A 144,179-nucleotide genomic window follows, 5' to 3' on the forward strand; every position below is an offset into this window, starting at 1 on the left:
TTAACATCACAGCTTACTCCTCCATCACACACACTCCCAATCCCCTTATCCTACTTAAGTTTTCTTCTTCCCCATAGCTTTTTGTCATTTAATATATTGTATAATTTACTTAAGATGTTTGTTGGTATTTGTCCACCTTTCTCACTAGGATGTATGTTTCGTGGGGCAAGGAGTTTTCCATGTTATAGTCTCAGATGTATTCTAGGCATCTGGAACAGTGTCTGGCACATGGCAGGTACTCAGTACATGTGTGTGGAATGAACATGTGAGCTGAATGGCCTCCCCAATCCTCATTCAGCGGCAAATCTGGTTCTTTATCTACGGTGGCCAATCTTGGCTTTCATGGCGATGAAGCCATGGCCTGTTGTGAAGCCAATCAATTGCTGAGTAACCTATGGATTATCTTGTTTACTGGGCTCCACCCCATTCCATTAACACACTGGCAATTTTGATCTCTAAAGCACAGATAACCTCAATTCTCATCTCCACCAAGACTTGCGAAAGTCTGGGAGGGAAATGAATGGTTTGGCTTTGAATAGTTCTTGAAGGATAAATGTTTTAGAATTAAAATGATTGCAGAGTTGAGATAGTGAGTTGTCCCTGGCTGAAGTTGCCAGAATTTGTGATGTTGGGTGCTACTGTTTCCACCAGTGTGCCTGGAGGTAATGAGTTTGCGGTTGCTGGGGTTGGTTAGTCCCAGTTTGTTCACTGTAGAGGGGTCATGAGTACCTGAGGAGGTGTGGTGGAGGGGCTTCAGGGTGCCCATTGGCTTCCGGAAACTGCATGTGACTTTCTGTGTGCATGCGTGTTCCCAAGGACAGTAGAATCCACAGCTAGCCTTGGATTCTCAATAGGGAAGTGAAGCACTTCTGCACTGCCCCAGCTCTGAGGATTCAGTGATTCTGTGACTGGGGATTTATAGCTGAAATTCACAGGCCGCACACAGCTCAGAAACGAAAGTCAGTCATGTGAAAGGTGTGTACCTTCTCCTTGTTCCTACCTCCAGACTAACCAATTGTGATCAAGATGCCAAACCAGGTGCTGGTTGAAATCTCAAGTGGACTAATCTCAATTTTTTAAAGACTGGGCATTTCTTGAGGCCTCTATTTTTCTCATAGGTGAAATACGGATACTTCTAATTTCTTTATTTTTTGTGTAAATATAAAAGTACTTTGAGGGTACAGAATACTATAGAATTGCAAATAATTAATCATAAAGGGAATATATGCCGTTTTTTGTTATGTGGCAACAGACTGTCTTGTTTGCAACTCCATCCATCCATCCATCCACTCTGTAAACATTCATTTCCTCACAGTAAGTACGAAAGCTACCATGTGTCACTTCTCGGCCTTTTGGCTAAGATCAAGTGAAAGCTACCGTGTGTGACCAAAGCTGTATATGAGACACTTATCCTGGCGGGGCACAGTGGCATGCCCCTGTAATCCCAGCATTTTGGGAGGCTTAGGTGGGAGAATTGCTTGAGGCCAGGAGTTCAAGATCAGTCTGGGCAACACAGTGAGACCCCATCTCTAAAATTAAAATTAAAAAAAAGAACACTTATTCTCACAAAAATCATGACTCAACTGAGGTTTAGAGAACACAGACCACTTGTTCAGTCACACAAAACAGCCAGGAAGTGACAGTGCAGACCTTGAACTGAAAATCTAATTCTATCTGATGCCAATGGCAATGTCTGCTAATATCACCCATCAAAATACTCCTAATGGTGAAGAACACGGAAGTCACCTACGAGGGAAATGGAGGGAGAAGTCTATCTAATATAGCATCTTCAAATCTGTGTTTTACCTTAAAATGCATGCAGGGGTGCAGTGTACTCCATATTAGACCCACGCTTGTTTTCATATCAAAGAATTTCCCATCAATCTTTAAGTACAAATGATGCTTTTGAGAATGGGTGTAGCCTAGCGTAGCTCTCAGCCACACTCCCCACCACACACACCATTTTTCCATGCCAGACTTTGGTGTTTCAGTCTTATGTCCTGTTGGATTGGAGGCTCCTAGAGGACAAGATCTCAATCTGATTCCTCCTTTCTCCTTCCCAAGACCTAGCCTAGTGTCCAGCATGAAACAAGTACACAGATAACGAATGTGGCAAAGACTTATTGCATCCCTGCCTGAGTCAGGTGCCATGAGAGATACAGATGGTTACAATGTGGTCGCTGCTCTCAAGACATTTACAATTGAGCTAGAGAGGCCAAGCTTCCATTAATGAAAACGGTCTTCCCAAGACTCTTGGTACACCATTTTAAAAGCTTAGAACTGTTGACCGGGCGTGGTGGCTCACGCCTGTAATCCCAGCACTTTGGGAGGCTGAGGCAGGCGGATCACGAGGTCAGGAGATCGAGACCATCCTGGCTTAACATGGTGAAACCCTGTCTCTACTAAAAATACAAAAAATTAGCCAGGCATGGTGGCAGGCACCTGTAGTCCCAGCTACTCGGGAGGCTGAGGCAGGAGAATGGCCTGCACTCCAGCCTGGGCAATGAGCGAGGCTCCGTGTCAAAAAAGAAAAAAAAAAAAAAGCATAGAACTGTCATAAAGCAAGAGAAGAAATGATAGGTAATTAGACACCAGACAAAGTTCCATTAAATAGGACAAATTTTGTGAAAAGTGACAACCTGTTCCTCTGGAAAGGCAGCACTGTGTCAATTAAAGTGCACACCTTGAAGTCGCAAAGTACAAATTAATGATGTTGAAACCACTGTTTCCCAAGAGGGAAAAGCTGAAAACACAGTCAGCTGCACTAGATGCTATCTGCTTTGCCAGAGGTTCTCAGTCTTGGATTGATTAGGCTTGGAGGGTCACATTGAACCCATGATACATTTTGAAACACTGGGTAGGCTCTGGGCTTATCAAATTGAATTCTATTCATCAAATATTTCCCGAGTTCATTGTGTAGGCACTGGGGATGCACAGAGGGGCAGCGATATATGATGAATGGCTCATACACTTCGCAATGAAGCAAAGATTCGAAACCCTGCCTATACCATGAATTAGTTGAGGACATTAGCATAGGACAGGGGTTCACCTCTCTGAGCCTCCATCTTTTTGTTTTTGAGACAGAATGTGTCACTCTGGCTGCAGTCCAGTGGTGCAATCTCGGCTCACTGCAACCTCTGCCTCCTGGGTTCGGGCATTTCTGCCTCAGCCTCCCAAGTTGCTGGGATTACAGGCGTGCACCACCACACCTAGCTAATTTTTGTATTTTAGTAGAGATGGGTTTTCACCATGTTAGCCAGGCTGATCTCAAACTCCTAACCTCTGCTGATCTGCCCACCTCGGCTTCCCAGAGTGCTGGGATTACAGGTGTGAACCACCGTACCCAGCAAGCCTCCATCTTTTAAACCATAACATGGAGACCCTAATTCTTATCTTGTAGGTGGTTGCAAGGATTGAGGGTAATAAACATAAAGCTTCCTGCACAGGAAATTGCACTGAATAAGAACTTCCCAAAGGGGCACTAGGGGAAGTGATATCATAGAAGAATTAAGAAAAAGCTCTGATTTCAAGAAACTCCCAGGCTGAGGTGGGAGGATTGTTTGAGCCCAGGAGTCCAGCCTGGGCAAAATGGTGAGATCCTATTTTGAATTTAAAAAACAAACATAATAACTAAATGTTAAAAACAAGAAACTCCCAGTCTGGTGTAAGGACCAAAATGTTAACAAATAAATGTCATTAGTGTGATGGGTGTGACTATGTTTTTTAGACTAACACTTACTGAGAATTTACTGCGTGCCAGACACTGTGCTACCCAGTTGTATCTGGATAAACTTGTTCATTTTTTATTTTTTATTTTTTGACAGCATCTTACTCTGTCGTCACAGGCTGGAGTGCAGTGGTGCAATCTTGGCTCACTGCAACCTCTGCCTCCTGGGTTCAAATGATTCTTCTGCCTCAGCCTCCCGAGTAGGTGGGATTATAGGCACCTGCCACCATGCCCAGCTAATTTGTGTATTTTTAGTAGAAACGGGGTTTCACCACATTGGCCAGGCTGGTCTCAAACTCCTGACCTCAGGTGATGTGCCTGCCTCGGCCTCCCAAAGTGCAGGGACTACAGGCGTGAGCCACCACACCCAGCCACACTTGTCCATTCTGTGCAAAACCATATAGAGCAGGAATTATAATTATTCCCAGTAAGGAACCTGAGGCTTGGACAGCTTAAGTAACATGCCCAGGGTTGCAGAGCTGGAAAGTGATAGAAGCTGGATTTGCATCTTGCAATCTGCCTCCTGAGGTAGATTTCAACGCGCAAGCAAGCCGGAAGAGGCTTCACGAGATAATGCAGGAGAGGCAAGAGGTTTTTCAGGCATCAAAGTCATAGCAGAGAAGTTCAGGCAGGAGGGAAAAGCAGAGACAAAGAGCTGGCAGGATGAATCAGCTGATTCTGTTCAGGAATTCAGGTGGGTCCGTGTGGAGGCTTTGGATGAAGGATAATGAACATTCAGAAAATGAGGTTGAGGAAGGAAAGAGGGGCCAGATAGTGGACAGCTCAAGCGCCAGGCATAAAGACCTGGACTTTTACCAGAGTGAAGGGTACCAGTAAAGGGTGTTGAAGACACGATCACTGGCATTTAGGGAATGGATTCCACCTGCCTATGTTAATAAAGGAGGTGACTCCACGCAGCATATCTGAATGATCAGGGCACATCAGATTTTCCAACTAAAGGACTACTTTTCAGTTATTGTGCATGTGCAAGTCTCCCTCCCTCCCCTGCTAGCCAATATGTTTCTTAAATTAAATGTTGATTCTGATTGCTTTTGGTTTCCCCTAAGTGCCTGGCATAAGGTAGGTGCTTAATTTTTTTTTTTTTTTTTTTTTTTTTTTAATGAATGAGTGATTAAAAGCAAGAGTGAATTTACATTTAGGTCTATGAGCCTCTGAAAAGAGATAAATTCTAAGCTGGATTCAAGAAAATGCATGTATTTGAGGTGGAGCATAGACCTAATTGTGAAAAGGAAAACAAAAAAAGTTTCTAGAATAAAGCAAAGGAGAATCTCATAATTGCCGAGATTTCTTAAACAGATTATGAAAAGCACCAGCCATAAAAGAAAATATTGATACACTGAACTTCATGAAAACTAAGACCATCTCTTCATCAAAGGTACCATTTACAGGGTAGAAAGGCAAGCCACAGACTGGGCAAAGAAATCTGTCTTTATTTATATGTAATTATATATATATAATAAAGAACACTTAAATATTAACTTAAAAATCCGACTGTTGGCTGGGCGCAGTGGCTCATGCCTGTAATCCCAGCACTTTAGGAGGCTGAGGCAGGCAGATCACTTGAGGTTGGGAGTTCGAGACCAGCCTGACCAACATGGCGAAACCCTGTCTCTACTAAAAATACAAAATTAGCGGGGCGTGGTGGTACATGCCTGCAATCCCAGTTATTCGGGAGGCTGAGGCAGGAGAATTGCTTGAACCCAGGAGGTGGAGGTTGCAGTGAGCCAAGGCTGTGGTGAGCTGAAACTGTGCCACTGCACTCCAGCCTGGTAAACAAGAGTGAAACTCCATCTCAAAAAAAAAAAAAATCCAACTGTTAAAAATGAGACAGGCCGGGCGCGGTGGCTCAAGCCTGTAATCCCAGCACTTTGGGAGGCCGAGGCGGGCGGATCACGAGGTCAGGAGATCGAGACCCTCCTGGCTAACACGGTGAAACCCCGTCTCTACTAAAAAATACAAAAAACTAGCCGGGCGCAGTGGCGGGCGCCTGTAGTCCCAGCTACTCGGAGGCCGAGGCGGGAGAATGGCGGGAACCCGGGAGGCGGAGCTTGCAGTGAGCCGAGATCGCGCCACTGCACTCCAGCCTGGGCGACACAGCGAGACTCCGTCTCAAAAAAAAAAAAAAAAGAGACAAAACTTCAGTAACCACCTAACCCCAAAAAGTCACCAAGTGGTCAAAATGCATATAGAAAGGTGCTCAACATTATTATTCATTAGAGAAATACGAATTAAAATAAGACACACACCAGGCCACCTATACACCCACCAGGACAGGCATAATTAAAAGACCACCAATTACTGGAGCATGTGAAGCTACTGGAACTCTCAGACATTACTGTGGGAGTATAATTTGGTACAACCACTCTGGAAAATTGTTTGGCAGCATCTACTCAAGCTGAACATATGTGCCTACCCTACAGCCCAGCACCATATCCGCCTGAGGAAAAAAGTGCATATATTCAACCATATAGCTTTATTTTATTTATTTATTTGAGATTTATTTATTTATTTATTTGACATTCAGCCTCGCTCTGTTGCCCAGGCTGGAGTGCAGTGGTGCAATCTCGGCTCACTGCAACCTCTCTCTCCCGGGTTCAAGGGATTTTTCCTGCCTCAGCCTTCCAAGTAGTTGGGATTACATAGGCCCACCACCACACATGGCTAATTTTTGTATTTTTAGGAGAGATGCCATGTTGGCCAGCCTGGTCTCAAACTCCTGGCCTCAAGTGATCCGCCCACCTCAGCCTCCCAAAGTACCAACCATATATATATATATATATTTTTTTTTTTTCTTTCTTTTTTTGAGATGGAGTCTCGCTCTGTCACCTGGGCTGGAGTGCAGTGGCCGGATCTCAGCTCACTGCAAGCTCCGCCTCCCGGGTTCGTGCCATTCTCCTGCCTCAGCCTCCCGAGTAGCTGGGACTACAGGCGCCCGCTATCTCGTCCGGCTAGTTTTTTGTATTTTTTAGTAGAGACGGGGTTTCACCATGTTCGCCAGGATGGTCTCGATCTCCTGACCTCGTGATCCACCCGTCTCGGCCTCCCAAAGTGCTGGGATTACAGGCTTGAGCCACCGCGCCCGGCCCAACCATATATTTTTTAATGTTCATAACAGCTTTATTACAATAGCCCTGAAGTGGAAATAATTATCTATCCATCAATAGGAAAATGGATAAATATATTGTGGAGTAGTCACACAATGATATACTAACAGCAATAAAGAACCAACTATTATGCTACAAGCAACGAAATGAAAGAATTTTGAAGACATCATATTTGAGTGAAAGAAACCAAATGCAAAAGTTCAAGAACAGGAAAAACAAATCAATAGTGACAGAAACCATAACAGCGATTTCTTTTCTTTTTTTTTTTCCTTTGAGACGGAGTTTCACTCTTGTTGCCCAGGCTGGAGTGCAGTGGTGCGATCTCCGCTCACTGAAACCTCTGCCTTCCAGCTTCTGGTTTCAAGTGATTCTCCTGCTTCAGCCTCCCAAGTAGCTGGGATTACAGGAACCCTCCACCCTGCCTGGCTAAATTTTTTTGTATTTTAGTAGAGACGGGGTTTCAACATGTTGGCCAGGCTGGCCTCGAACTCCTGACCTCATGATCCGCCCGCCTCGGCCTCCCAAAATACTGGGATTACGGACGTGAGCCACAACGCCTGGCCAGTTTCCTTTGGATAGTACTGATTGGAAACGGGCCTGAGGGAGTCTCTGGGTTGCTGGAAATGTTCTATATTTTGATGTGGCTGGGGATTTCACGTGTGTTCACACAGAAACATTCATTCAGCCATACGCTTAAGATTAGTGCACCTTACTGTGTGTTATACCTCAATAAAGACATTTGTAAAAGCTAAATGTATTAAAATATTAATTGGTTGCAAAACTTACTAGTTAAAGAAGAGGTCTGACATATTTCAGAAAACATAAGCATGGATTTAAACATTAAAAAAATAAATTAAAGGCAAGGAACTTCAATAAAAGCAGCAGACTGGGACGTTTAAAGCCCTGGAGTAGAAAATGAAGATGTCAGCTGGAGTTAGAAAACAGATGAAATTCAACAAAAACCCAGCATTAATGTTAGGGAAAAACAAGCAGTGAGACTGTCGACCAGAACTTGAGGCGGTATCGCTGGTGGGCCCTGACTGGGAGGTGAAGAGACTAGATTTCGACTTGAAAGTCAACTAGAAGCTAATCAATTTTGAGCTGGGCAAGGATGCCATTGAAAACAGGCATGATGGTGGTGACAGTAATGATACATGTAACAGCTCTTAGCATTCACTGAACACCTGCTACAGGCCGGATCTTCTTGTCAGCACTTCATCACTGCCGTCTCATTTAAGCCTCATAACCACTCTGTGAGGACTGCTACGATTACCCCAATTTTAGAGGGAGAAATTGAAGAAGCAACTTTTTTTTTTTTTTTTTTTGAGACGGAGTCTTGCTCTGCCACCCAGGCTGGAGTGCAGTGGCCGGATCTCAGCTCACTGCAAGCTCCGCCTCCTGGGTTTATGCCATTCTCCTGCCTCAGCCTCCCGAGTAGCTGGGACTACAGGCGCCCACCTCGTCGCCTGGCTAGTTTTTTGTATTTTTTTTTTTTTTTTTTTTGAGACGGAGTCTCGCTCTGTCGCCCAGGCTGGAGTGCAGTGGCCGGATCTCAGCTCACTGCAAGCTCCGTCTCCCGGGTTCACGCCATTCTCCTGCCTCAGCCTCCGGAGTAGCTGGGACTACAGGCGCCCGCCACCTCGCCCGGCTAGTTTTTTGTATTTTTTAGTAGAGACGGGGTTTCACCGTGTTAGCCAGGATGGTCTCGATCTCCTGACCTCGTGATCCGCCCGTCTCGGCCTTCCAAAGTGCTGGGATTACAGGCTTGAGCCACCGCGCCCGGCCGTTTTTTGTATTTTTAAGTAGAGACAGGGTTTCACCGTATTAGCCAGGATGGTCTCGATCTCCTGACCTCGTGATCCGCCCGTCTCGGCCTCCCAAAGTGCCGGGATTACAGGCTTGAGCCACCGCGCCCGGCCTGAAGAAGCAACTTCTAAGTCTGGGAGAACAAACCAAGAGGGAGGTTGTTAGGAAATCCCTTGAGTTAAATGAATTTAAATGACTTCACAGATATTTAAACAGATCTAAGGCACAGGCAAATTACTTATGCAATGTAAATTCTACGGAAGAATCCAGCTCATCGTACACCCAGCAGTACCCTGGCTAGAATTCTAGGGAGAAGACCAGCACCTCTTATATGCTTTCAGGTGTATAAACTAAATACAATACATAAACTAAATTTAAAGGGTGAAAAGTGCAAAGTGGTGTACCTTGACAGGGGAGAATAAAGGTTCTTGCACGGGACCTAGCTTGAAAGAAGTTATTGGGACAGCCTATGCCCAGAGCTGCTATATTGTGAACTTCTAAGCTTTGCAAGTTTTATTTCAAGTCCTTTGAGTCACTCTTGATAATTCACCTTCCTCCAAGTTGGCAAGGTCAGGTTAGGCAGCAAGAGATGAAAAGGTCCAGGAAAACATTCATTCATTCATTCAATAAGTAAATATTTATTGAGCACATACTATATGCCAGGCATTGCTTTAGAGGTTAAGAATACATTGATATATAAAATAAGAATCCTTGCCAGGCCTCATGAAACCTTATAATCAGAGGAGACACATAATACACTAAGAAACATATATAATTTTAGGTAGTGATTACATGCAGTGAAGAAAGACTAAGCCAGTTAAGGGGAGGCATTTATACAGGAGTGTGAGCCAAAGCCTTTATGAGGAGCTGACATGGAAGCTCTGATTTAAGAAGAATGAAAGAGCAAGCTATGAGAATCCGAGGAAAGAAAGTTCCAGGCTGAGCAATTAGCCAGCGCAAAAGCCCTGAGGTGGGAATATACTTGGCTTGTTCAAGAAAGAGCAAAGAATGCCATTTTGGTTGGTGCACACTGAGGGGGGAATGGCAAGAAAGGAGGCCATGGAGGGAGCCAGATCACGCAGGGCTTTTTAGACCACTGTAAGGGCTTTGGGTTTTTTTCCTAAGTTTGAAGGAAAGCCATGGGAGAGCTTTGAACTGGGAAGTGACTTGATCTGATTACCTTAGGAGGAGAAACAGTTCATAAGGGGGCAAGAGAAAAAGCAAGGGGAGCAGTTAGGAGGCTGTTGTGGGAGAGCTGAATGGTACCTGGATCAGCGTGGTCTTGGAGGAGGTAGGGAGAAGTGGCTGGATTCAGAAGTTAGTCTGCAGGGCCAGGCATGGTGGCTCACACCTGTAATCCCAGCACTTTGGGAGGCCGAGGTGGGCGGATCACCTGAGGTCAGGAGTTCGAGACCAGCCTGACCAACATAGTGAAATGCCATGTCTACTAAAAATACAAAAATTAGCCGGGTGTGGTGGTGGGCGCCTGTAATCCCAGCTACTCAGGAGCCTGAGGAAGGAGAATCACTTGAACCTCAGAGTTGGAGGTTGCAGTAAGCCACTACACTCCAGTCTGGGTGACAGAGCAAGACTCCATCTCAAAAAAAGAAAAAGAAAAAATAGTAGTCTGCAGGAAGAGCTGCAGGATTCACTGGAGAAGTGGATGAAGAGTATGAGAGACAGAGGTTAAGAATGACCCGAAGTTTCTGCCCCTAGGTAAATGAATGGTGCTGCCATTTACTTGGAAAATGATTAGGTTTAGGAGTAAAATCAGGAGCTTTTGATTTTGTTTGTTTGTTTTTTGAAACAGGGCCTCACTCTGTCTTCCAGGCTGCAGTGCGGTGGCATGATCATGGCTCACTGCAGCCTCGACCTCTTGGGCTCAACTGATCCTGCTGGGACTACAGGTAGATGTCACCACACCCAGCTAATTTTTTTTTTTAAGTAGAAGTTTACTTTCTGAGGTGTTAAATTCTAGGTTTCTATTATTCAAATGGCAATGTCAAGCAGCTGGTGAATATTTCCATTTTGAGTTCATTGGGGAAATATGAAAAATAACATGTGAAATAATCCCTTGTACACAGAAAAATCTCAATTCTATTAGAATTCATTCCTTCAGGCCGGGCGCCGTGGCTCAAGCCTGTAATCCCAGCACTTTGGGAGGCCGAGATGGGTGAATCACGAGGTCAGGAGATCGAGACCATCCTGGCAAACACGGTGAAACCCCGTCTCTACTAAAAAAATACAAAAAACTAGCCGGGCGAGGTGGTGGGCGCCTGTAGTCCCAGCTACTCGGGAGGCTGAGGCAGGAGAATGGCGTAAACCCGGGAGGCGGGGTTTGCAGTGAGCTGAGACCCAACCACTGCACTCCAGCCTGGGCGACAGAGTGAGACTCTGTCTCAAAAAAAAAAAAAAAATTCATTCCTTCAGCAAATATTTATTGGGCACCTACTGTGTGTCAGGCACTGCACTGGGTGCTGGGGTAGGGTACACGATGAATTTGGATAGGAACAGTTACTACCTTCATGGAGTTTCATTACAATTTAATTAGTTCACTGGTTTCTGAGATACTTCTCTGAGTACTGTGTAAATATATAGAACCAACTCTCAAGCATTATAAATACTGAGATGTTCTCTGACTCAGCAATTTGGAAGAGCCTAGACTTTTTTTTGGAAAGAAAAGAGCTATATATAGAGTTGGACAAATGAAAGATTTACCCAATAAAATGTCTGAAGACTACTTTCAAATGAATCAGAAGAGACTGTCTCAAACAAATGAATGTTTATGACAAGTCAACTTGGTGTAATGGAAAAGCTTACAGGGCTGGAAAGCAGAAGATCTAGACCTCAGTCTGTTCTGTCCTGACTGGGTCACACCTATGACCTAGACTGAGTCATTTGCTCATCCGTACTTTGGTTTTCTCTTCAATAAGATGAATCAGTTGGACTTGATATTTGCTAAAGAATTTTCGAAGTGTTAATATTTTCTTTGCATTATTTCCCTTACTGGACTCTTTAGGTAGTTTTTAGAAAATAAAAGCCCAATCCCCAAGTGGATTCCTCTCTTGAGGGCTCATTTTTCAAAGCAAAAGAAAGCTCTTCTTTTCCTTTTTTTGCAAAAAGAAATTGCTTTCTTGTTCTTTTAATGATTATAAAAAATTATGCACGATCAGTACAGAAAATATAAATCGAGGAAGCACAAAGTAAAAGCTTCTAAAATAACACTGAGCTAACTGTGCTTTCACCATCACTGTATCTGTAGCAGTTATCATATAGCAGGTGCTTTAAAAACAGCTGTTGAATGAATTGTTACTGTTAATATCTTGTAAACATCCTTTTTGGTCTTCAGACCAAAAACGAATACATAAATAAATCCTTTCTCTGGGTTGTTTCACCTCTAAACCAGAAGAGCTCAGTATAGCCACCAGAGACTAACACTGTTAGGACAATATCAAATCTCTTACATTGTAATGTGTTTCACAATGACAGGCATTGATATCTGATGCCTATGGAATGTAAGGAAACAATAACATTTAATCCATCATTCTGAGAGGCACAATATCAAGGGCGGCTCAGTTTAAGCAATACCAGGAAAGGCTGCAAAAGAGTCCACAGTACTTCAGCTCAAGCAAGAGTGGCTCCGGCAGCACTGGGAGAGTAGGCTCTGCCTCCTGGATCCTTCTTCCCACACTTGGGCTCTCTTCCTTGCCCACAGCACCAGGACAAGCTTTCTGGGGCATGTGAATTCCACTCAACACGTTTTATTGGCAACCTAGCATCCATCTGATTGTCAACTACATTTTCAGTCAACTAATCGTTTCCTGATTACCTCTGAACATGAATTATAGCCAGATCTTGTCTGCAGACCCATGCTACATTTTTTTCCCCAAATGGAAGTAGTTGCTAATGTTGAAAATCCGGAATATTCAACAAGTCAGTCTGAATTTTCAGAATCTCTTAAAAAGTTGTTAGATCCACCACCACTGGGCCCCTATCGCACAGAGCAATCAACTAGAGGTGAGGAGCATGTGCTCTTCAGCTCCCATAAGCCCACCTCCTCTATTGTCTGACATCCTGCATCCCATAGCTTGCTTTGCTAATTTACCTGATATGCTCCTTCTAATTATATTAAACATTCAGGGGCTACCACCTACACATCAGGCACTGTGTAAGTCCTGGGAGCATAGGTAGATATGGCAAAGCTCCTGCCTTGGAGGAGCTCACAACCCAGCAGCGGAACTGACTTATAAACCAGTAAATTACAGTACAGTGTGGTGAGTACAGCACAGCAGCAGGAGCATGCAGAGGACTGACCCACTCTGTCCTGGGAAGCCAGCTGAAGATTTCCTGAAGGTCATGTTTAAGCTGGGTTTTGAAGGATGAGTAAGAGTTCACTAAGCCGATGGAGTGGCGGGGAATAATAGGAACAGTGTGGGTGGTATCAAAAGTATTTATAAGGTCTTCTTCTGATTAGCTGCCTGTTGCACAGATGATCCTTTCAAGCCAGCAACTACCTTTCTCTTGATGGTCATTCCATTTCCTCCTTCTGTCAAAACAACAGGGAAGGTTCACCCCTACCTGGAAGAGCCTGCCTGACAAATCCCCATTCACCTCCAGTTACTTCAACTAAGGCAACCTTCCTACTCTGATAATTGGTTACCTGACTGTGATCCTACTACTGGAGCTCTTTGTTTTGGAACCTCTGTTATTTAAAGAATAGACTAGCACACCAAGCAATTAATAAGTACTTATCAAATATCTACATTGTGTAGAGAACTCTCCTGGGTTTTTTATCTTAAAATGGCAAACACAAATTAACTAAGAAGCGACAGAGAATACAGTTCAGAAAACATTTGTTTATTTTATTTTTTATGTTTTTGAGACAGAGTCTTGCTCTGTCTCCCAGGCTGGAGTGCAATGGCACGATATCAGCTCACTGCAACCTCTGCCTCCCGGGCTCAAGCGATTCTCCTGCCCCAGCCTCCTGAGCAGCTGGGATTACAGGTGCCCGCCACCACGCCTGGCTAATTTTGTATTTTTAGTAGAGATGAGGTTTTTCTGTGTTGGCCAGGCTGGTCTCGAACTTCTGACCTCGTGATTTGCCCACCTTGGCCTCCCAAGAAACATTTATTAAGTGTCTGGTATTTAGGTGTTTTTCTTTTTTTTTTAATCCCTCCATCCATCCAACATTCAGTTAGCACTGTTACATACCAAGTACTGTGCTTGGCACCTGGAAATCATGCTGAGCTACGATAAACATAGTACAGCAGGTGACATGGATAAATAAACCCATTACAATAAGTTTCTTGCTGGAGCAATGTTCAAAATACAGCAACTGCTTGGAGAAAAGAATGTCAGCTGCCTTGGGAGGTACTGCAGGACTCCCAGGGCAGCTGACATTCCTGGGCAGGTATCATGGAGAAGCTAAGTCCAAGCTGCTTGTCTTGTGTGTTTCTTAGCTTTTTAAATATATTTTATGGCCAGGTGTGGTGGCTCACACCTGTAATTCCAGCACTTTGGGAGGCCAAGACCGAGGCAAGCAGATCACAAGCTCAGGAGTTCAAGACCAGCCTGGCCAACATGGTAAAAACCCATCTCTACTAAAAATACAAAAATTAGCCAGGCATGGTGGCACACGCCTGTAGTCCCAGCTACTTGGGAGGCTGAGGCAGGAGAATCACTTGAACCCAGGAGGCGAAGGTTGCAGTGAACAGAGATTGCGCCACTGTACTCTAGCCTGGGCAATAGAGCAAGACTCCATCTCAAAAAAAAAAGAAAAAGAAAATATTTTTCAACATCCACAAAAATATAGAAACAGTACAATGAATCTCCACATCCCCATTAAACATCCACAAAAATACAGAGACAGTACGACGGATCTCCACATCCTCATTACGTGGCTTTAACAATTAGTAACTTGTGGCCACTTTTGACTCATCTACACTCCCATCTGCTTCCCCATCCCTTTGTTTTGTTTTGAAGCAAATCCTAAACATCATTGCACCTGGGAATACTGAGCTGCATTTACAGAAGGAAGTGGAAATGCATGTGTCTTCCACAGCCGTCCCCTTCCCACCTATTCTTCTGCTCTGAAAACAGATACCCAGATTCCTGCCAGTGACTCCAAAGCCTTGGCTGGTTCAGGGTGAATACCCAAGACTTTATTGGAGCCTCTCGGTTGAAGGAAAAGACTGGGATGCTTCAGTGAAAATCCTATCCTGTCTTGACTGGAATGCTGGCCACATTCTTCTAGTCCGGGGTCCTCATAAAATTGCTAAGTTTTTAGAGGCTTATGGAGTACCTAACGTTTGCACAAAATGGTAGCTACATTCCACACTCCCATGTGCCCTTAGCAGCCTCCAGGGAAACTTCAGATACCGTGGGGCTTGGCCTGCCAGCTGAGCTGGCCCAGAGATCCTTTCTGTCACAGCTTTGATCTTCACTGGGTTGGGAGCCTGTCTGAATCTAAACATCTGCTTCTCTACTGCCCACCCCCTCAGCATTTCCTAGCTCTCCCTGAAAGGTACAAACATGCATGCAGTTACTCGATCAGAATATTTATCCTTAACTCCCTCTCCCTCATAATTTCTTTTAAAACAATCCACCATTGTCCACCTCCCATCACCCTTTCATCCAGGTGCCCATTCCCTTCTCTCAAGTCCTGCAATACCTAAACATCCATCCGCCTTTAGCACATTCATCCCCGCCTTATTCTCCACGCAGGAGCTGAGTGATCTGCACAAAACTCTCTGCTAAATACCCTTGCATGGTTCTTCACCCCTGCAGAAACTAACCTCCTTCCCACACCAAGGAGGCCCTGCAAAACTTAAGGCCTCCTTCGGACTTCTCCAGCTTCATCTGCCACGTCTCCTTCCTAGCCCGCAACCAAAACCATCTTTTCTGGGTCTGTTTTCTCGGGTCTTTGTGTTCTCACCTGGGCAGCTCCTTTTCTTTCTTAAATAAAGAAAGCTACAGCGACTGCGCCCTTGCTTCCATGCGTCATCTCATGGGTCCACAACAACACTAAAAAGTCGTTTTCATTTTGCAGACGGAGAAACTGAGGATGGGCACCTTATCCATGGCCACACAGCTAGTAAGTGGAAGAGCTGCAACCAGGATTCAAACTCGCGGCTCCAGAGGCCACAGGCTCAACCACAGAATCCTAGCCCGCCCGCACATCCCTCCGCCGCCGCAGGGACCTACCTCATCCCTCTACACCTTCCGCTGCACCCAGGCGGAGCTGGTCACGCGGGCGGAGGAAGGAGGCTTCTGATTGGCTGCCTCCAGCGGCGGGCGAGAGGGCGGGGAGCGACGGTGCGGGGGCGTCGCGGAAAAATGACTTCATGACGCGGCTTCTTAAAGGCGCCGGCCCAGCGCGCCGCGGATGGCACAGGCGCGTTCCGGGGGCTCCAGCTTCTCCTCAGAGCGCGGAGAGCCGGGCCGGACGGGCGCGCGCGCGGGACTCGGCGGCTCGAGGGGTCCGGCCGGGCGGTGTCGGGAGCCGGACCCGCAGGCAGAGGGGCGGGCGCCGCGATGGCTGAGGGCAGTGCCGTGTCTGACCCTCAGCACGCCGCGCGTCTGCTGCGAGCGCTCAGCTCTTTCCGCGAGGAGTCCCGCTTCTGCGACGCGCACCTGGTCCTCGACGGGGAGGAGATCCCGGTGCAGAAGAACATCCTGGCGGCGGCCAGCCCCTACATCAGGTGGGGAGGGGACCGCGGCGGGCGGGCGGGTGCGGCGTTGCTGCCCGCAGCCGGAGTCGGGGCGGCCGGGCCGGGCGTGGCCCCCAGACCCTGTCCCCTGTCCCCGGCGCAGGGGTCCCCGCGTCACCGTTGGCGTGGCGTCCCTCCCGGCACGCGCCGGAACCCGGCCCCGCTGACCGCGTCCCCCGGGCGGCCTCTGTGCCTTCCGGGCCCGCGCTCCCCACGGGACCCCCGCCCCCCTCGGAGTTGTCCCCGGACCCGGGCCGCGATCCCCCGCCCTGTCCCTCCCGGTTCCCACTGCGGCGGCGGGCGCCCGGCCTCAGAGACCCGGAAGCCCCCAGACCCCGTCCTGGCCCAGGGGCCGGCCGGGACCCGCACCTGCGGGCTGCGCGAGGCCGCGCTGGGGAAGAGTCGGCCCCTCGCCCTGGCCGGGCCCGCGGTCCCAGCTGAAGTTCGCCGGCCGGTCGCCTCCGAATTCACGCTCGGGGGCTGGGCCGGCGCCACCAACCCGGCCGGGAGCGCCCTGCCCGCTGGGAGGCCGGACCGACAGCGCCTCGCGGGGTGCTGGCAGAGAAAACCCTCTCGAAGTTCTCCTTGGGTTGGTAGTCCGATCCCCCGGGCGAAATTCTTCTCCTTGCCAAACGTGTCTTTTCGGCTCCTTTCTGGTAACTGTTTAAAAGAAGAGTTACATGTTGAAGTAAACTGTGGCGAATTCTCAGGATGCTGTTACAACCCGAGGACCGTGAGAGCCTTGCGACTAAGGGCATTTTAATACTTTAGTAAAGCAAAGCTTAACCTGATTTGCCAACTCAACTAACCAGGTTAATTAAAAGGTTGATAAGACAGTGCTTATACAGGTATATCAGATCTTGCAGGAGGCTATCTTTTCTTTTAGCAACCTTCTTGCAAACTAGGTTGCTGTTTTAATAAAAGGGAAGGGGGGAATGCTAAAAACTGGAGAAACTGCCCAGTAAGCTGGTTAAATATAGGCTAGTGGTAGAGAATATCACTACAATTGACAGGTCAGAAAAAGCAAAATGATGTGTATTCTTAGCGCTTTGTCCCAGCAAAACCACCACAAACGCTGCACTTTAACCTTTGCTTTGGGGAGACATTTGTGCTAACTTAGAAGCAGTTCAAGTGCTCTTGTAACTTCTGGTTTCTCCTGGATTTGTTTTATAAATCCATTTGCGTTCTTTGGCGGTGGGGGGTGTGGAGTGGTGGGGGGCGGGAGTGGAGGCTGGGGTATCATCATTAGTACAGAATTGGGATTGCTAATGTGACAGACAGCTTCTAGCTGGCAGTTCAGAGGTTTGACCAACCAATCTCAAATTGGAGTCAGCAGACCAGTCTTCCCTGTTTGGGAAAATGCTGAAAAAAACTACTTTAGATGCGTTATTGTTATAGTTATTTAAATGGCATCCGTTTGGCTTAAAAGAAGTAAATTGCAAATCGCCTTATCCTTGCTTGCTATCCTTGTTAATTTTTCTCCATAGCACTTACCACTATGATGTACCCCATATTTTACACATTTACGTTGGTGGTCTTTCCCAACCACAATGTGAGCTCTGTGAGGTCGTGGTGTTTTGTTTTTTGAAACGGCGTTTCACTCTTTCGCCCAGGCTGGAGTGCAGTGGTGTGATCTCGGCTCACTGCAACCTCCGCCTTCAAGTTTCAAGCGATTCTCCTGCCTCAGCCTCCCGAGTAGCTGGAATTGTAAACGCCCACTACCACGCCCGGATAATTTTTGTATTTTTAGTAGAGACGGGGTTTTACCATGTTGGCCAGGCTGGTCTCGAACTCCTGACCTCGTGATCTGCCCTCCTCGGCCTCCCAAAGTGCTGGGATTACAGGCGTGAGCCATGGCACCCGGCAGTGTTTTCTTTTATTCACTGCTTTACTCTTTGCATCCAGAAAGAACAGTGCCTATCAGTTAATGTATTGAATGAATGACTGCCTTTCTTTCTACCACAGCAAATTCGGACATTAGAAAATTGACTCCATTACATTTTCATAGTAGATAGACACTGAGTAATACCTAATTGAGAAACGCACTGGGCTCAGAGTTTGAAGACTAGCTTTGTGCTTCCAGCTTTTACTCATATTAGCTGTGAGTTGCTGCTGGATGACAAGGCTTCAGCTCACTAATCTGATGAGTGAGGGATAAAAATGAGTTTTCTCATTTAATCACTGACCCACCTGTGAAGAAATGTGTAATAGTGTTTTGACACATAATAGGTCTGTTCCCAGGTTTTCAAAGGTAGTACCCGTTGAATTAGGAAATATCTCTAGTCCAGTTCTTTCACTTTCTAAATAAGAAAATAGGGGCTCAGTGGACATTAGTGACTTGTGTTATGAGATTATTAGTACTTAATGGTTGAACTAGGCTTAGACTCCAAATTAATTGCACCTAGCCTCCTAACTACTCTTACCCTACCAAGTTAGAGCATCACTTGTATTTCACTGTTCTCTCTATGTAAACTGTTAGCTGGCTTACAATATCTTATAATTAAAATGCTTATCAAGCACTTTTACATACTGTCTCATTTTGGTTTCCATTTTCAACCATCTTTAAAGGCAAGGCAGTTTTTTTTTTACATTTTGTAGGTAAACATGAGTCAGTCAGTACATGTTTCTCAGTGACAGATTAATTGCTTAAAGTTTATTTGGCTGTTGAAGTGTTAGAATGTCTTGGGATTTTAAAAAAATTATCAATTTCAAAGGTGTTTCAAAGTCATTTGACGAATCTATTACTGACTAGAAATAAATTTAATTTTTTATTTTTACTAGTAATTTTAATACCAGTAATATTAGGCTTTTATAATGTATTTGTTTTGTTTGAACAGCCCTTTAGAGAATTATATTGAAACAAAATGTATTTATGTATTCTAGAACTTAATGTTTCTTATCTTTCCCTTTTGAAACTTAAGCATTTAGATCTGTGATGTCATTAATCTGTAAATTGGATGTTCAAAAGTTCGGTGATCTCTGAAGTTTAATAAAATTCTGGTTTTGTTTAATGTCTGTATTTGGCCTAGTGTTGGTAACTGACATAAGTGCTGGTGTGATTCTATGGTTTAGAAGCAATGTTATGACCTGGCATGGTAGCTCACACCTGTAATCCTAGCATTGTGAGAGGTGGAGGTGGGAGGACCATTTGAGGCCAGGAGTTCGAGACTAGCCTGGGCAACATAGACCCAGTGTCTACAGTAATAAATCATATACATAAAAAATAGGAGCAGTATTATCTGTTGCTTACTATGTGCCCAACAAAGGGAGCCAGTCCAGCTGTGTCACACTGGGAATTAAAGTAACTTTGTTTGGCATACTATCTACTTAGTATGGAAAAGTCTTTTGACTTACTGGTTTAATCTTTTACTCTACTTTATCTTATCTTTACTCTACTTTATCTTTTAGCTTTTGTTTTTCCTGCTGACTCCCTTAACAATCATACCATATTAGAAAGATTTTAAATATAAAAGGAAAAGCCAGAAAACTCAACTTTGGCAGCACACCTTCATGATCAGCTCACAGAGGACTGGCATTCCCAGGTTATGTAGAGAGAGCATGTGTCATGCAGCCCTAGGGTGCAGCTGCTCCAGGAAGGAGGCAGGACCTCCTGCGGTCCCTCAACTCAGTAAATGGCATGCATGCCCCTTTCCCAACATGCTCCTTTCCCAAAGCGTTTCCTCCTTTTGGTTCCTAGGTGAGATTTTCTCTTTGGTTTGTTGGGGAAACTAAACCAAAAGTAGTCGACAGGCTGGGCACAGTGGCTCATGGCTGTAATTACAGCACTTTGGGAGGCTGAGGCAGGAGGATCCCTTGACCCCAGGAGTTCCAGGATGCAGTGAGCTATGACTACCACTGCACTGCAGCCTGTCTGGGCGACAGAGCGAGACCCTGTCTCTTAAGTTAAAAAAAAAAAAAAAATTAGCTAACAACATTTATAAGAATGGCAAAACTGAATTCGTAGTCATAGGCACCCACAGAATCTTTCCTTTCCCAGCAACTCTGAGACCTTCTGGGGAAAGTTCCCTGGGGCTTGCAGGAAATTTATTTTTCTTTTGAGTATTACAGTTTGCTCTGCTTCATGTCTGAGGCTCTTCCGATTCTGGCACAGTCCCATTGATCTGATGCAAAGTTCAGACCCATTTCTCTCCTGAGCTGTGGTTCTTGGGGAGTAATGTATGTGAAAAGGATTTGAAAGTGAACTGCTATGACATTGTGGTGGCTCTGTACAGGTTCCCAGTCCTGTGTTCACTTGTAAAATTTAGGGTTTTCTTGAAACCTATTGCAACAAAAGTTTGTTTAGCTTTCAGTCCTGGAGAGAAAAAGAGAAAAAGATTCCTAAGATTTTTAGATCCTTGGATGAGTCAGCTAAGAATGTAAATGGCTTTTTTTCCCCCCTCTTATTTTTTGAGGTCTAGTGAGGATAGAGTGAGACATTGGGCCTCAAATCCAGCCTAGGTCATCGTGAGCAACTTTTCTGGGCTCTAGCTTCCTTATCTGTGAATTGAGGTGTTTGGGCTCCATGGACAGCAAATCCCCTTTAAGTCTAAGTTATGTAGCTCTGTGCTATTTTTGTTTTGCCTCATGTGTATGTGTTGTGAGGAGGAGGACCTGTTTCTGTTTTTATAGCTTTATTGTATCATTTAAAGTTTTGTTTTATGTTAATGTTAAAGCATTTCTCTTCCCCTGTCATATAGAACTTTATTGGGTATTCCGTTGTATAAATCCAGGCCTGTAGAGTTGTATCGCAACAAGCATTTATGTTATGCTGTTAATCTGGGTATGTTCCAAGGCTTAATTATTGATGAGCCTGTTTTGCCATTTAAATATGAAGTTTGACTCATAGATGATGCTGATGAAACTACTTAAGGAAACTAACATGATCTCTGTAGGAGGTCCAAGTTTCATAGTAACATGGACATTATTATTATTTTGAATATCTGAAACATACACTGTAGTTTAATGTCACATGGGCACTAAAGTCCATGAGTACTATGTGGTGTGTGCAGAGCCTGCTTTTCATTCCCAGTTTACTTTTCTTGATTAATTTATATGAATAACTGCACAGCCTCTTATTAGATTCTCTGCTTCCCTGTTAATGCTGAGAATACACTACCAAGGCAGCAGCATCCACTAAGTGTTCCCTGGTAATGAAAGTCTGGCTGTGAAGCAAAGTGATTTCACAGTAATACTCAGTTAATAATGTTTTGCTTACTTTACAATATTTTCATAATCTTTTTTTTTTTTTTTTTGAGACGGAGTCTCGCTCTGTCGCCCAGGCTGGAGTGCAGTGGCCGGATCTCAGCTCACTGCAAGCTCCGCCTCCCGGGTTTATGCCATTCTCTCGCCTCAGCCTCCCGAGTAGCTGGGACCACAGGCGCCCGCCACATCGCCCGGCTAATTTTTTGTATTTTTTTTAGTAGAGACGGGGTTCACCGTGTTAGCCAGGATGGTCTCGATCTCCTGACCTCGTGATCCACCGTCTCGGCCTCCCAAAGTGCTGGGATTACAGGCTTGAGCCACCGCGCCCGGCCTATTTTCATAATCTTTTCTCCACTTGTGCTTCGAGTTGATAGTCTTCCATAGCAGCTCCCGAATGATTGTCATAAGATCTTGAATAGTGATTGTAACCTGTGAAGTGTCTTAGTGCTCAGGGGTTAGAAGCTCCAATTTCTGAGTCTCTTTTCAAATCCTGAGCCCTCTTAAAATCAAATTGACATTATCTATTTCTTGTACTCTTATGGTGATGGAAAAGAAGCTGGGCCTGAGTCTCTTTTAAGGAATCTAGACTTTGTTTTTATCTACTTACTATAAGGCATTCCTAACAGCTATTCAGAAGATGAAATTTGTCCAGAAGGTCTTGATAGTTAAATGGTTCTCAGTGATTTTCCTTTTCTTTTTTTCCTTTTTGCTTTTTTGTAATCACAACCTTGTTTGATTAAACCCTGTTCTTACTGAGTTTTTCAAAAGTGATAATAACTATGTTCAGTTTCAGAAGATCAAGGACATATTTTATCCAGGCTTCTAAGGAAACTAAGCACTTGTAAATTTCAGTTTAACACAGATTACTCATGTCAGTGTAAAGATATTTGTTTATTTTATGTAACACAGTGGTTGTCACTATTGGTAGCAGTAGATGTTCTAATTCTGGGAGGTTTTTGGAAGGTTTCAAATGATGAAACAAATCAATAAAATTCTTGTTAGACTAATGACTCTAGCATAAAGGGAAGTGTGGGGTGTTCAGATTTATCGTAGAACTTTCCCGAGGATTGTTAGTGTGAGTAATAGTAATAGAAGTAAAACCTATCTGGTTAATGTCTCTAGTGGATAAGTCCTCACTCGTTTACCTATACTGTTTTTACTTCTGCCTCTTCTTATAGTTTGCATTTTCTCCTGTGACGTCTCCTTCAATGTTCTTAAATTAGTTTTTGTTACATAATTTAGGATTGAAGTAAAATGCTCTTCCACGTAGAAATTCTGGCTCCTTAGGATTTATATTTGGATGATACAGACTAAGCATCCAGTTTATAAAACTGCCTTATCCATTGTTTAAAGTGTTAATGAGTTCTTATGATATCAAAGTGGGACTTAAAATCTATTTATAATTTGTAAAGAAAACATAATTAGGACGAATAAGGGTTCCTTTGGCCTCTGAGTGCCATGCAGTAAGTTCTTCACAGGGTTGCATCATCCTTCTGAAAGATACAAGACTATCATTTTGTGTACTAAAGCTGTAATATAAATGAATGATTTGTGAGTTTGAATTCTGGGTTAAGGGTGGAGATGCGGGGGTGTGGGGTGTGACAAGTGGCAGACTATGGTTGCGACCTTGCATTTGAGTGCTTCCCGTGGGTTCTCTGCCTCCTAAGCCACAATGAATCCAAAGAAGGAAGGAAATCAAAGGCTCAGGTAAAGGTGGCAGCTCTGGCTCTGTGGAGGATAAAGATTCTATGTCCATCTAGATGCCCGGACACTCTGCCAGAGTTCCTGATCCTGGTGCTCGGAAGAGCAGAGTTAAATCATCTTCCTAAGTACTTAGGGCCAAAGAGTGACTTAGCCATAGAATGATGGTCAGATGTTTGCTGCATCCATTTCTCTCTGGGAATAAATGGTGAATGCCCTAATTTCTTATAAAATTGTTACAGAAATACTGTGAAATAGAAATACGTAGTGCTTTGCCGTTTGCTATTATAGTGAAGGGATTTGGACTTTTCCTCTGTTCAAATAAATTAGAAAAATGGGATTCTTAGGGAAAATAAGATATTGGCGAAATGTTTTCTTAGTTGTCTCCAGTGTTCACCACATACACAGGAGATAAGACATCTCAGCAGCGGGTAGGTACTAGCAAGATGATGGCAAGCAACTGGCAAGGCCACTGCCCTCCATTTCAGTAGAGTAAAGCCCTAGATATGCCAATGCATATCATAAATGGAAGATGGGAGGACTAGTTTTTAAAAGTTGACTGTTGAATAATGGAATATAGACCAATTAAATATCTTTGGGGTTTTTTGAAGTTGAGTTTTTATAGAAACTTAAATGTATATTTTTGCTCGTAGATATTTTGTGGTTCTCTCAACTACAAAGTGTTTCTGTTTTTAAGAACAATCTTAAAGACCATTTGATGCTTGTGATTTTTATGGTAACGTATTAATATGAGTACATATATTTTGAAATGTAGTTTTATGGTCATATTAGCATTCATCAGTAACAACTGCCTACGCCTCTGAATAATAGTAAATTGTTTAGTATTACTGAGCTCAAAATAATTGCACTTTTGTTACTTAAATTGTTTGTATTGATCAGTCCCTGAATTGTAAGACACTTCATACTGAAACCTCACATTTAGGCTGTGAGTTTGATATGAGTCTTTTCTAACCCACAGAGAACATTCGCTAGAAATGAAGCCAGAAGTTGAAGGACAGTGGGATTTTGAAGGACAATGAAAATCCTTAGAAAGGCCCCTGATACTCGTGTTTGCCATTCTCCTCCCCATGCCACAGCCCCCGGCCTACTTCAGTGATGGAGCCGGAAGCCAGCAGGACCCACTGGCTAATTATATAGTCTTCATTTGGTTAGTCAAGGGAATAGTTTCCCACAACTTCTAGCTTCTCTTCCTTACATGAAAGTGGGTACAGGGATTTGACACTTACTATAACAGATGAGAGACTTCTCTCGGGATTTTTGGTGGGTTGGTTTGTTCTCCTGCTTGAGCTCCTTAACAGCTACTGTCTTGTGCTACCACAGCTATCAACTTTATTTCCCGCCTAAAAGTTATAACCCCTGCTGTTGGTAGGAAAGGAATGGACATCTCATTTTTATCACCCCCTGAGTGGGAGGCATGAGCAAAAGAAGTTACCATTTCCTTTATTTACAGGCTTCTTTCATAGTGATTAGAAAAGGGGTTATGAAAATATTCAATGGCCGGGCGCGGTGGCTCAAGCCTGTAATCCCAGCACTTTGGGAGGCCGAGACGGGCGGATCACGAGGTCAGAGATCGAGACCATCCTGGCTAACATGGTGAAAACCCGTCTCTACTAAAAATACAAAAAACTAGCCGGGCGACGTGGCGGGCGCCTGTAGTCCAGCTACTCGGGAGGCTGAGGCAGGAGAATGGCGTGAACCCGGGAGGCGGAGCTTGCAGTGAGCTGAGATCCGGCCACTGCACTCCAGCCTGGGCGGCAGAGCGAGACTCCGTCTCAAAAAAAAAAAAAAAAAAAAAAAAAAAAAAAAAAAAAAAAAAAAAAAAAGAAAATATTCACCGTCATCACAGGTCTTGGGACATCCTTAAGAAATGTCATCACTGCCTTAACCCATATGCTATAGGGATGTGTTTACCAACAGTAGATTACAGTTCGAATTAGCATTGTTGAAGGTTACTGAATATACTGTGCATTGTTTCTTCACAGTAAAGGGGCCTTATATGTAATTAGGGTATTGTTTAGGGAGTTGATTACAGGTGTAGTCGTTCAACACATGCAGAGGAGATAACTCGAGACATCTCAGCAGTGGCTGTGTACTGGCAAGATGGCAGCAACCAACTGGCAAGGCCACTGCCCTCCTGGAGCCTCCATTTCAGTCAGTTACAGGGGATTGCGCCTTCCGGGATTCCATCCTCTTGTACTGCCTGCCACTGGAGCATGTATTCAGTCATCTCCCACAAAGAGTATCAAAACTAACACAGTATGTGGAGACCTATGTCAGTCTATTTATTTTTCTACTCTGTGGGGCCGGAGAAGGAAATAAACATAAAACTAAAGATTTAAAGATTATGTTTGATTTCACTTATTTTTTTTTAGAACATCCCTGTGTTGTGGGTAGTTTCAGAATCTCAAGAATGAGCAGAGAATAGATTTGCTGTGTTTATCAGAGTAGACACTTCCGATAGTCTGCCCTAAAAGAATTTAATTGGCTGATTTGACCATTTACTATTATAGTAGTTACCCCAATTAATCACATTTACAGAAACGACTTTCTTTAAGTAGAGAACATCAGTTCTTGGCTAAGCCTCTCTAAATTGCTCGTTTGTTTATTGACCTTTCTAGATGGGGTGCCAGCATCCATGGGGCTACCTGGGAAGGGCAGTGGTAAAGAGGTCTAATTACAAAGTCATATGAGTGCGCTGAAGGAAGTCCACAGAGGATGGGTGTGGCTGCTGCTGTGGCCTGGGTGATGGGATCCCTGCTCCGAGGTGGTGCCATTGAAGCTGAGATCTGAGGAAGGAGGAGGCCTAGGCACGAGAAGAGCAGGGGGAGGCACCAGGACCAGGGGTGGCACCAGGACCAGGTCAGGCCTCTCTGGGAACAGAACATCACATACCTGGGAGTGGTGAGGAAAGGGTGGGATGGCACTGACACAGATTAGAGGCTGGGAAGGCCTGTGGTCCCTGAGTTAGAGCTGGCATTTAGACTGCTTCCAAAGAAGATGAAACTGCTGCTGCCATGTGGGGCTGGCTGGGGAGGTGATGGGGTGTGAGAAAGGGACAAAAATGCAATGTATGGCATAGTTGAGTCTGATAGAGAATTTAGGCTTTTTCTCAGGGGCTATAGATGGGTGGTGATGTATTTTAAAAGAGGAATATAGCATCTTGTTTGTACATTGTTTTAAAGTCACTCCAATGCAGTGCTGCTGGGTGTGCTCTATAAAAGCCAAGAGTGGAATCAGTGGCCATTTCAGCAGGCACTGCAGTTGTTCAAATGGAAAGTGGATGGCCTGGGCCAGGGTTTGGCAGTGGAGGTGGACACAGCAGCTGGATTACAGACATTTGGCACCAGGACATGTTGATGAGGAAAAGGGCAGACCAGGGATGGCTGGCAGCCAAGGATGGCTCCCAGGCATGCTGTCGGCTTCTTCATCGTCACCAACAGATGATGTTCATCACACTTACTGTGGGCAGTAAAGTCTGGGCAGTTTAGAAAGATTAGTGACATACAGAGTCTACTCTCAAGTTTTACAGCATAGTTTTGAAAAAGCAAAGTATAGAACAAAAGCTATTTTAATTATATAGATACTGCTAGCTGTAGGAATTGTGAAGGGAAGAACTACTTGGGCGATCACGTATGGAGGAAATGGTATTTGAACACAGCCTTGGAGAGGATGAGTAGGAGTAGGGTGGGTGAAAGGGGACAGCAGGGCCATTGAGGCAGAACAAAGGATAAATGCAGGCACATCAGGCACATGTTTGGAGTAGTGAATAGAAACAGTGGCTGGGAGGAAGGTAAGACATATTCTAGCATGCCGGGTTATTGGTTTAGATTTTTACTTTATCATCAGTTGGTAATCATGAAAGACTAGTACTATGCTGAAGCCCTACTTTAAGAAGGTATTTAGTTGCTGTGTATCTACAGGACCAGGAAGGGATGAACATGGAGCTACTAGACCGATTGAGAGCAGCACACTGGGACAGTGTCCTAGGCACCACGGTGGCAGTGGGTCTTTAGAATTAGGGAGGAAATCAACTGATTGCTAATTGAACATGAGAACTAAGAATGAAGAAAAAAGAAGAGACAGCAGGTTTTGAGCCTGGCTGCCTAGGGAAAGTGGCAGAGATAACAGTCTGTCTTAGATGTGTTGAATTTGAGTTAACATTGCTGTTTAAACACCTTAATTATATTCTTCTAGTCCTTGACAGCTCTGCAGAGTACTTCACCTGTCTGTGAATATGTTTTGCTTTCTGCATGTGTTTCTTGTCTGTCTGCCTTTCTTGACTTCCTACTCTTGCTTGGCAGATAATTTCATATTCATCCTTCAAGGCCCGGTTCAACTATCCCTTTCTCTATAAGATTTTTCCAACTCTGCCAAATAATCACTCCCTCCAGCAGGCTCCTTTAGTCATGGTGTGTGCCTCCAGCAAGGCGTGCATCATCGCCTTTCATTTAGTGTGGAAAACCAGTAGACATATGGACTGGGTAATTTTCAAGCCCATCATCTTTTATGTCCAGGGCCTGGGGCACTCAATCCGTAAGTAGAACTTTCATATGTAAGATAATTGAGTTGGCTGGGTGCCGTGGCTCACGCCTATAATCCCAGCACTTTGGGAGGCTGAGGCGGGCGGATCAACTGAGGTCGGGAGTTCGAGACCAGCCTGACCAGCATGGAGAAACACCGTCTCTACTAAAAATACAAAAAAGAAATTAGCCGGGCGTGGTGGCACATGCCTGTAATCCCAGCTACTCGGGAGGCTGAGGTAGAAGTGTTTGAACCCGGGAGGCGGAGGTTGCAGTGAGCCGAGATCGCACTGTTGCATTCTAGCCTGGGCAACAAGAGTGAAACTCCGTCTCAAAAAAAAAAAAAGATAATTGAGTTGTCTGTGATATGTATGTACAGTCAGCATTGCTTAATGGCACCAATACATTCTGAGAAATACATCATGGGGCAATTTTGTCACTGTTTGAACATCACAGAGTGTGCAAACCTAGAGGGCATAGCCTACTACACACCTGGACTATCTGGTGTAGTCTGTTGCTCCCAGGCCACAGACCTATACAGCATGTGACTGTACTGAACACTGTAGGCAGTTTTAACACAGCAGTAAGCATATTTTGTGTATCTAAACATAGAAAAGCCACAGTAGAAATACGGTACGATAATCTTACGGGTCCACTGTTGTATATGCTATCCAGCACGGACTGAAACGTTGTTACATGGTGCATGACTGTCCTGCCGAGAAAGTAAAAGGTCAGAGTTCAGGATGCTGAATATATTACTTCCAAGTAAGGTTGAACTTTCTGCCGTAACATTTTAGTATGTAGCTGAATACGTTTGTGGGGTAGGGCAAAGGGACAGAATAAACCATTTTACAACAGAGTTTAGAGTCTTAATTTTGGAGTGTTTTAGATGGCATGGTCAGCTCCCACGATTTCAATTTCTGATGCCAAGAAAGCTGGGAGAAGAAGAGACCGAATTCTTTATTCAGAAAGAGTAGCTCCGATGAGAGAGCGTTTTGTCTCAACATGACTGAAGAATTAATTGAGAAGCATTCATTTCCTTGACAACATTTTGGAAGGCATTTTCAGCTTCAAGTTGTTTGGAGGAGTTTATAGCAGTGGATTATAAATTAAGGAGGCGCCAGATGCAAAAAGGTGGTTTTCAGACGGAGCTTAAAGATGCTAACGGGAAGTTCATCCTGGAGCTGCCTCTCTTTTATTAAAGGGAACTGGAGGGGTGTGTTGGGGGCTGTAGTTTTTGTTTCCCCTACGCCCACTATCTGCTTTCTAAAAAAGGAAAAAGGAGGCAGTGTCTTAACACTCACTTAATGCCTCGGTTTGAACTACACAAAAAGGACGAGTACAAAGACAATGATAAATTCACATGAATTCTTGCCTTCCTTTTGGATTTATTTAGGAGGTCTACTTCCTTTGAAAAGGCATAACATTTTATCTTCCTTGTAACTCTCTACATTGGGAAAGAGAAAATGGAAAACGAGTAGAAACGTGAACTCGCTTCTGAAATATGGAGCTCCTATGGTATTTAAAGTGCCGCTTGTGTACTGTGGCAAAAAAAAAAAAAAAAAACCAGATGAGCCCATTTTTATTTAGATAGGGGAGACTTATGAGAGTACCCCCAAAGTGAAGGGACTTGTTCTTGAGATGCTCATTTGCATGGCATCTTAAGGTTAGGTAGAAAGAGCCTCTGAATAGCCTCTGAAATAGAACACCAAAGTAGAAAATCTAGAACTGTTTGACGGGTTGTGGCATGAATGCCTTTCTTTTATGTACCTTTCCAAAAGGTCAGGGTGTGACCAGAACAAGGAATCAGGCTTGTTTCATTCAAGCAGAATTTCTTGGCTTCACAAGTTGCTGCGTCATCATTTTAATCGTCTTTGAACTCTTAAAATTTTAAAATACATTTTCAAAACTTGTCTTATAAGAGAAAAATTTTATTGACTGCTTTACTTTCAAAATTACATGAACTGGATTTACATTTTTAAAATCTATTTTATACACACAGAAAAATGGGAAGTTACGTTGGAGCTTAATTTATGTTACCCTCAATTTCTGAACAGTGTACTTAATGTATAGTTACAGTGGAAGTAGTTGAAATCTATATTTACATATTATTTACGGTTCATCTTTTTACTTGAATTTATTTTACATCTCTCTCGTATCTGAATGTAATGCCCATAGTTGTCATTTTTAATAACTGTTATGTCATATTGCTGTTTCATATCATATGCTTCAGAAATGTCATTCTGTTTGCCATTTAATTTGTAGGGTTTTTTCCTTCTGAATGGTGACACCATAAACAAATCAGAAAAAGAATTTGGATTCTTTTTGTATTTTTTGTGAGTACAGGTAAACCTACTTAGAGACTATATCCCAGGTCTGAAGATAGAAATAGATTTGTTGTTTGTTACATGAAGCCGGGTTACTGTCCAGGAAAATTGTCTTATCATATAAAGACCCTAGCAGTGTGTATCTTACTTATGTTTTTTTTTTAGATCTGTCACCAGTTTTTTAGATCTATCACTATTACTTCATCACTTTTGGAAATGATTTCTCAAAAATTGTTATTTCACATATCTGTTAGACTGGATTTTTAAATGTTGTGTGTTTGCTATTGTTAAAATATTCAGAGCAGGGATTGGCAGACTTTTTCTCTGAAGGGTCAGAAATAATTTTGTGCTTTGCAAGCCACATGTGGTCTTGGTCACATATTCTTCTTTGTTTTTGTTTTAACAGCCTTTTAAAAATATAACAACCATTTCTATCTCCATGGCTAAACAGGCAGCAGGTTGTAATTTGTCACCCTTTCATCTACAGTATTAGATTTTTAAAAATCTGGGCATAAAATCTTGTAACTCTGAAGATCATGTTTAAAATGCTAATTAGACCTAATGATGATTTATATGCCAATCTTCTGTAGAGCAAAGATTGATAGTCAAGGCCTATCCTCCCTGACTGTCTCATCCCCTGCTCCTCCACCCTTTCTCTCCTGTTGTTTATTCTCTTCCTTCTCCTCTATATTTTTTCCTTCTCTTCTGGATTCTTTGCCCCAGCAGAAAAGTCTGCTCATCTTTTCCAATGCCTGGCATGTAGGAGATGTGCAAATGTTGAGCAAACGCATCTGTTAAAAGCAAACAGAGGAAGCATAGATTCATTCAGGGCAACTGGAATCGGTGTTCCTGGGTTGTAGCCCTCAAATGTGGCCAAATAAACTCTCTACTTATATTGGAAAAAAAGAAAAAAAGCAAACAGACTCCGCATCCTCTTCTAACAAGTGCATAATTTCCCTGACCTTGCAACCAGGCTTCTTGAAAGAATAATATCTCTATCTTGTGCACAGTCTCCTGGTTTTTGTTCAGTCTGCTGCAGTTAGGCTTATGTCTTACGACTCCATTAAAACTGTTCTTTAAAAAATTGCAATGTATAATTGCCAAATCAAGTGAAAATGTGTTTATCTTGACCTGTCTGCTGTATTTATCACTGTTAGATCTTTTTGTTAATACATTTTGTTGATACTCGGTCTCCCAAGGCTTCTATGGCACTTTTTGTCCCATGTTGCCCACAGCTTGCTTTTCTAGCTCTCCTCCTCATCTGTCCCTATTCCTTGATTAGGCATAAGATTCCATCCTCACCCTGCACTCTCCCATGGTGATCTCATCTACCCCAGAGATGCTACTGCCTTGACCTCTGTCCTGAGCCCCACACCCGCTGATACCAAGCCCGCTACATGGTCACCTTAAACCCAGTCAGCCTAGCTCCATTCCCCCGCCAGTGGGCTGTCCTCCATTGACTTCGTGGGTTAATATACTACCAGACTCCCCAGGAGAAATCTAGGAGGCAGCAGAGATACCACCACCTCCCTCACTCTCAGCATCTAATTGATGCCCATACCTCTCGTTTCTACCTCTCAGATCTCGGGAATCTGTCTCCTCTTCACCATTGCCACTGGCCGTGCCCATGCTCAAGTGCCAGCTTCCATCAGTTCTGACTTGTGGCAGGACCTCTCACTGGTCTGTCTGCCTCCCTGCTCAGCCCCCATCAGTCTACACACTGCTGCCGTCAGAGTGGTGTTTCTAGAATGTAATTGGATAATGATTAAAACTCTGATCTCCAGAGACGTGGCTGATTCAGTGCTGGGGCAGGAAAAAGACCCAGAGAGGCTGGAGCATTTTGTGCCGGAAAGTACTGAGGAACTCAGAAGACAGAGGCTTTGTGCAGGGCACAGGAGCCACCCGGAAGGGACTCCCGGAGGCCAGTGCTTCAGCAATGTGAGCAAGAAAATAAATAACAATATAACATTGCATTCTACTCCAGAGAATAAGATAAACACCCATGTGCCTGTGCATGGATAAATGAATAAATGGATGAATAAACTAATAAATGGAGGAGAGGAGATGGGTCTTTCTTATAAAAGAATTTCAATGTGTGTATGTAGAAGGAATAGAGGATAGAAATCATCATTGAAATGCCACAGTTATTATAGCGGACAAGATCTACTGATGGCTACAAAAAGGGTGAGATTTTGAGGAGAAAAAGATATTTATGTGTTCTCAAATACATAATTTTTCCCTTACAAAGGGAAAAATTATAACTTAACAGTGGAGAAACCCCGACAGGCACCACCTTAACCAAGTGACAAAGGTCAATATCACTAGTAACAAGACATAGCAATATCATGTTCTCCCTGATATGATACAGACAAGGGTAAAAGGTCATTTCTGTAGTGTGTCTGCTAAAAATGCATAACCTCGGTGGAATTATGAGAAGTTAAACAGGACAAGCATGGTGGCTCACGCCTGTAATCCTGGCAGGTATGAGGCTGAAGCAGGAGGGTTGCTGAAGCCCAGGAGTCTAGACCAACCTGGGTAACATAGCAAGACCCCATCTTTACAAAAACTTTAAAAATTAGTCAGGCATGGTGGCGCATACCTGTAGTCCCAGCTACTCAGAAGGCTGAGGGAGGAGGATCACTTGAGTCTGGAAGTTTGAGGCTGCAGTGAGCTGTGCTCGTATCGCTGCATTCTACCCCGGGCAACAGAGACCATGTCTCAAAAAAAGAAGAAAGACAAATCCCAGTTGAGGAATGAGATGCGAAGTAATTGACCAGTGCACATCAAAGTGTTAAGGTCATGAAGACAAGGAAGGAAGGACAAACTGTCACCAATTAGAGACGTGACAACTAACTGCAGGCTGGGACTAGATTGGATCTCAGAACAGAGAAAGGACGCTGGTGGGGAGAAAGTGGTGATACTCGAATAAAGCATATAGTTTAATTAGCAGTTCTGTAACAATATTAATTTCTGAATTTGGATAATTGTAGGGTGCGAAGGAACTCAGTACAATTTTTAAAAACTTTTTTTTAAATCTAAAATCGTTTCAAAATCAATAGGTGAAAAAAAGAAAGCCAAATTCTGAAGGAGCAGCTAGCTCCATTTCCCTCAAGGTGAAGTCCAGGTTTGTTTGTGGGAAGTCCTTCAGGAATGGCTCTTCCCCACATCCCACCCTGTCCCCTCATACACATGGCTGCATTCCGCTCTCTAGCTTTGCCAAATTCCTTGCATTCTCTCATTCCTTTGTTGAAGTCGTATACAATATAGAGCAAATCTCTAAATTTAAAACGGTTTATTTGGGAAGCAACAATTACATTTTGGGACATATGCCCAGACTGGGTGGTCTTCAATGTGTCAGAAGAACAAAGAGAAGACTGGGACATATTCTGAAAGAAAACTCTTGGAAGGCTGGGCGCGGTAGCTCGTGCCTGTAATCCGAGCACTTTGGGAGGTCAAGGGGGGTGGATCACCTGAGGGCGGGAGTTTGAGACCAGCCTGACCAACATGGAGGAATTTGTCTCTACTAAAAATGCAAAATTAGCCGGGCATGGTGGCGCATGCCTATAATCTCAGCTACTTGGAAGGCTGAGGCAGAAGAATCTCTTGAACCTGGGAGGCGAAGGTTGCTGTGAGCCAAGATCATGCCATTGCACTTCACTCTGGGCAACAAGAGTGAAAATCTGTCTCAAAAAAAAAGACAAAAAGAAAACTCATGAACTCTAGAGAAGCTTTCAGGAACTGGCAAGCAACAGTGGTGGATAAACTAGTCAGAGATGTGGCAGGTCGTTTCAGCAAGCTACCAGGTCAGACTGGCTGTGCGGTTGCAGCAGGCTGTTTCAGCAGCTGGTCTTGTGGAAAAGTTAGTTCTTGGAGTGGGAGCTATGTGCCCTAAGTGCTTTTTACCCTGGTCCTTGACTCAGATTTAATTGGGTGTGACTAGCATGACCCAGTTTGTATGATCAACTTTCACACCTGGGATGTAGTCTTTTACTCTAATGCTTTTGCTGTCCCCCTTCCTTGGTGTACTTGCTCTCCCTCCAAGTATGCCTGCAAGTGCTCAGCCAACCTGAGTTGGGTGCCACCTCTGTGAAGCCTCCTGTGACCACTCCCGAGAGCTGATTCTGCCCTCCCTTGTACATTGCACATGCCTGCTCCACAGTGCTTACAAACTGCCTTGTCTCTTTGGTCTCCAATCTGTGGAGGTTCCTCAGTCTTTCCTTGTCTTTCATGACCATGGCTCTTCTGGTGGGTACTGGTCAGTTATTTTATAGAATATCCCTTGTCTTGGGTTTGCTTGGTTTCTTACGATTAAGTTGGGTGGGAGGGGTGCATTTTTGGCAAGAACCCCACGGAAGTGATATCATGTCCTCTTCGGTGCATCATATCAGGAGACCCGTGATGTTTGTTTGTCCCAACATGGGTATTGTTCAGTTTGATCACGTGATTTAAGAGGTATCCTCTAGGTTTAGGGCCTAGCGCAGTGGCTCACTCCTGTAATCCCAGCACTTTGGGAGGCCGAGGTGGGCGGATCACAAGGTCAGAAGATCGAGATCATCCTGGCTAACACGGTGAAACCCCATCTCTACCAAAAATACAAAAAAAAAAGCCGAGCATGGTGGCACGCGCCTGTAGTCCCAGCTACTTGGGAGGCTGAGGTAGGAGAATCGCTTGAACCTAAGAGGTGGAGGTTGCAGTGAGCCGAGATCACACTCCACTCCACTCCACTCCAGCCTGGGCAACAGAGCAAGACTCCACCCCCACCCCCCCCAAAAAAAAAGGACTCCACTAGGTTAATCTGTTTTTCTTTTTATAATTAATAATTTGTGGGAGCAACACTTCAAGATTATGTAAATATCTCATTCTTCACCAACCTGCATTCACCAGTTTTGGTTTCCACTTTTATTTTATAACTCAGTCATTCCTTCTGTATTTATTAGGTGGACTCTGAAATTTTAGACTTAAGCAGGTGGGTAGAAAATAGTACCGTTTACTAATTAGGGACAACTGGGGAGAAATAGGCTATGAGCAGCCTAGGGGGTAAAGGATTTATGGAACATAGTGGATACTTTATATCATGAAACATAATGCTAGAGGCTTACATGACTGGATCAAAATCCAAACCAGAAATGATTCATAGCATTTCATTTTGTTGACATTAAGTCTATGGTTAGAAGTAAAAGTTTGTCAGCTCCTCAAGGGCGGAGACTACCAACTAGTTGAGATCTTATTTCCGAATCCATACTTAGTACCTAATATGTCACCTGGTGCAGTGAGGAGGCTAGCTACACAAAACAAACCACCTATCCACCAATCCAGTTTTCACTGGTTTGGTTACACTTTGTAGCTCTCCCTCTAGGGGTGGCTGCGTTCCTCCCTGGTCCAGTTGTTACTTATAGTTGTGCATGTGTACAGTCCCAGGGTGCTCTGTGACTGCTGTCTTCCCTGCTTCCTGTCCCCCAAACACATGCACACTCTGCAGAAGTTTCATTGCACTGTCTTCCCGTTTCATTTGTAAGTAACACTTGCCATGTTCTCTCTTCAGAAAACATAACCTTCCTTGAGATAAATTTCTCCTTTCTTCAAATCACATGACTCTCAAAGATACATAATTGCTATTCTCATATTTCTTCCAGATACAGATGTAACTGGACATGGTTACGCAGAGCAAAGCTAAATACAAAATGCTACATTATATTTCCTCTTCAAAGTGGATGATGTGATATCAAGAGGAGAATGGAAAAGGTTTCTGTGGATCTGCCTGTGTTGTATAGTTGGGGGAAGGGAGGCTGTCGGGGAAGGATAGGACTGTGGCTGTGGCCTCCTGGGAGTTGCCTCTGCACCTCCGTTGTGAAGGTGGGTCTCCGTCACCTTCGTTACTGTGTTGTGAAGGTGGGTCTCCGTCACCTTCGTTGCTGTGTTGTTGGTTGGTGGGATGAAGTTACCTGGACAGTAAACCCTTGATTTTCCTGAAACCTTTCCTGACTTTTCACTACGTTGCATCTCTGAATCTTCCCAGGCAGGGCACGTGTGATGTTGAGTAGAGAGCAGAGAAGCAGGCTGAGATGGCGTGCAACTAGGTTTATTCCCAAATGAAAGCCTCCTCCTATAGCCAGCCCTAGAGTCCAGTTCCCATTCGGATTATTGCACTGGGGACATTCAGACAGCTGTGGATAGTGAAACATTTGAGCATTGAATTGAACTGCTGACTGTCCAGCACACCCTGGGTTGATATGGAGAGAAAGAATCCCCTTCTCATTGAGGACAAACCAGCGGGACGGAGTGCAGAAAAGCTCACAACCGCTCAGCCAGTTCATGATGCCATTCTAAACAGTGTGGCCATTTGACTACAGAACCACATGAGAATAGTCACCAACATCGCGATATTAAAATCTACTGGTTCTCTAACCTGGCTCTGTGCTCATTTATCAAGTCAATTCATACTTATCAAGTGCCCGTTCAGTACCATTTTATTTGGTATGGGGATAGAGCAGGAAACAAAACAAAGTCCCTATTTTCATGGATATTGACATTAAACAAATGCATCTTACTAGATGGTGATACATGCTATGGAAAAATAAAGCACGGGAAGGGGGTTGGAAGCTTGTTGTTTTAGACATGGCGGATACCTTGGCTGCTCTTTGGAGGTATTATTGGAGCAGAGACCTGGATCCAGGGAAGGATTAAACTGTGTGACTATGGAGTGGTGGTGGTGGTGGGTAGAGGGATGGCGTTCCAGGCATGGAGGAGGTCAGGACAAGCTGGGAACTTTTTTTAACATGCACGTGCTTGGACTGGATTTGATTGGCCTAGTTTGGAACCTAGGAATCTGTTTTTTTATAAAGCTCTCCTGAACATTCTGAGAAGGCAGACTGGGGAACTACTCTTAAAATCCATTCAAATGGCCGGGCATGGTGGCTCATGCCTGTAATCCCAGCACTTTCGGAGGCTGAGGCGGGCAGATCACCTGAGGTCAGGAGTTCAAGACCAGCCTGGACAACATGGTGAAATCTTGTGTCTACTAAAAATACGTGGCCGGGCATGGTGGTTCACCTCTGTAATCCCAGCCCTTTGGGAGACCCAGGTGGGCGGATCACTTGAGGTCGAGAGTTCGAGACCAGCCTGCCCAACATGGTGAAACCCCCTCTCTACTAAAAATACAAAAATTAGCTGGGTGTGGTGGTGCACACTTGCTATCCCGGCTACTCATGAGGCTGAGGCAGGAGAATCGCTTGAACCCGGGAGACGGGTTGCAGTGAGCCAGGATCACGCCACTGCACTCCAGCCTGGGCAACAGAATGAGACTCTGTCTCAAAAAAAAAAAAGTCCATTCAAATGATGAGTCATTCTAAGATCTGTATGAGGAAAAAAGTGTTTATGGTGAGTAAAAACCATAATCTAGGTAAAAAGAATTGGTGGCAGAGAGAAATGAATAGAGGGAAATGAAAGGAAATAGTAGAGTCCAGCTCTGAGCTCAGTGAGAGGAGGTGCCCCCTGCAGGTTCCTGCATTTCCTCCCCTTCCCGCCTACCTTATCCCCTTTGCTCTCAGTGCTCCAGTGTGAGGCTGATGGCGGTTCCCAGGCAGGTCACCAAGACCATCCTGTGTGTTGTTGCTCTCTCCTCCCCTCAGCACTCCACTAACGTGGCTTTGTCCAGTGGGGAGAGCACCTTGGTATTAGCCTGCGTAGCTCATGGAGCTGTACGGAGGGCAGCTCACCTCTAGGCCCCTGACACCCAGTCCATACCCCACTGCCTGATGAGGGGCTTCCTTGGGTTTCCCTCTGAGACCTCTGGTTGTGTCTCAGACATCTGTGGAAATGCTCTTCTTCCATGTAGATGGAATTCTTGGATGGCAGGAACTGTGAGATAGAGGGGTTGATGTTTTCCCACCCACAAAAGTGGGCTGTAAAGGCTTCTGTGAGACGAGGCCATCTGTTAATGGAAACATTAACTGCAAATTGATATTCCGTTTAAGTTGAATGGATACTAAAAAGATCCTTTTATTTTTTATTTTTATGTATTTATTTATTTTGAGGTAGGGTCTCACTCTGTTGCCCAGGCTGAAGTGCAGTGGTATGATCACAGCTCACTGCAGCGTCGACCTACTGGGCTCAAGTGACCCTCCTGCCTCAGCCTCTTAAGTAGCTTGGACCACAGATGTGCACACCACCCCAACTGGCTAATTTATTTTATTTTATTTTATTTTATTTGTAGAGAGGAGGTCTCACTCTGTTGTCCAGGCTGGTCTCAAACTCCTGGGCTCAAGCGATTCTCCCACCTTGATCTCCAAAAGTGTTGGGATTGGTAGGTGTGAGCCACCATGCCAAAAGCTTTATTTTTCAGAGCAACTTTACGTTCACAGCAAAACTGAGAGGAAGGTACAAATATATCCCATGTACCCCCATCCCTACCCATGCACAGCCTCCCCCATTATCAATATCCCACACAAGGGTGGTATACATTTGTTACAATTCCTGAACCTACATTGGCACATCGTTGTCACTCAAAGATTGTAGTGACATCAGGGTTCACCCTTGGTGGTGTGCCTTCTGTGGGTTTGGACAAATGTGCATGACACGGATCCACTATTACAGTATCACCCAGGGTGGTTTCACTGCCCTAAAAATCCTCTTCCCTGAAGGTCTATTTTCGGGAGTTCCTGAAGACAAAAAAGCAGTTGGAAGGCATCTGTGAAATAAATTCCCCATGGGAATATGAATTATTAGTTTGGCGTAAGTGGGTACAGGAAGAAGCTACACAGGCCCCTCTTCAAATATCTCAGAGTCCGTTCCTGGTAGCTACACAATCCAAGGTGACATGATGACATGATTCATTTGAAATTGTATGAGTAATGCCCATGAATCACCCCCAAATTTCTGCAAATCTTGACTTCTTGAACATTACATTCTCTTGTGTTCTATTTAAATATGTTTCATTGCTTCTATTGGAGACAAGCTTTTACATCAGAGGGGAAGAAAAGTCACGAAAACTTATTCTCTATCACTGTTACGTCACACCCCATTCAGTCACGTCTAAAATGATTCTTAGAAGACAATGACCAGGCCCATTACCTGGTAGGTTTGTTGTGGCGTTTAGACACATTGAACTTTTCCAGCAATTTGGAAGTAAGAAGAGGACTGTATGTACCCAGTGGATGACTTTGGCTCAATTTTAGTTACTTACAAGTTGTAGACCCCTTTCATGGATGTAAAACTTTGAATCATACCAACTTCTTTTTTAGCTGGTAGTCAGTGACTTTTCTTATGTCCTTTTTTTCCATATTGTCAAGAAAATAAAATGTATATTGTTTCATTTTCTGCTCTACTGTAATAGAACAGAAAATTTTTTTAAAAAGTTTGGCCAGAGGATGGGTGCTTGGGAGAAAAATAAACTTAGACCACATGATGTGCAAGAAGTATGTTATAAATCCCCGAGTACTGATTGATTTGGCCAGAGTTAAGCCTCGAGGACTTACTAGGGTAGGTCTCGGGGCTGAGTCTCTGCAGTAATTCTATATAGCTCGTTTCAGCAGCTCAGTCAAGAAATGTTCAGGGATGGAAGAGATTGCAAATCACCTTAATCTCTTCTGTTTACAGTTGAGCAACAGGGCAGAGAGGGGAAATGTCTTCCCCTAGAAACAGAAAGCTGGGAACAAAGTGTCATGCATGGTATTTATATTTGAACACCTTGAGATCCATTTTTATAATGCTCTCAATTGTTTCTAATTTTTTTAAGAGTGTTGTAAAATTGTCAAGGTGGTATTTTAAGGTTGCTGCAATTTCTAGGAGAGTTTGTAAATTGACATCATGTAATAATAAAAGAATATTAAGACTTCCAACACATTTACATGTGTGATCCTGTAGCCTCCTGAGGTGGGGACGGAGAACATAGAAAAGGCCTGTTGATCTGTAGGCTCACTCAAGGAAAAAATGATCAGTTATTAACCCTTTAGCTTAGCTCTTTTTAAATGATTATTATTCATTACTCATCCAGTACAGTTCATTGACTTCTCAATTATATGTGGCAGAGATAAAAACAAAGTGCAAGATGAGAAAATTCTGGATAAAAAAGGGAAATCTAAGGCAAAAATGTTTTGGTAGGTATTAGAAAAATGAAGGTAGGCCGGGCGCGGTGGCTCAAGCCTGTAATCCCAGCACTTTGGGAGGCCGAGACGGGCGGATCACGAGGTCAGGAGATCGAGACCATCCTGGCTAACACTGTGAAACCCCGTCTCTACTAAAAAATACAAAAAGCTAGCTGGGCGAGGTGGCGGGCGCCTGTAGTCCCAGCTACTCGGGAGGCTGAGGCAGGAGAATGGCGTAAACCCGGGAGGCGGAGCTTGCAGTGAGCTGAGATCTGGCCACTGCACTCCAGCCCGGGCGACAGAGCGAGATTCCGTCTCAAAAAAAAAAAAAAAGAAAAAGAAAAATGAAGGTATATGGAAGGAAAGAAATGCAAAACAGAATGGAATAAAACAAAAGGTATATAGAGATTTAAGTTGGGGAGTTGGGGGAAAAGTGAAGACAGTAAGAGAGAATAAGAACAAGTTTGTGTAGTTACGAAATTAGAAAGGAATGGTGACTGTCCCAGAAATGCGGGAGGGAAATGGCTGTGAATGGCAGAAGGCTGTGGAGCAAGACTGCTTCCCAGTAGGTTTGAGTGACTCTTAAAATGCAAGACTGGAAGGGAGGGCTTTTAGAGGCCCTGATTTCCAACTTTCACTTCATTCTTGGCAGACAGATAGATGATCATCCAGCCTAATGCTACTAAGATGTCGTGTGCAGGCTGGTGATGGTCTGCAAATTGTTACCTGCCCATGGTCATAGAAGCACAAGAGTTTAGAGACTCTGTTAGCAGTCTGACAGAGTAATTTATGTCTGTTGAATTTTATTTATCTAGGAATTAAGTCATTATGTTTTACAAAATATTCATCTGGGATTAATTGGAAATAAAAAAAAACATAGCACAGATAATTGGAGAAGCACCTATTAACCCCTTGCTACTCAAAGAGTGGTTTGAAGACCGACAGAATCCTCATCACCCAAGAGCTCATTACAAAGGCAGGCACTCAGGCCACATCGCCAGCCTTCTGAATCAGAAAAACCTTGTTTTGACAAGTTGCCAGTTGATTTGTATGAGCATCAAAGTTTGAGAAGCACTGGGCCTTAATCCTTTCAGTGTTGTACAGATACGGTTATTAAAAGTTATTCCTTATTTTTGGTCTGGTTCAGCTTTGTTGTAGCTGAGGTCATCAGAAAAAGTCATGTGGCAGCGCTTCACATTTAAAGACTTGAGTGTTTAAAGACCACTGTCAGCTCCAAGTTTATTGTACATGTGATCATTGAACATCATCTTCACTTTGTAAACTGCTGGGCTGATTGTAAGCATACAGTGATAAAGAGGGCTCCAGTCTTAAGGAACTTGGAGTTGAGTAAAGGAAATACAGAAATACCATAATGTAGGCCAGAACTTGATATCCCATAATATGTCATAATAAAGTTACTGATAAAGTGCTGGGGAAATTTATAACAGGAATTTATTTTTACCTGCAAAGAGGTAAGGGCAGAGGTGCAGCCTGTGGCATGATGGAATGATCTAGGAAAAACCTGTAGAACAGCTGGCATTAGAACCGGTAGGAATTGGGCAGGCACAAATGGTATTGAGGGAGGTTAAGGACAGGATAGGATGATGGGAAAGTGTCAGGGGCAGGTGTAAGTATCTGAATTTAAACCATAATTAAAGTTTTGTTATTTAACCTTCAGATGTTTGGAGACTCTGAGTGTACAGCAATTCATTTTTTCATGGGCTTTGGAAAGGATCACAGTTTATAGAAGTCTGAAATGGTCCATGCTTATATTTCAGAAAGTCACTTTTTCTGTCCTGTTAGCCATTGTGTATCCTCTGCCACCTGCTGAGAAAAACCTGTATTCTTTATATTTGTTTGTTTTTGTTGTTGTTGTTGTTGTTTTAAATAGAGTTGAGGTCTCGCTGTGTTGCCCAGAATGGTCTTGAACTCCTGAGCTCAAGCAGTCCTCTCACCTCAGCCTTACAAAGTGCCGGGATTACAGGCATGAGCCACTGTGCCCAGCCAAAATCTGTACTCTTTAAAAATGATCCTCTTTCATTGTGGAAACATATGACAGTAGAATAATCTTTAAAAAATAATAATAATAAAACCCATCTAGTCACATGAGTCAAAAGTAAAAATAAAATAGAAAACAATAAAAGGGCTCCTTGTCCAACAGACATCTCATACAGGCAGGTGCCACTGTGGGATGAAGCTTTCAGAGGAAGGATCAGACAGCAATATTTGCTGTTCTGCAGCCTCCACTGGGGATACCCAGGCAAACAGGGTCTGGAGTGGAACTCCGGCAAACTCCAACAGACCTGCAGCTGAGGGGCCTCTCTGTTAGAAGGAAAACTAATGAACAGAAAGGAATAGCATCAACATAAACAAAAAGGACATCCAAACAAAAATCACATTCGTAGGTCACCAACATCAAAGACCAAAGGTAGGTAAAACCACAAAGATGGGGAGAAACCAGAGCAGAAAGGCTGAAAATTCTTTGGAACCCAGCTCCTCGCCAGCAAGGGAATAAACCTGGACAGAGAATGAGTTTGACGAGTTGATGGAAGTAGGCTTCAGAAGGTCAGTAACAACAAACTTCTCCGACCTAACGAAGCATGTTCTAACCCATCACAAGGAATCAAAGAACCTTGAAAAGAGGTTAGACAAATGGCTAACTACAATGACCAGTGTAGAGAAGAGCTTGAATGACCTGATGGAGCTGAAAACCACAGTATGAGAACTTTGTGAAGCATACACAAGCTTCAGTAGCTGATTTGATCAAGCGGAAGAAAGGATATCAGTGATCGAAGATCAAATTAATGAAATAAAGCAGGAAGACAAGATTAGAGAAAAAAAGTGAAAGGGAATGAACAAAAACTCCAAGAAATGTGGGACTATGTGAAAAGACCAAATCAGTGTTTGATTGGTTTACCTGAAAGTGACGGGGAGAATGGAACCAAGTTAGAAAACACTTTTCAGGATATTATCCAGGAGAACTTCCCCAACCTAGCAAGGCAGGCCAACATTCAAATTCAGGAAACACAGTGAACACCACAAAGATACTCCTTGAGAAGAGCAACCCCAAGACCCATAATTGTCAGATTCACCAAGGTTGAAATGAAGGAAAAAATATTAAGGGCAGCCAGAGAGAAAGGTCGGGTTACCCACGAAGGGAACCCATCAGACTAACAGTGGATCTCTCTGCAGAAACCCTACAAGCCAGAAGAGAGTGGGGGCCAATATTCAACGTTCTTAAAGAAAGGAATTTTCAACCCAGAATTTCATATCCAGCCAAACTAAGCTTCATAAGTAAAGGAGAAATAAAATCCTTTACAGACAAACAAATGCTGAGATTTTGTCACCACCAGGCCTGCCTTACAAGAGCTCCTGAAGGAAGCACTAAACATAGATAGGAACAACTGGTACCAGCCGCTGCAAAAACATGCCAAATTGTAAAGACCATTGATGCTGTGAAGAAACTGCATCAATTAACAGGCAAGATAACCAGCTAGCATCATAATGGCAGGATCAAATTCACACATAACAATATTAACCTTACATGTAAATGGGCTAAATACCCCGATTAAAAGACACAGACTGGCAAATTGGATAGAGTCAAGAACCATCAGTGTGCTGTATTTGGGAGACCCATCTCACGTGCAAAGACACATGTAGGCTCAAAGTAAAGGGATGGAGGAAGATCTGCCAAGCAAATGGAAAGCAAAAAAAGCAGCCGTTGCAATTCTGGTCTCTGATAAAACAGACTTTAAACCAACAAAGATCAAAAGAGGCAAGGAAGGCCATTACATAATGGTAAAGGGATCAATTCAACAAGAAGAGCTAACTATCCTAAATATATATGCGCCCAATACAGGAGCACCCAGATTCATAAAGCAAGTTCTTAGAGACCTACAAAGATAGTTAGACTCCCACACAATAATAATGGGAGACTTTAACACCCCACTGTCAACATTAGACAGATCAACGAGACAGGAAATTAACAAGGATATACAGGACTTGAACTCAGCTCTGGACCAAGTGGACCAAATAGACATCTACAGACCTTTCCACTCCAAATCAACAGAATATACATTCTTCTCAGCACCACATTGCACTTATTCTAAAATTGACCACATAATTGGAAGCAAAGCACTTCTCAGCAAATGTAAAAGAACAGAAATCGCAACAAACTGTCTCTCAGACCACAGTGCAGTCGAATTAGAACTCAGGATTAAGAATCCTACTTAAAATTGCACAACTACATGGAAACTGAACAACCTGCTCCTGAATGATTACTGGGTAAATAACGAAATGAAGGCAGAAATAAAGATGTTCTTTGAAACCAATGAGAACAAACACACAATGTACCAGAATCTTTGGGACACATTTAAAGCAGTGTGTAGAGGGAAATTTATAGCACTAAATGCCTACAAGAGAAAGCAGAAGAGATCTAAAATCGACACCCTAACATCACAATTAAAAGAACTAGAGAAGCAAGATTAAACAAATTTAAAAGCTAGCAGAAGACAAAAAATAACTAAGATCGGAGCAGAACTGAAGGAGATAGAGACACAAAACACTCTTCAAAAAGTCAGTGAATCCAGGAAGTGGTTTTTTGAAAAGATCAACAAAATTGATAGACTGCTTGCAAGACTAATAAAGAAGAAAAGAGAGAAGAATCAAATAGATGCAGTAAAAAATGATAAAGGGGTTATCACCACCGATTCCACAGAAATACAAACTACCATCAGAGAATACTATAAACACCTCTACTCAAGTAAACTGGAACATCTAGAAGAAATGGATAAATTCCTGGACACATAGAGCCTCCCAAAACTAAACCAGGGAGAAGTTGAATCTCTGAATAGGCCAATAACAGGTTCTGAAATTGAGGCAACAATTAATAGCCTACCAACCAAAAAAAAGTCCAGGACCAGACGGATTCACAGCCGAGTTCTGCAAAGAAGAGCTGGCACCATTCCTTCTGAAACTATTCCCATCAATAGAAAAAGAAGGAATCCTCACTAACTCATTTTATGAAGCCAGCATCATCCTGATAGCAAAACCTGGCAGAGACACAACAAAAAAAAGAGAATTTTAGGCCAATATCCCTGATGTGAAAATCCTCATCAGTGCAAAAATCCTCAATAAAATACTGGCAAGCCAAATCCAACAGCACATCAAAAAGCTTATCCACCACAGTCAAGTTGGCTTCATCCCTGGGATGCAAGACTGGTTCAACATACGCAAATCAATAAATGTAATCCATCACATAAACAGAACCAGTGACAAAAACCACGATTATCTCAATAGATGCAGAAAAGTCCTTCGACAAAGTTCAGCAGGCTTTCATGATAAAAACTTTCAATAAACTAGGTATCAATGGAATGTATCTCAACATAGTAAGACCTATTCATGACAAACCCAGAGCCAATATCATCCTGAATGGGCAAAAATTGGAAGTATTCCCTTTGAAAACTGGCACAAGACAAGGATGCCCCCTGTCACCACTCCTATTCAACATAGTATTGGAAGTTCTGGCCAGGGCTATCAGGCAATAGAAAACAATAAAGGGTATTCAAATAGAAAGAGAGGAAGTCAAATTGTCTCTGTTTGCAGATGACGTGATTATATATTTAGAAAACCCCATCATCTCAGCCCAGAATCTCCTTAAGCTGATAAGCAACTTCAGCAAAGTCTCAGGATACAAAATCAATGTGCAAAAATCACAAGCATTCCTGTATTCCAATAACAGACAAACAGCCAAATCATGAGTGAACTCACATTCACAATTGCTACTAAGAGAATAAAATACACAGGAATACAACTTACAAGGGATGTGAAGGACGTCTTCAAGGAGAGCTACAAACCACTGCTCAAGGAAATAAGAGAGGACACAAACAGTGGAAAAATATCCCATGCTCATGGATAGGAAGAATCAATATTGTGAATATGGCCTTACTGCCCAAAGTAATTTATAGATTCAATGCTATCCCCATCAAGCTACCACTGACTTTCTTCGCAGAATTGGAAAAAAACTACTTTAAACTTCATGTGGAACCAAAAAAGAGCCCACATAGCCAAGACAATCCTGGGCAAGAAGAACAAAGAACAAAGTCAGGAGGCGTCACGCTACCTGACTTCAAACTTTACCACAAGGCTACAGTAACCAAAACAGCATGGTACTGGTACCAAACATACATAGACCAATGGAACAGAACGTAGGCCTCAGAAATAACACCACACATCTACCACCATCTGATGTTTGGCAAACCTGACACACACAAGCAATGGGGAAAAGATTCCCTATTTAATAAGTGGTGTTGGGAAAACTGGCTAGCCATATGCAGAAAACTGAAACTGGACCTCCTTACATCTTATATACAAATCAACTCAAGATGGATCAAAGACTTAAACGTAAGACCTAGGACCATAAAAATCCTAGAAGAAAACCTGGGCAGTACCATTCAGGACATAGACATGGGCAAAGACTTCATGTCTAAAACACCAAAAGCAATGGCAACAAAAGCCAAAATTGACAAATGGGATCTAATTAAAGAAATTCTGCACAGCAAAATAAACTATCGTCAGAGTGAACAGGCAACCTACAGAATGGGAGAAAATTTTTGCAATCTATCCATCTGACAAAGGGCTAATATCCAGAATCTATAAAGAACTTAAATAAATTTACAAGAAAAAAGCAAACGACCCTATCAAAAAATGGGCAAAGGTTATGAACAGACACTTTTCAAAAGAAGACATTTATGCAGCCAGCAGACATACGAAAAAACGCCCATTGTCACTGGTCATTAGAGAAATGCAAATCAGAACCCCAATGAGATACCATCTCACACCAGTTAGAATGGCGATCATTAAAAAGTCAGGAAACAACAGATGCTGGAGAAGTTGTGGAAAAGTAGGAACACTTTTACACTGTTGGTGGGAGTGTAAATTAGTTCAACCATTGTGGAAGACAGTGTGGTGATTCCTCAAGGATCTAGAACTAGAAATACCATTTGACCCAGCAATCCCATTACTGGGCGTATACGAAGGATTATAAATCATTCTGTAAAGACACATACACACGTATGTTTAGTGTGGCACTATTCACAATAGCAAAGACTTGGAACCAACGAAATGTCCATCAGTGATAGACTAAGAAAATGTGGCACATACACATCATGGAATACTATGCAGCCATAAAAATTGGTGAGTTTATGTCTTTTGCAGGGACATGGATGAAGCTGGAAACCATCATTCTCAGCAAACTATCGCAAGATCAGAAAACCAAACAACACATGTTCTCACTCATAAGTGGGAGCTGAACAATGAGAACACATGGACATAGGGAGGGGAACATCACACACCAGGGCCTGTTGAGGGTGGGGGCCTAGGGGATGGATAACATTAGGAGAAATATCTAATGTAGATGACGGGTTAATAGGTTCAGCAAACCACCATGGCACGTGTATACCTATGTAACAAAACTGCACATTCTGCACATGTAACCCAGAACTTAAAGTATAATAATAATAGTAAAAGGGGCTTCTTGTAACCTTTTCCTTGATAGCCTGGTTTCCCCCCATCCTAGTACTGTCTGCAAGACACATTCAAGTTTTCCACCGACAGGAGTTCTGGGGATGGTTTCAGGGTATAACTGTTCCACTTCAGATCGTCGGGCATTGGATTCTCACAAGGAACGTGCAGCCTAGATCCCTCACATGCCGAGTTCACAATAGGGTTTGTGCTCCTATGAGAATCTAATGCCACAGATGCAAACAAGTACAGCTAGCTCTTGTTTGAACCTGGGTTACTTTAAAATAAGAACTCTAATTCCAGCCTGAAGCTCCTCTATCCAAACATGTGTTGGAGATACCTCCTTTAAATTCGTTAGTGACTGTTGGTGTCCATCTGGGTCTGGTCAGGAGAGAGAAACCACAGAGCAGTTTGAACAAGGAAAATTTAATATAAAGAGTTAACTACAACAGGAGATTAGAGTAATGAGGGATTGGCCAGTAAGAAGTAAAGAAAACTCTAAAAAATACAGGAATAGATATATGGAGCATCTGCTACCCCAGAGCTGACTTACTAGGACACACCCATGGCTCACTGCATGGCAGAAAAGCCACACTGTGGAACTTGCTGGAAATCTGTCTTCTAAGGTACCAGTCCATGTCCTTAGGACTGGGCCACACAGCGGGAGGTATGTGATCGAGCTTTCCCGCCTGAGCTCTGCCTCCTGTCAGATCAGCGGTGGCGTTAGATTCTCATAGGAGCGTGAACCCTGTTGTGAACTGGGCATGTGAGGGATCTAGGTTGCACGTTCCTTTTGAGAACCTAATGCCTGATGATTTGAGATGGAAGAGTTTCACCCTGAAACTATCCCCACAGCTCCTGTCTGTGGAAAAATTGTCTTCCATGAAAGCAGTCCCTGGTGCCAAAAAGGTTGGGGACTGCTGCTCTAAGATGCCTGAGAAAGCTATTCATGGGAATGTGCTTGAAGGAGGCTCTGGGGAAAACTTCAGGGTATGGTTACAGCTGTGCACTGTGGGAGCCTGGTGCTGGGAGAGAAGACTGCCTGGCAGGAGGCAAGTCTCTTCACCAGAACCAGCGAGCAAAACTCTCACTTCCTGCAGTGTCTCTCTAGTGCCTTTAACTGAAGCTTAGCATCATGCCATTTGACAAAGGAAAATGATTTAAAAGGATCAGATCCATTTTTCCAAAGCAAGCAAAAAAGGGTGAATTTGGAGCTGGGAGGCTATATATGTTGATAATCAGTTCAGTGACTGAGAAATACAAATAGTCTTGACATCCTAGGTGAAGACATGTCTGCTACCAAAAAGATTATATGATGCATTTCAAAGCCAGATACTTCGGTATTTTGTTCTTACCACTTACACTGTTTTCTCTCTTGATGGAGAATTGACTCAGATTCTTTCCTTCACTTTTAATAAAAGCATCCGGCAAATAGATAAACCTAGAGGACAGCCAGTGGCAATGAAGTACCTTTTGAGGAAAATCATTAGTTCACTAGAAACTATATGGGCAGGAATAGTAGATAGCAAATACAGGGAGGAGAGGAAGTTGTCTAAATATCCTCTGTATACTGTCATACACATTACGTATTCTGTGTTAAAGACCTACAAGGGCCTTCTGTCACCAGAATGGACTGGCTTCCTTCTGCTGGTACATAGCTGTCATGCCAGGATCATCCTTCACCATTACTCTGCATTCCTTTCACTTCCTTCCTGTTTGGATTGCGTCTTGTTAATATCCAGAATGTTCCACTTTCTTGATATATTCCTTTGTTTTGTTGGGGCACATTTTCTAACACCATCCCGAGAAAGGTTGCATGGGAAGTAAATTGTTTTGTGACTTCATATAGCTGAAAATGTCTTTGTTCCCTCCTGCCACTTGATTGATAGTTTGGCTGGTTATAAAAATCTAGGTCTGAAATAATTTTCTTTCAGAATTTTAAAGTGATTTATTTTTTGTTACTTGACTTCCATTTACAAGTATGAAGCCATTCTGATTCTTGATCCTTTCCATATAGCCTATTTTTCTTTCTGAAAACTTGTAAGACTTTTTTCTTTATTTCCAGTGTCCTGAATTGTTATGATGATGTGCTCTGGAGTGGGTATGTTTTCATCTGTTGTTGAGAGTACTTCCTTAGTAGTCTTATCTTTTTTGATGGGGTGACATTCCTTTTTTTCAGATGTTGAATCTTCTGGACTGATCTTCCAGTTTTCTTAACTTACCTCTCCTATTTTCTTTTTTAAAAAACTATTTAATAAATTTTTTAAAAATAGAGATGAGGTCTTGCTGTGTTGCCCAGTCTGGTCTTGAACACCTGGGCTCAAGCAGTCCTTCCAAAGCGCTGGGGTTATAGGCATAAGCCATGTGCTCAGCCATCTCTTGTATTTTCTGCCTTTGTCTTTTTGCTCTCTTTTCTAGGAGATTTCTTCAACTTTTTATCTTGACCCTACATTAAAAGAAAAAACAAATTTTTTTTGCAATCATTAACATGTTTTGCTGGCTTATGAATGTTTCTTTTTGTATCATCCTACTCTTGTTTTATGTACACAATATCCTGTCTTTTCCCTCTGGGAAGATTAAGATGAATTTTTCTTTTTTCCTTGAACTTTTCATTTTAGCACAATCCTTACTTCCTTTAAGTTACTTTTTTTCTTATCAGTTTTGGTCCTGTCTTTTATCTTTGTTAAATATCTAGTGAGTCCTGTTTGCTCGATTTTAATAGCAGTGCTCTAAAACAGTTTCTTAACCAATGTGCCAAAAAAATATGTTGCAAGTGTGTGAAGATACTGATGGCGTCAGTCTTCAGAGTAGCTGAGCAGCATATCCAGAGACTGGGGGCCCTGTCTAGCCCTGAGCCTACAGGCCGCCCCTATTTAGCCCAGAGTAATATTACGTTTTCTGTGTGTAATGTGACATGAGAAAGTTTTAGAAGTACCAGAGCCCTGTAGGTTAGACTTGTTGAACACAGGTTTCGCTTTTGTGTGATCAAACTGGGTCATTTTCTTAGGGCAGATTGATGTTCATGCCCTTGGGTCTGTATCCTTGGGCAGATCAAGTCCTCCAGAAGTCTTTGTCTCTTGCTTGGAAGATATGTTCTGGCTTTCAGTATTTTAAGAGCAGAGTTGGGAGAAAAAGACTAATGGTCCAGCATTCAGTATGTAAACATTCTGTTAACTCTCAGTTACAATACACCTACCCTCAAATGTGCCTGGTACTCCGCTGTCCAGAGACCTTCAGTTGTATATTATTCAAAATATAAGTCATTTGTCTTCCACTGGAGCTAGGAAGAGTCTTATTAAGCTCTGAAGGGAAGAAGTGTATACACATGGAGGGAGAATCCGGAAATTCAGCTATTTCCTAAGACTTTGTTAATTAATAGTTCTCTTTTTAGCTTATCTTTCACCCCCTGCCCCACCCCAACCCTGTCCTCACCTACCCTGTATTACCAGTTCCCGGAGCCTTTCGGGAGTCTTTGGTCCAATTTAGGTTGAGTCTCAGCTTTGCTTACTGCTAAATTAGGATTAAGCTTCCTCAGATACTCCAAGTCAGTTACCCTTGTCTGTTTTCTAGCATATGAAATTTCAGTGACCGGGTGCGGTGGCTGATTCCTGTAATCGCAGCACTTTGGGAGGCTGAGGTAGGCAGATCAGTTTAGGAGTTCGAAACTAGCCCGGGCAAGATGACAAAACCCTGTCTCTACAAAAAGTACAAAAATTAGCTGGGTGTGGTGGTGGATGCCTGTCGTCCCAGCTACTTGGGGGGCTGAGGCAGGAGAATCACTTGTACCTGAGAAGAGGAGGTTGCAGTGAGCCATGATCACGCCACTGCACTCCAGACTGGGTGACAGAGTGAGACCCTGTCTCAAAAACAACAAAAAAATGAAATTTTGTTAATATTATTTCCTGTTCTCTTTGTATTCAGTCTACCAAAAGTCTGATTCTTTATTGACTTTATTATAGAAGTCTGAATACAAATAATGAATTTAAATATTTGTTTCTAAGAAGTTCTCCCTGTAAACTCACTATTTGGATTACCAGTATTTGAAGGTGTACTTTTCTTTTCTTAGAAAACATGGTTATTAGGTAGCAGGTAACCCAGTGTCAATCCTGAGATTTAACAGAGTTATAATTCATGCCAACAGCATGTTTCAAAGCTATTTTTAAATTTCACTTGATTTTTTTTTAAAAACCTCAAATTTTCTTAGTAAAATATCAAGAATATCTGGGTATAAGTTCTTAAAACACAAAAAGCATTGACTGAAAAATTGTTTTTCAAATTCTTTATCACTTTGTTTAAGAAGTCTTTTTTTCACTTTGGGAGGCCGAGGTGGGCGGATCACGAGGTCAGGAGATCGAGACCATCCCGGCTAACACGGTGAAACCCCGTCTCTACTAAAAATACAAAAGATTAGCCGGGCGTGGTGGTGGGCACCTGTAGTCCCAGCCACTGGGGAGGCTGAGGCAGGAGAATGGCGTGAACCCGGGAGGCGGAGCTTGTAGTGAGCCGAGATTGCGCCACAGCACTCCAGCCTGGGCAACAGAACGAGACTCCGTCTCAAAAAAAAAAAAAAAAAAAGTCTTTTAAAAAAAATTTTTAAAAGGCTCTTCTTAAAAAAGTTTTTTAAAAGACACCTTTTAAAAAGTTCATCTGTTAAATGATTAGTATCAGAAATACATAAAGAACTCCTCCACCTCAATATGTGAAGGACAGTTAGTGAAAAATGAACAAGAGACATGAGCAAATGTTTTGCAGAAGGGGAAACATGTGGCCACAAACATACAAAGAGATGTTCAGCACGTGGCTAGTAAGAGAATGCAGATGACAACCACAGTGAGATACCATATTTCACTTATTCAATTGACAAAACTTAAGAAGTGTGACAGACTCAAATGTTGTGGAGTTTATGAATCAACAGATGCTCTTACACATACATAGTATATGTGGCTGTAAACTGCGCCACCTACTATGGAGAATAAGTTAGCATAATTCTACTCCCTGGAGTAGACCCAAGGGAAAATTTTTTTTTTTTTTTTTTTTTTTGAGGCAGTCTTGCTTTGTCACCTAGGCTGGAGTGCAGCGGCGTTATCTCAGCTTACTGCAACCTCTACTCCCAGGTTCAAGCTATCCTCGTGCCTCAGCCTCCTGAGTAGCTGGGATTACAAGCGTGCGCCACCACTGCTCCCAGTCGATTTTTGCATTTTTAGTAGAGATGGGGTTTCACCATGTTGGCCAGGCTGGCCTCGATCTCCTGGCCTCAAGTGATCCACCCACCTCAGCCTCCCAAAGTGCTGGGATTAGAGGCGTGAGCCACTGCACGCAGACAAAAAAGTATTTATCCTAGTACAAAAGAGTCATATGCATTAATAGTCAAAGCATCACAGTTCACAGTATCAAAAACCTGGAGACAACCCCAGATGCCGATTAACAGGAAAGTGGAGTATTGCACGGCAGAAAGAACAAAAGAACCAGTGTGATATGGACACCTCTGTAAACTTTAAGTCATCTTTTTAAAACAACAAGAAAAAATGGATGATTAATAAATTATGAAAGACCTTAAAATTTAAAATGTCTATTTCATGGATGCAGTAGTAAAGCAAGGAAAAATTGAGCATAGGATTTAGGATAATGGTTACTTCGGTGGTGGAAGCAGAGGAGTGGATTGGTGGGGAAGACCATCTGGTTAGAAGCAGGCTATTGACAAGGTCTTAGCTTTTGTTTTGGATGGCAGGTTTGTGGTGTCCTTGTTACATTATTGAAGATTAATTAGGTAATTCCGTCTATTAGAAAATAAGCCTAAAGGGACTGAGATTTCCAAGGTGAAATACAGATTCACGGTCATGTGGATCTTAGTTCTTTGCTCATCTGTTTTGTGTTTGTTTTTTAAGAAGTAGCATTTGGGATCCTGGGACCAATGTTTTGTAGTTGAAAATTATAAAAATATGTAGACCTAAAGTTAACGAACTAAATTTTCTAGGTGGGGATGCATGTACTGATAAGTATCTTATACGTTATAGAGTATTGAGTACATAAATATTTATAGCTATTTCTGTTCTTTCATAGAAATTTTACATTTTTTTCCCTTTCTTAGGACAAAGTTAAACTATAATCCTCCAAAAGATGATGGATCAACTTATAAGATTGAACTTGAAGGGATATCGGTAATGGTTATGAGAGAGATCCTGGATTACATCTTCAGTGGGCAGGTATGATGAGAAACAAAGGAAGGAAGACCTAAAGTAGAGGCTTCTCAAGCTCAGGGTGAGGGTCTCCTTTCATCCATTATATGACAAAGTAGCACTGTCATCTTCATCTTCTGTCACCGTGTGCATTGACTGACATCTCCTGCTGGTAATGGCATCCCACGTGTGTTCTTCCATGGCTCTGCTCCTAGAGAAGCAGACGAAGTAAGATCTTAGACCCAAATCCCAGTTTGTTGCTACCATTCTGAGCTCCACCTTCTCATATGAGATATTAAAGAACATGGGATGCTGCCTTGACTGCTGTCTTTTTGGTTTTTGCTTTGGAATCCCAAATCCAATCTTGCTTTGTATCCACACGACTAGGGATACAAAACTTGTTTTGTCTCCATAGCATGGAAATAGGAACTTCCTGGGGCGTTGTGGATTATTTGGTAGAGATAGAGAGTTCCTCGTAGATCATTCCCAGAGAAAGAGGACTGACAGAAACGACAAGCACCTTATTCATGATGCCCTGGTCCTGTTGCCTCAGGAGTACCCACATCCCTGCCCCACCCTCAGTCTCTCTTCCTGATGTCCCTTTCCTCTCCATGTCCACTTGAACTTCTGGAGGCTTTGTGATACCCAGGGAGGAAAATGATAAGCGATCAGACTTCTTTCTTTTCCTTTGCCCTCCTCTGATTACCCATTCCCCATGATGTGATTTCAAGCATAGCATGAGGACTCAAGAAAAATCTTCCATGTGAATCAGGGCTAGTTATTTTTTTTGTTTTTTGTTTTTTGGGTTTTTTTTTAACCGAAGGAAGAGGTCAGTGCATCTTACCTTTGCTGTGTGAGAATGCATTTCATCTTTATTCTTTCTGAGATCTTGTTCCCTACTCTCTCCTTTATTCCTTCTTCATCCCTCTTGTTTTCCTTTCTGTAGGGGCTGTTTCTCCTACATATTTTCTAAGTATTCTGAATGTATTGCTTTCTTTGTCTAAATATATTCATTCTGTCCAGAGTTAAATGCAGTGATTCTCATCCTTTTTGAAGCTTTTGGTTTGATTTATGCTTTCTCTCTTCTCTCAACACTAGGGGGTGGGTATGTACATGGATGATTGTTAAAAGTAAATGAATTTAAGTTAATTTGGGGACAGCCCGGAGATACTCTGTAGCATCACAAAACCAGGCCTAAGACCAACCTCTGGTCCAACTTGTAAAGTCAGTCCAGCAGCAGTTATTAGTATAATGAGTTATAAGCCAGTAAGAGCTTATTCATGTTCAGGCTTGGATTTGAAACTTGAAACCTTATTTACGGATTGACTTCTGTGATTTGTTTCCAATTTAAATTTAAAATGATAGTTGCAATGTAAATTATAACAAACTCCTGAATTGGCAGTTTTGTTTTATTGAAATGCAATTCAGTGTTTTTTTTTCACGTGCCTATATTTGAAGAGTCTACAGCTGCCTGCTGTCTTGTGGCTAAATGTAATGTCATATAAATGGAACATTTTCCCCTACTTGTGGCTTACTCAACATACTACTTTCCACATTTTTGTTGTTCAGTTTCTAAGACGATTGGCAATTATACTTTTTAAAAAATCTGGTACAAAAAGTGTAAAATATAAAAATGATTCTTGCAGTACTCTTCATGAAGTCTCCCTTGCATTTGTGAATGTGGGTGAAGTGCCCATGCTTTGGGGTCGTCCACTTAGGACTGTGACAATATTTTGGAGAACTGTTTCTTTCTTGATGCTTTGGAACACTGTGAAGTGGGTGGAGAAAGAAGCGTTAGTCAGAAAATTGAAGAAAACTAAGGAAAAGTAGATGTTCATAATGAGAAGAAAAAAAACTAAAAACACCCTTGTATTAGGAATTTATTCCAAAAAGTAATTTTGAGACCTAAATGTATCTATCTGTGAACCAAATTGCATGGCGTACAGTGTTTTGGGATGTGGAATGAGGCTTCTGAAACACCGTAAACCCTTTTTCCTTTCAAGGGGTTAGCATTCAGGTTAGCATGCCATTTAGCAGAAGGGTGAACCTCGTAGGTTGGGAGGCAAGATTTTCATCAGTTCTGATGCTGGTACTTAATCATGTTGACTTTACCATAGAAGGTAGAACTTTCCATTTCCCAAGCATTTGAGTCATTAAGGTTTTTCTCTGAATTACAGAAGTGAGCAACATGGACAGTTTACCCTAGAAGGGTTATTGGTGGTTGACATTGGTACAGTAAGGGCAGAGCTGGGGAAAGTTAACCAAGCACACATTTGCTTATGTTGGTGCCTTCCAACTCTTGGGGAAAAAAAAAAAAAGAAATGCTGCGTTAAACCATATGAAATTGCCAGTATTCGATTATCTTTGATGTAAAATAAATGGAAATTTCATGTGGCCCAAACTAATAGATTAGTGGTTTGGGTTTTAAATGTACACATTCAAATATAAGATAATTATTCTACTTTTTTAGATCAGGCTAAATGAAGATACAATCCAAGATGTTGTTCAGGCAGCAGACCTGCTACTATTGACAGACCTTAAAACCCTGTGCTGTGAGTTTTTGGAAGGCTGCATTGCTGCTGAGAACTGTATCGGTATCCGTGACTTTGCACTACATTACTGCCTCCATCACGTTCATTACCTTGCCACAGAATACCTGGAGACTCATTTCCGAGATGTCAGCAGCACGGAAGAATTCTTAGAACTGAGTCCTCAAAAGCTTAAAGAAGTGATTTCTCTTGAGAAGTTAAACGTTGGCAATGAAAGATACGTCTTTGAAGCAGTAATTCGATGGATAGCACATGATACAGAAATAAGAAAGGTACCTGTCATTTATAACATGGTCAAATTTGCCTTTTTATTTCTTTTTAATTACAGTTATAGTTGTTTTATTTTTCTTCTTCAACGTGAAAGACTTACAAAGCAGCAATCTAAAAGATACCTGTAAAACATGTTTTCCTATATCATAAAAGCAGTTGGTTTTTGAGACCAGTCTGTAAAAGCCCATGCCACACAATAGATCAGTGAAAATATTAACCCTTGTAAAGAGTGTAATATCCTTTGTATGTTGTTTTGAATGGGAAAATACATTTCAAGCTCAAGCTGGAGATTATAGAAATGCAGTATCCCCACCCTGGCTCTCAGCTTCCTGACCTACTACATCACTAGGCTAACCTCTGCCAGGCCTCAGGTGCCTGCAGCAGGCAGGGGGGTGGCACGTGGAGCGCTGGCAGGGGTGGAGGGGCATGGGCCTGAGGAGCTTCAGGTGTGATTGACACCACGCAGGAGAAAGCAGGCAAGCTCTGGAGTTGGTGTGGCAGTGCAGTTTCGAGAGGGAAGGTTCTGGGAGTGACAACCTGGAAAGAGGGTCTTAAAGAATATCAGCCTCTAGATCCAAATTGTGAATACCTTGGAGGAAGGAGCAAAATCACAGGACTTGAGGGTTTTGGGGGCAGAGAGTCTCAGTCTTTCTCCCAGGCTGAAGTGCAGCAGCCAGAGTGGCATGATCATAGCTCAGTGCAGTCCCAACCTTCCTGGCAGAAGTGATCTTCCTACCTCAGCCTCCGAGTAGCTAGGACCATAGGTGTGTGCCACCATGCCTAGCTAATTGTTTGATATTTGTAGAGACAGGGTCTCGCTGTGTTGCCCAGGCTGGTCTCAAACTCCTGTGCTCAAGCAATCCTCCCACCCCAGCTTCCCGAAGTGCTGGGATTACAAGTGTGAGCCACCATGCCCAGCCAGGACTTTAAGTCTGATTGTTATAAATAAGACACTAGCTGCAATTAGTGTTTTCAAAATAAGAAATATATTAGGTGTTAGAGAATGGATCTCAAAATGTATAATTGTACTGTTAATTGTTCTTGTAAGTTAAAAACTAGACTATTAAGTTTTGATGATTAACATAATTTTTTTAATTCTGTAAGCCCGAAAGTATGTATATTTAGAAACTATATTTGTAGTATTAGTTTTAATTGAGACAGGTAAGGACAGGTAGTGTTCTGTTCTCCATGTTAGTTGGGGAAATTGGTAAAGGAGGTAGAAAAATTAGAAAAATTTCCAATGTGCTCCTACTCACCAAGACCACAGTGGGACATGCTGCTCCTCGCCAGCTTCCATCCTGCCCTCTTCTTGCCTTGAAGCAAGGGAGATGCTTAAGGTTGGCTGGTTGCTGGGGAAATGAGGCAGTTCTTTGTCCTTTGGTCAATTTAAACTTCGTGCTGTAAAGACAGTTGATTTTTAAAACTCACAGTTTTATTTTACATTTGTAAAGTACTTTAGTCAGTTGGTTCAAATTTAGTGATTTAGCAGTAAGAGGATATAATTTATATTAGTCGTGTTAGATATTTTTGAACAGTAATTACTGCAGAAATGATTATATAGTACTCAGGATTTTTTTAAACTTTGGCTTTTGTATATTTTTCTTATAATATTAATGTTGACATGTTATCTTAGTTTACCACATTGTATCAAGCTATTACTGCTTATAATATTTGTATAAACAGGATTTAACTTATGGCACATCCAAATGTGTGAAAGAAAGCAAATTATAGCTGGTTTTATCCCTGTCTTTTCCTACTGAAATGGGACTTCTTTAAGGTGTGAAGGAAGCTGCTTGAAACTTTACAGTGATACCTCAAATAAACTGATGATTTTTTAAAATTAAACTTTTACTTATCAAGACTGTGGGCAGTAGACAGTCAGGGCCAGGAGAAGATGTTCAAGCAGGACCGATGTGTCTCACTTGCCTGGTAATAACCTGAGTGTTAACAGTTTGTTTTCCATGAGGTGGAAAATGTAGATTCTAAAAATGATGCGTTTTCCATTGTTTTCGCCCCATCTTTCTTCCCTCTTCTGCAGGTCCACATGAAGGATGTTATGTCAGCTCTGTGGGTTTCAGGGTTGGACTCCAGTTATTTACGGGAACAGATGCTGAATGAACCATTAGTACGAGAAATTGTCAAAGAGTGTAGCAATATACCACTCAGCCAGCCACAGCAAGGAGAGGCGATGCTGGCCAACTTCAAACCCCGGGGCTACTCCGAGTGCATCGTGACTGTTGGTGGAGAAGAGAGGGTGTAAGTATGAGGTGGGAGTTGTTTGAAAAGTGGTGTATGGGAAGAGGTAGTTCCATGTAAACAAGAATTCATAATGTTTTTCAGTATCTAAAGCATAATTATATTCGATTTTTTAAATGTGTTAAATATTCTTTTTTTTTTTTTTTTTTGAGACGGAGTCTCGCTCTGTCACCCAGGCTGGAGTGCAGTGACCGGATCTTGGCTCACTGCAAGCTCCGCCTCCCGGGTTTATGCCATTCTCCTTCCTCAGCCTCCCGAGTAGCTGGGACTACAGGTCCCCGCCACGTCGCCTGGCTAGTTTTTTGTATTTTTTAGGAGAGACGGGGTTTCACCGTGTTAGCCAGGATGGTCTCGATCTCCTGACCTCGTGATCCGCCCGTCTCGGCCTCCCAAAGTGCTGGGATTACAGGCTTGAGCCACCGCGCCCGGCCGTGTTAAATATTCTTTAGTGCACTAAAACTAGTGATGGTTACTTATAAAAAGAACTGTACGAAGCACATTAACTACTGATCAATTATTTACTTCCTTAGTTCACGGAAACCCACAGCAGCGATGCGATGCATGTGCCCTCTCTATGACCCTAACAGGCAGCTTTGGATCGAACTGGCCCCTTTAAGCATGCCGAGAATTAACCATGGAGTTCTCTCAGCAGGTACCGTTCTGTGGCAAATTTTCCTTAAACACCAGATCAAGTAATGTGTAATCTCAAGGTTTTACAGAGTGACTCAGCCATTTAAAGATACAACTTTATTATCTCTACATGACATTTTTAGTGTAGTTCTAGCTTTTGAGACCGTGGTTAGGAAAACCGTATCTTCTGTCAGTCCTTATTCTCCACAAATCTTCAGCACATAGCTGCTTTTCAGAACTACTGGAGGAGCAATTACTTGATGACTTAATGTCAGGAGAGCAAACTTCAGTGAGGCTTACCACTAAGTAGCTGGAGGGCCGCACCTGGAACACAGCATTTCTTTGCACTGTAGTAGTCCCATCTTTGAAATTCATGCAGCTTGGAATTACAATATGTAATTATATGAAATATGTTATATAAGGCTGGGCACAGTGGCTCACACCTGTAATCCCAGCAGTTTAGGAGGCTAAAGTGAGAGGATCACTTGAACCCAAGAGTTCAAGACCAGCCTGGACAACATAGGAGAGATAACTGTCCTTACGAAAAATCAAAAAAATTAGCCAGGAATAATGGCCATGCATTTGTGGTCCCAGCTACTTGGGAGGCTGAGGTGGGAGAATCTCTTGAGCCCAGGAGATTGAGACTGCTGTGAGCTGTGATCACATCACTGCATTCTAGCCTGGGTGATAGAATAAGACCCTGTCTCAAAAAAAAAAAAAAAAGAAGAAGAAGAAGTTATGAGACTTTAGGAAATGCTACTTAAATAGGCAATGGCTTAAAGTTATTTACTACAGAAAATGTTTTACTTGACCTTTACAAGTTTGAAAACTGCTCTTCTTTATCCAAAGCTCTCCCTTAACGAGGTGATAGAAAAGAGAGCCATTGAGGCATTGCCTTTGCTGGCTGCCTTTCTTTTTGCCGTGGTCCTGCCCCCTTGTCCACCTGAGAAGTATCATCTCACATCATTCTAATTATGGTCAGCAGCCCTCCTGCAGTCCTTATTTAATTGTCTTTCCCCAGCAACATCATCTTTAAAAATTTATTTTTTATTTTATTTTTCTTTTTAGAGATGGGATCTTTCTATGTTGCCCAGGCTATAACATTTTTAAAGCTATACTTTACCATTCTGTATCATACAAATGGCCAAGCTCTACCATAGTATAGAAGTGGAGTCTTTTATGAGTCTCGAAATTATTAAAGTTATTGTCAATAATGAAGAGCTGGACAGAGTAGTGTAGCCTGCAGGATGTAGGTCTAGTGTCCCTGTTGCATCGTCTCAGAATTAGCTCCCTTACATTTCCCTCCAAAATATATACACATATTCCTAATTTTCACACATACACACCTATCACAAAGGTTCCTATATCAGTAATTTTTGAAAATTTCCCAGAGGGATTAGTGTTTCAGAAACCCAGCAATGGAAGGAGCAACTGTGTACGGTGAAATTGACAGAAACGGAAGTGAGTGAATGAACAGGTCCTTCCATTTGTCCAGCCTGCATTGTTTCTTTTTTTTTTTGGCCTTTTAAAAATTGATCTTGACTGTTTCTTGTCATTCAATTTTTCTTCTCTACCAGGTTGGAATTTACATTCTTATTAATAGTCCTTTAGGAAGATTACCTTAGAAATTACAGCCTGTCTTAAATTAGCAAAGTCCAAAGTTAGTCAGTACCTGTGTTCTCTTCAGAATAGTTTTTCTTCATTTTCCATGTTCCACACTCTTGTAGTATTAAAATACATTATTACTAATAAATATGTACAGTAGATCACCCTTATCCATGAGGGATGCGTTCCAAGACCCCCCAGTGGATGCCTGAGACCATAGATAGTGCTGATCCCTGTACATACTGTGTGTTTTTACTGTACATACATACCCATGATAAAGTTTAAGTTCGGCACAGTAAAAGATTAACAACAATAACTAATAATAAAACAACGATAACAATATACTGTAATAAAAGTTATGTGAATGTGGTCTCTCTCTCAAAATATCTTACTTTACTGAACTCACCTATTTTCGGACTGAGTTGATCATGGGTGATAAAACCACAGAAACCAAAACTTCACATAAGGGGGAGCTACTATATACGCAATATGTGTTTTTTGGATATGTGTTGGATGGATGGATGGATGGATGGATGGATGGATGGATGGACGGACAGACAGGTAGGGAGATAGATGATTGATTGATAGATAGGAAGGCAGGCAGGCAGGCAGGTAGATAGTGTTCATTTAGATTTGCCACTTTCTTTGTTCCTCCTTGTTAACTCCTCAAACTTTCCACCTGGGATCATCTCCCTTCTCTCTGAAGTTCATCCTTTTGAATTTCCTTTAATATGGGTCTTTTAGTGGACAACATTCAGATTTGATTGCCTGCAAATGTCATTATTTTGTCTTCATTCGTAAAGAATATTTTTGCTAAGTATAGCATTTCAGCTTGGTATTTATTATTTTTCAGCACATTGAAGTCATTCCCCTGACTTCTGGCTTCCATTGTTGTTAAGTCAGTGGCGAGTCTAAAAAATCTTTTCTCTGGTGTACGTTTAAAATTTTCTTACTATTTTCCATCTTTTTGTCTCACTGTGCTGTTCTCTTGATTATTATCTTTTGATTTATCTTCTACTCAATGACTTTTCTCTTTAACTGTGACGAATCTGCTATTAAATTTATCCATTGATTTTTTTTTTTTTAATTTCTACAAGTTCTTGTCTTTTTACAGAAGAATAACTTAATTACCTTCAAATCCACTCTTATTTCTATAGTTCCTGTTACTGGAGTTATCTTCAAGTTAATTTTTATTTATTTTATTATTTTTTTTTTGAGATGGAGTCTTGCTCTGTCTCCCAGGCTGGAGTGCAGTGGCTGGATCTCAGCTCACTGCAAGCTCCGCCTCCCAGGTTTATGCCATTCTCCTGCCTCAGCCTCCCAAGTAGCTGGGACTACAGGTGCCCACCACCACACCCAGCTAGTTTTTTGTATTTTTTTAGTAGAGACGAGGTTTCACCGTGTTAGCCAGGATGGTCTCGATCTCCTGACCTCGTGATCTGCCCGTCTTGGCCTCCCAACCGTGCCCGGCCAATTTTTATTTTTTAAACATGGTAAGCATTTGTTTATATTATCTTTCTTTTTAAAATAAATTTTAGACTTTATTCTTCATCATCCAACTTGAAAAAATCATCTTTCTGGTTACTATAATATTTGAAATCTTTACAAGACTATTTCCTATGATCTGCTTCTGCTGGTCTTTTCTTAGAGTCTAGTTTTTGTTATGTCCAATATCTGTGGCTGGATGCTGCTCATTTAATTAAACATTATATGTAGCAGCCGGGTGCAGCTCACGCCTATAATCCCAGCACTTCTGGAGGCTGAGGCGGGTGGATCACTTAAGGTCAGGAGTTTGAAATCAGCTGACCAACATGGTGAAACCCCGTCTCTACTAAAAGTACAAAAAGTAGCTGGGTGTGTGGTGGCGTGTGCCTGTAATCCCAGATATTCAGGAGGGTGATGCATGAGAATTGCTTGAACCCAAGAGGCAGAAGTTGCAGTGAGCTGTGATCGCACCACTGCCCTCTAGCCTGGGCAACAGAGCGAGACTGTCTGAAAAAAAAAAAAATCGAAAAAAATTATTTGTAGCCGTAACTTTCTGCCTTAGATGTCCTGGGATGTTAGAATCTAAGGCTTAGATTAAGGTCCTTTCTTCTACAGAAGTTTTGCATTTGTCTCTGCCAGTTGCCTGAAAACACTACTAATTTGGTATTAACTGTAAATTAAGTTCAAGGCTTATGATTTCCCAGATAGCAAGGAGGTTTAAATCTGAGTACGAATTCTGGTTGGCCTTCATCCTGACAGTGTAGAACTTTGGAGAGGATCTCCTGCCAGAAGCCACATTTTCTGTGGACCTGGAGCTTAAACGTCTGTCTTTTTCATCCCGGGGACAAAAGGTTTAGATTTACCTAGATTGAAAATGCCCTTAGAGTAAAATGGTTTTCATGCTTGGTAACCTCCGTAGGTCCTAATTTTCCCCTCAGTTTTGCCTTGTTATTTTGTTGGCTTCTCCTCTTCTAAGAAGATTATTATTGTTGTTATTTTTGAGACAAGATCTCACTCTGTTGCCCAGGCTGGAGTGCAGTGGCATGATCACGGCCCACTTCAGCCTCACACTCCTGGGCTCAAGTGGTCCTCCCATTTCAGCCTCCTAAGTAGTTGAGACTATAGGCAAATACCACAATGCCTGGCTAATTTCATTACCTTTTGTAGAGATGAGGTTTTTTTTTTTTTTTTTTTTTTTTGAGACGGAGTCTCGCTCTGTCACCCAGGCTGGAGTGCAGTGGCCGGATCTCAGCTCACTGCAAGCTCCGCCTCCCGGGTTTACGCCATTCTCCTGGCTCAGCCTCCCGAGTAGCTGGGACTACAGGCACCCGCCACCTCGCCCGGCTAGTTTTTTGTATTTTTTTAGTAGAGACGGGGTTTCACCGTGTTAGCCAGGATGGTCTCGATCTCCTGACCTCGTGATCCACCCGTCTCGGCCTCCCAAAGTGGTGGGATTACAGGCTTGAGCCAACGCGCCCGGCCGAGATGAGGTCTTGCTATGTTGCCCAGGCTGGTCTTGAACCTCCTGGGGTCAAGCAGTCCGTGTACCTTGGCTTCCAAAAGTGCTGAGATTACAGATGTGAGCCACCACCACCCAGCTAAGATTATTTTTTAAATGTTTTATCCAGCAAATTAAGTGTTTTTTGCAGAAGAATAACCTAGTACACCATTACATGAAATCGGAAGTTCAGTTGCTCTTAGATCCTGTTTTGAGTCGAAAGTGCACACAGGTGCTTCAGATCTGGGTATTCCTGGGGTTTTGAATGAACAGATGTGCGCTGTGGTGTGAACGTTGTATGAGAATCCCAGAGGCTGGGAGGGAGTGGGAGAGATGAACTGACATGGCCCAGAGCTGGCTGGTGACTGAATGGGTGACGTCAGGCTTCCTTTTTCATCGTAGGGTGGTGTGAGAATCCACTCAAAGACAGTAATGAGTAAAACGAAATGGTCAAAGTGAGTCACAGGTTGGGCTCCATCACCAAGGATCCAATGAGATGTCATAAAAGTCCTGAATCCAAAGAGAACGTTGTCGTCAGAGAGTTTCTTCAGATGCTGTTTCTATGTATTCTATGGCATTTATAGGTGTTGAAGGCTCATGTTTCCTATATATTGTGTTTCCTTTGATCTTTGCAGAAGGATTTTTGTTTGTATTCGGGGGCCAAGATGAAAATAAGCAGACTCTTAGCTCAGGAGAAAAGTATGATCCAGATGCAAATACCTGGACAGCACTGCCGCCCATGAACGAGGTAAAACACTGGTTCGATTTGTGTGATGTGTTTCTTTCCCCTTAGCACTTCTGTTTGTTTTGTGTCTGAGTTCAGGGAAGAAGCAGCAGCCCTGCCAAGCCCCCGCCTCATTTGCTCCAACCTCTCCTTCTAGTGCCCGTCTCTCTTCCCCTTCCTGGCCTTCACTCATTCTGGCCTCCTTCAGTTTCTGAAATCTTCCAGGAATGCTCTCGCCCCGGCCTTCCCATTTGTCCTGCCCTGTGCAGATGCCAGCGTGGCCTGCCCCCTCCTCACAGCACCTTCTCAGCGGGCCTCCCTCCTCCCTCTTAGCTCTCCTGTCCCTGTCTTCATACCACGTCTAACCATCTCGTGGACCAGGCATTTTGAAGTTTTTCACATAAGCTCTTTGATGGCAGAGAATTACGTGTGTTCTGGTCAGTGTTTCATTTTCAGCCCTAGAATCGTGCTTGGCACATAGGGTTCACTACGTGAATATTCGTTGACAAACGGACATGAAACACCTGGGGCTTCTGTGATCCCAGATAGCCTTGGCCTGACCCTGTCCTCTGCAGCCCTTTCTGCCCTGGTCAATACCAGCCTTTCCACGTCAACTTGAAAACACTGCCCATTGCTATGCAAAAGTAATTGTATTGAACGAGAGGTAACAGTTCATTTTCTTTTTGTGAGCTATTAAGGGTTAAGAAGTGAGGATTTTCTGAAGAACTCACCATGTATTTCATAACCTTGTTTTGAGAAATGACTTTGGCCTCTCTGGCTGTTGTACTGGAAGAGGGGGCTGCTAGGGAAGCCAGAAATCTTGAAGAAGCATTATCGGAGAAATGGTTTTGAACGTGTTACTTCCAGCTGGAACACTGGGAAAAAGAAATTCCTCTAATTTTTAAAAATAATTCCAACTTTTATTTTATACTCAGGGTAGGTATAAACCTACATGTGTAGGTTTATTACGTGTGTATATTGCATCATGCTGAGGTTTGCTCCCTGCTCTAGGAGTCCCCAGTGTCTATTGTTGCCATCTTTATGTCTCTCTCATTTTTATTAAGTATATGAATATTAGCTTTTAATATGATCATTGGCCTTGTGTGTTCAGAGATCGCTGATGTCGTTTCAGGCAAGACATAACTTTGGAATTGTGGAGATAGATGGGATGCTGTACATTTTGGGAGGAGAGGATGGTGAAAAGGAGCTGATTTCCATGGAGTGTTACGATATTTATTCTAAAACCTGGACAAAGCAACCTGATTTGACCATGGTCAGAAAGGTGAGGACTGCATTTTGTGGTAACTAGTTTGTGTACACATTGGATTTTAAACTTAATGTGTCTTCATATCCTGAATAGACCTTTAATATAACTGATAGTGTTAAAAGAATTAACTTTATAGAAGTCTGCCTTTATTGGTAGTTTGCCTTCCCTGTCATCAGCCACACACCAATATAGGAAAGTGGGCGTGTATGAGAGTTTACCCTGGTGGTGGGCTCTGTGCAGCACCACTGTGTGCCAATCTCCACATTTGAGTTGCACAAATGGTGTAGCAGCCACATCTTCCCAACCTGTTTTCTTTCTGTCTTGCCCTGTCTTTCTCTCTCGCTCTCTTTCTCTCTCTTTCCTTTTTTTCTTGAGACAGGGTGTCACTCTGTTGCCCCCGTTAGAGTACAGTGGCGCCATCTTGGCTTATTGCAACCTGTTTCTGCCTCAAGCGATCCTCCCACCTCAGCCTACTGAATGGCTGAGACAAAAGGTGTGCACCACCACACCCAGCTAATTTTTGTTTTTTTAAGTAGAGATAGGGTTGCACCGTGTTGCCCCAGCTGGTCTTGAACTCTTAGGCTGAAGCGATCCCCCATCTCTACAAACAAATTTTAAATAAAGTTAGCCAGGCACAGTGGTGGGCACCTGTAGTCCCAGCTACCCAGGAGGCTGAGGTGGAAGGATCTGTTGAGCCCAGGAGTTTGAAGCTGCAGTGAACTGTGATGGCAGCACTGCACTCCAGCCAAGGCAACCGAACGAGAGCCTGTATCTGGTAAATAAATGAATAAAAACGAGGCTTTTGAACTTGTCTCACTTAGTGGAATAGTGTCAGATGGAGTAAGCGCCTTTTCGGAAGATGAACAATAGGTGTCTTACTTTGCTCTTCTCATTGTAAAGTCTGCTGTTGTAATACTGAAAAGCACCATCGTTTGACTGTTAGAAATCAAACCCTTTCCTAAATCTCTTTAAGTGTGCCCCGGACGGGTTAGTATCTATTTACCTGACCTGAATGAGAAATACTGCCTCTCCCCAACCATTGTTTTCTACTTTCAGATCGGCTGCTATGCAGCTATGAAAAAGAAAATTTACGCCATGGGTGGAGGCTCCTATGGAAAGCTGTTTGAGTCTGTGGAGTGTTATGATCCCAGGACCCAGCAGTGGACTGCCATATGTCCACTGAAAGAGAGGAGGTACACGGATGTGGGTGGACTTCGTAGATTCCCTTGCTGTTCACTGGGTCTGGAGCCCCTTACCCTGCCTGGGTTTTCTTCTTTTCTTTCACAGTAACCTTTTCTTTGACTTGGCATTTCCTGAGAAAGGAAGGCCCACATAGTAATGCTGCAGAGTTAAACCAGCATAAGAGGAACGCGGGAGTGGCCGGGCGTGGTGGCTCAAGCCTGTAATCCCAGCACTTTGGGAGGCCGAGACGGGCGGATCACGAGGTCAGGAGATCGAGACCATCCTGGCTAACACGGTGAAACCCCGCCTCTCCTAAAAAATACAAAAAACTAGCCAGGCGACGTGGCGGGGACCTGTAGTCCCAGCTACTCGGGAGGCTGAGGAAGGCGAATGGCATAAACCGGGAGGCGGAGCTTGCAGTGAGCTGAGATCCAGCCACTGCACTCCAGCCTGGGCGACAGAGGAAGACACTGTCTCAACCAAAAAAAAAAAAGAGGAACGCGGGAGTGAGATCTCATGTTGTACTGCTTGTGCCTAATACGCTGTGTGTGGCCTTTCAGGTTTGGAGCAGTGGCCTGTGGAGTTGCTATGGAGCTGTATGTGTTTGGGGGAGTCCGAAGTCGTGAGGACGCCCAGGGTAGCGAGATGGTAACTTGCAAGTCCGAGTTCTACCATGACGAGTTTAAAAGGTAACTAAGAATGGTTTCACGTAGCTACTGCAACTTTTTCTTTGTGCTTTCAAAGTTGTATTTTAGCTTTGTTTAGTTTTCAGTCACTTTATTAAATTATGGGTTTAGGAGATATGTCTAATACATACTAGATATTTATTCAGTGACTTCACAAGTGCTAGTGACTTAAAATGTCTCTAAATAGAAAATATTTCTAATATGTAGGTCAGATCTTGACACTTAGTTGCTTAAAATCATTTATTGGCTCCCTATAGCTTTTAGGAAAAAGTTTAAAACTCCTTACCTTGTTGGGCGTGGTGGCTCACACCCGTAATCTCAACATTTAGGGAGGTAGAAACTGAAGATTGCTTGAGCCCAGGAGTTGGAGATTTGCCTGGGCCACATAACAAGACCCTGTGTTCTCCAAAGAAAAATAAATAAATAAACTGCTTAACTTAGCGTGTGTGGCCTTTTATGATATGGCCTTTGCTTTTTTCTGCTACTAACCCGGATACTTTACACTGAGCCACTTTCCCCTGCGAAATCAAGTATGATTGTCTCAGCTCTGTGTTCATATGCTGCTTCTTGCCTAAAAGCTTCCTTCCCACTGAGCATCCAGTTAGCTTGGCGTTTTTCAAAACTGCTTAGTTATCAAAACCTAGAGAAAGCCTTCTCACACCTTCTACTCTGATTTAAATCCCTTCATCTATGATCCCATGCACTCCAGACAAGTCTCTCTCTGGGGTTGTGACTGTTAACTGCAAGCAACTTCAGGGCAAGGTCCACCTTCGTCAGCTCTGTATCCTGGCTTCCAGCATCATACCTGCTTGTATCAGATACTTAGTAAAATGTTGATTAAGTGGCTAAGGCATGGTGTCCGAGATTCTTAAAACCTCTGAAAAGTGCCACATATGTCTTGTAGAGTCGATAACATCCTTCTCGATATCTTCTCTCTTTCCTCACGCATTTTATTGTTGTAACCACTGACAGTATTTTTATTGCGGTAATATGTTTAAATCCTAAGGGGAAATTGGTATGCTAAACATAATTTTATTTGAGTAGTTCAGTCATGTTACCAGAAGAGGGTGCCATAACATAATTTTTTTTGTTTGTTTGTTTTTTGAGACGGATTCTTGCTCTGCCACCCAGGCTGGAGTGCAGTGGCCGGATCTCAGCTCACTGCAAGCTCCGCCTCCCGGGTTTACGCCATTCTCCTGCCTCAGCCTCCCGAGTAGCTGGGACTACAGGCGCCCGCCTCGTCGCCCGGCTAGTTTTTTGTATTTTTAAGTAGAGACAGAGTTTCACCGTATTAGCCAGGATGGTCTCGATCTCCTGACCTCGTGATCCGCCCGTCTCGGCCTCCCAAAGTGCTGGGATTACAGGCTTGAGCCACCGTGCCCGGCCTAATGTTTAATTTCATGCTGTTTTAGATTAAGGCAGTCAGTGAGCAGTTACAAAGATGCTGGAAATGCATGTAAATGCTACCTAACTTGTATTTTAAATTTAGGATATTTGCCTAGCCTTTTTTTCTATTTATAGAAATAGACTATCTTTGGAAAGTTTATTAGAGAGCAGTTTAGAGGATACTTGCTGTGGTGGGGCAGATTTTCAGACTTCTCTACGTTTTTCCTTCCTTGTTACATGACTGGGAGGGCTGACGGCCCAAGGGGTGAAGTCTTTTTTGTTGTTGTTGTTGTTTTTTGAGACAGAATCTCGCTCTGTCACCCGGGCTAGAGTGCAGTGGCGTGATCTCGGCGTACTGCAAGCTCCGCCTCCCGGGTTCAAGCAATTCTTCCCCCTCGGCCTCCCGAGTAGGTGGGACTACAGGCGGGCACCACCATACCTGGCTAATTTTTGTATTTTCAGTAGAGACAAGGTTTCACTATGTTGGCCAGGTTGGTCTCGAGCTCCTGACCTCGTAATCCGCCCGCCTCAGCCTCTCAAAGTGCTGGGATTACAGGCATGAGCCACCACACCTGGCCTATCAGGTTGTTACATATTTGTAGTGGATAAGCTTTTAATACAACTATTACTTGCTTTAAGTTCATAATAATTAAACATAAGACTGTTGTTCCTTCTTTGCTATTTAAAAGCACTTCCAGGCCAGGCGCAGTGGCTCAAGCCTATATTCACAACACTTTGGGAGGCCAAGGCAGGCGGATCACTTGAGGCCAGGAGTTCAAAACCAGCCTGACCAACATGGTGAAACCCTGTCTCCAACTAAAAGTACAAAAAAAAAAAAAAAAAAATGATCCAGGCCTAGTGGCACACGCCTGTAGTCCTGGCTGCTTAGAAGGCTGGGGCATGAGAATTGGTTGAACCCAGGAGGTGGAGGGTGCAGTGAGTCGAGATTGTGCCGCAGCACTCTAGCCTGGCCAACAAAGTGAGACCCTATCTCTAAATAAATAAATAAATAAGAGCACTTCCAAATAAAATTCATGTATGTTTAGTTCCTTATTCCTAAGCTCTCCAATGTTTGTAAATAGAATAAAGCAGTTAATTTATCTTATCAATGTAAGACTCTAACATGTTTAGATAACATTAAACACACAACACCAAATGCCATGTATTTATTTAATCTTCAAAACAGCACTCCGAATGTGGGTACTGTTACTATTCCTATTTTCCATACGAGGAAATCACAGCACAGAACGGGTGAGCGATGTGCCCACAGACACACAAGGAGCGAGGAGCTGAGGCGGGATCTGAACTCAGGCATTCTGGCCCCAGAGTCAACCTTTTCAGCTACCACACTAGGTTGACCTTAAAATGTAGGCTTTCCTATAACTATTGAAAGAACAAAACAACATGTAGGAGTAGTTTATTTCTTAAAAGATCAGATGCAAATGTGTCACACTGGCATAGCGTGGAAACTGTAGTTGCCGGATGAGCAGTCCATATTCGATTGGAGACCATGTCAATTGTTTTTAAGTAATCTCTTGTCTTTCCTGTCTTTGTTCCCTATTTTTAGGTTAAAACTTTCCGGGAAAAAAAGGCCATATCTTATTCTTTTCTGTTTTTCTGAATAAAAGCAAAACTGCTTGAAAGACAAGCAAAGAAATTGCCATAAAGTATTACCAAGTCAGAGCAACAGCGTCAAATACTCAGAATGACAGTTTCTCTATTTCTGTTCCTTGTGTCCCTATTCTGTTAATAACACTACTATCCTCCCAGTCATCCATGTTCACAAAAGGGTCATCTTGGCCAGGCACAGTGACTGACACCTATAATCCCAGAACTCTGGGAGACCCAAATGGGAGGATCCCTTGAGCCCAGGAGTTCAAGACAATCCTGAGTAACATAGTGAGACCTTGTCTCTACAAAAGATTCAAAAATGAGCTGAGCATGGTGGTCCATGCCTGTGGTCCCAGCTACTCGGGAGGCTGAGGCAGAAGGATCAGTTGAACCTGGGAAGTGGTGAAAGCTGCAGTGGACCATGATCATGCCATTACACTCCAACCTGAGTGCCAGAGCAAGACCTTGTCTCAAAAAAGGGAGTCATCTTGAATTCTGTCTTGTACTTTGCAACTCATCAGTTGCCAGGTCTGGTCCTTTTTTGAATCTCAGTAGCACTTTTCACATTTCCCACCTTCCCTGCCCCGCTGCTACCCTCACAGTCACTCCTTCATCTGTGTAGTGTCTTTAGCCTCTGGCCAGCCTTGCCTGTGCAGTTACTCACTTGTGGTTTTGAAAGACGAATTGAAAGATGAACCTGACAAAAACTTTTTGCTCAGAGTTTTTGATTGCCCGTCTCAAAGTTCTTGACTGTTTCCCATTGCTTACCAAATAAAGATAATAGTACTTAGCCACCTACTCAGGGTTCTCCATGATTTGAAGTTAAGAAAAAGTTTCACCCTTTTTCAGTATCTTTCTTTCACATGTCTTATACTCCAGCTCACTTTTTAAACCCTCTTGTGTTTTACTGCCTCTGTGCATTTGCTTAGCCTGGATGCGCCTCTACTTTCATTTTTTACAGTATATGAGTTATATTAACTGTTCTTTGAAGTTGAGGTCTGTCAGTTTCCTCTTTTGATTCCTGAATATATAACTAGAATAGACATACCTGACAACTGGCAAAATCACCATACGGTTCTCTGACACATGGATTGGGGGCCACTGTGACAACAAGGGCTAAGTGGAAGTCCCTGGAACTTTCCTTCTCTACCAAAATAGAAAACCAGAAGCAATACTGCATCCTGGGGGAATCTGCAAACATTATGCCACCATCAAAGACTAGAAAATGCAGGAGAGGCGATGCCTATCACATCCCCACTTAATTCACCTAGAAAAAGTAGAAAAGTAAAATGGGTCTCGGAAAATCTTGGAAATTTTTTATTTCAAACAGTATGTTATCAATTTTAAAATGTTTGTGTAGTTTGTTTTTAGGTTTTCCTTTTACTTTGGATTTCTTTTACTCTTTTCTAGCTTCAGGTAGAATTCTAGATTACCCATGGTAGATCTTTTGCTTTTTTCATGCACATAGCAAAAGCTTTCATAAACTTAATCAGGTGATCATACTGATCCCAGATTCTGTCTCAGATGTAATATCCTCACGCAAATGTTGTATCTTTATGAGGCACAGTTCCCAGCCTTAGTATGGCGGCCATTGACATAGCTAATGTATTTTCTTCATACCAATTTGCAAGGGTCACCAGAAGCAGTTTGCTTTTACTTGTCAGGGGCAACAGTACACCTGCACAGCCTTGCCTCGGGGCTGTGTCAACTAAGATATATAATGGGCTAATGTCTGTTGTGTAGTAGTCCACAGATATTTTAATCATCATCATGTTCCACAAAACATCTCATTGGTCTACCCCATTGACCACATTGTGCTGTTTGTATCTGATGGTTGGGAAGAAACAGGTACTTTCAGATGCCTTAGTAAGACGTGTGAACTAGAGGATAAGAGATGAACCCCACCCTGACCACATCTATTTCAGTCATGGTCCAGTCAAGAGGCAAAAACCACACCAGTCATTTGAATAGGGAAAATGTAATATATGTAATTATCACTAGTAAGAGACAGTCAGCTACTAAAAGACTCTGAAAACTGTAGAAATAGCTAAGGTAGGAAGTACAGCTGCTACCTTTAGGGCAGAGGAAAAACACCTGAGGGAACAAATTAGAAAGTATCTTCCCTACCCCACAGGGCCGAGATTCATCCCATTGGAAGTGTGTGTGCTGAGGCCACTGGAGAGCAGAGCACCCGGGTGCCAGGGGCCAGAGAAACAAGCTGGAGAGTGTACACCCCTGGTCTCCTGCAGGCTGGTAGGAGCAAGCACAGGAGGAGTGAGAGGAGGGCAGCCGACAGCGGCAGAGCAGCCCTTTCACCCCCAGCCTTGCCACAGTCTGCACCCTCTGTGGACAGAAGACCAGCTTCTACACGTGGTTCATTTCTCCATAGTGTTTTCTGTTTCATTGATTTCTACACTCACCTGTATTACTTCCATCCTTTTACTTTGGGTTTCTTTTACTCTTTTCTAGCTTCTTCAGGTAGAATTCTAGATTACTTATGGTAGATCTTTTGCTTTTCTAAGGCAAACAGTGAAAGCCTTCAGCTTTCCACAGAGCACCACTCTAGCTGGACATACTGATGTGTTTTATTTTCATGACCATTCAGTCTGCAGTATCATTTTTCCTTCTTCAAATTGGATGGTTTCTGTTGCTCTGTCTTGTTTGCTGCTGCTTTCTTTTGTTATCTCCATCCAGTGAATTTTTTTATTTCAAGTATTATGTTAGCAATTCTAAAATGTTTGTGTAGTTTGTTTTTAGGTTTCTAAATTTTCTGTGCTGAAATTTCCTATCTTTCCATCACAAGCATATTTTTCTTTCCCATACTGAGCATCACTGTGGTAGTTATGTTCAAGTCCTTGCCTGTTAATTCCAGTATCTGAGTCATCTCAAGAGTTGGTGTCTGTTGATTGTTTGCTCCCTTGAGAAATGGGTTCTCATTTTTCCGGCTCCTGTTTTGTTGAGAAACTCTAGACTGGATCCTGGATGTGGTTACTATTATGTTGTTGGGGCCTTGAATTTTCTTCTATTGCTTTAGAGTGTTGCTCTGAGTTTTAGTCAGCAATTGACTTGGTTAGACGTAAACTGCAAGCTGTGCCACCTGCCATGGGTGGCAGCTGAAATCTCAATCCAGTTCTCGAAGCCTCAGTCATAAGCATACATGGTTCCAGGGTTAGTTGAAGACTTGAGATGAGTGGATGCGCACAAATCGAGGGGTGCTTCTCTACCTCTCCTTTCTCAGGTTCTCCACTCACACTTTGGAGATCCTGGTTGCCCCAAGACCCCTTTTCCTGATGGCTGAGTCCTGTAGCCAGAAAGATGGCTGTCTTTTCTGTAGGGGTTTAGCTCCCCAGAGCTGCCCCCGTGAGGCTGCCTTCAGAGAAAGCTACCAAGAAACAGGGAACTTAGTCCATGCGGGTTGCTTGCTCCGTCAGCTTTCCATGGCTTTCCGGAATCTACCTGCTTTTCTTCAGTTTCCAGAGCGCTCAGGTAGTTGTATTTTGTCCAGAGTTTACAGCTGACACTTGCAGCAGCTGAGGAGCCATTTGAAGAGTTTCTTCTGCCGTACTGGAAGCAGATGCCTCACTATAGCTCTCTTTTTCTTTCCTCCTCTCCTTTCTCCTCAATTGATTGCAGTCTTTTCCTCTGTAGCTGTCTTCCTCTCTCCTTTCCTGTCATTCCCCTTCTACTTCCCTGTCTCTGAAGTTCACTGTTGTAATCCATGCTGTATTTTAAGCTTCAGTCTCAGGGCAGTCTTAATTCTCAGTGACCAGAGCGTGCATCGTTATAGCCCCCGAGGACTGACAAGGCCGTGTTTGAAAACATTGTAACTGAAGACACGATATTGCCTTGTTCATTGCACAATTTACTATCGCTTAATGATACCTTCTAAGTACTAGAAGCTATGCAAAATACTTTACATTGGTATTTCATTTCATCCTCACAACAATCATTTGAGGTTGGTGACGCTATCTGGTATCTCACTGGACAGATGAGGAGGCAGGCTGGGACAGCTAAACTGTTCAGGTCAGTGAGAGGATGAGTGGCATGTAAAACCTCATGTCCCTTTATACCTGTTTTATAAGCAGCCACACCTGAAGATGCAATTCAATTAAATTTTCAAATTAGTTCTGTTTAATTTGAAGCCTAGTCTTTACCTAAAATAGATCACCTAGGCTTATTTTTCTGAAACCCAGGAACTGAATCATTCATGTGCTTGGGACAAAACCTGGTAGATCATCTATGTAGTCCAGTTTCTTTAGCTTAATACAGTCATTGCAGGGATGAACTGAGTTGGTTTGATTCAGAATCTGGGAAGAACTTAGATGCTGAGGTGTAGTTATTTATGTTTAGGCCTAAAGACGTGAAATTTGAATAAATCAGCATTGTAGTTTGATGTTTTTCAAACATTTTCTTTCAAAGTTGTGTTCAGGGCCTCCATTTTCACTTTCAGCACAAGCTTTTAGATTTTTTCCCTTTTCCATTTTATTGGAGGCATTAGGGAGGCAGGGGCCAAAATCTATATCCCAGTCCCAGCAAACTACCTGACACCCATCAACATTCAGATGTTAGTTGAATCAAATATTAGATGAATGGCTTTAGAAGCATGGTGCTTAGCTTTGTTTCTGAGTTGTTCTGTGATCATTAGGCTTCTGTGTTTATTGGAATTCTAAATGTGGAAGCTGCCTGCTTTAGAAGAGTCTAGGAAGAGTGTTCATTGAAATAAAAGTAGTGCTGTTTGGGAAATAATTGTGCATTTCTATTTGACATTGAGATGCCCTGGCTGCTTCACAGCATAGAGTTAGAGATGATGGAGTGATGACCATATGACTATGTCCTCCAGTGAGGGTAGGTCTGGACTTTGGTTACTCTTAAGACCATTTAGATGCGTTCCCAAGGTCCTACTGAAGTCCGCTGTGACCTAGCCATGCCTTTTAGCTATTAACAGACGATTGTTCCCAGAGGGAGCATTATTATTACATAGCAGGGTCTAGATTTACTCTTTAAGAAAAAGAAATAAAAAAACTTTTATTTTTGAATAGCATTATAGACTTGTAGAAAAGTCGTAAAGCTAAAGAGTTCCCATTTCCAATAAGTCATTCACTCAGCTTCTCCTAGTGTTAACATCTTACATGACTGTAGTACAAGCATCAAAACCAGGATATTTACATTGTCCAAAATTATTAAGTAAACTACAGACTTACTGGAGTTTCACCAGCTTGTCCTCTAATGTCTTTTTTCTCAGTTTCCAGATCCAATCCAGGATTCTACATTGCATTCAGATACTGTGTTTGCTTAGACTCCTTTAATCTGTGATAGTTCTTCATTCTTTTTTTTATTTATTTTATTTTATTTATTTATTTATTTATTTTGAGACAGAGTCTTGCTCTGTCGCCAGGCTGGAGTGTAATGGCGCCACTCAGCTCACTGCAACCTCCACCTCCTGAGTTCAAGTGATTCTCCTGCCTCAGCCTCCCGAGTAGCTGGGACTACAGGTGCGTGCCACCACACCCAGCTAATTTTTGTATTTTTAGTACAGATGAGATTTCACCATGTTGGCCAGGATGGTCTCGATCTCTTGACCTTGTGATCCACCCGCCTCAGCCTCTCAAAGTGCTGGGATTACAGACGTGAGCCACCACACCCAGCAGGTTCTTCATTCTTTCCCTGAGTCTCATGACCTTCATCCTCTTGAAGGTTATTGGTTCTTTTTTTTTCTTTTTCTTTTTGGTAGGATCTCTTAATTTGGATTGATCTAATGATTTCTTGCAATTAGACTGAGGTTATGCAGTTTGGCAATACCACAGAAGTCATATTATGCACTTCTCTGCATCATATCAGGGAGAACACATTGATGTGCCTTGTTGCTGGTGACGTTAACCTTGATGACTTGGTTAAGGTGGTATGTGTTAGATTTCTCCACTGGAAACTGATTTTCTTGTTGTAATTAATAAATGTCTTAGTGGAGATAATTTGAGAATTTGCAAAACCATTTTCTCCTGAAACTCTCAAGCACTCATTTGAGCATCCACTGGTAGACCTAGCCTGCAGAAGTCATTACGGTGGTGTTTGCCTGATGATGATTTTGTTTCCGTCATTCCTCTGCATTTATGAATCGGAATTTTTCAGTAAAGGAAACCTGTCCCTTTTTCCTGTTAATGTTTTCCAATTATTTATAGTATATGGATTCATGGATATTTATTTTACTCCCTGAGTTATAAATCCAGCACCGTCATTACTGATTATCATGCTCACATAGTTCCAGCCTAGGCTGTCAGGAGCTGCTTCACCGTGGCTTTCTTGTCCTTTGACACACCCCCATCCTTTTTTAAGCACTTCCTATCTGGCACGACAGGATGCCCCAGACCCCTCTTATATTTTCTCTGCCTCAGCTCTGGGACTAACTTCTTCATAGAGCCTTAAATCTTTTTAGTGGTTATTAAATTGATTTTCAACAGAGGTGCCAAGACAATTTAGTGGGGGAAAGAAAAGCCTGTAGCAAATGGTGCTGGAACAGCTAGCTATCTATATGGAAGAAAGTGAACTATGATTCATGCCAGACACAAGAAATTAACTTGAAATGTATCATAGACCTAAATGTAAAAGATAAAACTGTAAAATTTCCAGAAGAGAGCATAGGAGAAAAATCTTCGTATTAGGGTAGGCAAAGATTTTTTAGAATGACGCAGAAACTGTGACTGTAAAAGAAGAAAAGGTTATATTGGAGGCCGGGTGCGGTGGCTCAAGCCTGTAATCCCAGCACTTTGGGAGGTCGAGACGGGCGGATCACGAGGTCAGGAGATTGAGACCATCCTGGCTAACACGATGAAACCCCGTCTCTACTAAAAAAAAATACAAAAAACTAGCTGGGCGAGGTGGCGGGCGCCTGTAGTCCCAGCTACTCGGGAGGCTGAGGCAGGAGAATGTTGTAAACCCGGGAGGCGGAGCTTGCAGTGAGCTGAGATCCGGCCACTGCGCTCCAGCCTGGGCGACAGAACGAGACTCCGTCTCAAAAAAAAAAAAGAAAAGAAAAGGATATATTGGAATTCATCAAAGTTAAAAACTTATATTCTTCAAAAGGTTCCATTAGGAAATTGAAAAGGCAACCTACATCCTGGGAAAAAGATTCGTAATACATGTATCTAACAAAGTATCTGTATCCACAGGATATAAAGAATCTGACAATTCAATAAGAAGACAGTAAACCCAATTTTAAAAAAAATTAGAGACAGTCTTGCTACGTCCTTTTTTTTTTTTTTTTTGAGACAGGGTCTCACTTTTGCCCAGGCTGGAGTGCAGTGGTGTGATCTCAACTCATTGCAGCCTTGACCTCCTTAACGCAAGCGATCCTCCCACCTCAGCCTGAGTAGCTGGGACTACAGACAGATGCCACTACACTTGGCTAATTGTTGTAATTTTTGTAAAGACACGGTTTCACCATGTTGCCCAGCTGGTCTTGAACTCCTGGGCTCAAGTGATCCACCTGCCTCAGCCTCCCAAAGTATTGGGATTACAGGCGTGAGCCACCACATCTGGCCCCCAGTTTTAAAATGGGCAAACCTTTTAACAGACATTTTATAACAGAACATAAAATAGGACTGGGTGTGGCGGCTCCCACCTGCAATCCCAGCACTTCTGGAGGCCAAGGATCACTTGAGACCTGGAACCTGAGATCAGCCTGGGTAGCATGGTGAGACCTTATCTCTGTGAAAAAAAAAAATGGTTTTCATTAGCTGGGTGTGGTGGTGTGCACCTATGGTCCCAACTACTTGGGAGGGTGGGGTGAGAGGATCACTAGAGCCCAAGAGGTTGAGACTGCAGTGAGCTGTGATTGCGCCACAGCACTCCAGCCTAGATGAGTGACAGTGAGACCCTGTCTCAAAAAAAAAATCCGTAAAATGACCAATAAGCACATGCAAAAATGCTCAACATCATTAGTCTTCAGGGAAGTGTATGCCATTAAAATAGCTAAAATTAATACAATACTGAGATCTCACAGTAATACTGAGCAATTGGAATTCTCACACATTGCTAATTGGAATGCAAAATTAGGACATACCACTTTGGAAAGCAGTGGGGCACTTTTTTTTTTCTAGTAGAAAACCTTACCATATAGCCCAGCAACTTCATAAGTCCACAAAAACAACTTGCTCTCTAATGTTCCTGACAGCCTTATTTGTAATAGCCAAAAACTGGAACATCAACAAGTGAATGAATAACAAAGTCTGGGGCTGGGCTCTGTGGCTTACGCCTGTAATACAGCATTTTGGGAGGCTGAAGTGGGCAGATCACCTGAGCCCAGGAGCTCGAGACCAGCCTGGGCAACATGGCAAAATCCCATCTTTATGAGTATATATATACACACACACACACACACACACACACACACATACATGCATATATATGTATGTATATATATAGGAATTAGCTGAGTGTGGTGGTGCACACCTGTAATATCAGCTACTTGGAAGGCTGGGGTGGGAGGATCACCTGAAGTGGTAGGCTGAGGCTGCAGTGAACCATAGTTGCGTCTCTGCTCTCCAGCCTGGGGCAACGGAGGGAGAGCCTGTCTGAAAAACCAACAAATTCTGGTACATCCGTATGATGAAATACTGCTTAAAAATAAACAGAAATGAATGACAGATGCAAACAACAGCATGGATGAATCTCAGAAACCTTGTGCTGAGCAGAAGCAGGTCGGAAAGCACATGCTGTTTATGACTCAATACATGTTTCATTCTAGCACAGACAAAACTCCTATCTGTAGCAACTGGCAGCATGTCGGTGATTACCTGGCAGTGGAACATGGGGTCGAGATTGGCGCATTGCCTGATACTGCCGATGACTCACCAAGTTTGCTGTGTCAGTCTTCCGAGACGTTGTTGTCATCCTTTTGATTTCTTTAATTTTGTGCATCGGCTTTGTTTTCAGGTGGATCTATCTTAACGACCAGAATTTATGCATCCCCGCCAGTTCCTCTTTTGTTTATGGAGCTGTACCTATAGGAGCCAGTATTTATGTTATTGGAGATCTTGATACAGGTAAGAGTGTTACGGTGATTTTCTTGAAACTGTTGCCTGGTGATTCTAGGTACATTTTCTCACCCTTGCTTATTTCCGTGGCTTAGGTACCAATTACGACTACGTGCGTGAGTTTAAAAGAAGCACAGGAACCTGGCACCACACTAAACCACTCCTTCCATCCGACCTTCGCCGCACAGGGTGTGCAGCCTTACGCATTGCGAATTGCAAGCTCTTCCGCCTGCAGCTTCAGCAAGGCTTATTCCGTATTCGTGTTCATTCCCCGTGAGGAGGAAGCAGAGCAGAGAGCAAGATCCTGACCCAAGGGCACCATAACATAGTACGAAAGGGAGAGCAGCGATGGCAGCTGAACTCACTCTGTGCTGGGCTTTGGTATGGTAACTCTTTGGTGGCTTTATGATGCTTACAAACTTGAGCTTCAGCTCTTGTTGGGGAGAATACGTAACTGTTGAAAAACTACCTGGGAGGAGTGAGTTCCTCCAGTTAGATGTGGCTGTAGACAATGGAGGCTAGTAAATATCAAAAGGAAAAGGGAGTGGGAATTGGTATCATGTAAAATATCAAAGTTAAAATACTAAGGTGCATTTTCCCTGAAGGGAACTCATGTCTGACTGCTGTGTTCAAATACGTAGCTTTGGTAACAAACAAAATCCATATATGCAAATCAACATATCCAAACATGCCAAGACTGCTTTTCCACTGCACTTGGAAGGATGTATTATGCCTAACCCTGCCCGACAAATTAAGGTTTGTGCCTAAAATGTTAGACCGGACTGTATGCCAGTTAGTCTCCATTTATTCCTAGTACTCTGTCCTAAGAATCTTTTTAAAACTATATCATGATGAGTTGAAATGAAGAGAAAATTGCTCTTTTGTAACTTTATCTTAGTAATGTAAAGCTTCAGTAAATTGATGAGTCAGGTTGCAGCCCTCATGTGAACTGAAAGAAGTTGCTCACTTCTGTGTTGACTTAGATCAAGACACATCACGCATCCTTTCTGGGGTAGTACCTGTGGAGCTGGGAAGGGTCTCCTGCAGTGCCATTCTGCCTTCTCAATGAACAAAACCATTTTCTAAGTATGAGGATATTAGTGAGTAGGAGATTTTATAAAAGAAAGACCTGAGTCAGACAAATAATAAAGGTCTGCTGTGGCTAAAAGAACACAAACAAAAAAGCTATCCAGACAAAATATATAGGGATCAAAAACTTTTTCACATAACCTGTCTGAAAGCACACAAAGTCTTGTTTACTACTGTTTAGGGTCTGAAAGCTTGTCTTAGAATGCGAATCTGTGTTAAGAATCTAGTCTTTGTAATAGAAGTTTCCCAGTGGCATTCGCTAGTGAGAGTTTTAGATAAATTATGTTACGAGTAAAGTTTGGCTGGTAGAATAAACTACCTCAACTTAATTTCATTCTGTTGATAGAGCAAATTAATCTTTTCCTCCTTACCTCCTTTCCTATCTCTCATTCCCACCTCAACTCACTTTACCCCACTTCTCATTGGGGGAAAAATGTCTTTTGTTCGTGGAACGTATCTTGTAAGATATTTTGTTTTCCACTTGAATTACACCACCCTAGTGTGAAATCGGGGACTTCAAAGTGCTTGATTACTTCCTAAATTGAATTTTATGCAATGTCAAATTTCTAATCAATTTAATACACAGTACTTCATTTTTAATTGTTTTCTACAGCTTTTTTTTTTTTTTCCTCTTGGAATATGGTTGTAAGAAGCAGCATTTTGTCTTAATTAACACATGTATAAAGGTATCCTTTGGTTGTAAATCGAGAACAGGAATTTCTTCCAGAAACTTCCTATATGGAACGTTTGTATGCAGTTAACATGCATATGAAAAACATGACTTATGTTCTCCCACCCATAGACATGAAAAAGGGTGACCTAACTGTGATTTTTTTTCTTATACCTGCTGGAAGTCAGTACAATGCTACAGAAGTTGCTGAAAGATGCTATGCCTGTGGGGTTCTGGAGGGTGTTGAGTGTGGTACATTAACTCTCCATTTTAACCAGAAGATACCTGATAAGAGAAGGTGTAAGGTTTTTATCTTATGTACTAGAGGCACCAGGCCAGGTGTGCCGCAGAGTCATGTAATTCAATAATGTTTAATATGTCAGTCAAAACCAAGTTCAGAATTGTTTTGTGTACCAGTCAGCTGTTGTCTGCACATTTTCCTAGTGACACTGTGGACATCTTTTAATGAAAGCAAACTATGTGGCCTCTGCAAAGAAAGGAAGATTTTTCTTTTTTACAACTAGACATTAGTTTTAGAGGAAGCAAAAAGCTGAAAAACTAAATTTGCTTTGGTGAAATATCCTGTACAGAACAGTACCTTGGCATTCAGCAGCTGCAGTTGGGGAACATTAAAACAGTAACTGATGTGCAGTTAAAGCCACGATCGTCAGCAATTCTCTTTTTTTAATTTCTGAAATTTAAAGTTTTTTTTCCAGTCTACGCCAGGCCTCTCCAAGGAGACAGTTGATTATTTAGGAGTGAATGTGTTCCTCTTGCAATATTATCAGTACCTGCATGAACTTGGTAAATACATTTTATAAAAATAGTGTTTTGTGTTTTTTTTAATTTCGGTTCATTGATACTATAACTGCAGAAATTAGATCATGTTTTATAAAATAAATTTGCCACATAATATGGGATGCAATAACCAATAAAAGCTGCTAAGTGCCAAACTGTCACTTTGCTCTATATCAGCATTCAAATACTGTGTTGAAGTATAGGGTTGTATTTAATTTTACTATGCTCCAAAATTAATCATGACTCTTTTGTAAATGACAGTTATTTCAGTATTGTAAAATAAATTTTGACTCATTTCACGCAGGTTTGTGTTTTAACATTCCACTTATGTCTTGAAACATCGTTTCTTGATAACTTTTTGATACTTCTCTCTTGATAAGTCACTTTTACCAGGTGTGTGTTGGGATTGGTGGCTCAGGATAGGTCTTAAATTTTACATACAAATATCTTTGGGGGAAGTGCAATTTATTTTCGGAAGGAAAGTTGTCTCAGGTTAGAATAAGTGAATATTTAAAGAATCTCTCCTAGGCTGCAGTCTAAAATAGGTAGTTTCTTTCTTTGTTTAACACATCCAAATTTAGATTTTTCAAAGATTTAAGTGTTTAATTTAAAGTGTTTTTTGTTTTGTTTTTGAGTGCTTACATCCTGTGAGAAGAAAAAGTGTGAGAGATGAGTGAGTGCACGTGTGTGTGTGTGATGCTATTTAACCTGATAAATGTATTGGTATGTGTTTACTTTTTGAATTGTAGTTCTAAACTACATATATTACTGTCTCCTGGTGCTTCAGATAAATTCTTGAGCCTGTTGACCTTCAGTTTATACTACGGTGTCAAACTCATATTGAGTGTAAATATTGAAATATTTATAGTTTATAATAAGTTTTACTTGGTGTTCGCATTTCTCTTCTTTAGAAGGATTAAAAACAGTGTTTACCAACTCGTAGTTGGTATACTGTCAAGATTTGGCCTAAGAAATTTCTAAATTCATTGTTTAGCTTAATGCTTCATTGCCGTAAGAAATTGATAGCTGCCGGGCGCGGTGGCTCAAGCCTGTAATCCCAGCACTTTGGGAGGCCGAGGCGGGTGGATCACGAGGTCAGGAGATCGAGACCCTCCTGGCTAACACGGTGAAACCCCGTCTCTACTAAAAATACAAAAAACTAGCCGGGCGCGGTGGCGGGCGCCTGTAGTCCCAGCTACTCGGAGGCTGAGGCGGGAGATTGGCGGGAACCTGGGAGGTGGAGCTTGCAGTGAGCCAAGATCGCGCCACTGCACTCCAGCCTGGGCGACACAGCGAGACTCCGCTCTCAAAAAAAAAAAAAAAAAAAAAAAGAAATTGATAGCTAACCGTAGGCTTTTTTCAAACTGTATAACAACCAAACAAGAGCACTTGGGGGTATGTTGGATGGTGTTTTGTTTGTAAACACTTTGTTATATTGCACTATCACTTTAATGATGATACTTTCTTCATTGATGGCTTGGAAGTGTCATTTTTATAATTTATGAGTTGGGGGGATTCCCTAGTCAATGTATAGGAAATACATTCTTTGTACAAACATGGTAAAGAGAGGACTGTCTTTGCTATGGCACCTAAGCCACTCATGGGTAGTTAAGGTTCATTTCTAGAGAAATGTCTTAGCTACTGTGCCCCATTAGAGTTCCATTTGGTACATTCCTACCTCAGTGTACCAAACCAGGGATTCCAAAAACCTTCCAAGGAATTCTAGAAACAGCACAGTATTCCCTTCCAGAATGTTGGCATTCATGATTCAAGAGGCCTCCTGTGGTCAGATGAAGACCTTTGGTTAAATGGGGGAAGAGTGAGGTGGCGCTTTGACTGTTTCAATTTAAAGATGCCGGAACCCCGTGAAAAACACCTGGTGGAAGGGAAAGGTGAGGCAGCGCTTTTCCACTGGCTGCTTACTGAGCACTGGAGTCCAGGAAGTCAGTGAGAAGAGACCAGCTGACTGTAGCAAAACCCGCCTGGGGTCCGCCAACACCTGTCTGATGAGCACCCACTAGGAACTGTGCTTGCCGTCCTGGGAGCTGAACAGTGAGACAGATGTCACACCACCCTCCCACTCAAGGTCATAAACCCACTATAGCATGGGCAAGGGCCCTGTCTTTGTCATCTGCCAATTTCAGTGCCTGCACAGAGTAGGTAGTCAATAAACATTTGACAAATAAATAGAAGATTCTTGTGATCAAAGTAATGTTCTTCTGTTGAAAAGGGCACGCCAAGAGTGACTGATTTTACTGGGTTTTCAGTGAGAAACTTTGTGTCCAGATGGGCCGGCCTCCTATACGGAGCTGAAACTAGGATAGCATAAACAATGCCAAGTGCCTGACGTACATGATGTACAATCCTGTGATCTCTGTGTGTTCTGCAGGTTTTTGAGGCCCTCTGTAGACTCAGCACAGCTTGTAATGTTGATCATGTTTAATATTGGGCTTTATTGACTTCTTTTTATGTGGGTCTCAAAATCTTTCCAGGACATACTCCTTTGATCCTCACACCTCTGGGATAGGCAGGGCACTCTCCCCGTTGTACGAGGGTAATCTTGGAGGCCTGATAGATACGACTTCGTTTCTCACTTTAGGGAGGAGCAAGAACCAAAAGCAAAAGCCAGGTCTTCGGATTATCAGCTTACCAGTCAGCCAGCGAGGCTAGAACGTGATTTTTCTAGGCATACAAGTATTTTTAATAATAGGATAATCATTTTTAGTATTAATACAATTTAAGCTCCCAAACATGTCCTTTGCTGATTGCACAGGCATGAGCTGAAAGATCTTTGATTTTCTTTGTTAGTTAGCTGTAGGAAGGTTAAAAATTTACTAAGGGCATAAGAAGAAAATGTGTTTGAAAGAGAAACTTTTTTATTTCAAAGAGTTTCATGTATACTTCCCTCTCTTATTCCTTGTAATTAGTAAGGGAAAATAAACTATGTCTTAGAATGTCGAGGAAAATATATTGCTAGCTTTTAATAATTCTTGAAATACTCTTTCTGTAGTTTTGTAGAAATTACAGAGATTTATAGTGTTAGGATGAGAAGGGACCCATTTGCCCATATTCGAGAACATGAACTTGGATTGGGTGTCTGTCGTGCTTGCTGGCAGTGAAGGCTCAGTGGTATTGACTGCTAGGCATTTTCTATATTTTTTGCAAGTTAGCTGGTAAAACTTGCTAAGGTTTTGTGTTTTTCAGAAGTAATCCTATTATTATTTCCATTTTAAACATAGTTCAATATTGTCTCATTGTAATAGTTCCATTTATGTGACATCTAAGGAATTAAATCATACTTTCCAAATGGTTTGGTCTAATGCATACAGTTTAGGAAAGTTTGTTCTTTTTTATTTATTTATTTATTTTTAATTTCTTTTAGAAACAGGGTTTTGCTCTGTTGCCCGGGCTGATCTCAAACTCCTGGCCTCAGATGTGGAGACCCAGCTGGGACTACAGGCATGAGCCGCCGTGCTCAGTAGAAAGTTTGTTCTTTTTTAGTTCTATCATTGAAATTTTCTAAGTGATGGGATTTTTAAACTCCTTCTCTTTCTCATGAAATTAAACATCTAATAAATAAAACTACATTATATAATTATTTAGTCAGAAACGTCTGTTGCTCTCTCTTTTTTTTTTTTCTGAGATAGAGTCTCGCTCTGTCGCCCAGGCTGGAATGCAATGACGCGATCTCGGCTCACTGCAGCCTCCATCTCCTGGGTTCAAGCAGTTCTCCTGCCTCAGCCTCCCCAGTACCTGGGATTACAGGTGCTTATCACCACGCTTGGCGAATTTTTTTTATTTTTAGTAGAGATGGGGTTTCACTGTGTTAGCCAGGATGGTCTGGATCTCCTAAACCTCATGATCCGCCCGCCTCGGCCTCCCAAAATGCTGGATTACAGGTGTGAGCCACCTCGCCCGGCCTCTTTTTTTTTTTTTTTATTTTGAGATTAAAACTAATTATTTTAAAGTCACTACTCAACTGAAGTTTGGCCTGATTATAAATGTTGATATTAATTTCTTCCTGGGTCAACAAAGTTGTTGAGCTTCCTTCCCTGCAGACATTGAAAGAAAACCAGAAATTGTACAGTTGTGATTTGAATTAGAGAAGGAGCAGGTAGGAAAGGATGGCAACCCGCAGAGTCCGGGGGACACACACTCTGCCTTAAGATAAAGTGAACGGTTAGACACTGGATAGGATCCACGTAAATGAGCGGCCATTTCAAATCATTCACATCCCAAACGTAGGTTCTTCTGTCTTCTGGTTGATGAATTATGTTTATTATGATCTTCTTTTTAGCATTTCAGTACAAATAGTAGGTTTGGGTACCTTATTTTTATTGTTTTTACTCATCAGTTACGAATAAGGCATACCTTAGAACTTTGGGTTAAATTTTTTCAAGTTATACCAGTGAACTTGGTTTAAATACAACAGTAGTAACGTGCTTTATCATGTTTCCTGTTTAATTGGATGAGAATTACATGCACTCGTTCACTTGTTCTTTGTGTTTATAGGAAAAACTCTGTTCTCAGCTACCTCATTATGTCGTGTTGTGCTTGATCCCCTGCCAACTTAGAATAATTCAACACATTCTGTTCTTTAACAAAAGCTTGGAAACAGGCAGTCAGCGGCCTTGAGGCATACAATTCTCTAAGGCCTCTTTTCCATTTTACTACTTAAAAAAAAAAAAAAAAAAAAAAAAAGCACTTACAACCAGGAGGAACAATAATTCTCCTAGAGTTGCTGCAAAATGATTACTTGAAACTCAACTTGAACTCTAAAGAGTCTTTAAAAGGCCGTGTTCTCATAATGCAGAAAAGTAGTATATTTAAACGCCACTGCTGTGTAAAACAGAGGGCTCGATTTCCATTCTTGTTAGCATCAGACAAGAAAATGTGTCCATCTGTCATCTGACCCAGTATTTGGGATTTGGGTGCTTGAGGATACTATTTTTTTCGTTTTCTATAAGGTGCTATTGCTTCCCAAAAATCTTTAATTTTGATGAAAATCTACTCATTGCAAAGTTCCTCCTCACCCAAAGTGTTTCCTAAGTGCAGAGTTGAGGTTGGCAGAACTGTATGGAGTTGGATGATACTTAAAATCATGAATGATGTGATTTGTTCCACGTGTCTGTGGAACATCCCTCCACTTCCTCCGGTATGCGCCGTCTGCACCCCGCTCGTGGTGGCCTCCGTCCTCCCCACTGTCTGTCAGCTTGCCTGGTCACCAAGTCAGGAGGAAGGAACTGAGGAGGCTCACCAGTTGTAGGCAAGACTCCTCCTCCCGGGAGATCTTGTAGTGCCCAGTTTCAGGGCACAGTCGTATACAGCCTACTTACGTGGAGGACTTCAGTGAAGCCATGGCCGAAAGAGTTATGCCCATTTCTAAAAGCCTGGCATACTTGGTATAACTTAAGCACCAGGTAAAATCTGGTGCTTAAGTTGTACCAAGTATAGCCAAGTTTAACTGTCCTTAAGCATTAATAAGATTTAATTTTTATGCTTGTGCTTTTCAGAGTAAAGGGCTTGCTTTCAATAGTAGAATGGCAAAGCTTCTCCTCCAATGACAATCTGTTAGCACACTGTTGACTTAGCTCAGGACATGAGACTGACTTAGCTCAGGACATGAGACATTTCCTGGAAGTGATTTCCATGAGAACAAAGGCTTATTCCTTTAACTTAAACCCCAGACTTTGTTATTTTAATTATTTTCAGGCAATCATCTTTATATACTTTCCTTGCAAACCCAGTGGTTGAGAGCATAGGCCTTGGTGTCAGGTGCATCTGGGCTTGGGGGCTTCTGCCACACTTACTGCTCTGTGACTTGGGAAGCTCTTTAAACCCCAAGGCTGTATTTCTTATGTGGAAGAAGAATAACAGGAGGATTTACCTCTGCGGGTCGTTGTGAGGATTAACTAGGTGATGACTGTAAGCACTTGGGAGAGCGCCTGGCATGCAGTGACCGCTGTTGCTGCCACCATGATTATGTCACCTCTCAACATGGGCTGGTAGGAGGCCCTGTGGGTGAGGCCAAGGCTGCCTCCACTGAGTGTCCCGGGCCTTATAGCTTTCTGCATTCTCACATCTGCTGCCACATGATATACAAGTAAATGTATTATATGCTTGTGTTCATAAAATACTTTCTTTTTTTTTTTTGAGACAGAGTCTCGCTCTGTCACCCAGGCTGGAGTGCAGTGGCGTGATCTCCCAAGTTCAAGGGATCCTCCTGCCTCTGCCTCCCGAGTAGCTGGGACTACAGGTGCACACCACTACGCCCAGCTGATTTTTTGTAGTTTTAGAACAGATGCGTTTTCACCATGTTGCCCAGGCTGGTCTCGAGCTCCTGAGCTCAGGCAGTCTGCCTGCCTCAGCCTCCCAAAGTGCTGGGATTACAGGTGTGAGTTTCCAGCCAGAAAATGATTTACTTTCTAGACCCATGCCACCTCTCTCCTACATCTCTAATATTTAAATTCAAGACAATTCTAGATAGCTGAAACAGCCCAAAATACCTGTTTAGAATACATAGAGTTTGTTATAAATAACCCGCTGTTTAGAATATGCCCAGTGAAATTCTCCAGTAATACTTAAAACTCTTTACTAATGTTGAATTTTTCTTTTTTTCATTGAAGTAGCAAAGGTAGTTATCTATATTGGTCAAAGAAATTAGATGTTTCCTATATCTCTGTTTTAGATCAGTAGACCTAAACTATGCTTTCTTAACTTGGATGTTACATGAAATTTAAAAACAAATATGTGTTACAGGTGTGTATGTGCATGTGTGTTTGTGCATGTGTCTGTGTGTGTGGAACTTTGGTACCTTTGCATAAAGAAGGTTAGTTAACAAAGTTGTACAAAAAGTGAACTACTTAATCCTTCTATCATATCATACACATCTTTTCCTGGTTAGGTTATGAGACTGGCAGAGGTGGGAGTATATGATGTGCTCAGCTTGTCTTGATTTCAATAAGACATTTGATAAAGTCATTCTTGATCTCTGAATATGAAAAGGAAGTAGAACAGCCAGGCGTGGTGGCTCACGCCTATAATCCTAGCACTTTGGGAGGCCGAGGCGGGCAGATCACCTGAGGTCAGGAGTTTGAGACCAGCCTGACCAACATGGAGATTAGCCGGGCATGGTGGCACATGCCTGTAATCCCAGCTACTTGGGAGACTGAGGCAGGATAATCTCTTGAACCCAGGAGGTGGAGGTTGCAGTGAACCAAGATGGTGCCATTGCACTCCAGCCTTGGCAACAAGGGCAAAACTCCATCTCAAAAGAAAAAAAAGGAAAGGAAGTAGAACTAGTATTTAACAGAGGACCAAAAAGTCGGTTGAATAGCCAGATTCAGACAGTGTTGGTAAGAACGGATCTTTGGCAAGATCACTTAAGGTGAGCTACTCTAGCAGCATCCTGTTTGACATTTTTATCCGTAACTTGTATAAAAATATAGAAGGCAAAGAAGAGTGCTGGGCGAGACGTGTTGGGTGTTAGACCTGCAATACTCGTCACAGTCTAATGGCTAAATGTAAAGTCTTATGTCTCGGTTCAAGAAAGAACATTGCTCTATGAAATTTCAGGAAAACGTTTTGGTGGGGTGGGTGGGATATTGAGCATTTGATCGTGAGCCAGCTGTTTCTCCTGCCCTAGGGGAGGTTGGTGCGGCGACCTTCCCACTCTCCAGATCGGTAGCCTTGCTGACGGGGCACGTCGTCACCAAGGGACCTGATTGTTGTCATGGTTTTGTCTTGTCCTCCTCTCTGGTGAAAATCTACTGCAGTTTTACTCTCAGCTCCGGAGGGGAGGGAACGAGCCTCGGCCTGTGTGTCCTGACCCCTCTTGCCTTCTAAAAGATCTGCTCAGGCCGGGTGCAGTGGCTCACGCCTGTAATCCCAGCACTTTGGGAGGCAAAGGCAGGTGGATCACTTGATGTAGGAGTTCGAGACTAGCCTGGCCAACAAGGTGAAACCCCGTCTCTACTAAGAATACAAAAATTAGCTGAGTGTGGTGGTGGACCCCTGTAATCTCAGCTACTCGGGAGGTTGAGGGAGGAGAATCACTTGACCCCAGGAGGTGGAGGTTTTAGTAAGCCAGGAATGTGCCACTCCACTCCAGCCTGAGCGACAGAGGGGGTCTCTGTCTCACAAAAATAAAAAATTAAAAAAAAAAAAAAATCTGCTCAGAAATAGGGGAAACACGGGATCGTGATCATAAGAGGTTTATAGGCTGAGATGCACGCCACGTCTTCAGAGCTTGCCAGCTGTGTCTTCTCCCCGTTTCCTTCACTGGTGAATGACCTTTCGTTCGAACCAGCATTGGTTTTTCTCTCCATGTTCCACTGTGGCTCCCCACAGACCCTGCTAGGTGGAATCTCTGAGAAAACAGGCACTTTGCAGCCAGTGCATCTTTCTCTGCCGGCTTAGGGATTGCTATCAAGGTGGAGGAAGGGTACTTTGGCCGTGTTTGAAGTCGTTGCTTTTACTCACTCTTCTTGGGATAGCTTTCCCACCCTGCCCTCTGCTCCTCTGTCCCAACCCTCTTCCAGCCTGCTTTTTTAACTGCTTGAGTTATGTAACCAAAATAAAAAGGAAAAGAAAGGTGTGGTTGGGGCAGGTTGCAGGGGGTGAGAAGAATAGCTCTTCTGGTTCCTCGGACCACATAGTGCCCAAAGCGGGAGCCTCAGAGATCCCTAAGCAGACCTTCATACTAGCACTTTCCACAACCAGCTGGCCCTGGCTGTGAGAGTCAGATCTGTCCCCAAGGCTCCAGGTCAGAACTCAGGCCCAGGGCCTCTCCCTTCGGAGGCACCACTAAGGACACATCCCAGCCCCTTAGGCACCTGTAGGCTACAATGACACCTTCCAGGCCGGCCCCAGAGGCCCTCGGGGCTCCCCTCCAAGCTGGGAGAGCAGGCAGGCAGAGGCCGCACGCACTACCTCAGCACCCTGCGCCACCCCGCGCTCCCAGACGTGCTCGACCCGGGTGGCCTCTTGGGTGACAGGCCCTCTGCCACGTCCATTCGCAGAGCCGTGTGGGGAGCCTCCGTGTGGGTTCTCCTCTGTCCCTTTCCAGCTCACATTCGCCAGAGCGGAGCGCGGCCCTTGTTTCCTTCTCTCCTCCCCAGCTCTGACTTGAAAACACGCTGTGTTCCAAATCGTGGGTGGGATCAGGAACGAGAACTGCTTGTTTACGAGAGAGACCCCTTTTCATATTTGTTTTAGAAGGAATTTGTGCTTCAAAAGAAACTTCAGGAAATAAATGTATTGTTAGTCTAGCATATGCTCATTGAAATTGACTTACGTTTTATTTTAAAAAATCATGTAGGATCTGGTACATGGGGCAGGCAAAAGGATATCATCAGCTTAAGAAATAAAGAAGTAAGCCTTCCATTTGTGTGGGTGATAACATCTTTTTCCTAGATCATACCTCAGAATTCAAGCTCTCCATGAAAACAAAGATCATCTGAATAAAAATTTTATGTGGGGAAATCTATCAAGTGGCCTTTAGTTAAGAAAAGCACAGGCTGTTGATTAGCACAACTTGCTTAATTAAATAAGTCGTGGCTTTTTCTGCCATTGGGGTTCTTTTCGTTTTGAATTCAGCTTTTGTTGGGTTCCTGTGTCTTGTACCCCTTCAGTTCGCCGGCGACATAATGGTGGTGTCCCTTTGTTTTTTGTATCGTACGTTTTGTGAATGGTGACAGCCATCCAGTAATCACTGTGGCTTCAGCAGAAGTTTTGAACAACCTTTGCAGCCACTGTTGGGGTGTGAACCAGCAGCCTGGAAGTGATGAGCAGAGCTGACGAAAGCACCCCTCACTCTGCCCACCTCCGCACAGTCCCGTCCTCATCAGAAACGGTATCGCAGATGCTCCTCAGGTAGGCGCGGGCAGACTTTCTGGTGTGTGACTAGTGACGGTGGTGTCTGTGCCTATCTGTGAGTGAGGTCCATTCGTGACACACTAGAAATGTGTACATTCTTTCATTTGCCATCACGGGTGTAGGTCTTCTGCCATGAAAGAGAGCTGTCAAGGAATTCCTGAAAACAAGATTTGTAAATTCGATTTGACCCTCCCTCCCTAATTCAGGGCTGCTGTTGGCAGTGGTCCCTGGCCCAGCAGGTGGCCGGCATGGCTCCTGTTGGCTCATGCCAGTGTTGTGCTGGACCCTCGAATATGTGACTGTCACCCTTGTCCAAGACTGGTTTTAGCAGCCGTGATTGGTCATTTTGATGCTTTGAATACTGTAAGGAAAATGCCATGAATACCACATAAATACCACACCAAAACTCATCCTGTCCAACACAAACCTGTTGGACATATCTGTGTTTTCCGACATGGGACCTGCAGAATAGGATTTCCTTGAAATCCTGCAACTTGATTATCTAGTAGAATTCCAAGTAGGTCTACTTAGACACATATTCAGTTAAGATTATATTGTGTGTAATATCCTATCTTTAATAAAGTCCTACTCCTGAAAAACAGGGATTTGCAATGAAAATAATAGCTAAATGGAAAGCAGGTTTAGAAAGTTCAAAGTACTGGAAATGCTAGAAGGCTGCGACTTGTAAAATTGTACTCCCCAAGTTCAGTAGGATAGTAGAGAAGTTGTGCTAAGTTAATATCATTGAAATGTCACGTCTCACATCCTGTGGTCCAAAGGTATTAGTTTGTTTTGTGGAATAATTTTGTATTCACTTGCTGGTAAGAAATTTAGCAGTCAGAAGTAATTTTTAATTAATAACCTTTCTTTTAAAAAGTTGCTTTATGGTTTACAAGTAATACTGATGCAAAAAGCATTTGTTAACCTAACTTAAGTGGCACGCACTTTGTTTCCATGCTTCAGTATATTGTGGGGTTGGTCCCTTCTCATGAACCCAGGACCTGTGCTTGGGGAACGTTTTGCCATCATGCTGTTCTCTTGTACCAAGGATCAGTGAAAGTGTTTTATCTTTTTTATGTAGTTTGTATTGACTGGATTTTATAACTGTAAGAAAACAGAAACAGAGTGTTGTATTTTGATCTGAAATTTGTGTATATGCTAAACTAATTTTGTTTTATGTATTGGAAGTTCATTTAAAAACTTGAAATATTTTCTAGAAGGGTACCACACAAAATGAATCATCTTTAAGCTGTTTAATTAACCTAATAAAATAATTCGATGGGGAAGGCATTCTAATTGTTTCTGATTTTTAGAGTGGTTCCTGCTAAATCAGCATTATCAATACAGCTTGATTTGATTTAAGAATGGAACGTTGTCGTTTCTGTCATTTACACAGTGTGGGTGTCAGCTCCTAGACCCTGGCTTGTGATGTTAAATCCGTCCCTTGGCAGCCATACCCCAGTCACTGCCTGAGCCTCCTCCATCGCTGACTGCCTGAGCCTCTCCATCGCCGTCAGCGTAAATCTCCTTGCTGTCTTCCCTGGAAAATGGTTTCAAATTGGCTTTCCTCAGAAGAGAGAAAGAAAATAGATTTCAGCGGACTAGAGGACCTTAATATTAAGGGCTTAGTAATACGAGGCAGAATTCCATCTGCAGAAAGCAGAATTCTCTGTAGTTCCCTCTTCCTGCACTGTCCAGAGACAATAAACCTACAAAGATTGGTAGTACTTAAAAAAAGATAAATCAGGCCGGGCGCGGTGGCTCAAGCCTGTAATCCCAGTACTTTGGGAGGCCGAGGCGGGCGGATCACGAGGTCAGGAGATCGAGACCATCCTGGCTAACACGGTGAAACCCCGTCTCTACTAAAAAAATACAAAAAGCTAGCCGGGCGAGGTGGCGGGCGCCTGTAGTCCCAGCTACTCGGGAGGCTGAGGCAGGAGAATGGCGTGAACCCGGGAGGCGGAGCTTGCAGTGAGCTGAGATCCGGCCACTGCACTCCAGCCCGGGCGACAGAGCGAGACTCCATCTCAAAAAAAAAAAAAAAAAAAATTCAAATACAGATCTCCACTGAAGGCAAGGGGTAAAGAGCTCAGCAACTCTGCCGTAGCGTCCAGGTTAGGTAAGGACAGGCAAGTGCACAGGCCGCCTGCAGACTCCCCCTGAAATCACATGAGAAGAGGCAGTATGTTCATCTTTGGTCCCACAGCATGGCAGAGCGTAGGTGTGGCAAGTGGGTTTAAACTTTTTTCCACCTTTCATAACAAGGTCATGTAGTCCAGTGGCCTGTAGCCCTTTAAATTTTCATTTAATTTTGAGACAGAGTCTGGCTCTCTTGCCCGAACTGGAGTGCAGTGGCGCGATCTCAGCTCACTGCAACCTTCACCTCCTGAGTTCGAGTGATTCTCCTGCTTCAGCCTCCCAAGTAGCTAGGATGACCAGCACATGCCACCACGCCTGGCTGATTTTTGTATTTTTAGTAGAAATGGGGTTTCACCATGTTGGCCAGGCTGGTCTTGAACTTCTGGCCTCAAATGATCTGCTCGCCTCAGCTTCGCAAAGTGCTGGGATTACAGGCATGAGCCACCGTGCCCAGCCTGTAGCCCTTTTATCTTTGGGGTGAGGGCGAATTGCTAACAGTCTCCACCAGAAACCAGTGCCTGAGACAGAGGGACACTCTGTCTGTAACCAGTGCCTGAGACAGAGGGACGCTCTGTCTGTAACCAGTGCCTGAGACAGAGGGACGCTCTGTCTGTGGAGGAAGGCACTTTGCAGGTGGGGAGGTGAGGGGTTGACTGTCACCATCCTTAACCGTGTTGACTGCTCCCAATGGTAATAACAGATCTCCTATTGAAAAACTACATGACGGAGCCCGTCTTCAGCACCTCACATGTTAACTCACTTCATCCTTGCAATAGCCCTAAGAAGAAGGCACTATCATTGTGTCCATTTTACAGCACAGAAAACTGAGGCACTGAGAAGTCACTTTGCCAAACTCATGGCCCATGCGGAGGGCAGAGCTGGGATTCAAGGCCAGTTCCAATGTCCACACCCATAATGAATGACGTCATAGTCCGACCTGTCTCTCTGGAGACGGGACAGACCTTTTTTGAAAGTGGCTCAGTTGTTGAACAGCCATGGATGGAAAGTCAGACAGCATGTGGTAAAGGGGTCAGGAAATCCTCCTGCTGGGGGCTGAGTCAGGACCACTGTCCTTCAGCTGGAATAGGAGCTGATGGAAGCAAAGATTTTTTTTTCTTTTAATACCAAGTTTGAGTGACTTCTTAGAGAAACCTGTATGTGTCTGGAGAACTTGAGGGAGTCCATCCATGTGAACTCTGCCCACTCTGGAGTTGGGGTGTGAGCAGGTCAGGCTTGGGGTTGTCTCCATGGTTACTGGGCCAAGGGGAAGATTGGGTTTCCTCTGAAGATTGGGTCAGCTGGTTCCACTGGGCCCAGTCCATTGACACCAACGATCCTTCTCTACCAAGGACACTGGACTCGAAAAACTCTTTTCCTTAACTGGCTATGTAGAGGTGGGGCCAACTGGTATCTTAGGTCTGCTTTTAAAATAAGCCCAGACACAGTGGCTCACAGCTGTAAATCCCAGCATTTGAAAGGCTGGGGCAGAAGGATCACTTGAATCCAAGAGTTCCAGACCAGCCTAGGCAACATAACGTGACCATCCACCTCCCCTCAACCTCCACCAGTCTGTACAAAAAATTTAAAAATTAGCCGGGTGTGGTGGCACATGCGTGTAGTCCCAGCTACCTGTGAGGCTGAGGTGGGAGGATTGCTTGAGGCCAGGAGGTCAAGGCTACAGAGAGCCATGATCACACCACTGCATTTCAGCCTGGGCAATAGAGCAAGACCCTGTCTCAAAAAAAAAAAAAAGATAAACACTCTACTCTCTACTCTAGCATGGCTATAACTTTTTAAAATTTTAATAAAGCAGAAAATAAATGTTGGCAAGGATATGGAGACACAGGGACCCTCGTGCACTGCTGGTGGAAATGTAAATGGCGCAGCCACTGTGGAAAACAGCTTGGTGGAGTTACCATATGACCGAGGAGTTCCACCCCTGGACCTATAGACCCAGGAGAAGCGAAGACGCAAATACTTGTCTCAAATGCTCATAGCAGCACTATTCACAAGCCAAATGTGCCCACACAACCAAAATGTGCATCAGTGGATGAATGGGTAAACAGAACGCAGTCTGCCCACTCAATGGAGTATTATTCAGCCATATGAAGCAATGGGGTGCTGACCCTTGTTACAATAGGAATAAACCTGCAGCATACCATGGGAAGTGAGAGAAGACCGTCACAAAAGGCTGCTTACTGCATGGCTTCATTTATGTAAGTGTCCAGAACTGGCAGATTCCTGGAGACAAACAGGTTACTGGCTGCCAAGGGCTGGGGAGACGGGGGGATTGAGAGTGACTATTCATGGGCACGGGGTTTCCTTTGAGGGTGACAAAAATGTTTTGAAACTGAATAGATGAATGCCCAACACTGTGAGTGTGCTAAATGCCACAGAATTGTTCTCTCAAAAATGACTGACATTTGGTCAATTTTACCTCAATTTTTAAAAAGAGAGAAGATAGGGGGCAAATAAGAAAAGTGATTAATATTCTGGTAGCTGCATCGCTGGTGATATTGAGGAAATGGAAATCCTCTCTTTTTTTTCTGTCTTTTTTTTTTTTTTAATTTTTTGAGACAAGGTCTTGCTCTGTTGCCTAGGCTGGAGTGCAGTGGCGCGATCTCCACTCACTGCAACCTTCACCTCCTGAGTTCAAGTGATTGTCATGCCTCAGCCTCCCATGTAGCTGGGATCACAGGCATGCACCACCACACCCACCTAATTTTTGTATTTTTATTAGAGATGGGGTTTCACCATGTTCAAGACCAGGCTGGTCTTGAACTCCTGACCGCAAGCAATCTACCCACCTCAGCCTCCCAAAGTGCTGAGATTACAGGGATGAGCCACCACACCAGGCCAGGAGTCCACTTTTATACCTGCATTAGTCCATTTTCACACCGCTGTAAAGAACTACCTGAGAATGAGTAATTTATAAAGAAAAGAAGTTTAATTGGCTCGAGTTCACATGACTGGGGAGGCCTCAGGAAACTTACAGTCATTTGCAGAAGGAGAAGTAAGGCATGTCTTACATGGCAGCAGAGGAGAGAGAAGGGGGAAGAGCCGTACGCTTACCAGACAACCAGATCTCATGGGACTCTAGCATGAAAGCAGGTTGGGAAACCGCCCCCATGATCCAGCCACCTCCCACCGGCTCCCTCCCTTGACCTATGGGGATTACAATTCAGATTACAATTGAGATGAGATTTGAGTGGGGACACAGAGCCCAACCATATTAATACCCAAAGTGCTGTTTCCTGTAGATGGTCCGGGGTGGCCAAGACTCTGGCTGGAAAGAGGTGGGTTAACAGCACCCAGAGGAGCCCACCCATGTATGTACCAACCAGTATTCCCCAGTGATCCCCCATCTTGCCCCAGCATCAGGGAATTGGGAGGAACCTGGGAAGGCAAGTCTCCTACAGCCTTTAAACTCGTATTTCTCAATCAAATTCCGTAGGAGCCAACCTTCCAGTTAAAATCTCAGGCCCGGCCAGGCGCGGTGGCTCAAGCCTGTAATCCCAGCACGTTGGGAGGCCGAGACGGGCGGATCACGAGGTCAGGAGATCGAGACCATCCTGGCTAACATGGTGAAACCCCATCTCTACTAAAAATACAAAAAACGAGCCGGGCGAGGTGGCGGGCGCCTGTAGTCCCAGCTACTGGGGAGGCTGAGGCAGGAGAATGGCGTGAACCCGAGAGGCGGAGCTTGCAGTGAGCAGAGATTGCGCCACTGCACTCCAGTCTGGGCGACAGAGCGAGACTCCGCCTCAAAAAAAAAAAAAAAAATATCAGGCCCTGGAGCTAACCTTGGGTTTAAATCCATTCTCCAGCACTAACTCGTTTGTCAGCTGGGTCCCTACTCTCTCTGCCTCAAGTTCCCTGGGGACAGTGAGCGGCAAGGACCCACGGACTCAGAGTTGTGCCAGAACTCTGTGAGTTAATGCATGGTAGTGCAGAGAACAGTGGCTAGTGCAATCGAGACCTCCTCCTGCTGGCCGTTAAGCCTTCAGCGCTGAGCCCCATCGGTGCTCATAGCTACAAACTACCCACTTCTGCACAGTCGCCACTTCTGCATGGTCGCCACTGCCAGCCCAGCCTACATCTCCCCAGCTGTAGAAGACCCTTCACCCATCCACAGTTGTGTACTCCTGAACTATTTATGGGGAAAGGCAGTGCACACTCCCTTGGGTTAGAGGTGAGGTGCTCAGATTTCCAAGCCTGGGACTCTTGCCATAAGGGTGGATGTATTTGTATCAAGCAGGATATACTTATCAGCCGTGACCAGGAAAGGAGACACTCACAATTCCAGCACGGCCAGAGAGCAGTTGCCACAGCCGCCCCGTGTGTGCCCAGCACAGCTGTGGGGTAGGGCGGAAGAGGAAGAGGGAGGTGCAGCTTGCCTTGGCCTCCCTCCCCTCCAGTCCTCTGTAGTCCTCGGCGATTGTCTAGGGCCAGCATTCATCAAACACCTCCCCTACCAGACCCCGTGGAGGGGCTGCTAAACTTAGTCATTACACTCAGCATATTCCTGAGATGAGATGAGATGAGATGAAATGAGATGAGGTGAGAAAGTCAGAAGCTATTAAGAAACTTGTTCCATGGCTGGGTACGGTGGCTCGTGCCTGTAATCCCAGGACTTTGGGAGGCCGAAGTGGGCAGATCACTTGAGGTCAGGAGTTCGAGACCAGCCTGGCCAACATGATGAAGCCCCATCTCTACTAAAATACAAAAATTAGTCAGGCATGGTGGCACATGCCTGTAATCCCAGCTTGGGAGGCTGAGGCAGGAGAATCACTTGAACCCAGGGACGGAGGTCTTGTTGAGCTGAGATGGTACCACCGCACTCCAGCCTGGACAACAGAGTGAGACTCTGTCTCAAAAACAAAAACAAACTTGCTCCGAGTCTCATGGCTTGTCTGAGGCAGAGCCAGGATTTGGACCCACATCTGTGTGATACCCAAGCCTGTATTCTGTCTCTGACTGTCCTTTGTCCTTTGTGCCATCTCTGTGTCATTATACACAGTACAATGAGACTGGCACCAACAAATCTTCCTCTGCTCCAATGGGCCCTAGAGACACAGCCAGAAGAGCCTGGCCACGTTCAGGGGACTCCCTTTAGGGTTCTCACCTCTGCAGGAAAAAAACCTTGAGATTCCTGATCTTTGCCACCCTCCCCCGCAACCAATTACATCTACACCCTACTCCTAGAGCCAGTGAATATGTCACCTGACATGGCAAAAAGGTCTTTGCGGATGAGATTAAGGACCCTGAGATGAGGCAGTTTTTCTTGATTTTCAAAGTGGGCCTGCATTAGTCCGTTTTGCATTGCTATAAAGGAATACCTGCGACTGAATAATGTACACGGAAAAGGGGTTTTTTGGCTCACGGTTCTGCAGGCCATACAAGCATGGCACCAGCATCGGCTCGAGAGCCTCAGGGAGCTGGTAGTCATGGCGAGAGGTGAAGGGGAAGCAGGTGCATCACACGGCGTCACATGGCAAGAGAGGGAGCAAGGAGAGGGGAGGTGGGAGGTGCCAGGCTTTTTTTTTTTTTTTTTAAGATGGAATCTTGCTCTGTTGCCCAGGCTGGAGTATGTGGCATGATCTCGGCTCACTGCAACCTCTGCCTCTCAGGTTCAAGCAATTCTTCTGCCTCAGCCTCCTGAGTAGCTGGGACCACAGGTGCAAACCACCCTGGCTAATTTTTGTATTTTCAGTAGAGACGGGGTCTCACCATGTTGGCCAGGATGGTCTCGATCTCTTGACCTCATGATGGAATCTCAGCTCACTGCAACCTCCACCTCCCAGGTTCAAGTGATTCTCCTGCCTCAGCCTCCTCAGTAGCTGGGATTACAGGCACCCACCACCATGCCCAGGTAATTGTTGTATTTTTAGTAGAGACAAGGTTTCACTATGTTGGCCAGGCTGATCTCGAACTCCTGGCCTCAAGTGATCCACCCCACTTGGCCTCCCAAAGTGCTGGGATTACAGGTGTGAGCCACCATGCCCAGCCATGTGCCAGGCTCTTTGAATAATCAACTCTCTCATGAACTCACTACCATGGGGAGGGCACCAAACCATTCATGAGGGATCTGCCTCCATGACCCAGACACCTCCCACCAGCCCCATCTCCAACACTGGGGATCACATTTCAACATGAGATTTGGAGGAACAAACATCCACACGCACTCAGGGGGCCCACTGCAATCACAAAGGTCCTTATCAAGGAGGCAGGAGGGCCAGAGAGAGATGTGACAACCAGCACGGAGGCTGGAGCAGGGCACAGGGCTGAAGGCCAAGGATGCGGCAGCTCCAGAAGCTGCAAAGAGCAAGGAAAAGATTCTCCCAAGAGCCTCCAGGAGGAACCAGCCTTGCTGACGCCTTGATTCTAGTCCAGCGAGACCAGCATTGGACACTGGACCTCCTGGACGGTGAGATAACACATCCATGTTGCTTTAGGTCACTGCGTGTTTGGGAATTTATTACAGCAGCCGCAGGAAACCGACGCAGCCCACCCTCTAAGTTAGAATCTGATGAGTCCAGAGGGGAGGGACTCTGGAATAGGACCCTTCTCAGGACATCTTGGAAATGACCTATCTGCTGCCAGAGCTGGCCGGACATTGCCGTAGCTTTCCTTGGTCAGAGCCTGCTGGTCCTCTTCTCCCTAGATCTGAGCCACTCAAATGTCTGGCTCCACAGACACTACAGCTGGAGTCCCTGGGCCCACTTGAGCTGCTGGAGGCCCCTCCTTACCCAGGCTTTCTTGTTAGACAGCAGAGAGGGCGGGGAGTCCCGACAGACGCACCCTCCTGCCTTCACCAGTAATTCCTGCTCATCCTGCTAACCTTCTGTAAACTGCCCACCCAATCTCGCCCCCGCCTCTGCAGTCTGTTCCTCAGTCATCAGTGTCTTTGGGAGGACCACCTTGTCACCCCCCAGCTCCAGGCCCTGGGCTTTTAACTAGAAAGCTGCCTCCCATTGAATCCAATTCAGAAACGTGGGTTTAAGGGCTGTAGGAGATTTGCCTGACCATGTTCCCTCCAGTTCCCTGATGCTGGGGCAAGATTGGGGGGGAACCAGGAAAGCTGGCAGGTACACATGTGGGTGGACCCCTCCTGATGCTGCTAACCCACCCCTCTCCAGCCAGAGTCTTGCACACCCCTGGATCATCTACAGGAAACACCGCTTTGGACATGAAAGTGGATTCCCCATTTCCTCAATACTGCCAGCGACGTAGCTAGTGGAGTGCTGATTGCTTATCTTATTTGTTCCCTATTTTCTATTCCTTTTTTTGTTTGTTTTTTGTTTTGTTTTTTGAGGCAGAGTCTTGCTCTTTTGTCCCGGCTGGAGTGCAGTGGCGTGATACCACCTCACTGCAACCTCCACCTCAAGTCATTCTCCCGCCTCAGCCTCCAGTGTAGCTGGGATTACAGACACACTTGGCTAATTTTTCTTTTGTATTTTTAGTAGAGACAGGGTTTCACCATGTTGGACAGGCTGGTCTCGAACTCCCAACTTTCAGTAATCTGCCTGCCTCGGCCTCCCAAAGTGCTGGGATTACAGGCATGAGCCACTGCACCTGGCCTCATTTTTTCTTAAATTGAGGTAAAATTGCCCAAATGTCAGCCATTCTAGAGAGAACAATTCAGTGGCATTTTGCACATTCATGGTGTTGGGCATTCATTGATCAAATTCCAAAACATTTTTGTTACCCTCAGGGTAAACCCCCTACCCATGCAACCCCGTACACTCTCATTCCCTGCTCTCCCCAGCCTTTGGCAACCAATAACCTGCTGTTTGTCTCTAGGAATTTGCCAGTTCTGGACACTTACATAAATGAAGCCAGGCAGTAAGTAGCCTTTTATGACGGTCTTCTCTCACTTCCCACAGTATTTTGCAGGTTTATCCCTATTGTCACCTGGGCCAGCGCCCCATTCCTTCATATGGCTGAATAATATTCCATTGTATGGCTAGAGCTACTGCCCAGCACATGCTCTGCTGCCATGCAGAAATGTGGGGTCAGGATGGCCACACCTTTTGATTTTTCCAAAGAAGCTGAAGGTTTATGTGAAATGCTTTGGTTTCTGCATTTAAAGTTAATTCAACTTAAAAAAATATATAAGTCTAATTGTTAAGACTAGTCCCTCTCGGCCGGGCACGGTGGCTCAAGCCTGTAATCCCAGCACTTTGGGAGGCCGAGATGGGCGGATCACAAGGTCAGGAGATCGAGACCATCCTGGTGAACACAGTGAACCCCTGTCTCTACTAAAAATACAAAAAACTAGCCAGGCGAGGTGGCAGGCGCCTGTAGTCCCAGCTACTTGGGAGGCTGACGCAGGAGAATGGTGGGAACCTGGGAGACGGAGCTTGCAGTGAGCTGAGATCCGGCCACTGCACTCCAGCCTGGGCGACAGAGCAAGACTCCGCCTCAAAAAAAAAAAAAAGACTAGTCCCTCTCAAGCCACCTGATGACAGAGAACGGAGGCTATGAATGACTTCAGAAAAGAGCAGCAAAAGAACCACCCAGCTGAGCCCAGTCCACATTGCAGAATTGTGAGGAGATAAATGGAGGTTGTGTTAAGCGACACATTGTTGGGTGTTTGTTATACAACAATAGATAACTGATACTCAGCCCTTACTATGATCTTTCATCATCTTTACTTGTTTACTTTTTTGTCCCTCTTCCCTGCCCACCCCTTTCCCCACACACTTACTGGAATGTCAGCTCCATCAGCCAGTGGACCTTGTCAGTCTTGTTTCTTTTCCAGTTCCCAGTGCTCATACAATGCCCAGTAGGTGCTCAATACATATCTGCTGAAGAGTGAATCAATAAATGCTTAGGTCAACAAACATTTCCAGTGCCAACCTCTTGTCACAAGACACCAAGCTGGAGATGAGGGTGATCCAGTCTCTCCATGAGGAAACACGTAGCTTCCCAGACTTGTTCCTCATCTTCCATCATGTTATTTTATTTTACTTTATTTTTTATTATTTGTAGAAACAGGGTGTTGCTTTATTGCCCAGGCTGGTGTTGATCTCCTGGCCTCAAGTGATCCTCCAATCTTGGCCTCTCAAAGTGCTAGGATTACTGGCATGAGCTACCTCACCTAGCCAGTCATGGTTTTTTTGTTTGTTTGTTTGTTTGAGACAGGGTCTCACTTTGTTACCCAGGTTGGAGTGCAGTGGCATGAATGTGGCTCACTGCAGCCTTGACCTCTCAAGCTCAAGAGATTCTTCCCACTCAGCACCCCAAGTACCTGGGACTACAGGCACATGCCTAGCTAGTAATAATTGTTGTACATTTTGTAGAGATGGGTTTTTGCCTCGTTGCCCAGGATGGAAATCATGTTATTTTAAAGAGACAACTTAAGAAAGTCTCTTGTGGCCGGGCGCGGTGGCTCAAGCCTGTAATCCCAGCACTTTGGGAGGCCGAGACGGGCGGATCATGAGGTCAGGAGATCGAGACCGAGACCATCCGGGCTAACACGGTGAAACCCCATCTCTACTAAAAACTACAAAAAACTAGCCGGGCGTGGTGGCGGGCGCCTGTAGTCCCAGCTACCCGGGAGGCTGAGGCGGGAGAATAGCGTGAACCTGGGAGGCGGAGCTTGCAGTGAGCTGAGATCCGGCCACAGCACTCCAGCCTGGGTGACAGAGCGAGACTCCATCTCAAAAAAAAAGAAAGTCTCTTGCGCCCCTGGCTGATGTTTTAGCCGCATCTTATTCTGCCATATTTCTAGTCTAGACAGACTAGAAAAGGTATGGATACCTTCACACTCAAACAAATTGTGCTCGGATTCTGGAGCACTTAACCCCTCCAAGCCACAGCTGTCTTTAAGTGGGGACCGGCTGATCCTGGAAGAGCTGCCAGGAGGCTCACACACCAGCCTGCATGACTGTTGTGCGGTAGCCCCACCCCACGCAGCCCAGCCCCGTGTCATCATTCCAATCCTGAACCTGCAGGGCATTTTCGGATGAGGAAATGAAGACACATTTATCATCCTTTCAGGGAGAGGGATTCGAGAAACTTGGCAGGGGTGAGCCTGGACCCAAGCCCCAGGCAGGAGCTCAATGACCTCTGCTCAACCCCATGTCCTTGCTAGACCCGAATTTCCCCTTCGGGTGTTTTCCTGGGAATCCAGAGCCCCACAGCCTGCGGCTTTAGAAGGAAATAGGCGGGCTCCTTCTCAGCTCAGTCCTGAGTGGAACTTCCAAAGGCAGGGCTGGGATGACTTCATGTTTGGATTAGGGAATTTCAGAATGGGACAAAGCCCATCTTTATTTCAGGGCTGATGACCTAGGTCTGAGTGGGTGACCTCCCTCCTAACTGATGGGAGATGAGATCCAAACTCTCGATGCTGAGTAACAAGCGATGTAGACACCAAGGGCGACGAAGCAGCACTTCAGCATTTCCTGACACCTGCCAGCTGCCACCCACTGTCCTGCGCACCCAGGACGCCAGCCCTGTGGTGGAGGCTCTGGCCTGACACTTCACACCTTTGCTTGAACATGAGAACCACCTGGGGAGCTCCCACAAACACCTGTGTTTGGGCTTCAGCTGAGACCAATTAGAGGAGGTCCTGCTCTAATTGGTCAATTAAAATCAATCTCCCAGGTGGATTTGCAGCCGGGGCTGAGAGTACTAGGCTGGTGGGTAGTAAAATCCCACATTTTTGTTTGGTTGGTTGGTTGATTTTTTTTTTTTTTTTTTTTTTTTTTTTGAGACAGAGTCTTGCTCTGTCGCCCAGGCTGGAGTGCAGTGGCACAATCTCGGCTCACTGCAACCTCCACTTCCCAGGTTCAAGCAACTCTCCTGCCTCAGCCTCCCAAGTAGCTGGGATTACAGACGCCCACCACCATGCCTGGCTAAGTTTTTGTATTTTTAGTAGAGACAGGGTTTCACCATGTTGTCCAGGCTGGTCTCTAACTCCTGACCTCAGGTGATCTGCCCACCTCAGTCTCCCAAAGTGCCAGGATTACAGGCGTGAGCCACTGCGTCCGGCCCCCACATTTGTTGATAAGTCATCTTGTGCCAGGCTTTAAGGATTTTATTTTTATATATGTATTTTAATGCTTATTCTTTTCTTTTGAGACAGGGTCTTGCTCTGTCACCCAGGCTGGAGTGCAGTGGCACGATCATGGCTCACTATAGCCTTGACCTCCTGGGCAGTGATCCTCCCCCCTCAGCTCCCTGAGTAGCTAGGACTACAGGTGCCTGCAATCACACCTGGCTCATTTGTAAACTGTTTGTAGAGACAGCCTCACTACGTTGCCCACGCTGGTCTGAAACTCCTGGGCTCAACGGATCCTCCCAAAGTGCTGAGATTACAGGCGTGAGCCACCACGCTTGGCCAAGAATGTTAGATATGTAAATATTAGTTCCTTTCCTCTTCACATGCTCCCTCTGAGGTAAGTGCTGTTATCATTATCTTATTTTACAGAGGAGGAAACTGAGGTGTAGCAGGCACAAGTAGGGGGGTCCCTGTATGTTAGCCAGGGCCTGCTATATCTCTTCCAGGAGGGCTGGCAAGGCAAAAGAGAGCACTGGCCTCGGAATCTAGCCCAGTGTTCATCGAGGGCCTTGGACACGGGACTTCATCTTTGCCAGGGCCTCAGTTTTCTCATCTGAATAATGGGCTTGATAATAGATTTGGCTGGGTGCAGTGGCTCACACCTGTTATCCCAGCACTTTGGGAGGCTGAGGCGGGCAGCTTACTTGAAGTCAGGAGTTCAAGACCAGCCTGGCCAACAGGGAGAAACCCCATCTCTACTAAAAATACAAAAATTAGTCAGGCATGGTGGTGGGTGTCTGTAATCCCAGGTGCTCAGGCAGCTGAGGCAGGAGAACCGCTTGACCCCGGGAGGCGTAGGTTGTAGTGAGCTGAGATCATACCCCTGCACTCCAGCCTGGGCGACAGTGCGAGCCTCTGTCTCAAACAAAAATAAAAAAAAAAAAAATAGAAGTGAAGATTAAACTGGGTGATGGAGAATGGGGCATACCATGGCCACTCCAGGGAGAGCTGTTAGCAGGAGTGGTTCCGTCCATCCAAATACTAGTCAATAAATCAATACATAAGCAGGAAGAGTATTTCCAACCATTAAAATAATTTGAATAATATTTGAATAATTTGAATAAATAATATTATTTGAATTGATTATTGTGGGATCAATGAATCCTAAATAAAAAATGCACTAAAAGACAGTCTGTAGTGGGTGATGGGGTGGAGGATTTAGGGGTTCCGACAGGGTAGACCCCTATTGAAAGGGGCACAAAAACTGGGAGACGAAAAGCATAGGCTCGTCTGCCCTGTATCTTCTTTCTCATGGCAGGGGATCGGCCGGCCACCCTGTGACTTCCTCCCAGTCCCGGCACCAAACCCCTGAGGCCGTCCTGGCATCAGACCGCAGGCCCTGAAAGCGTCCAGCAGAGGGCGCCCCAAACCCACGAGGGCCCCGGGGAGGAAGAAGGTAGCGGCCGCTGTCCTCTCCCATCCCAGGCAGGTCCGGTGCAGAGGGGACCACTGACACAGCGATGGTGGAGACGCACGGCCGGCCGGGCCCCCTACACCCTTCATGGCCCTGACTCTGGGCTGCCTTCAGCGTCAGAGCTCGGTCTGGTCCATGCCTGCCTTGAGAAGCTGCGCCCCCTCTGCACCCACCCAGTCCGAGGCCACCTTCCCTCCATTTGCAGCCTGAGCAGGTCTGAGGTGGCGGCTCCGGGCTGAACAGAAGGACCTGAGTTCTTTGTCCACATGTGAGGTTGGGCAGCCCCTGAACAGTCCACCCAGACACAAGTTCCCCTGTCCCCGAGCCGGAATCCAGCCCTGAGACCCCACAGCACTGCCTCTGAAAGAGCGCTGGGACGTGTCTCTGAGCCCGAGCTCAGACTTGGGTGTCCTGCTGCTGAGGCTGGGGTCCCACCGATGTGACCGTGGCAAGAGTAAGCTCTTTGTTCACCTGTGCTCTTGCCTGTAAAATGCTGACTGTAATCACAGTGGAGCTACCCTAGAGGTTTGCTAGGAGGGTTACCTGAGTGGCGCCTGGCACGGGCCACAGGAGGTGGGTTGTACATGACTATTTTCCCCACTGCCCAGTTATTAATCCAGGTCATAGTTACTTCTTCCCCCAGCCCCACAGAAGATGGGGGCCACCCTAAACCCCACCCCATCCCAGATGAATCAAGCCATCGCTATACCCCCCAAATGATCCATGCCACCATCATATGCTCTCTGGATGACTCAGACCGCCACTGCCCCCTCCCCAACACACACGCACGCCCTGGTGGCCCCAGCCGTCTCCTAACTGGCCTCCCTGGCTCCAGCCTTGCCCCGCTCCCGTCCAGCATCCACTCTGCAGCCAGACTGATTTTTCTAAAATGCAAATCTGATCACATTACTTCCTACTTAACATCCATCAACAATTTCCCAATAACTCGGAATGAAATTCAAGCTTCTTAATGTTTGTTCTGAGGCCTTTCCTTATCTGACTGGAGCCTGGCACTCCAGCCTCATCTCTCTGAGTGACAGCCGGAGCCCAACCACAGGGGGCCCAGGCAGGAATTCTGACACCCCCAAATTCCACTTTTTAAAATTTTATTTTATTATATTTTTAGTTCGAGGCTACGTGTGTAGAATGTTCAGGTTTATTACATAGGTAAACGTATGCCGTGGTGGTTTCCTGCACTTACCAACCCGTCACCTAGGTATTGAGCCCCCCACATGCATTAGCTGTTTATCCTGATTCTCTCTCTCACCTCACACCCCGCTGCTGACAGGCCCCAGTGCGTGTCCTTCCCCTCCCTGCGTCCACGTGTTCTCAGTGTTCAGCTCCCGCTTATAAGCGAGAACATGTAGTGTTTGGTTTTCTGTTCATGTGCTAGTTTGCTGAGGATAATGGCATCCAGCTGCATCCATGTTCCTGCAAAGGCTGTGATCTCTTTCCTTTTTGTGGCTGTGTCGTATTCCATGTTGTATATGTACCACATTTGCTTTCTCCAGTCTGTGACTGATGGACATTTGGGTTGATTCCACGTCTGTGCTATGGTGAATAGTGCTGCAGTGAACAAACACGTATATGTATCTTTATAACAGAATGATTGATATTCCTTTGAGCATCTACCCAGTAATGGGATTGCTGGGTCAAATGGTATTTCTGGTTCTAGGTCTTTGAGGAATCGCCACATTGTCTTCCAGAATGGTTGAACTAATTTACACTCCCACCAACAGTATAAAAGCGTTCCTATTTCTCCACAGCCTTAAATATTTGCACATTTATCAAACAGGGAAACTACTTTTTGTTATTAACATAAAAGATATTCCTCTCTGTGGGTGAAAACAAGGGCTTTCGAACGTGCATACCATGAAAGTAAGCTGTTAACTTACCAGAAAATGTCTTTTATCTGACATTTTCCTGCCCTCATCCATGGATGACGTTAGTCACATTCCTTGAAGGATGACTGGCGCTTACGTGGACCCAGGTTCAAAGTCTTAGTCTCTTTGAAGAGCCTCAACTTTTCCATCCTGACTCCGGGTTGGAACCTGCGTGCCTGAGGTTCCTCTCAGGATCAGCGTCTCCACCGCCAGACATTCTTATGAGAATACGGGTGGGTCAGTGCTGGGCAAAGGTGCTTGCTAAGTTTCCACCTGGTGGAGGTAGTATGACTTGCGATTCCCGTCTCCTGATTCATCCTCAAGTTACTGATTCATTTCCAGGGAATCTGGACTGCTTATGGCCATCCCCCCAGCTACTGCTGGGCTAGCTGGGTGCTCCACTCAGCCCTGGCTCACACAACACATTCCTGGGCTCCTGATGCAGGGCCTTGCGAGCGTTCAGACCCAATGCTTCTTGCATAAACACATACACACACACACACATATATGTATGTGTGTGTATGTATGTGTGTGTATTATTATATATAAATATATAATAAAATATAAATATATATAAATATATAATAAAAATAAAGATATATATATATTTTTTTGAGACGAAGTCGCCCAGGCTGGAGTGCAGTGGTGTGATCTTGGCTCACTCCAAGCTCTGCCTCCCGGGTTCATGCCATTCTTCTGTCTCAGCCTCCTGAGTAGCTGGAACTACAGGCGCCCGCCACCATGCCTGTCTTTTTTTATATTTTAGTAGAGATGGAATTTCACTGTGTTAGCCAGGATGGTCTCGATCTCCTGACCTCGTGATCGCCCCACCTCGGCTTCTCAAAGTGCTGGGATTACAGGCGTGAGCCACCGCACCTGGCCAAAAATATATATATGTTATATATATGTGGGTCAGGTCCTACCCCCATCCTGCCAAAATATATTTTTCAAAATATATATGTATATTATTAATCTGTTACTGTCACCCATGCTGCAGTGCAGTGGCACGATCACAGCTCTCCTTGTAACCTCAGACTCCCAGGCTCAAGCAATTCTCCTGCCTCAACCTCCCAAGTAGCTGGGATTCCAGGCACATGTCACCATATGCAGCTAATTTTTGTATTTTTCACCAAGATGGGTCCTTGCTGTGTTGCCCAGGCTTGTCTCAAACTCCTGGCCTCAAGCCATCCTCCCACCTTGGCCTTCCAAAGTGCTGGGATTGTAGGCATGAGCCACCACACCCAGCCAAAACTAATATTTCGAATGTTTCTTTCTATCCTGAAGTTGAATTCCCAGGTATATAATTTAGCTATTCATGTGATTTCAGATACATAAATATCATGCCCTATTTATAATATAAAGGAGATTAAAAGGAAGTTAATTTGACATAACATTGTATGTGGGGACATTAGACCCCACTCTACCCCAGAGACATAAAGAAGTAGTGAGCCACTTGTTCCTGCTCAGGAATCCCCAGGAAGGCTGCAGCCACAGCACAGACGGCCACAGGTGTGCCTGTGGGTGACTCAAACATCACAGGCCGGCAGGCTCTCTGTGACGTGATTTTCCAAAATGGTGAGCAACTCTTGGTTAACGTCCAAATGAAACAAAGAACAACCTTGCCGCCATTGACGCTGTGGTTGTGCTCCTGGGAAATGCAGGGACTATGAAAACTGAGCAGGAAAAAATGGCCTTTTTATGTACAGTGAAGTTAGATTCCAGACACAGATAATTTCAAGCAGGGTTTTCGCCTACGTGAATGTCCTGAGAGACGGCAGCCCATCCTGGGGGATGAGGACCCATTCTTGTCATCGGGGCTGTCCATCTAGCCTTCCTGCCCACTGCCACCACCAAATGCCAGTAGTTCCCACACTCACACGTTATGGAGACACATTTCCAGCCCCAGTAGGGACAACCCCGTCCCCAGGAGAGCAACCCGGCTAGTGGGTCAGGTCCTGCCCCACCCCACCAGGTTTTCCTTCACACTGTTTCTTCCCTCCCTCCCTCCCTCCCTCCCTCCTTCCTTCCTTCCTTCCTTCCTTCCATCTCTCCCCTTCTCTCTCTCCCTTCTCTCTTTCTCTTTCTTTCTTGAGTTTCACTCTTGTTGCCCAGGCTGGAGTGCAATGGCACGATCTCGGCTCACTGTAACCTCTGCCTCCTGGGTTCAAGCAATTCTCATGCCTCAGCCTCCCCAGTAGCTGGGATTACAGGCGTGTGCCACCACTCCTGGCTAATTTTTGTATTCTTTTTTTTTTTTTTTTGAGGCGGAGTCTTGCTCTGTCGCCCGGACTGGAGTGCAGTGGCCGGATCTCAGCTCACTGCAAGCTCCGTCTCCCAGGTTTACGCCATTCTCCTGCCTCAGCCTCCCAAGTAGCTGGGACTACAGGCGCCCGCCACCTCACCCGGCTAGTTTTTGTATTTTTAGTAGAGACGGGGTTTCACCGTGTTCGCCAGGATGGTCTCGATCTCCTGACCTCGTGATCCGCCCGTCTCGGCCTCCCAAAGTGCTGGGATTACAGGCTTGAGCCACCGCGCCCGGCCAATTTTTGTATTCTTAGTAGAGACAGGGTTTCACCACATTGGCCAGGCTGGTCTCACACTCTTGAGAGTTTGATCCACCCATCTTGGCCTCCCAAAGTGCTGGGATTACAGACATGAGCCACTGCACCCAGCCAATTTTTTGTATTTTTAGTAGAGACAGGGTTTCACCACGTTGCCCAGGCTGGTCTTGAACTCCTGAGCTCAAGTGATCACCTGCCTCGGCCTCCCAGATTGCTGGGATTACAGGCATGAGCCACGGTGCCCAGACCCTTCCTCTCTTTTTCATCCAGGAGGCTTCTCTTTCTTCAAGTCTCTATGCGCTATTCCTTTTTCCAGAAAACCCACCCTGACCCCTGGGGAGATATCCCTTCCTGCCACCACGGCCCCATTCACCCTGCTTCCAGAACCCGAGAACCTAGTTACCTTGTGCATCTTTGTGCTCACACCTGCTCCTGGGAAGCCAGGAGCCTGGACCCTTCACCATCAACCCCCACTTCAGCCTCAGTGCCTGATATTCAGTAGGTGCTCAATAAATGTCAAATACATGAATCCCAGCAGTGGCTCCCCTTCCTGTGCTGGGCTCACTCCATCCTCACAGGCATCCCAGAAAGTAGGACTATTCTTAGTCCCATTTTTCAGATGGGGAAACTGAGGCTCAGAGAGGTCAGGTGACATGCCCAAGGTCACAGAGGGGACACAGATACCAATCTAGCACTTCAGATTCTCTAGAGAGTCTGTGACTGCCCCACTCAACACCCCAACAACTTTCCTTAAAAGACTCAAACCACACACCTTCCCCCCACACCACCGCCAGCCTCTTCAATCATCCAGCCCTTCCAGATGTACAGCCCCTGGGCTTCCACAGACCTGCTCCCTGATTTCTGAGCACAGCCTTTGCCTCTCCTTCCCCCACTGTCTCTAGCTTACCTGTCCTGCAAGGCCTATCTCAGTGCAACTCTCTCCCAACTATCGAAAACCACTCTCCCCATCCCAGTCCCCTCTGCAAGCTGTGATGTTTGAACCTGTGTCCCAGCCTTTGACATCAGCATCTCCCAGGCAGGGCTCCGGCCTTCCTCACTCCTGACTGCCTCCCTGGGGCACCCAGCTCAGGGCCTGGCCTATAGCCCATGATCACATGCCTGATCCCCCGACCTTTGCTGAGCTCCGTGTGAGCCGAGCAACTGCAGATGCTAGGAGGGAACAGAGAGCAGGTGGGTGCTCAGGTGGCACATGGGCCACCCTCTTCTTCCTCACCTCGCCACTGCTGCAAAGGCCATGGGCATCTGGCAGGGCTGGAGGCCAGAAGAGACTGCATGTCCAGTGGCCACCACCGAGCTGGCCCTGGTCCGGCTCACCCAGGACAGGGTCTGTCTCTATTGACTTCGGCTCCTTTCTAGCCCCAAGCAGATTTGGAGTCGCCCTGCATTGGTTGCCACAGATGAGGATCAAGAGGGGGCACTGGGAGAAGCAGGGGGCCCAGGCATCTCCTTCCCAGGTCACTCAATGGCTACAAGTCACAGTTTAGCCTCTCTGAGCCTCAGTTTCCCACCTGTAAACTGAATGTTTGGAAGGAGATGATCTTCAAGGTCTCCTGCGATTTTGATGTTTTAAGATTCATCCAACAACTGTGTTTTTGAGCACCTTTGTGCCTCAAAGGCGAGATGCCTTTGGGGATGATGGAAACCAGCCAGTCTAAGATTACAACCTCTCACTCCCTATCTTCCATTTCCATTTAAGTTTTCTCCTTAGTATTTAGCAACACCTAATAGACTTGTGATTTTATCTATTTGATTTGATGTGTGTCTCTGTGAGCTCTAACCCAGCATGTAGAGCAGGGCTTGGCACATAGTAGGTGCTCAATAAATATTTATTGAGTGAATGAATAAAAAAAGAACTGTTTTTTGAATCAAATGAGCTCTATGACATCCAGTGTCTTTATCAAACCCCACCAAGATTCCAAGAACAATCACAATAAAAACAGTCTTTTGGGCCAGGCATGGCGGCTCACACCTGTAATTCCAGCACTTTGGGAGGCCAAGACAGGAAGACTATGTGAGCCCAGGAGTTCAAGGACAGCCTGAGCAACACAGTGAGACCTGGTCTTTACAAAAACAAACAGCAGCAACAAAATTAGCCAGACCTAGTTGCACGCACCAGTAGTCCCAGCTACTCAGGAGGCTAAGCCAGGAGGATCACTTGAGCCACTTCAGGCTGGGCCACAGAGTGAGACCCCCAACTCTTAAAAAACCAAAGAATAATCCTTTGAGGCCGAGCTTGGTGGCTCACACCTGCAATTCCAGCACTTTGGGAGGCCAAGACAGGTAGATCACTTGAGGTCAGGAGTTTGAGACCAGCCTGGCCAACATGGTAAAACCCTATCTCTACTAAAAATAAAAAATTAGCTGGGCATGGTGGCGTGCACTTGTAATCCCAGCTACTCGGGAGGCTGAGGCAGAATAATCACTTGAACTCAGCAGGCAGAGGTTGCCATGAGCCAAGATTGCACCATTGCACTCCAGCCTGGGCAACAGAGTGAGACTCTGTCTCAAAAAAAAAAAAAATCTCTTGGGAGTGGGTTGCAATTAACAAGACATTCCTGCCATCTCTTTTGAGCTTCCGAGCACCTGCTCGAGGTTGTAGGCAGACCACAGCAGTGGTCTTTTAGACCCCTTTTAGAGGGGAGAGCTAGGGCTCTGCAGGTGGCCAGGATGCTGTTCACATTCTTCAGCTGCCACTATCCCACCCCCCCAGCCACAGCCAGTAACTCCCTGGATATTCTATACCTCCTTTCCCCCATGTTTCTCTGCCTGTGCACGTGCGGTTCCCTTTGCCTAGAAAAGCCTTTCCTCTTCCCCTTCCTCTCTGCCAGGTCCATCCCTGCTCTTCCTTCCAGACCCAGTAGATTGTGGCACAGGCTGAAAGCAAACCAAGTTCAGGGTCAGTGCTGGTGCCTGTGGCAGCCATGGAGGATGCATGCTCCATCCCCACCCCCACCCCGCCAGGCAGGCAGGCGTGCGTGATCCCTGCCAAAATCCCAACTGCTGCTGGAAAGTTCCTGGGAATTCCTGTGTACCAGCTTTTTTTGTGCTAAATACAAAAGTCTTTTTTTGGTCATTGCACATCAAAGCATTTTTTAAAATGAGATTTCCCTAGCTCTTGGTAGGGCAATCTGCTGTCCCACCGTTATTTTTTAATGTTGGATTTTTAATTTGTAAAAATTTGTGGGTTTTTTTTTTTTTTTTTCTGAGATGGAGTCTCCCTCTGTTGCCCAGGCTGGAGTGCAGTGGTAGGATCTCGGCTCACTGCAACTTCCCCCTCCCAGGTTCAAGCAATCCTCCTGAGTAGCTGGGGCTACAGGCACCTACCACCACACTCAGCTAATTTTTGTATATTTGGTAGAGACGGAGTTTCTCCATGTTGGCCAGGCTGGTCTTCAACTCCTGGCCTCAAGTGATCCACCCACCTCAGTCTCCCAAAGTGCTGGGATTACAGACATGAGCCACTGTGCCTGGCCTCATTATTTTTGGTAGCACTCATTGTATGGAAGAATAAGTTTTTATTTAAACATTCTTATCTTGATGGAATTCAGGTTGCTTCCAATCATTTACTATTTCCACCAGTGCAGCCAAGACCGTTTTGCAAATGATATCTTTGTCCACATGCACAAGCCTAGAATTTCTAGCTTTGCTTCCATGCTTTTTAAAAGAAAGTATAATGGAATGTAAAACTAGTTTTATTATTATTATTAATTATTATTATTATTATTATTGAGACAAAGTGGTCTCGCTCTGTTGCCCAGGCTGGAGTGCAGTGGCATGATCATGGCTCACTGCGATCCTCCTGCCTCAGCCTCTGGGGTGCACCTGGTACCACAGGTGTGCGCAACCACACCAGCAAATTTTAAAGTTTTTTTTGTAGAGATGAGGTCTCACTATATTGCTCAGGCTGGTCTCAAACTTCTGAATTCAAACAGAACTGCCTCAGCCTCCCAAAGTGCTGGAAGGTGAGAGCCACCGCGCCCAGCCACTACTTATAACTTTTAAAAATCTTCCTTTATGCACATGACACCTCCCATTCAGCATAATCCGTTCCAGCCTTGCCTTCAATCAGAATCATTTTGCAAAGATGCAGGCACCCAAGGCACACATCATTCTTATTCTGTTCCATAAGATACTGCTTCTATCCTAAGAGTGTTACATGTGGCTATACAGTCATCAAAGTGACATTTTCACAGCTGTGTAACCATGTAGGCAGAGGGCTCATGCTGTATGGAGCCATTGCCGTACATGGGGTCTTAACATTTCTTTTTTTTTTTTTTTTGAGACGGAGTCTTGCTCTGTCGCCCGGGCCGGAGTGCAGTGGCTGGATCTCAGCTCACTGCAAGCTCTGCCTCCTGGATTTATGCCATTCCCCTGCCTCAGCCTCCCGAGTAGCTGGGACTACAGGTGCCCGCCACCTCACCCGGCTAGTTTTTTTTGTATTTTTTTAGTAGAGACGGGGTTTCACCAGGTTAGCCAGGATGGTCTCGATCTCCTGACCTTGTGATCTGCCCGTCTCGGCCTCCCAAAGTGCTGGGATTACAGGCTTGAGCCACCACGCCCGGCCAACATTTCTTTTCTTTTTTTTTTTTAAGATGGAGTCTCACTCCGTTGCCCAGGCTGGAGTGCAGTGGCACCATCTCGGCTCACTGCAACCTCTACCTCCTGGGCTCAGGTGATCCTCCTGCATCAGCCTCCCAAGTAGCTGGAATGATAGGTGTACACTACCACGCCTGGCTAATTCTTTAATATTTTTAGTGGAGATGGGGTTTCACCATGTTGGCCAGGCTGGTCTCGAATCCTAACCTCAAGTGATGTGCCTGCCTCAGCCTCCCTAAGTGCTGGGAATACAGGTGTGAACCATCATGTCTGGCCTCTGATAGCTTTTTGAGAAGAAAGAAAAGGATAATTTCATTAGAATTGGTGTCCAAGCATACTCTTATTTAGCCAAAGAGTATGGACAATTTCACAGCATTAATACAAGTTGCCGAATTGCTTTTCCAAGGAGACAGTCTGCTCGATCCTGACACAGGGGCCGCCTGGTCCTGCCTCACTCACCAGTCCTGAGCAGCACTGATCATCAGCTACTTTCATCAAAAAGAACACGTTGGGGGCTTCCTCGAGGTGGCTGCATGGTCTTTGATTTGTCTATCTTCCCCTCCCAGGCCACTACAAAACCCGATGGCCTGGCTTGCATCCCTTGCTCAGCAAGTTAGCCTTGGTCCAATCCCTTTACCTCCCTAACCTTGTTTCCTCATCTGGAAAATACAGAGTGACCAGCTGTCCCTGTTTTCTCAGGTTAAGGGGGTCCCCAGGATGCGGGACTCTCTGTGCTAAAACCAGGGAAGACCCAGGCAAATCAGAACAAGCTGCTCTTCCTAGTAAAAGGCAGATAATGCTGCCTGTCCCCAGAGACTTGCTGTGCGTGGAAAATGAGCTGACTGGATTAAAGGGCAGCTACACAGACCCTCGGCCCCCTGCTTTGTATCCACGGCTGCTAAAAGCAAGTGGCAAATCAGAGGCTGCCAAATACCAGGGACCCAGATGCTCCGCACATGGACACCACGTGTGCCCTTCATCACACAGCTCCCCGATGCCTGGCATCGGGCTGGCACATAGTAGGTGCTCACTAAACTGATGCTGAGTGAATTAAAGGATGGTTAGCTCCTGCTTGCATGTAAATTTTCATCATCCAGTTCTACTGCATCTTCCTAGCCTTGGGTATTATTCAAAAAATTGCAAATAGATTTGGGAGGCCGAGACAGGCAGATTGCTTGAGTTTAGGAGTTTGAGACCAGTCCAGGCAACATGTTGAAACCCTGTCTCTACTAAAAATACAAAAAATGAACCAGGTCTGGTGGTGCACGCCTGTAGTCCCAGCTTCTTGAGAGGCTGCAGCAGGAGAATCGCTTGAACCTGGGAGGTGGAAGTTGCAGTGAGCCAAGATCATGCCACTGCACTTGAGCCTGGGTGACAGTGAGACTATCTCAAAAAAAAAAAAAAAAAAGAAAGAAACTCATGCCTGTAATCCCAGCACTTTGGGAGGCCGAGGAGGCACGCAGATCACGAGGTCAGGAGATCAAGACCATCCTGGCTAACATAGTGAAACCTCGTCTCTACTAAAAACACAAAAATATTAGCCGGGTGTGGTGGCGGGAGCCTGTAGTCCCAGCTACTCGGGAGGCTGAGGCAGGAGAATGGTGTGAACCTGAGAGGCAGAGCTTGCAGTGAGCCGAGATCGTGCCACTGCACTCCAGCCTGGGTGACAGAGCAAGACTCTGTCTCAAAGAAAGGGAAGGGGAGGAGAGGGGAGAGGAGAAGAGAGAAAGAAAGAAATTACAAATATAAACAAGTAGAATAAAATGGTGCTTGAAACTGAGAATAAAACAAATGGAATAAAATGGTGCTTGAAACTGAGAATAAAATCTCAGTTTCATTGCTAGTCAACCACCTCATTGCTGGGCACTCACAAATGGTCTGTGTCTGAGACCATCACGGGGAACCCCTGGGGAACTCCTTCTGCCTGGTCTCACACCCACACCCCAGCCTCCTGGCCTCTGACGGTTACCTGCTCCATAGATCAAGTGCAGTTTCTCCAGAGCTTCCCTCTTTCTTGGCTTTCTGAGCTGACAGCTCAGGCAGGGACCCCCAGAGCCCTCTTCAGCTCCCCAGAAGCAAGCCTGCTCTGGTTCTCCTGGTATATGTTGGGGTGGGGATCCTGGCCACACTCATTGAATGTTTTCCCATGAATTTGTTTATTCTTTGCATTTCCTCGTGGGCCTTCAGGGTCTGCAGGTTCCAGGATTTGCATGTCTTGTTCGGTGGAAACGGCCTGGATGTGTTACTGTCAGCTTCTTTCTTTGGTGTGTTTTTGTTCTTTTCTATTACCACAATGCGAAAGAGGGATCTGAATTGTCTGCTTCTTTATGGAAAAAAAAATAAGTGAGGAGAGAAAATTGCTTTGTTGTGTTGTTCTTTTTGAGGTGTGTGTGTGTGTGTGTATGTGTGCGCTCGCAAACATGAGTAGATTGCTATTTTCCGAAACTCACCTTATGTGTGGAGAAACACAATGTTTGGAGAGGAGAAGGCAGTGGTGTGTTCCCAAAGAGGGATCTTGAATGAAGAAGCATTTGCTGGCCTGGCGCAGTTGCTTATGCCTGTCGTCTCAGCATTTTGGGAGACCCAGGCAGGAGGATCATTTGAACCCAGGAGTCTAGTAGCCACATAGTAGGTGCTTCCTATGGGCTGGAGGGAGGGTGGGCAGGGGGAGGTAGGGAAGTGGCAGGGTGGGGGAGCGGTGTGTGCGAAAGTGGTGGGGGAGTGTCAAGGCTGCAGTGAGCTGTGATCACATCACTACACTCCAGCCTGGGCAACAGAGCAAAACCCTGGATTCTTGGATGCAATTGTGCATGGGGCTAAGCCCTGCCCCAACTCAGTAAACACTCAAATAGTATTTGTTAATCAAATGAATTCTAATTCTTTTCCATCCTTTCCAAGAAACACATTATAGAACACAGCTGAAACCCCTGATTTCAGGGGATTCTTTTACATCCAGGTTTTCTCTCTCCAGGGATGTGTCACCACTCTCCAGAGAAAACCTGGTGTTTCTCTTCCCATGCATGTTTTTGTTTATTTATTTATTTATTTTTATTATACTTTAAGTTCTGAGGTACATGTGCAGAACGTGCAGGTTTGTTACATAGGTGTATACACGTGCCATGGTGGTTTGCTGCACCCATCAACCCCGTCATCTACATTAGGTATTTCTCCTAATGCTGTCCCTTCCCTAGTCCCCCACTCCCCAATAGGCCCCGCTGTGTGATGTTCCCCTCCCTGTGTGCGTGTTTTCATATTGTTAATACTCACTCATGTTTGCAGTAACCAGATACAGCATTATGTAAGTGGTATCATCGTGCCTGGGTCACCCTGCATCTTGCCTCTGTGGGTCACTTCCAGTCTCCTAGGGTATTCCATGGGATGAGTTGTGCCGTAATTAACGAGCCATTCATTGGGAGATGGCTCTGTTGGTTTCCCAGGGCAACCGTAACAGCCTACCACACACTGGGTGGCCCGAGCAACAACAGCGTACTGCCTCGTACTGCCTCGCAGATCTGGAGGCTGAAGACTGCAGTCAGGTGTTGGCGGCATTGGTTCTTTCTGTGGGCAGCGAGAAAGGATCTGTTTTACGCCTCCCCCTGGGTTCTAGTAGGTAGCCTCGGTCATTCCTTGGCCTGGAAACGGCATCCCCCCTGAGCCTGTCAGTCATTTCCTTATATGCATTTCTGTCTCTCTGTCCAAAATTTCTCTTTTTATGAGGACACCAGGCATATTGAATCAGGGCCCACCCTAATGACTCAACTTGATCACCTCCAAAGACCGGATTGCCTTTTTTTTTTTTTTTTTTTTGATTTTTGTTTTGAGACAGTTTCACTCTGTTGCCCAGGCTGGAGTGCAGTGGTGCAATCTCGGCTCACTACAAGCTCCGCCTCCTGAGTTCAAGCAGTTCTCATGCCTCAGCCTTCTGAGTAGCTGAAATTACAGGCACCTGCCACCACACTGGGCTAATTTTGTTTTTGTTGTTGTTGTTGTTGTTGTTGTTGTTGTTTTTGAGACGGAGTCTTCCTCTGTCACCCAAGCTGGAGCACAGTGGCGGGATTTCAACTCACTGCAGCCTCCACATCCTGGGTTCCAGCAATTCTCCTGCCTCAGCCTCCTGGGTAGCTGGGATTACAGGCAAGCACCACCACACCTGGCTAGTTTTTTGTATTTTTTTTTTAATAGAGATGGGGTTTCACCACCTAGCACTGTGTGTTTCTCGAACTCCTGACCTCAGGTGATCTGCCTGCCTCGGTCTCCCAAAGGGCCGGGATTACAAGTGCGAGCCACTGCATCCAGCCCCCTATTTCCAAATAAGATCACATTCACAGATACTCTGCTTAGGACTTCGTAGCTTTTGTTGGGTGGGACACCATTCAACCCAAAATAATGGCCAAATGGATGATTCCTCACTTTTTAACATTCAAAAACGCTTCCGTGAGTGTTTCAAACAGTCTCTTCGGGCACTGATTCAGGCAGCATCCTAGAGCTTGTTCCCAGAGTGTGGTCCAAGGGCCAGCAGCCTCAGCAGTAGCTAGGATTTTGTTAGCAAAGCACATTTCTGGGCCCCAGCTCAGACCTGCTGACACTGTGGGGCGGAGCCTGGCGATCTGTGTTTTCAGGGGTCCTCCAGGGGATTCTGATGGAAGCTCAAGTTTGAGAAGCACTGCACTAGAGTGGCTCTCAAAAGCTGTGGCAGCGGGGAGGGCACATGGGCTCATCTGGGAGCTGGGTGAAACCACAAAGGCCATATCCTAGTCTGCCCCAAGGTGCCCGAGCCTCTGTGAGCTTTGAGGGCTTCCCAGGTGACTCACGGCTCTAAGACAGTACTTCCCAACCTCAGCAGCCCTTCAGAACCTTCTGAGAGCTTTTAAAAAATGCCAGAGCCCAGGCCCCAACCTGGGGAGTCTCATTTAATTAGCCTTTAGGAGGGCCCAGGTATAGTCCAACGTCAAGCATGCAGTCAGGGCTGGGTGGAGGGTGGTGGCTTGGTTCCTTGTGCCTCCATGTGCGTTTCTCAGACCAGCAAAAGTCCCAGGAGCTTTTGAGAAATGCCCAGTCTTAGCCCGAGCTCAGAACTTCCAGACCAGAATCTGAATTTTGTTTTCTTTTTTCCCTTCCAACTTTTTTTTTTTTTTTTTTTTGAGAGGAGTCTTGCTCTGTTGCCCAGGCTGGAGCACAGTGGTACAATCTTGGCTCACTGCAACCTCTGCCTCCCAGGTTCAAGGGATTCTCCTACCTCAGCCTCCTGAGTACCTGGGACTACAGGTGTGCGCCCCTACGCCCAGCTAATTTTTGTATTTTTTAATAGAGACAGGGTTTCGCCATGTTGGTCAGGCTGGTCTTGAACTCCTGACTGCAGGCAGTCTGCCCGCCTCAGCCTCCCAGCGTGCTGGGGTTACAGTCATGAGCCACCGAGCCCAGCCTTCTTTCCAACTTTTATTTTAGGTTCAAGGGGTACACATGTGAGTTTGTTACATGAGTAAATTGTGTGTCTTGGAGGTTTGGTGTAGAGATAACTTTTTGTCACCCAGGTAATTAGCATAATAAGTGACAGGTAGTTTTTCAATCCTCACCCTCCTCCCACCCTCCACCCTCAAGTAGGCCCTGGTGTCTGCTGTGCCCTTCCTTATGTCCATGTGTATTCAATGTTTAGCTCCCACTTATAAGTAAAAACAGACAGTATTTGATTTTCTACTTCTGTATTAATTCGCTTAGGATAATGGCCACCAGCTCTATCCATGTTGCTGTAAAGGACATGATTTTGTTCTTTTTTGTTTTTTTGACACAGAGTCTCACTCTGTCGCCCAGACTAGAGTGCAGTGGTGCGATCTCGGCTCACTGCAAACTCCGCCTCCCAGGTTCACGCCATTCTCCTGCCTTACCCTCCCGAGTAGCTGGGACTACAGGCGCCCGCCACCACACCCGGCTAATTGTTTGTATTTTTAGTAGAGGCGGGGTTTCACCATGTTAGCCAGGATGGTCTCAGTCTCCTGACCTTGTGATTCACCTGCCTCGGCCTCCCAAAGTACTGGGATTACAGGTGTGAGCCACTGGACCCAGCCTGATTTTGTTCTTTTTTACGGCTATATAGTATTCCATGGTGTATGTGCACCACATTTTCTTTTTCTTTCTTCTTTTTTCTTCTGAGACAGAGTTTCACTCTTGTTGCCCAGGCTACAGTGCAATGGCACCATCTCGGCTCACTGCAACCTCTGCCTCCTGGGTTCAAGCAATTTTCTGCCTCAACCTCCAGAATAGCTGAGATTACAGGCATGTACCACCACACCTGGCTATTTTTGTTTTTTTAGCAGAGATAAAATTTCTCCATGTTGGTCCAGCTAGTCTTGACCTCCCGACCTCAGATGATCTGCCTGCCTCGGCCTTCCAAAGTGTTGGGATTACAGGCGTGAGCCACCGTGCTCAGCCCACATTTTCTTTATTTAGTCCACTGTTGATGGGCATCTAGGTTGATTCCATGTCTATGCTATTATGAATAGTGCTTTGACAGAATCTGCATTTTAACAAGACCCCCAGGTGATGTATGCGAATATTAAAGTTTGAGAAAAGGCCTGGCGCAGTGACTCACACCTGTAATCCTTAGGAGGCTGAGGTGGGCTGATTGCCTTGAGCTCAGGAGTTTCAGACTAGCCTGGGCAACATAGTGACACCCCATCTCTACAAAAAATACAGAAATGAACTGGGCATGTTGGCTCACACTTGTGATTCCAGCTACCTGGGGAGACTGAGGCTGGAGGATGGCTTGAGGCAGGAAGTGGAGGTTGCAGCGGGCCGAGATTGATCATACCACTGCACTCCAGCCAAGGGGGACAGAGTGAGACTCTGTCTCACTAAATAAATAAATAATAAATAAATAAATAAATAAACTTTGAGAAAAAGAATCCCTGGCTAAAAGTCAAAGTTAGGTTGAGGAGGGAAGATTGCTTGAGCCAAGGAATTTGAGGCTGTAGAGCTCAATGACCACACCTGTGAAGAGCCACTACACACCAGACTGGCAGCCCGAGCTGCACAGCAAGACTGCATCTCTCTAAAAATAAAAAAAATAAAAAAAATAATAGGCCGGGTGCGGTGGCTCACACCTGTAATCCCAGCACTTTGGAAGGCCGAGGCGGGCGGATCATGAAGTCAGGAGATCAAGACCATCCTGGCTAACATGGTGAAACCCCGTCTCTATTAAAAATAGAAAAAATTAGCCGGGTACGGGGGTGGGCACCTGTAGTCCCAGCTACTTGGGAGGCTGAGGCTGGAGAATGGCATGAACTTGGGAGGTGGAACTTACAGTGAGCTGAGATCGGGCCACTGCACTCCAGTCTGGCTGACAGAGTGAGACTCTGTCTCAAAAACAAAACAAAACAAAACAAAACAAAACAAAAAAAGTGCATGGTGGCTCACGCCTGTAATCACAGCACTTTGGGAGGCCGAGGCGGGTGGATCACCTGAGCTCAGGAGTTTGAGACCAACATGGCAAAACCCTGTCTCTACTAAAAATGTAAAAATTAGCTCAGTATGGTGGCAGGCACCTGTAAAATCCAGCTACTTGGGAGACTGAGGCAGGAGAATTACTTGAACCTGGGAGTCGGAGATTGCAGTGAACCAAGATTGTGCCATTGCACTCCAGCCTGGGCAACAAGAGTGAAACTCAGTCTCAAAAACAAACAAAACAAAACAAAAAGTCAAAGTTAAAATGTGGGCTCCAACTCAGGAGGTCTACGTGGGGCCAAAATTTTGCATTTCTGATGAGCTTGCAATTGACGTTGATGCCATTGGTTCAGGGACCACACTTTGAGTAACAAAGGCCTAACATTTATACCTAAGAGCTAAATTGCAGGGAAGATGATTGGAACGTTGTTAACTGTACACGGTGTGATAGTTGGCAAGAGCTGGCATAACGAAGTACCGTAGACTGGGTGTCTTAAACACCAGAAATTTCTTTTCTCATGATTTTGGTCAAAGGTGTGGGCAGGGGGCTGGGCGTGGTGGCTCACACCTGTAATCTCAGCACTTTGGGAGGCTGAGGCAGGTGGATCACATGAGGCTAAGGAATTGAGGCCACCCTGGACAACATGGTGAAACCCTATCTCTACTAAAAATACAAAAATTAGCCAGGCCTGGTGGTGCATGCCTGAGTGGCCTGTAATCCCAGCTACTCGGGAGGTTGAGGCACAAGAATCACTATAGCGCAGGAGGAAGAGGTTGCAGTGAGCCGAGATCACGCCGCTGCACTCCAGCCTGGGCGACACTGTGAGACTCTATTTCAGAAAAAAAAAATATATATATATATGGTGGGTAGGGTTGGCTGCTGCTGAGGCCTCTCTCCCTGGCTTGCAGATGGCCCCTTTTCCCTGTGTCTTCATGTGGTCTTTCCTCTTTGTTCTGTGTCCTAATTCCTCTTCTTATTAGGACACGTGTCAGGATCAGGACCCACCCATACAGCTTTATTTTACCTTAATGACCTCTTCAAGGCCCTATTTCCAAATATGGTCTCATGCTGAGGTGCTGAGGGATAGATCTCCACCATTTGGATTTGGGGGCCACAATTCATAAGTCCAAGTGAAGCAAACGCTTCCGCTGCCAACGTCCATCTGCCGGCGAGGCCTCTCAGTGTTCTCACCCGTCTTCGGCGGTGTCAAACTTTCTCCTTTTCTACCAATCTGATGAAGATGCAATGGGGTATCTTTTTCATTTTCTACCAATCTGATGAAGATGCAATGGGGTATCACTGTTGTTTAGTTTCTACCCCCTAATGCTTTTTAGTGACATCGAGAATCATTTTTGTTTGTGAGACAGGGTCTTGCTCTGTCACCCAGGCTGGAGTGCAATAGCACAATCATGGCTCACTGCAGCCTCCACCTCCCAGGCTCAAGCCATCCTCCTGTCTCCACCCTTCCAAGTAGCTAGGACCACAGGTGTGCACCACCATGCCCAGTTAATTAAAAAAATTTTTTTTTGTAGAGACAGGGTCTTACTGTGGTGCCCAGGTTGGCCTTAAACGCCTGAGCTCAAGCAATCCTCCTGTCTCAGCCTCCTAAGTGTTGGGATTACAAGCATAATCTTACCACAACCAGACTAGATTGAGAATCTTTTCATATCTTATTGCTTCTGCTTTGGGGAATTCCATATTCATATCTTTGCCCATTTTGCAGTTGGAGTTGAGAGTTGATCATGCATATCGGTTTGTAGGGCTTCTTTGTAAATCCTTGTTACTAACCTGCATTGCTAGACTTTTGTGCTGGTCTGTAGCTTGTCGTTTTATTTGATTATGGTACCCTTTGATGTTCAGAGTTTTTTTTTGTTTTTTTTTTTAATAATTTTAGTATAGTCGAATGCTTCAAGCTTCAAGGCTCATCTTGTTTAAGAAATGCCTCCCTATACCAAAGTTATGAAAATATTGTGTTATATTTTCTACTGAATATTTTCAAGCATTGTTTCGCACATTTTGTCCTCAGTCCTCCCAGAATTCATTTGTGTGTGGCATATGAAAAGAGTCTAATTTTAGTTTCCCAAGTACTGCGCCAGGGGCTGCCCCCACCCCATTTCATGCTCTGCTCTCCCCAGTGGCCTGAGGCTTGTCCCCTGCCCTGCAGACCCCAGTGTTTCCCTCCAAAGGGTGGGGTGCTCATCACCAGGAAGCCCCTTGCCTGCTCCAAGGGTGAATCCAGCTGGCACCTGCAGCAGTGGCCGCGTTCTTCTGGCAGGGGCTACAGGGATGAGGACTATAGGAGAGTCTTGAGGCTGCCGGAACAAAATTCCACAAACTTTCTGCCTTCAGGTAACAGAAATGTATTCTCTCACAGGTCAGGAGGCCACAAATCCAAATCAGGTTGTCAGCACCTGGTGGGAATGTAAGCTAGTATAACCATGGAAAACATAGTTGTACTAAACTGATATAACCATGGAAAACAGTGTGGAGATTCCTTAAAGAACTAAAAGTAGGGCCTGGCACGGTGGCTCACGCCTGTAACCCCAGCACTTTGGGAGGCTGAGGTGGGCCGGTCACCTGAGGTTGAGAGTTCGAGACCAGCTTGACCAACATGGAGAAACCCCATCTCTACTAAAAATACAAAATTAGCTGGGCGTGGTGGCGCATGCCTGTAATCCCAGCTAGTTGGGAGGCTGAGGCAGGAGAATCTCTTGAACTCAGGAGGCAGAGGCTGCAGTGAGCTGAGATCGCGCCATTGCACTCCAGCCTCACCAACAAGAGTGAAACTCTGTCTTGAGAAAAAAGAAGTCGTTATACAAAAAAGGTACTTGCACACATGTGTTTATAACAGCGCAATTTGCAGCTGCAGAAATGTGGAACCAAATGGCCATGAATCAGCAAGTACATAAAGGAACTGTGAGATATATATATATATATATATGATGGAATAGTACTCATCCATAAAAAGATATGAATTAATGGCACTCACAGCAACCTGGATGAGATTGGAGGTCATTATTCTAAGTGAAGTAACTCAAGAATTGAAAACCAAACATCGGCCGGGCGTGGTGGCTCAAGCCTGTAATCCCAGCACTTTGGGAGGCCGAGACAGGCAGATCACGAGGTCAGGAGATCGAGACCATCCTGGCTAACACTGTGAAACCCCGTCTCTACTAAAAAATACAAAAAACTAGCCGGGCGAGGTGGCGGGTGCCTGTAGTCCCAGCTACTCGGGAGGCTGAGGCAGGAGAATGGCGTAAACCCGGGAGGTGAGCTGAGATCCGGCCACTGCACTCCAGCCCGGGAGACAGAGCGAGACTCCGTCTCAAAAAAAAAAAAAAAGAAAACCAAACATCGTATGTTCTCACTTGTAAGTGGGAGCTAAGCTATGAGGATGCAAAGGCATAAGAATGATACAATGGGCCGGGTGCAGTGGCTCACGCCTGTAATCCCAGCACTTTGGGAGGCTGAGGCGGGTGGATCACCAGGTCAGGAGATGGAGACCATCCTGGCTAACAGGGTGAAACCCTGTCTCTACTAAAAATACAAAAAAAGTAGCCGGGCGTGGTGGCGGCGCCTGTAGTCCCAGCTCCTCGGGAGGCCGAGGCAGGAGAATGGCGTGAACCCGGGAGGCAGAGCTCGCAGTGAGCTGAGATCACGCCACTGCACTCCAGCCTGAGAGCAACAGAGTGAGACTCCGTCTCAAAAAAAAAAAAAAAAAAGAGAATGATACAGTGGACTCTGGGGACTTGGGGGAAAGGGTGGGAGGGGGTGAGAGATAAAAGACTACAAACTGGGTTCAGTGTACACTGCTCGAGTGATGGGTGTGCCAAAATCTCACAAATCACCGGTAAAGAACTTATTAATGAAACCAAATACCCCTTGTTCCCCAAAAACCTATGAAAATAAAAAATTAAAAATAAATAAATACTAGTTAAAAAATACTTATATAGAAAAAATACACATAAAGTCACTATAGCACAGCTTTAAATTGTAAATTACCCTGATGTGATTATTACACATTTTATGCCTGTATCAAAATATCTCATATAACTCGTAAATGTATATGCCTACAATGTATCCAAAAAAATGAAAACTAAACATTTTTTAAAATTTAAAAATGTTTTTAAAACATTTTTTAAAAAGAAAAAGTTGTCAGCAGGGTTGGTTTCTTCAGGAGGCACTGAGGGAGGAGCCGTTCAACGCCTCCCTCACAGCTTCTGGGGGCCTTGGATTCCTTGGCTGTGGACGCATCACTCCTGGCTCTGCCTCTGTCTTCCTTTGCCTTCTTCCCTGGGTCTCGGTCTTGTTTCCCCTGCTCTTCTAAGAACTTGTCATCAGATTTAGAGTCTATCTAAAGATGATCTTGAGGTCCTTCATCTAATTCCATTTGCTCAGACCCTGTTCCCAAACAAGGTCACAATCACAGATTCTGAGTGGATGTGTCTTTTGAGGGGGAAACCAACATTCAACCCACTGTAGGAACTGTTTGTGAAATGGGAAGGAAAGTTCCTAGTGACAATGGTGGGAGAGCACTCCGTCAGCAGCCATGTTCCCTTGACACCATGCACTTCCTTCCAGCTCCTTTATTGGATAAATCTTGCCCAGTCTGCCATTTTCTTTAATTTCCTCCTGCTCCCCCAAGTGCAGTGATGAGTTCTCCCACTCTTAGAAATGTATCTTAAGAAAATGATTCATCAGTATAGGGGGAAAAATTCCCTCTCTTTATTGTTGCATTGTTACTTATATTAAGAAATTGGAAACAACTCCCAGGAGAGGAAGTAATTACTTAATTACTTCGATAACATTTATTCATGCAACATTAGTGACAGAATGTGAAATAGACAGGGAAGGAGAAAGCAGAGAGCAAGAGACAGAAGTTGCCGAGCACGGTGGCTCATGTCTGTAATGCCAACACTTTGGGAGGCCAAAGTGGGAAGATTCCTTGAGGCCAGGAGTTCAAGACCAGCCTGGGCAACATAGGGAGACCCTGTCTCTACAAAAAAAAAAATTTACAAATTATCTGGGCATTGTGGCACACACCTATAATCCCAGCTGCTTGGGAGGCTGAGGTGGGAGGATCGCTTGAGCTTAAGAGGTTGAGGCTGCGATCAGCCATGATCACACCACTGCACTCCAGCCCAGGTGACAAAGTTAAAAAAAAGGTGGGGGAGAAGCTGTTGTCCTCCCTGGAAAGGGAACATTCAACACATGATGGCCCAAACCATTGAGTAATGTCAATCAGGAAGTGGGCAGGAAGGGGAATCCCAAGTGTTACCCAGAAGTCTCAGCTAGTCCTTGGAGTCATGAAGGATGAGTTGAGTCCCTGAAGCAGGACTCACCACCATGGACAGACAGGAAGGAGATTCCCAGAGAAAAGGCAGCTTCCACAAAGACTCCGGGAACCATTCAACCTCCTGAGACCCATGTGTGGTTGTCAAAATGACAAAAAACATGGCAACAGAGAAGCTATGGTTAGGCAAAAAATACAGAATAAAAATTAATTCAGGCTGAGTGAGGTGGCTCATGCCTGTAATCGCAGCATTTTGGGAGGCTGAAGCAGGAAGATCACTTGAGCCCAGGAGTTTGAGACCAGCTTAGGCAACAACCTCACCTCTACAAAAAATAAAAATAAAACTAGCCGGGCGTGGTGCTATACACCTGTACTCCTAGGCACTTGAAGATCTGAAATGGGAGGATCACTTGAGGTCGAGGCTGTAGTGAGCCATGATTGTGCCACTGTACTTTAGCCTGGGTGACAGAATGAGAGCCCCCCCGAAAAAAAAAATTAATTCAAAGAAGTGCCTAGAAAAATAGAAGTGCCATATGATCCAGCAATCCCATTCTGGATATATAACAACAAGAATTGCAAACAGAGACTCCAAGACATATTTGTACACCCATGTTCACGGCAGCAGCATTTGCAATAAGCCAAAAGGTGGAAACCACCCAACTGTCCATTGAGGGACAAATGGATAAACAAATTCTGGTCTATCCATACAGTGGGATAGTCTGCAGCCATAAAAAGGAAGGAAATTCAGACCCATGCTACATCACAAGTGAATCTTGAGGATACTGTGCTAAGGGAAATATGCCAGTCGCAAAAACGTGTGTAATGTATGATTCCATTGATATGAGGTATGCAGTGTAATCAAATTCATGGAGGCTGGGTGCGGTGGCTCACACCTATAATCCCAGCACTTTGGGAGGCCGAGGTGGGTAGATCACTTGAGGTCAGGAGTTCGAGACCAGCCTGGTTAACATGGTGAAACCCCATCTCTACTAAAAATATAAAAATTATGGCCAGGTGCGGTAGCTCGCACCTGTAATCCCAGCACTTTGGGAGACCGATGCGGGCAGATCACGAGGTCAGGAGATCAAGACCATCCTGGCTAACACGGTTAAACCCTATCTCTACTAAAAAAAAAAAAAATACAAAAAATTAGCCAGGTGTGGTGACACGCGCCTGTAGCCCCAGCTACTTGGGTGCTGAGGCAAGAGAATTGTTTGAACCCAGGAGGCAGAGGTTGCAGTGGGCTGAGATCGCACCACTGCACTCCAGCCTGGACAACAGAGCAATACTCCATTTCAAAAACAAAACAAAACAAAAAAAATTAGCCAAGCATGGTGTAATCCCAGGGCACCTGTAATCCCAGCTACTCAGGAGGCCGAAGCAGGAGAATTGCTTGAACCCGGGAGGCGGAGGTTGCACTGAGCCGGGATTGTGTCACTGCACTCCAGCCTGGATGACAGAGCGAAACTCTCTCTTATTTAAAGAAAAAAAAAAATTCATGGAGACAGAAAGTAGAATGGTGGTTGCCAGGGGCTAGAGGATGGGCAAATGGAGAGTTATGGTTTCATGGGCATGGAATTTCAGTTTTGCAAGATGAGAAAGTTCTGGAGATGGAAGGTACTTACGGTTGCATGACGGTGTGAATGTACCTAATACCACTGAAGCCTACACCTAAAATGCTCAAGATGGTAAATTTTCTTATGTGTGTTTTCCTGCAATTCTTTAGAAAGGACGCCTAGTATGCTAGCTGATAGGAGGAAGGATGTTCAAATCCCAGCTATAGCTCTTTTTTAGTTCCCTTTGTTCATTCAAAGAACCTTTTTTTTTTTGAGACGTAGTCTCGCTCTCTCGCCCAGGCTGGAGTGCAGTGGTGCGATCTCAGCTCACCGCAACCTCCACCTCCCGGGTTCACACCATTTTCCTGCCTCAGCCTCCCGAGTAGCTGGGACTACAGGTGTCGCCACCACGCCTGGCTAATTTTTTATATTTTTAGTAGAGACGGGGTTTCACCATGTTAGCCAGGATGGTCTCGATCTCCTGACCTTGTGATCCGCCCTCCTCCATCTCCCAAAGTGCTGGGATTACAGGCGTGAGCCACCGCAGCCAGCCAAGAATCTTTATTAATCCTGTTCGGTCTCCAGGACAACAGGCCCAAGAAAGCAGACAAGATGGCCGCCTTCCTGAAGGTTACAGTCAAGAGGGGAAGCAGGTGTTTAATAAAGTCAAGTCCCATCACCAACCCTTGACTCTACATCAGTTATTAGCGCTGTGACCTTGGCAAGGCAGTTCTCCTTTCTGAGTTTGCTTCCTTCTCTGTAAAACTGGGGACCGTGATGCTTACCTGCCAGAGATGCTGGAGAATTAATGAGGCTCCTGTAATGAGGCTCCTGTAAGTGAGAGTGCTTAGCTCAGAACAGGCGCTCCCTATGCGTTACTGCCTCTCCATAGCTCTACATCAGAAATTTATGCTCAAGGACACACTAGTGTCATTGGTGGTGCACAAGGATAGACTCATGCTGTATGTACATTTTCTAGTCATTGAAAGTCCTTTTATATGCATAGATCTAGAAGGATCTCCATCAAGATGTTAAGAGGAGGTGGTGGGATTACAGGCAGGAATTTTTTTTTTTTTAATCTACGTTCAGGGATGTGGTGACTAGGGGACTCTTGGGCAAATTACTCGACGTCTCTAGACCTCATTTCAGTGTCCTCGGCTGCAAAATAATAGCGCCTACCTCATAGTTGTTTTTTTTTTTTTTTTTTTTTTTTTTTTGAGACAGGGTCTCATTCTGTCACTGGAGCATAGTGGCATGATCACAGCTTGATCACAACTCACTGCAGCCTCTACCTTCCAGGCTCAAGTGATCCCCCCACCTCAGCCCCCCGAGCAGCTGGGACTCCAGGCACACACCACCATGCCCCGCTAATTTTTGCATTTTTTGTAGAGACAGGGTTTCGCCATGTTGCCCAGGTTTTAATTTTTTATTATCAGAATTTTCAGCTGTTGACAAAAGAAGAAGGAATAGTTAATGAACCTCCATTATCCAGCACCCATCTTCAACAATTATCAATGAATTAGCAATCTTGTTTCATCTCTACCTCCCCAGCCCCATCCCTGCTGGTTATTTTCAAGCAAATCCCAAACCTGGAAACTCTGTTAAAGATTTAAAAATTTCTATGATATCATTAATAAACGTACAATTTTTCTAAACAATTTCCTAATAACATCTAATATCTAATCACTGTTCATTCATCCTCCATTATCCCATAAATGTCCTTTTACATGTGATTTGTTTCAGTCAAGATCCACAAAGCCCTCATATTATGTTCGGCTGACAGATCCTCCTCCAAACCCCAGCATTTTATTAGGTCAATTTTCAACCTACAGCAAACGGGAATGAATTCTACAGTGAGCACCTGAATTAGCCCCTAGGCACAGCCATGAACCCACTACTGCAGCTGTTCTGTCCTGTCCATCCATCTACCTGTCTCTCTACAATCCATAATCCTTGTAACTCTCTTTTCATCCAAAATACTATCCCCCCTCACATTTTTTTCCTTGTCATTTATTTGTTGAAGAAATTATGTCACTGCCCTGTAGAATTTCTCTTATTTTAAGGATCAAATAAGCTAATATGTACATGGTGTTTAGACTATAGTAGGTACCTAATTAATATTCATTAACTGATTATTATTGGCTTTTTAATTTATCTGTATCTTCTTATTTTTCCAAGTAAAATAATATCTCCCTCTTTTTTCTTGTTGAGACGGAATCTTGCTCTGTCACCAGGCTGGAGTACAGTTGCACCATCTCGGCTCACTGCAATCTCTGACTCCTGGGTTCAAGCAATTCCCTTACCTTAGCCTCCTGAGTAGCAGGGATTATAGGCGCTCACCACCACACCTGGATAATTTCTGTATTTTTAGTAGAGACAGGGTTTGTCCATGTTGTCCAGGCTGGTCTTGAACTCCTGACCTCAAGTGATCTGCCTGCCTCGGCTCCCCAAAGTGCTGGGGTTACAGGCGTGACAACTTGGCCAAAAATGTATCATATTTGAAAAAAAAAAAAAATTTTTGTTTAAAGAGTTCCTCGACTTGTCATGGCCACATTGGTTTGTGGCCACCAGGGGATCTGTCTGCACTCTTTGCTGGGCTTGCCCCAGGCAATTGGCCCATGGGAAAGTTTGCCAGCGTTGGGCAGCTGAAGGTGGCAGAGCAAGGGGGAAGGGAATGGGAGCCTGAGCCTGAGGGGCTGCGGTGGAACCAGGGCAAGGGACAAGGCTCAGAACCTTCTCTAGGGCTGAGGATGGTGACGCCAGCAGGGAGGCCCAGAGGAAGCACCAGAAAAGGTGTGGAAAGCTGCAGAACTCCCAAGGGCTGCTGGAAGCAGCAGCACACATCATTAGGGAGCAAGGCGGAGCGCGCAGCGGGGTTTTAAGGGGCTGGGGCAGATGGAACAGGAGAAAAATGAACCTCCCCAGGGACTTGTCACCATGAACTTGGATGATAAGCAGACGGGTGAGAAATACACAGGCCTTTGGCAGGCTCCATAAGAGGCCAGAGGAAAAAAGGAGGAGATCGATTGGGGGAGGTCTGAGCTGGGGGCCAGGAATGCGGAACCTGGTTTTGCCATCTGCCACCTCTGTGGTCTTGGGAAAGGCTTCTTCTTCCCTTCTCTGAGCCTCAGTTCTCCCTACCTGCAAAATAGGCAAGGTGAGGCTGGGCCCAGTGGCTCATGCCTGTAATCCCAGCACTTTGGGAAGCTGAAGGGGGCGGATCACGAGGTCAAAAGATCGAGACCATGGTGGCCATCATGGTGAAACCCTGTCTCCACTAAAAATACAAAAATTAGCTGGGCATGGCGGCAGGTGCCTGTAGTCTCAGCTATTCGGGAGGCTGAGGTAGGAGAATCACTTGAACCCGGGAGACAGAGGTTGCAATGAGCCGAGATTATGCCACTGCACTCTGGTCTGGCGACAGAGTGAGACTCTATCTAAAAAAAAAAAAAAAAAAATAGGGGTGGGCCAGAAGACCCCTGTAGATTTAAAAAAATTGTTCTAGCCCTGGCAAGAAAACTGTTCTAGCTTGCTGATCTCTTCCTGGGGATGAGTAAGAGTGACATGGCTGCTGGGACTGGGATGTATTGATGGCCACTTTAGCACTTCTCCTTCCAAGGAGGGAAATACCAAGTACAGACTCAAAGCTGCGAGTTGCCTCCGTTCTCAGGCTGGGCATGGTGGCTCACACCTATAATTCCAGCACGCTGGGAGGCTGAGGCAGGGGGATCTCTCTTTTTTTTTTTTTTTTTTGAGATGGAGTTTAACTCTGTTGCCCAGGCTGGGGTGCCGTGGCATGATCTCTGTGCGCTGCAACCTCCGCCTCCTGGGTTCAAGCAATTCTCCCGCCTCAGCCTCCCGAGTAGCTGGGATTACAGGCACCGGACACCATGCCTGGCTAGGGTTTTTTGTATTTTTATTAGAGACAGGGTTTCACCACGTTGGCCAGGCTGGTCTTGAACTCCTGACCTTGAGAAATCCACCCGCTTCGGCCTCCCAAATTGTTGGGAAAAAAATTGGGGAGGCCACTGCACCCAGCAAGGAGGATCTCTTGAGCCCAGAAGTTTAAGACCAGCCTGAGCAACACAGTGAAGCCCCATCTCTACTAAAAAACAAACAAAAAATGTTAGAAAACAAAAAATATTTGTTAGACAAACAAAAAATGTTAGCCCAGCCTCTTGCTGAAAGCCTATAGTCTCAGCTACTTGGGAGGCCAAGGCAGGAGGATTGCTTGAGTTTGGGAGTTTGAGGCTGCAGTGAGCCATGACTGCACCACTGCACTCCAGCCAGGGCAACAGGGCGAGACCCTGTCTCAAAAAAAAAGAAAGAAACAAAGGCTGGGCACTGTGGCTCATGCCTCTAATCGCAGCACTTTGGGAGGCCGAGGCAGGTGGATCACTTGAGCTCAGGAGTTCGAGACCAGCCTGGCCAACATAGTGAAACCCCGTCTCTACTAAAAATACAAAAATTAACCAGGTGTGGTGGTGTACCCCTGTAATCCCAGCTCCTTGAGAGGCTGAGGCAGGAGAATTGCTTGAACCTGGGAGGCCGAGGCTGCTGTGAGCCAAGATGGTGCCACTGCGCTCCAGCCTGGGCAACAGAGCAAGAATCTGTCTCAAAAAAAAAAAATCCTGCAGGTCACCAAATCATGGTATGAAATGAACACAGAATCTAATATACACAGGCATGGATTCCAGTCCCCTGTGGCCTTCAGGGTTGAGTCCACAATTGATTCGTGGTGTCTGTCATGGTCGAAGAAATGAGAGTCAGCTTTTCCGCTTTCATACAGATCCAGGGTTTTTCAGCTGCAACTAACCTTTGAGAGAGATCTGCCTAGTTAACCCCTGAGTAAAATCTGCTTAAGATTTTTAGCCAAACAAAATAGAAAAAAATTAATGAAGAGAGAAATAAACCACTTGCCTGAATCCCTGGCCTAGGACCCAGCCACCTGTCAACCGCTGCTATTGTGAAACCACTCGGGCAGAGGGGACACTGGCCAGCTTAGATTCACGGGTCATTGTCATCCACGCTGAATGAAACTCATTAGTCCATTGTGAGCTGTTCAGGTTTAATGCCTCTAAAATTGCCTGATGAAACTGGAGCGTGGTTGGGAAACAGACAATGGTCTGTCCGTGTGAACAAAGCCGTCCTAAGTGCTCAGCCCAGTCAAGTCAGGTCCCCCCATGGCACCCGGCATGGAGCCTCAGAAATCATGACTGCTCCCTGTGAATGTTCTAGTGTGAGCTCGAGGACAGTAGGGCAGACTTGGGTCCATGCCTGTCCCAGGTGAGCGACGCTCTCGGGGCTGAATGGAGGCCCGGTGAGCAGGGTGTGCTTTGGGAGAGCAAGCTGGGCTAGGGGCAGAACACATGCACTGCTGTGGTGGGCTTTGGGCTCTGCTATGGATTGGATTGTGTGCTCCCAACATACAAGTCCTACCCCTCAGCATGTGATCTTTTTTGGAAATAAGGTTTTTACAGATGTCATAAGTGAGGATGAGGTCATACTGGAGCAGGATGGGCCCTGATCCGATGACTATGTCCTTATAAAAAGGGGAAGTCTGGACAGAGACACACAGGGAGAACGCCTTGAACATGAAGGCAGAGATCGCGGTGATGTGTCTGTCTATAAGCCAAGGAGTGCCAAAGATCCCCAGCACAGAGAGGCATGGAACAGACACTTCCCCCATAGCCCGCAGAAGGAACCAACCTGCTACCATCTTGATCTTGGACTTCTGGCCCCCAGAACTATGAGAAAATACATTTCTTGTAGTTGTTTAAAGCCTCCCTAGTTGGCAGCAGCTCCATGGAACTGATTCAGAAACTGGCTTTGAGGCCGTCTCCCTGGAAGACTTTGGGCAAATGACTTTCCTCTTTGAGCCTGGGATTGGGAACCTGAGACTGGGGAGGCCTGGCTGTATAGAGATCACAGGCCCTTCATACCCCTTACCCCCGACACTTAGAGGTGGAAAACCAGCAGATGGTGACCATTTCACCCTGGGCAACTGGGCTGAAGTGGCTATTTGGGGCCAAGGGCCAGACATAGAAGCAGAGGCAGCCCATCAGGAAGGCGAGGAGCTGGACAGGCTCACAGAGAGGGCAGGAAAAAATACAGGAGACAGGAGGCTTTGAGCTGATTCCGCGATTCCTGCTCCTGTGAGGCCTGGTTATTCAGCTTTTGCGGGGCTCCCTTGTGTGAATTCCTTCCATCGTGTGAATTCCTTCCATCAATTACCTTCTTGAAGGTTTCATAGGGATGATATTTTAACTGATCTCTTTCCCTGTCTTTGGAAGAACTTTGAAAACTAGTGCGAGGTACACATTTTCCCAGCAACCACAAACGGTGTTAGCGCCTGCTGTATGCAGATGCAAGGAACAGTCTAGCAGCTGCTGATCTCGGCCCCAGGTGGTCGGCCCCAGGTGGTCTCAGGCCAGTGGGAGTATCCCGGGGCTGTAGGAGACCCTGAGAGGCCCTGAGAACACGGCAGTGCCTCCTCCTTCAACTGCGTAAAAATGAAAACAGGGAGATGGCCAGCAAAGTGCCTCTGTGTTCCGTTGTTGGCTGTTACATGCTTTGGTGAAATGTCACATCTCAGATTCTTCCCCTTCCTCATCTTTTTTTATTTTGAGAGACATGGGCTAACAGATGAATTGTGAAAAATATGACTGAGGCTAAAATAGGCAATAAGGCGTGGTGGCTGAGAGAGCAGGCCTGGTATCAGATTGGCCCAGTTCAAGTGTGATTTTGGGTCATTTAACATCTCTGTGCCTCAGTTTCCTCATCTGTACAATGCACATAATAAACTTCATCAAGTTTTTATAAGGATTAATTTAAATGATTAATTAAGTTAATCATTTTGTAGGATTAATTTAAATACATGCAAGGTGCTTACTCAAGTGGCTGGCCCATGGTGAACCCTATATGAGTCTTAGCTATTGTTATTATTTTTTTCTTTTTTTTTTTTTTTTTTTTTTTTTGAGGCGGAGTCTCGCTCTGTCGCCCGGACTGGAGTGCAGTGGCCGGATCTCAGCTCACTGCAAGCTCCGCCTCCCGGGTTTACGCCATTCTCCTGCCTCAGCCTCCCCAGTAGCTGGGACTACAGGCGCCCGCCACCTCGCCCGGCTAGTTTTTTGTATTTTTAGTAGAGACGGGGTTTCACCGTGTTAGCCAGGATGGTCTCGATCTCCTGACCTCGTGATCCGCCCGTCTCGGCCTCCCAAAGTGCTGGGATTACAGGCTTGAGCCACCGCGCCCGGCCTATTTTTTTCTTTTTTGAGACAGAGTTTTGTTCTTGTTGCCCAGACTGGAGTGCAGTGGCATGATTTCGGCTCACTGCAACCTCCACCTCCTGGATTGAAGTGATTCTCCTGCCTCAGCCTCCTGAGTAGCTGCAATTACTGGCATGCGTCACCACACCCAGTTAATGTTTGTATTTTTAGTAGAACGGGGTTTCACCATGTTGGCCAGGCTGGTCTTGAACTCCTGGCCTCAGGTGATCCACCCACCTCAGCCTCCCAAAGTGCTGGGATTACAGATGTGAGCCACCATGCCTGGTCATTGTTATTATTATTATTTTATTTATTTATTTTATTTTTTTTTTGAGACAGAGTCTCGCTCTGTCACCCAAGCTGGAGTGCACTGGCCAGATCTCAGCTCACTGCAAGCTCTGCCTCCCGGGTTCACGCCATTCTCCTGCCTCAGCCTCCCGAGTAGCTGGGACTATAGGCGCCCGCCACCTCGCCTGGCTAGTTTTTTGTATTTTTTAGTAGAGACGGGGTTTCACCGTGTTAGCCAGGATGGTCTCGATCTCCTGACCTTGTGATCCGCCCACCTCGACCTCCCAAAGTGCTGGGATTACAGGCTTGAGCCACCGCGCCCGGCCATTTATTTTATTTTATTTTATTTTTGAGACAGAGTCTCATTCTGTCGACCAGGCTGGAGTGCAGTGGTGCGATCTCCGCTCACTGCAAGCTCTGCCTCCTGGGTTCATGCCATTTTCCTGACTCAGCCTCCCAAGTAGCTGGAACTACAGCACCTGCCACCACGCCTGGCTAATTTTTTGTATTTTTAGTAGAGACGGGGTTTCACCATGTTAGCCAGGATGGTCTCGATCTCCTGACCTCGTGATCCATCTGCCTCGGCCTCCCAAAGTGCTGGGAATTACAGGCGTGAGGCACTGCTCCTGGCCACCCGGCCATTATTTTTATTAATAAAAGGAAGAAATGCCCTGCCCAGTTCACAATGACCCACTTGACTGTCGTTTTCACCTGTAGGGGTTGATCACCAGCAACCACATTTGTCCAAGTTGGCTCAGATACTGGCTGAAGTGGGTATCTGGCCCAAGCCAAGTCCTTCCCTCAGAACTGGACTGAACAGATCCTAGTTCAATCTGGGATGCCCTCTCCCATGGCCACCTCCTGTCATGCAAAAGTAACATAGCAAAGCCAGCCTAACCTAGAGATAAGCAGAAACATGAAGTACAGAGAAGGTCCGTGGGTCCTTGGATCTTTGGCCCCTTTTGGGTCTGGCTACCTTCACACCACTGGGGCCCTGGGAGGTGCCCTTGACTCCTAACAACCCATGTCTATTCTTTGTTTAATTCACTCTGATTAGTTACTATTGCAACAGAGATGTCTGGAGGCTTTGGCCTGCCTTCTCCTCGCTTCATTGCAACTGTGAGGCTCTACTCCCTGGAACTACAAGAAAATATCCACTGCTTTTTCCTCAGCCCAGGCAGGCTGGAGTCAGTTCCGACTTCACGCTATAGTTCAAGAAAGGAGACTAAGGGCTGAGAAGCCATTTCCCCCTACTATTATATTGAGAACTGACTTCTTCCTACATCTTGTCCTGAGCACCTTCATGCATTATCTCCTTAGCTCAATTGTATCACAATTCAATCTCTACTTCACAGATAGGAGTCTGAGGTTCAGAGAGATTAAGATATTTGGTTGGCGGAACCCAGCTGAAGACAATGGAATCCTGGGTTTCAAATCTGTGGTCTCCTCTTGATGTCTTTGCTTTTCTACCTGGAGTCCCTGGTTGGCGTTTCCGGCACCCCCCAGCCCCCGGCTCTTGCTGTGGGGTTTTAGATGAACCCTTGACCTTGCCTCAGCTTCCTAATCTGCAAAATGGGGTGATATCATCACCCATCCCGATGTGAGGATTGTCTAGACTGACCCATGCAAATGGGGGTGTGGGTGAGTTTTGGAAGATCAGTACCTGCTCCACAAGTGTAAACCACTTCTCCTCCCCAGTTCCTTCTTTTCTTTTTCTTTTTTTTTTTTTTTTTGAGACGGAGTCTTGCTCTGTCGCCCACGCTGGAGTGCAGTGGCCGGATCTCAGCTCACTGCAAGCTCTGCCTCCCGGGTTCATGCCATTCTCCTGCCTCAGCCTCCCGAGTAGCTGGGACTACATGCGCCCGCCACCTTGCCCGGCTAGGTTTTTGTATTTTTTAGTAGAGATGGGGTTTCACCGTGTTAGCCAGGATGGTCTCGATCTCCTGACCTCGTGATCCACCCGTCTCGGCCTCCCAAAGTGCTGGGATTACAGGTTTGAGCCACCGCGCCTGGCCCAGTTCCTTCTTTTCATTGGTTCTTGGCAACTGACTCAGAGATGATGGAGAGGAAAGAAAGGCAATCACATTTAAATTGGTAAATTTGAGCAGTCTCACTGCTAAAACTGGTGTGGGAGACAGATGTAATTAATCTGAAAAACACAGTGGATTTTTGTTCTTGTTTTTTTTTTTTTGAGACAGGATCTCGCTCTGTCGCCTGGGCTGGAGTGCAGTGATGCAATCTTGGCTCACTGCAACCTCTGCCTCCTGGGTTCCAGTGATTCTTGTACCTCAGCCTCCTGAGTAGCTGGGATTTCAGGCGTGTGCGACCACGCCTGGCTAATTTTTCTTTTTAGTAGAGAGGGGTTCTTCCTATGTTGCCCAGGCTGGTCTCAAACTCCTAGACACAAGTGATCATCTCACCTTGGCCTCCCAAAGTGCTGGGATTATAGGCAGGAGCCACTGTGCCCAGCCCCCCAGTGCTTTTTATTTTTAAAAATACGAGCCATGGCCTTCCATTCTGTGTAGCCATGCCCCAGGTCCACGAGTCAACGGCAGGCAGCCTGGCATTTGAACTCTTCATAAAGTCTCTGTGAGTTTCCTTAAAAAATAAATGGCAGCCGGGCGCGGTGGCTCAAGCCTGTAATCCCAGCACTTTGGGAGGCCGAGACGGGCGGATCACGAGGTCAGGAGATCGAGACCATCCTGGCTAACACGGTGAAACCCCGTCTCTACTAAAAATACAAAAAACTAGCCGGGCGAGGTGGCGGGCGCCTGTAGTCCCAGCTACTCCGGAGGCTGAGGCAGGAGAATGGCGTAAAACCCGGGAGGCGGAGCTTGCAGTGAGCTGAGATCCGGCCACTGCACTCCAGCCCGGACAAAAGAGCAAGACTCCGTCTCAAAAAAAAAAAAAAAATAAATAAATAATGGCATTAAAAAAATTAAAATGAATTGAAAGCAAAACTTACTCATAAGAGGGATATCTGTGTCATGGATATATTAGTCAGCAACAAAACAGAACAGACGACGATATAAGCACCAATGTGGACAAATCTCAAATCCTTCTCTACCGAGCCAAAGAAGTCAGAAGAAAAGGAGTGCATACTTTTTGATTCTATGTATGTGACATTCAATAAAGGGTAAAACTATCTACAGTGACTGAGGGCAGGTCGAGGATTGCCTGGGGCTGGCAGTGGGTGACTGGGATCAACTACAAAGGAGCAGGAAGACATTTTTTGAGTCTGTGGGAAAGTTCCAGGTTCATGTCTTGATTGAGGTGATGGTCACATGTGTGTATATATGTGTCAAACCTTGTCAATCTGTTCTTTTAAAAAGAGGTGTGTTTTTTTGTTTTTGTTTTTTTTGGTAGAGACCGGGTCTCACTACATTGCCCAGGCTAGTCATGAACCCCTGGACTCAAGCAATCTTCCTGCCTCAGCCTCCCAAAGTGCTAGGATTATAGGCAGGAGCCACTGTGCCTGGCAAAATGGGTACAGTTTGTTACATGCAAAGTATACTCCAAACATCGATTTGACTGGGTGTGGTAGGCTCACACCTATAATCTCAGCACTTTGGGAGGCTGAGGTGGGAGGATTGCTTGAGCCTAGGAGTTTGGGTCCAACCAGAATAACATATCGAGACCCTGTTTCTACGAAAACACAAAATTAAAAATTAAAAATTAGCCAGGTGTGGTGGTGTGCCCCTGTGGTCCCAGCTACTTGGTAGGCTGAGGTGGGAGGATTGCTTGGGCCCAGGAGGTAGAGGCTGAAGTGAGCCATGATCATACCACTGCAGACAAGAGTTTTGCTATATCACCAGCCTGAGCAACATAGCAAGACTGTCTCAAAAAAATCCCCCAATGCCAGGCGCGGTGGCTCACGCCTGTAATCCCAGCACTTGGGGAGGCCGAGGCGGGCCGATCACGAGGTCGGGAGAACGAGACCATGCTGGTAACACGGTGAAACCCTGTCTCTACTAAAAATGCAAAAAATTAGCCAGGCGTGGTGGCGGGTGCCTGTAGTCCCAGCTACTTGGGAGGCTGAGGCAGGAGAATAGCGTGAACCCTGGAGGCAGAGCTTGCAGTGAGCCGAGATCGTGCCACTGCACTCCAGCCTGGGAGACAGGAGACTCCGTCTCAAAAAAAAAAAAAAAAAAAAAAGAAAAAGAAACCAAACCAAACCAAAATAACATTGATTTCAAAAGGAAAAGAGACTGGGCGCAGTGACTTACATCTGTAATCCTAGCACTTTGGGAGGCCGAGCAGGGTAGATCATTTGAGGTCAAGAGTTTGAGACCAGTCTGGTCAACATGGTGAAACCTAATCTCTACTAAAAATACAAAAACTAGCTGGGTGTGGTGGCGAGTGTCTGTAATCCCAGCTATTCGGGAGGCTGAGGCAGGAGAATTGCTTGTACCTGGGAGGTGGAGGTTGCAGTGAGTTGAGATCACGTCACTGCACTCCAGCCTGGGCAACAAGCGAGACTCTGTCTCTAAATAAATAAATAGACAACATGTTGCCCATAATCCCATCTCTCCGGAGATAACTACTATTGTTTTGGTGTACGTAGAAAAAGCAATCAATTGATTGTAAGAAATATTAGTTCTAGGAAAGCACTGAGTCCTCTGTAGTACTTTCTCAGCAACTCCAGAGTTAATTATTTGGTGACAGTGAGAAGGGAAGGGGGAGGGGCTGGCACTTCATGTTCCCTTGTTGCCCTCCCTCGTCTCCTAAAAGCAGAGAGGGTGGGGAGCTATCATTCGGCTCCCCAGCATCACAGGCGGCTGAATGTGAATCACCTTCCCGTCTCCTCCCTTCCCACTGCTGGAGCTAGAGAATGGGCTGGCTTCACATCAGCCAGAAGCGGGAGGAGCATGTTCACCAACCTCACAAAACACGACTCCTCTTTTTACACCGGGAGAATGAGCACATTTTATTATTTGATCAGCACATTAAATGCCATCAGTACGGAGTGTCTGTTCTCTTATGCTAGTACCTGGTGCCTGTTATAAATGAGACTCCGGAATGCTTTCCTGGCTGATGTAATTTTGAGACAGAATTTTCAGACGGAACTTCCGAAGAATCCCCCAAAAGCAATAGCATCATGGGTAGCTACGAAATTGGGACTGCTTAGGAACAATTTTGTCGCCTGCTTTTGGTGCTTAACATTTTATTACACACGCAGCCTCACGCCATTAAACGGACTCCAAAACCATGACTTAATACAAGTTGCATCTCATTGCATCCTATGGGGCCCTGTGTTCCTTGACGGTCTGATAAAGTTGGCTGGGAACGAGTTTGCTACTAGACCCTGTAAGTGGCATCTGAGGAGGAATGTGTCAGGGTACGAGTGTGGACAATAGAATCTCCCCGAGACTGTGACCCACAGGACGACTGATGAGGAGGTGGCTCACACCACAGCATCCCCTGCCAGCTGAGAGGGAGAAGTAAACACCTTCCTTGAAACCAGGGGTGATTTTGCCTCCTAGGTGACATTTGGCAAGGTTCAGAGAAATGTTTGGTTGTTATGACTTGCGGATGCTACTAGCATCCAACAGGTGGAGGCCAGGCGTGCTGCAGAACATGTCAGAGAGCACGGGACAGCTACCTGCCACAAAGTGTCATCCATCCCAAATGTGAATATGGCCCAAATTGGAAACCCTGCTTCCAATCCTGCAGAGATGCTGTGTCTAGAGGGTCTATACCCACTTGCTGGGCAAATGGGAACGACTCAGAACAGTGGTCTAGATGGAGGGCCCATTGCAAGGGTCATGACAACACAGGTTCTAAAATAACGGTGGTGATGTGAAATAGCTAACACTATGGCAAGTGCTCACTCTGGGTTCGGCTTGATCATCTCATTGAATTTCTGCGACCTGGGAGGAAGGTACTGTGACGACTCCACTTTACAGTAAATAAATCAAAGACACATACAGCTGGTAAGCGAAAGAGCAGAGAGTTTGTTTTTTTCTTGGCATACTTTTTGGGGGGCCGTTGTGATTTTTTTTTGTGGGAGCGTCTGGCTTTCCCACATGACTGTGAGCTCCCATGAGGGCAGCATCATATATGTGATGGACCTGTAGTACCCAGCAAAGTCCCTGCCACTCAAATCAGTGTTAATAAACAGGTGTT

At 44.8% G+C, this 144,179-nt stretch overlaps 1 protein-coding gene across 2 annotated transcripts; it reads left to right on the forward strand.

Moving 5' to 3' along the window:
* The first annotated feature begins 16,026 nt into the window (after positions 1-16,026).
* Positions 16,027-82,969, forward strand: GAN (gigaxonin). Of its 2 annotated transcripts, XM_033219125.1 has the most exons (11): positions 16,052-16,358; positions 53,830-53,944; positions 56,388-56,738; positions 58,775-58,992; positions 59,523-59,644; positions 64,846-64,958; positions 66,067-66,216; positions 67,258-67,394; positions 67,944-68,072; positions 79,995-80,104; positions 80,191-82,969. In XM_033219125.1, exons 1-11 carry the CDS (start codon positions 16,192-16,194, stop codon positions 80,370-80,372), a joined length of 1,794 nt encoding a protein of 597 aa, XP_033075016.1. In that variant the 5' UTR covers positions 16,052-16,191; the 3' UTR covers positions 80,373-82,969. The 2 variants fall into 2 exon arrangements, with proteins under 2 accessions (XP_033075015.1, XP_033075016.1); XM_033219124.1 differs by lacking the exons at positions 79,995-80,104; positions 80,191-82,969 and adding an exon at positions 73,201-73,650 and having other exon boundaries at positions 16,027-16,358.
* Positions 82,970-144,179: the final 61,210 nt, after the last annotated feature.

The sequence above is a fragment of the Trachypithecus francoisi genome, unplaced genomic scaffold, assembly GCF_009764315.1.
Source record: "Trachypithecus francoisi isolate TF-2019V2 unplaced genomic scaffold, Tfra_2.0 Lachesis_group10, whole genome shotgun sequence".
Taxonomy (NCBI): Eukaryota; Metazoa; Chordata; class Mammalia; order Primates; family Cercopithecidae; genus Trachypithecus; species Trachypithecus francoisi.

What these genes read in the sequence shown, in the direction of transcription:
- GAN (XM_033219124.1), top strand. Translation starts at nt 16,192, where the DNA reads ATGGCTGAGGGCAGTGCCGTGTCTGACCCTCAGCACGCCGCGCGTCTG. An exon ending in ATTACATCTTCAGTGGGCAG is followed by an intron (nt 53,945 to 56,387) that starts GTATGATGAGAA and finishes CTACTTTTTTAG; the next exon opens with ATCAGGCTAAATGAAGATAC. An exon ending in TGTCCACTGAAAGAGAGGAG is followed by an intron (nt 67,395 to 67,943) that starts GTACACGGATGT and finishes GTGGCCTTTCAG; the next exon opens with GTTTGGAGCAGTGGCCTGTG.